Raw genomic sequence first — 122,134 nt, 5'->3', positions numbered from 1 at the left:
TAGCTGTACACCTGGAACTTTAAAAAAAATTAAATTGTACAGAGTACAACTATGTAAAAAAGCATAGATGAAAAGCCTATGGGGACATGCATCCCAATATTAATTGTGATTAATTATGAGAAAGTAGATTCTGGGCAACTTCTTCCTTCTTCATAATTTCCCTCCAATTTTCAACTTTACTAACATTAATATGTATTAATTTATTAATTATAAAAGTGTTTTAAAAGGATAGAAAATATAAGTTTGTATATACCATATAAATCACATGTATGTAAAAAGTAATATGTACATTAATAGCACTGTAAAGAAATGTACCAAACTATTAACAGTTTTTCTCTGGGTAGTGGTACAATAGATGATTTTTATTCTCTTCCTTTTGCTAATCTGTATGTTCCAAGAATATATTTGTATATTCTTTATTCTTTTCATAATGGAAAATTTAATTTTCTCTTTAATAAATTAAATAAAATTCTTCCAGGATGTCCTAGGTATGGAGTTCCTTTTTCACTGATGTTCCCTGTGATGTAGAGTTCTTTTAATCTAAATTTTCATCTTTATTTTTTTTTTTTTTCTGACTTGAGACAGCTTTCCCTAATTATGTTTTTGATCATTGGTTCTAATCTAATTGTTCTTGCTTCTTCCATGGGTCTTGTTTTTGTATCCATTCAACCAATCTGTCTTTTGGCTGGAGCACTTATTCCATTTACATTTAAGGTAATTATGCATATGTATGTTCTTATTGCCATTTTGTTAATTTTTAAATTTGTTTTCGTAAGTCTTTCTTCCCTTTCTTCTTTTGTTCTCTTCTCCTCTGATTTGATGACTATCTTTAGTGTTACGTTTGGATTCCTTTTCCTTTTTGTATGTATATCTATTATAGATTTTTGTTTTGCAGTTACCATGAGGTTTTTATATAAGTTGTTTTGAGTTGCTGATCTCTTAATTTCAAACGCATTTTTAAAACCCTGCATTTGGACTTCCCTGGTGGCGCAGTGGTTAAGAATCTGCCTGCCAATGCAGGGGACACGGGTTTGATCCCTGGTCCAGGAAGATCCCACATGCCATGGAACAACTAAGCCCATGCACTGCAACCACTGAGCCTGTGCTCTAGAGCCCGCGAGCCACAACTACTGAGCCCGTGTGCCACAGCTACTGAAGCCTGCACACCTAGAGTCCATGCTCCACAACAAGAGAAGCAACCGCAATGAGAAGCCCATGCACCGCAATGAAGAGTAGCCCCCGCTTGCCACAGCTAGAGAAAAAGCCCGCACGCAGCAACGAGGACCCAACACAGCCAAAAATAAATAATTTTAAAAAATCAGGGTAGAAATGACAAAAAAATGGATAAAAGGTATGAGCAGAAAAAAAAAAATCTAAAACAAAAAATCCCTGCATTTGTACTCTCCTCACCTCAAAATTGCTGTTTTTGATATCATATTTTACATCTAGTTGTTTTGTGTATTCCTTAATTGCTTATTGTGGATACAGATGATTTTACTACTTTTGTCTTTTAATCTCCCTACTAACTTTGTGTGTGGGTGATTTCGTACCTTTAATGTATGTTTGCCTTTACTGGTGAACTTTTCATTTCATAGCTTTCTTGTTTCTAGTTGTGGCCTTTTCTTTTTCACCTAGAGAAGTTCCTTTAGCATTTGTTGTAAAGCTGGTTTGGTGGTGCTGAATTCTTTTAGCTTTGGCTTGTCTGTAAAGCTTTTGATTTCTCTGTCAAATTTGAATGAGAGCCTTGCTGGGTATTCTTGGTTGTAGGTTTTTCCTTTTCATCACTTTAAATATATTGTGCCACTCCCTTCTGACCTGCAGAGTTTCTGCTGAAAAATCAGCTGATAGCCTTATAGAAGTTCCCTTGTGTGTTATTTGTTGCTTTTCCGTTGCTGCTTTTATTATTCTCTCTTTATCTTTAATTTTTGTCATTTTGATTACCATGTATCTTAGTGTGTTCCTCTTTGGGTTAATCCTGTATGGGACTCTCTGTGCTTCCTGGACGTGGGTGACTGTTTCCTTCCCATGTAAGGGAATTTTTCAGCCATTATCTCTTCAAATATTTTCTCATACCCTTTCTCTCTCTCTTCTCCTTCTGGTACCCCTATAATGCAAATGTTGGTGCATTTATTGTTGTCTCAGAGGTCTCTTAAACTGTCCTCATTTCTTTTTTTTTTTTTAAATATATTTCTTTATCTATTTATTTATTTTTGACTGCGTTGGGTCTTTGTTGCTGTGCGTGGGCTTTCTCTAGTTGCGGTGAGCGGGGGCTACTCTTTGTTGCAGTGCGCGGGCTTCTCATTGCTGTGGCTTCTCTCGTTGCGGAGCACGGGCTCTAGGCGCGTGGGCTTCAGTAGTTGTGGCACGCAGGCTCAGTAGTTGTGGCTCACGGGCTCTAGAGTGCAGGCTCAGTAGTTGTGGCGCACGGGCTTAGTTGCTCCGTGGCATGTGGGATCTTCCCGGACCAGGGCTCAAACCCATGTCCCCTGCATTGTCAGGCAGATTCTTAACCACTGCGCCACCAGGGAAGCCCTGTCCTCATTTCTTTTCATTCTTTTTTCTGTTCAGCAACAGTGATTTCCACCATCTGTCTTCCAGTTCACTGATCCATTCTTCTGTATCATTTAGTCTACTATTGATTCCTTGTAGTGTATTTTTCATTTTAGTCATTGTATTCTTTATCTCTGTTTGGTTGTTCTTTATATTTTCTAACTCTTTTTTAAAAACTTCTAACTTCTTGCTCTGTGCATCCATTCTCCTTCTGAGTTATTTGTTTATCTTTATGATCATTACACTGAACACTTTCTTGGATAGATTGCTTATCTCCACTTCACTTAGTTCTTCTGGGGTTTTATCTTGTTCCCTTGTTTCTGCCGCCTCATTTTTGTCTAAGTTACTTTTTGTATTTTTATGTATGTGGTAGGTTACTTATGTTTCTCGACCTTGTAGAAGTGACCTTCTGTGGAAGATGTTGTATGCGGCTCAGCAGTGCACTCCCCTCTTTTCACCTAAGCTATATGTTCTAGGGGTTCCCCCAAGAGGACTGTGTGGGTCCTTCTGTTGTGTTGGGCTGACTATGTGGGTGGTCTGGTAGGTTTGATTGGCCTCTAGTCCAGTTGGTTGCTTGGATACTGCTGGCTGCTATTTAGTGGGACCTGGCCACAAGGCCACTGGTTGCAGAACCCTAGGGGGGCCCCAGAGCTACTGCTGGCTCACTGGTGGGTGGAGTCAGGATTCCAAAGACTATGGGGCTGTTGCCCACCCACTGGCAGGTGAAGCCAGGTCCTGGCCAGTGCCAGCTTACTGGCAGACAGAGCTGGTTCCTGGAATCTGGCCACAGGGCCTAGGGATACCAAAGCTCATTTCAGATCATTGCAGGAGGGCCGGCTCCTGAGACAGTTGGGTATGGGTCCCGGAATGTCCTAAAGGTTGCGTTGGCTTGCTAGTGGTCTGGGCCAGGGCCCAGCTGGTCCCAGGGTAGGGTCTGGCTTGCTGTTGTTGGGCTCGGACCACAAGCTGTGAGATTGTAGCTTTCTGGCCCCTGGTGGGTGAGGTTGGTCTCGAGGCCAGTGCAGATTTCCTGGCAAGAAGGGCTAGTTCCTGCCACTAGTGTGTGGAGCTGGGTTCTGGCCCTCTGGTGGGCAGGGTCATGTCTAAGTGTGTGTCTGGAGGTAGCTGTGGTCTCAGGAAGTCTTTAGGCAGACTATCTGCTGATGGGTGGGACTGTGTCCCCAACCAGTTAGTTGTTTGGCCTGAGGCATCCTAGCACTGGTGCCTACAGGCATTGGGTGGGGCCAGGTCTTGGTGCTAATGAGCCAAGATGGCAGCCATCTGCAGCAGTGTTCACAGATTTGGATGTTCCCTAATATGTCTGACACCAGTGTCTATGTCCCCAGGGTAAGCTACAGTTGCCCCCTGCCTCTCCCGGAGACTCTCCAAGACCAGCAGGTAGGTCTGGCCCAGGTTCCTATCAGATTACCTCTTTTGACCTGGGTACTGGTGTGCATGGGGCTTTGTGTGCAGCCTTTAAGAATGACATCTCATTAAAAGGATCATACACCATGATCAAGTGGGATTTATCCCAGGGATGCAAGGATTCTTCAGTATATGCAAATCAATGTGATACACCACACTAACAAATTGAGGAATAAAAGCCATATCATCATCTCAGTAGATGCAGAAAAAGCTTTTGACGAAATTCAACACCCATTTATGATAAAAACTCTCCAGAAAGTGGGCATAGAGGGAACCTACCTCAACATAATAAAGGTAATATATGACAAACCCACAGCAAGCATCATACTCAGTGGTGAAAAACTGAAAGCATTTCCACTAAGATCAGGAAGAAGACAAGGATATCCACTCTCGCCACTCTTATTCAACATAGTTTTGGAAGTCCTAGCCACAGCAATCAGAGAAGAAAAACAAGTAAAAGGAATCCAAATTGGAAAAGAAGAAGTAAAACTGTCACTGTTTGCAGATGATATGATGCCACCAGAAAACTACTAGAACTAATCAGTGAATTTGGTAAGGTTGCAGGATACAAAATTAATGCACAGAAATCTCTGGCATTCCTATACACCGACCACGAAACATCAAAAAGAGAAATTAAGGAAACACTCCCATTTACCATTGCAACAAAAAGAACAAAATACCTAGGAATAAGCCTGCCTAAGGAGGCGAAAGACTTGTACTCAGAACACTATAAAACACTAATGAAAGAAATCAAAGATGACATAAACAGATGGAGAAATATATCATGTTCTTGGATTGGAAGAATCAATATTGTGAAAATGACTATACTACCCCAAGCAATCTACAGATTCAATGCAATCCCTATCAAGCTACCAATGGCATTCTTCACAGAATTAGAACAAAAAATTTTACAATTTGTATGGAAACACAAAAGACCCTGAATAGCCAAAGTAATCTTGAGAAAGAAAAATGGAGCTGGAGGAAACAGGCTCCCCAACTTCAAACTATACCAAAAAGCTACAGTAATCAAGACAGTATAGTACTGGCACAAAAACAGAAATATAGATCCATGGTACAGGATAGAATGCCCAGAGATAAACCCATGCACATATGGGCACCTAATTTTTGACAAAGGAGGCAAGAACATACAATGGAGAAAAGACACCCTCTTCAATAAGTGGTGCTGGGAAAACTGGACAGCTGCATGTAAAAGAATGAAATTAGAACACTCCCTAACACCATACACAAAAATAAACTCCAAATGGATTAAAGACTTAAATGGAAGACCAGACACTATAAAACTCTTAGAGGAAAACATAGGAAAAACACTCTTTGACATAAACCACAGCAAGATCTTTTTTGACCTACCTCCTAGAGTAACGGAAATAAAAAGAAACATTAAAAAATGGGACTTAATTATACTTAAAAGCTTTTGCACAGCAAAGAAAACCATAAGCAAGACAAAAAGACAACCCTCAGAATGGAAGAAAATATTTGCAAATGAAACAACAGACAAGGGTTTAATCTCCAAAATATACAAACGGCTCATGGAACTCAATATCAAAAAAAAAAAACAAACGATCCAGTTAAAAAATGGGTGGAACACCTAAATAGACATTTCACCAAGGAAGACATACAGATGGCCAAGAGGCACATGAAAAGATGCTCAACATCACTAATAGAGAAATGCAAATCAAAACTACAATGAGGTATCACCTCATGCTGGTCAGAATGGCCATTATCAAAAAATCCAGAAACAATAAATGCTGGAAAGGGTGTGGTGAAAAATGAACCCTCCTGCACTGTTGGTGGGAATGTAAATTGATACAACCACTATGGAAAACAGTATGGAGGTGCCTTAAAAAACTAAAAATAGAACTACCATATGACCCAGCAATCCCACTACTGGGCATATACCCTGAGAAAACCATAATTCAAAAAGAGACATGTACCACAATGTTCTTTGCAGCACTATTTACAATAGCCAGGACATGGAACCAACCTAAATGTCCATCAACAGATGAATGGATAAAGAAGATGTGGCACATGTATACAATGGAATATTACTCAGCCATAAAAAGAAACGAAATTGAGTTATTTGTAGTGAGGTGGATGGACCTAGAGTCTGTCACACAGAGTGAAGTAAGTCAGAAACAGAAAAACAAATACCATATGCTAATGCATATTTATGGATTCTAAAAAAAATGGTACTGATGAACCTAGTTGCAGGGCAGGAATAAAGAGGTAGACATAGAAAATGGACTTGAGGACATGGGGTGGGAGGGAGTAGCTGGGGCGAAGAGAGAGTAGCATCGACATATATACACTACCGAATGTAAAATAGTTGGCTAGTGGGAAGCAGCAGCACAGCACAGGGAGATCAGCTCGGTGCCTTGCAATGACCTAGAGAGGTGAGATAGGGAGGGTGGGAGGGAGTCTCAAGAGGGAGGGGATATGGGGACATGTGTATGCATATGGCTGATTCACTTTGTTGTGCAACAGAAACTAACACAGTATTTTGAAGCAATTATACTCCAATAAAGATCTATTAAAGAAAGAAAGAAAGAAAAAAAAAAAAAGAATGAAGTCTCTATTTCCCCCAGTCCTGTTGGGCTCCTGCAATTTAGCCTCACTGGCCTTCAAAACCAAATGCTTTGGGGGCTTATCTTCATGGTGCTGGACCACGAGGCTGGGGAGACTGACATGGGCCTCAAAACTCTCACTCCTGTGGAAGAACCTCTGCAATATAATTATTCTCCCGTTTGTGGGTCACCCACTCGGGGATATGTGATTTTATCACTGTTCTGCCCCTCCTGCCTGTTTCATTGTGGTTCCTTCTTTATGTGTGTAGTTGCAGAAGATCTTTTCTGGTAGGTTCTAGTCATTTTCATCAATGATTGTTCTGCAGATAGTTGTGATTTTGTTGTCCCTGTGAGAAGAGGTGAGCTCAGGGTCTTTCTACTCCACCATCTTCGCTGCTTTCCCAAATTTCCTTAGTTTTTGTTTGTCTGAGGAAATATTTATTTCTCCTTCACTTTTGAAGGATGATTTCTCTGAATATAAAATTATATATTGACAATTTCTTTCAACACTTTGAATGTTTCAGTCTAATTTCTTTTTGCTTGTATGGTTTCTGATGAGAAGTCTGCTCTAATCTTTGTTCTATAGTGAGGTGTTCCTTTCCCCTGGAGACTATGCTACTGTTAGGGATAATAAGAGTCTGGATAGGTTTGAAGATGCCTACTCTTTTCTTCTCCCATCCAGGCTAGACAAGGATCTTCCTCAGATTATCCCTGTGGGAACCTGGTGAGGTTCCTGGAGTGACAATCCATATAATCATGGTCCACACTTCCCCTGCCCATAGCTGAGGGGGCCAGCAGAGTGTCTCACTCTCACACAAGTCTGCACTCAGATTACTCTAGTTCATCAAACTGATGATTTAAGCGCCTCTACCAACTCACTGATTCTAATGGCTTTTACTCCCGGAAAGCAAATCTTGGGATGCATCTCTCTCTCCAGAGTTCAGTATAGTGGCTCGCCATGTGACCTCAGTTCTCTGATGGTTCCAAGAAGAGTCATTTATCTTCCCTTTGTCCAGCTTTTTCCTGTATAGATGGGTTTGATGACTTCTATGCTCTTTACAGGTTGGAGCTTGGTGTTTGTTTTTTTCTTAAAGTTGCTTGAACAGGGACTAATTGCTTACTATAAAGCTGGAGAACTTTGTGTGTATGCTTCTCAGACTGAAACCCCAGTGGGTCTGAGTTAAAATCCAAGCCCTAACCCCAGTTTGTTCAGCCACGGATTCTATCTTCTTCCTTCTCTCACGTAAGGTGAGAGTTGGATTAAACCAGGGTTGGGGTTTTGCCATGTGAGAGAGGGGCAGAGAGTTGATGGTGTATGCAAGGGAGCAGGTATAATGGTGAATCATAAAATCCACGCTTGTTAAGTAAGTAGGGGAGTGAGGGTTGGTGAAAAAGCAATAGAACCTGTTGTAGGTCCTGGTTTCACTTATGTAGTTATTTCTCTTCTCAGAAATTATTAATGACTTCTTTCTCTATTTAATAATTTCAATTGAAATGAACAACTATTTTGGGACCATCACTAGGCAGAGCACTGTGTTAGTTGATGTGGCACAAAAAAGATACATGTGCCATCCAGGGGAAGTAGACATGTAACTCAAGGAGAATTGATTTGGGAATGAATCTAGATTCTTCAGTTGACCATTCAAAAGTCTCCACAATGGGATGATATGCCATTTTTTGGTTTTATCTCCCCCACTTCCCTGAACAATTCTAGTGTGAGTCCATCATTATTCCTTGAACTTGCTTTCCCTTTCTTCCTCCTCTGCACCTTTGTAATAGGGACAGGGCAGGTGTGCAGCCTTTGGCAGGCGGCCATTACCACTACCATTACCAGGCAACCGTTACATGGAGACTGTTAGAGCAAGACTGCTAGCCCAGTGGTTGGAGGTTCCATCTGGCCAAAGTTCAGGCCAGTCATGGTTGTCTGGCAGAGAGTGAGGTAAGAGGCAGATCCTGGCCTTCTCCCCAGGGCTCTCCAGGCCCTCCGGCCTTGGGCTGGCGGGTGAACTGGGGAGCCCAGGGAACAGGCTGGGGGCTGTGTCCTGTAGGGCTCCAGAGCCCTTGCCAAGGCTGTTTACTGGCCGGGCCCAGGCCTTGAGGCGGCAGTGAACCTCTCCCCCATCCCTGCCTCTGTGACCTAAAGGCAGCTGCAGTCTGCATGGGATACAGTCTGCGAGACCTGGCCCCTGCTGTTTGGGCAACTTGAGGAGCCTGAGGGCCAGTTGGGTCCTGGGCACCTGGCTCCCTCAGTGATGATGGCTGGTCAGGGTCTGGGGACCTGCCCCTGAGGGCATCACCAGCTGAGATCTGCTTCTTCAGCTGGGCCTGGGCACTGGCAGGAACCAGACTGGGTGCTGGACGAATGCTCCTGGGCAGGGTAACTGGCCCCCACAGGGACCCCCTCTTCTTAGCCAGGACCTGGACCTTGGAGGGTGAAAGTTGTGCCTTGGGACCTTGCCCTATCTTGTCAGAACAGAGAATAACATTTGTTTGGTGGGGATTTACAGGAACATCATTACTTGACTGTGACCTGACCTCAAGAACAAAGGATCTGACACCAAGAAGTTTGCAACAACTAACCTCGCCCCCCCTCACCTTTCCTATAAAAGGGTTTTGCTGAAATCTTTCAGAGAGTTTGGCATTTTTAAGGCATGAATCACCCATCTCTTGCATGGCCCTGCAATAAACCTTTCTCTGTTTCGAACTCCGATGTTTTGGTATTGTTTGGCCTCACTGTGCGTCAGGCACAGGACTTGCGTTCAGTAACACCTTAGCATGCTGGTGATATTCTCCCTGGAATACCTACCTGTGTGCCTTCCCCCAGTAAAACTCACATGCCATCCTGAGTTCAAATGAGGACTCCAAGAAGCTTTTCTGATTTCTTTAGCAGGAAGTTGTCCCCTCTCCTCTGAACTGTTCATACAGCATCTGTCACACCCATAAACTTGTCTCACCTTTTCCAGCAGACAGCATGGATATTTTCCTATCTATGTAGCAGTGTGCCTGCTCTCAGTATAAAGCAGTAAGCCTTTAAGGAAAAGAGGAAAAACAAGCTTACAACCAAATGGTTAAAATCAGCCACTGCCTTGGGTTTTCTTGTTGTCATGGACACTGTATTTTCTATTGTTGGTAACTCTGGTATCTATGGTGAACCCACACTTAGAGCTAGAACCTAAGAAAGGCTAGAGATGGGATTGGAGGTGGGTCACTTCATATTTCAATGAAGAGGGGAAGGCAAGTATAGGGAAACAGATAAATTGGGAAAAGAATAAAAATAAATGTGTGGTTTTCCAATGACTTTCCTCCTGCAACAAATACATTTTAAGTTCGGTTAAATCTTGTTTTATATCTATTCCATTTATTCCCTTGCAATATAATTCCCTTCACCCTGTGACTCCCCCCTCATCACCTTACAATCCATGGTAGCTCTTAAAATAACTGATTGACTATGAAAAGTAGGGAAAAGTAATCTCAGCAATAAGGGGATAGAGATTTCAAGGGATGTGTACTATGTGTGGTATATATAGGACAACACTGAAGATGAGATTGAGGGTAAGCTCTCTGATCCCCCTTCTAATAAGTGGATGACACCCAGATGGAACCCTCTAACTCAAGTGATGAGACATGTAGGCAAGGGTGTTAGGGACAAATGAGAGGCTTTCAACACATGAGCTACCTTTTGCTCAGCATTGGCTTTAGCCAACATAAAGCAGCAGACTTAGGAAAGGTAGGGTATAGCCCCAGCTGGCATCTGGAATACTCCACTACCTGGAGTTAGCCAAATTGTGATAGTCTCCACACAAGACCACTCTCATTTCTGACATCAACTGTAAATTTGTGGGTTCTCCCAAACCACCCTCAGGTTTGATAATTCATTAGACTCATAGAGCTCACCAAAAACTATTTTACTCATGGTTAGGGTTTATTATAGGGAAAGGATACAGATTAAAATCAGCGAATGAAGGAAACACATAGGGCAGAGTCTGGGAGGTTCCACAGGTGAAGCTTCTGTTGTCCTCTTCCCATGGAGTCATGTTACCCTCTCCATATTGATGTAGGACAATATAGAGTATTGCTAATCATAGAAGGTCACCAGAGCTCAGAGTCCAGAGTTTTTATTGGGACTTCATTAAGAAAGCAGAATTGATGGATTGACTGCCTACTTGGTTGAACTCAGTCTCCAGGTCAACTGATACCACATTGCCCCAAAGCACTCACTCCAAATCACATGGTTGGTCTTCTGGCATGGCCAGCCCCTATCCTAAAACTCTTGTGTGTACCAAGCCCCACTTTCAGATTCAATGTGGTCAGCCTCTGCCTTAAACAAGACACTTTTATTAAATATGGCAAAGATTACCCCCCAAAAGCCAAGGCATAGGCCAGACTTCATTTGGCGGAAGGCCAAATTCTTTACTACACAGCCACACAGCAAATTAGAAACAGTGAGTTAGTTCACAGGATGATAGTTTTGCCCAACAGAGAAGAACAGAGATAAAATTCCCTTGGTGGGAGAGCATGGTTCTGCTTTACTTTTCTTCCTTGCCAGGGTTGCTGAACTGTAAAACTGGAAATGCAAGTTTATATCAATTGGCCTTCTAGCCTAAGAACTGAGTGAGGTAAAGATACTAATAGCAAAGAGGCCTATAGTGAGGCAAAATGTTTTCCTTATCCACAACCCAAACACTAAGATTAGATTGATTTTTCTTTGTTTAAACATTAGTAAAAAGAAACAAACTAATGTGGCAGCTAAGAAAATATTTTATGACTAAGAGATGGAGAATCAAGATACAAACGGCAGAGTTCTTTGGGAAAATATCTAATTCAAGAAGGAAGAACATGTTCCAGAAAACACCTGCAATGCGTTCTCGATATAATTAAGGTATGTACTCAAAGTAAGAGATGAATGAAGCATGATAATATAGCAGAGGTGATGAGGTAGGTGGGTGATGAGCAATCATAAATGGGGGTTAAAAGAAAAGGAAGAGTTTAGTTACAGAATTTAAATCTTCAAAAGATCAGTAGAGTGGAATCAAACCTGTATAAAATCAAATCAGTGATAGGAAGAGAAAACTTGAGAATTTTCCCAGAATATAGAGGAAAAGATGTAAGATGAAAAAGATGAGAGAAAAAATAGTAGACACTGAGGAGGGAGGAAGGAGCCCCAACATCAGATAATTGGTGATTGTGAAGATTAGATGCAAAGCACAGACATATCAGGGGATAAAAAGAAGAAAATTTTCTTGATCTGAAGAAAAAACCTAGCAGAAGAAAAAAATAATCTTTAAGATTATGTGTCCACCCTCCAAGATGGCCCCTAAAGATCCCTGCCTGCTGGTATTCACATCGAATTAGGGTAGGTCTGTGTGACCAATGAAACACGGCAGAAGTGATAGTCTGTCGCTTCCAAGATTAGTTTATAAAGACACTGTAGCTCTGTCTTGGCAGTTCTTTCTGTTGGATCACTCTCTCTTGAAGAATCAAGCTACCATGTCATGTGCAGTTTTATGGGGAGGCCCATAAAGGGAGGAACTGAGGCCCTCCTACCAACAGCCATGTGATGACCCTCCTGCTCTAGCCAGTCTTCAGGTGACTACAGCCCCCAACAACATCTGGACTGCAACCGCATGAGAGATACTGTAATAGACCAATCCAGCTAAGCTCTTCCCAGATTCTTGGAGAGAAAGGTTTTTTGCTTTAAGCTGCTAAATTTTGGGGGTAATTTGTTATGGAGCAATAGGTAAATAATGCAACAAGCCATAAAGTAGAGGTGGGAGATTGAAGGGAGTTTAGGAGATAACTGGAAAGAGAGAGAAAATCCAAGTGGTTAGAACATATCTAAATGCTAATGGGAGAATTCAGTAGACAAGGAGAAAGCGTGGGGATACTGTATGGAGAAGCGGATATGTAATAGAATGAGGTTCCTGAGATGGAGGGTGGGGTGGGATGCAGGGGGCTGGTAGAGGGATTGACTTTCAATAAGAGCAGGAGCATTTTTAAGGTACTCATGCTCAAATGCTCATTTGCCTGACCACTTAGGCATTTGAGTTTGAGATCCTATGAGAGAAGCAAAACTCTAACAAGCTTAATTAAGAAAATGCAAATATATAACGTTAATAACAAAAAAGGGAATATTATGGGAAATATGAATGAGATTAAAGCCGTTGTAAGCAAAGTGATATACCATTCTAAACTGAAGAATTCAGGTGAGGTTTTCTCCTAAGACAGTTATTAATTATTAATTGCCAGAATTGTTTCATAGAATAGAAAAGTCAGAATAATAAACGTGGGAGAAATGGAAACAGCTGCCAGAAAATCACATCAAGAAAGGTGTTGGACATGTATGATTTCACAGATTATTTCATTTAAACTCTAAAGTTGTGTTGTCCAGTACAATAAGCGACAAGTCCCATGTAATTATTTAAATTTAAATTAACCATTTAAAATTAAATACAATTTAAAATTCAGTTTCTCAGTTGCACTAGCCTCTTTTCAAGTGCTAAATAGCCACATGTGGCTAGTGACTGCCATATTGGACAGCAGTGATATAGAACATTTCCATCATCGCAAAGAGTTTTATGGGCCAGTGTTGCTCTAAAGGAATAGATAATTTTTGTCTGATAATTCTTGTTTCCAGGCACATAAAGAGGCCATGAGTCTTCCAATTTATTTTGTGAAACTATAATAACTTTGATGCCAAACACTGCCAAGATGACATCACAAAAGTTAGAAACCCATCTTGTATATGAATAGATGCAGACATTCTGAATATACCTCTGGTACTTCAAATCTAGGTACTCGTTCAGGAATAATCCAACACTGACATTCTGGAAGTATAGTACAAGGATTTTATAATAACAGGGAATTCATTAATATAATTTAACACATCAGTAGAGAAAAGGAGAAAAACATAATTATCTTTATAAATACAAAACAAGTATTTGATAAAAATTAAACAGTCATTCCTGAATAAACTGAGACAAGAAAGAACTTTGTTCAGTATGCTAATGCATAACCTTCTTAGACATCAACATCCTCCCAAACCTCATCCCAAACAGCCCAACCTATATTTAATGATAAAATACCACAGGCATTCCAATTAAAATGAGGAATAAGAAAAAACCAAGTCTGTTCTCATTTCTATAATTTAATATTGCTCTAGAAGTTTCAGTATATAATAATAAAAGAGTAAGAGGTATAAATAAAGGAAAGGAAGAGAGAACTTTTATCATAAATTTTTAAGACAATGTGGATATTTACCTAGGAAAGTCCAAGAGAATCAATTACAAAATAATATGAAAGTTCAGTGTGATAGTTAATTTTATGTGTCAACTTGACTCACCTAAGGGATGCCCAGGGAACTGGTCAAACATTAATTCTGGGTGTGTCTGTGAGGGTGTTTCTGGAAGAGATTAGCATTTGATTCAGTAGACTGAGTAAAGAGATTTGCCCTCATCAATGTGGGGGCGTTATCTAATCTGTTGGAGGCCCCTGCGAGACAGAAAGGCAAAGGAAGAGTGAATTCTTTCTCTGTTCTTGATCTGGGAATTTCAACCTTTCTTGCTATCAGAGTTTCTGGTTCTTGGGTCTTTGGACCCTGGGACTTAACATCAGGCTGGATCTCCAGACTCTCAACTAGAGCTGATTGCACTGTTGACTTTCTTGGTTCTCCAGCTTACACATGGCAGACTGTGGGACTGCTTGGCCTCCCTAACTGTGTTAGCCAATTCCTATAATTAAATCTCCTCTTATATATCTCTCTGTATATCCTATTGATTCTGTTTCTCTGGGAACCCCTGATTTATACATTAAGTAAGGCATGAGAAAGGTAAGCTGGCCCCTGATAACCAAGTACTGACCTCACAGCCAGACCGTGGTGTTTTCCCATTGAACAGAAACAGATTATTTCATTCAGACAAGGCCACTCTGTGACCCTGATGGATCAAGACAAAACCTAAATCTCTCCATAATCATGTATGAACCCAGACAAAAACATGAACATTGTCTAAAACATGAAAATAACCAACAACCTCCGTCCAGGCTAAGAGACATGACTCTGCTTCTTTACCTCAGTTCATTCCTCCTGCCTTCTACACGAAAATGATTCAGATACCTAATCACAGAATTGTCTCTGTTTCCTGACAGTATCCAATCCAGAGCAAAGCCCTGCTTCCTGAGCCCTCCCCCAAATCACCTCACATAAGTCCCAATCCTGTCAGTCCTTTATAACATCCTCCTACTGAGATACCCATGGTTCCCTTTGTTGTGCGTTTTCCCTTGTTTTAATGAACAATAAACCCAGTTTGTTTAACTACAGGTATGTTCCTGGAGGTCTTCAGCTGATGGACATTGGCAGGTGACTATTAAAAAACACATGTACATATAGTTATACAAGATGTTATCATTGGGATATCTCTGTATTATTTCCTACGACTGCATGTGAATTTACAATTATCTAAAAAAATTTATTTAAAAAGAATAAAAAAAAAACATGTATAACAATAACAACAGTTAACAGCATCAACAACCATAAACCTTCCTATATCCTCCAATAACCAGTAAGGAAAACACAATGGAAAAAACACACACACAGAAGATTATGCATTTTTTAAAGTCCTGAAAGGAAATACAACTAAATATTAACTATGGTTACCTCCTAGTTTGTAGATCGTGTAGTGATTTTCTTTCTTTAATTGACATATTCTCCATATTTTCAATGATGAACATACAGCATTTTAACAGCCAGGTTGTTATTTTCTGAAAGGAGTGACTAACAGGAGGTAGTTGAAATTCTAAAATGAGATCACTGTGTTTGGAACTCATAAGGGTATAGAAAGTAAGCTGCAGAACTGAAAGAATCCTCCAGATTTTCAGTGTTTTCCAGCTCACAGGGAGCTCATGCCTGCTCCCAGATGGGATGGAACAGGGGAGGTGGCAGATGAGGGCACAAGTAAAGCTGATGTCCGAGATGTGACAACTCTTCCCACTTGTTCTGACAACACAGATGCTCCTTTCTGCTTCTGGGCCAGCAAAAGCATCACATGGCGTGTTCAGGCCTCTTAGATCCTGGCCTTAATTGTGGCCATTGACAATGTTGAATTTTACCAGGTCCTATATTCCTGGAAAACTGTGATAGTTAAGAAATCCTCCCACCCCTTTGTGTTTGGGAAACAAAAGGTGCTTACTGCAAAGAACCACCTTTCCCCATAAAATTTAGACAGGACTCACAGATGCCTCCCTTCCACCCTGTTTACCTAAAGATCCCTCTAATTTTCCATTCTTTGCCTCATAAACAATTGGCTAAACTGCTTGCTCCCACTAATTGGAACAAAATGCTTGTTTACCAGACTCTGGTTAAGAGTCTCTCCTTTCCCCAGGTGCTTGAACTTTGGTCCACCCTCAGCCTGAGCTAAGACACAGCCCATCCTCAACAGCCCCTCCTGAGTATAGGCTGGCATGAGGGTAAAATATTCTCTAACCTACAATCTAGCCACTCCCCTTCACCCCTTGTCCCCTCATGGTTATTTCTAGCTTGTTTACTCCTCCCTGTAAAAGAAAACTTCTTTTTGCCTAAACCCTGGGACACTTGCAGAGTTTATGGTCAAAGTTAATCCCTACTGCAATAGTCTCTTCCCTTCCTTTACAATAAACGTGTTGCATAAGATCTCTCCTTATTAAGTACAGATTCATTTTTTACTTAACTCCATATAAATATGAAAGAAAATAATACAAAAGTGAAACACCAAATTCCACTCAGGTGTAAGGATGGGAGTCAATATGAACATCCACTCACAGGAAGAAGTTCCAGAACCCAAACTTTAGTTGAAAATAAGGCACCTACATGGATGGAACCAATAACAGCAACAACCCAAAGTGGAGAGATGTAGGAATGTGGTATGAAAAGTGCCACATTGCAAGCCAAAGAGAAAAGGGTGTCAGCTCCAATACCTGACTGTAAGTATTGCTGGGCAATATTATAAAGCACGCAGAGTAAAAAGATGATCCATTCTATATAAGCTTAAATCTAGAGAAAAAGTGTTCTAGGAGACAAGCTTTGTTGTTGCAAAATCTGTGTAGGATTTTCTTGGTTTGCCAGTTTTCTTGAGAGAACATTTTTTGCATGTGGTTTTTCTTCCAACACCACATTTTCAAGCTCATGTTGTTCTGTTGAACAAAAACAAGACTCTGATTTGGTTTGACACTTTATGCAGAGCAGAATGTCAGCTCTCTTAAAAAAATGATGTTCCACCTGTAGGAGGATTATTAAAAGGCATAAAACTTTATAACCATTAAGCAAAAACAGGCTAATAGTTATGCTTATTAAGGATAATTATAGCATTTAACCTTGAGGGCATGAATTGGTCAAGTGGGTAATTTAATCTGGCAGACATCAAAATTATGTTTAAATAGTACAGAAAGGAGACAATGCATGCAGAGATGGTTGTGGGATGAGCTCAAAAACTTTTTGAGCACCTTTCCAAGTCTTGTAACTATTTCCTTTTATTTTTTATTTCTCTCCCTACTTTGAGTCAGTTTCATCTGTAGATTGTGGCTTTTGGGGAAATGAGGGACTGTTTTCACTCAAGTGAGATTATAATCACTTCAGTTTATTGTCATCCACTGAATATCTGAACTCCATAGCCACTCAGATTTAGTGGGTCTTCCTGTGAATTAGCAAAGTGGGGAGGAATTGAGTGACTGAAAGGTAATTCCTTGGTTTCTGTTTGGGTTATAGAGCTAAGTGTTTCTGAAAAATTGATCAAATAAAGGACTTGGTACTCATCTGAATAGTCCTAATATTTTCTTCGAGAAACAAACTATAAGACTTTACAGCAGGGCCTCATTTTTCTCATATGTAACACAGGAATTTGCATTAGATATTTTTTTATGAGAGAGAATCTCTAAGCAATAATGGGGAAACTTGAGCCATAGTCAACACACACTAATGGAAATTAGATTCAGCCATGATCTACCTCTTTCCTTCTGGTCTTAGTTTAGTTAATATCTACCCATATTTCTGATCTTGGCATGTGTCATTTTCTCAGGGTTGCAATTTTTCATACAGTCATAGGTTTATTTCATTAATATCTGGATTCTCCACTAGGCTTTGAGCACCACAAAGGTAGGGATATTGCTGTCTTTTGTTTCCCTTACCTACCCTCTTACTAGCACAATGCTTGACCTATAGTAGGTTCTCAATAAATATTTGTTGAATGCTGAGTGAATGAGAAGACAATGGATCCCTAGGGGAAAATTGTTAAAGGAGGTCCCTCTTGGTACAAACACACGAACAACTAGGCTGGATAACTTGTCACTAGGTTTTTTGGTTATTCCCACTCAATGTGTATAGTAAGAAGGTCTCTTCTTCAGCCCTGTCCTATACTCCTCATCCCTCACCCTTCAAGGCCATCAACCCATTTGTCTGCTCACTGACATCAGGATAACTCTGGTGAGGTCACATGATCTTAACCCAGAATCTCTAAGATTTAGAACATCTCCAACTTTGAGAACAAACAAACATTCACCAGTATTTCCAGGAATTAAGACGCTATTTTCTTCTCTCTCCTCAACTTTTTATTATGAAACACTTCAAATCTGCAGAAAAGTTGAAGGAATAGTGCTAAGAATACCTTCAGCTAGATTCACTAATTATAAAAATTTTGCTGATTTGTTTATACTTCTTTTTATATATGTATGTTTCTTTTGCTGAACCAATTGAAAATAAGTTATAAACATCAGGATATTTTATCCCTAAATACTTACCATGTATCTTCTGAACACAAAAAACATTCTCCTACGTAACTACAATACTGTTGTCACAGCTAAGACATTTAATATTGACACAAAAGTCTAACATACATGAATATTTAAATTTCTCCAGTTGTCCCAACAATGTCTTTTTTTTTTTCAAGTCCAAAACCTAATAAAGGATGATGCATTGTATTTTGTTGTCATGTTTACTCATTCTCCCTCAATCTAGAACAGGTCCTCCCTTGTTGGTTTGGTCTTTGTTAAAGACTTGAACATTTTTGGAGGGTCTAGGCTGTCTGTTTCATGGAATGTCCAAGCCTGTATTGATTATTACATTGGAAGTTGAAAAACAGCAATTTTCCAAATTCTGCCATTCCTTCTATATTATTTAGCTGGTAAGAATTGCTTTTCTTAGCACCTTCTGCATTCGCCTCCTCCTCTGTCATCTTTTTCATCTTCTTTTGATGGTTGCTATGGTTTCGTTTTTAATTCAATAAAAACATATTACTGCCCTCATTTATTTATTGTTGATGCACAAATTGTCCCAAATTTGCCTGGTAGGAGCCTCTTCAAACCAGATCCCATGTTCTTTTGATAGAACACTATTTATATCAAGTCCTGGGTTTCTGGAGCAAGATGCTCCAAGATCACCTTGATCTTGCCCTCCCCCAGCCCTGCAACTGGGCCTTTTCTCCATGCACCCATGGTTCCTTTTAGTGGAGAATGGCATTTAGAAACCAAGATCTGTATGTTAGGTGTGCTCCTTGGCCTGTATTTGTTTTGCTATAGAATGTGTATAATATATCTGACAAGATTGGTCGTGTTCAGGGTGGTATGGCTGTAGACAAATGTGTATGATATATCTGAAACACAATTTGTTATGAATCATTTATAAGACTGAACATGTTAATACATTTATATTTTGTATTCCAACTTGAACTCCTATTTCATGGTTATACATATTGTTTTAGGGGATTTAGACATCATCATTATGTGTTGGGTAGATCTGAGAAAGGCCAAGTTTCCTGGTTCTGATCTGATTTTTGGGACAGGACTCAGGGGATGGGAACACTTAAAGAAGCATCCTGCTTTCATACTCAGATCCAGAGCGGGAATCTGGCTTCTGCCCAGCCTTGCCTGCCTCAGCCAGAGCCAGGGACTTGCCATCACCCACAGAAGAGCCCTGTGCCTTTGGAGTCTCATCCATAAATGGAACTCACTATTCCTACCCTCCACCCCCACACTCTTATACCCAGAGCAATAGGGAGATGATGCCACTTAATTCTCTGAGCTCTCCAGAGAGAAGCACTCTTATCAGAGTACAACTGAAACCAACTCAAGGGACAAACACGCTGGTGGGTGCTGGCAGGGAGAGAAAGAGAGAAAGAGAGAGAGAGAGAGATATCAATCTTGGGTTGAACTGCCATCAGAATGGGGGCTTTTTCTTCTTTTTGGATTTCCCTTTTTGACCACTTTTCCTTGTGCCTTCCACTCCCCTCCCTCCCCAGGTCTCATCCTGTGAAGTGATCATTATAGGAGAGTAAAGTAAAAATAAAGAGGTGAGTAGGCAGGGCCTTGTATTGTATTCCAGGACTGGAGTTCATGTGTCAACACGTTGCAGTTTGGAGTACAGTGTACCCATTGTTTTTCTGGGCCCAAGAAGCAAGCTGAACTCTAATCTCTGCAGTGACATGCTAGGTTGCCTACTGTCTTAGTTCATTTTTGCCACCGTGATACTGTGTAACAACCCTCCCCACAACTCAGTGGCTTGACACAACAGTCATTTACTTCTCACCCCTGGGTTTGAGGGTCAATTGAAGTTTGGCTGGTGAAGCTGGAATCCAGGTTCTGGGCGAAGATCGGGTCCAGGTCTGCTCCATGTTTCCTGTACTCTTTGGACTTGTTACCTAGGGTGTGTTCTTCTCAAGGTGAAGGTCAAAGGTCCCAGGTGGCCAAGCAGAAATACACAAGGCCTTCTAAGGCCCAGGCTTGGAGCTGGCACTCTGTCATATCTGTCTGCACTTCATGGAGAAGACATGTCAGATGGCCAAGTCCAAAATCAATGGGGTGACGAAGTATGTGCCTCCTATGGTGGGAAGGAGTAGGAGTGACTATTTGCTAAACAATCATTCAAGCTCTCACGACCACCAAAAGTTGCTGGCATTCCCTCCATAACTATTACTTTCCATCTTATCATGGGGAACATCACCAATTTAATTCTAAAGGACTCACTGGAGCAATTAATAGTCAGTCAGTGATACAATATGTGTAATGGAGAAGTCAGTGTGGGCAGCTATAAGCAGGAAAATGCCATTTTAAGGTTTTTTTGTTTGCTAGTTCTGTTCAAACCTGAACTCTGAAGGATGAGGAGGAGGGAATTTTTGCATCTGAAATTGATAGCTTCTTGCCCAAAGATGAAGGGTTAGTCCTCTTTTCAGATAGAAGTTGACATAGCCAATCTGCCCAGAGATGGATAGGGTCTTCAGGGCTCCCAGGAAGATGCCTGTCCCATAGAGAGCTTTGAAAACAAGCTATTCTCTTCCTCCTCCTTTGAAAGTACCTGGGGAGGATTCCCCAAGAACTTGGGGAGAGAAGGGGGCTTAGGGCTTCAGTTCTCATTACAGAAAGATGCTTTTTGTCTCAAGGTTGGAGGGAGAAGCAGATGCCTGTACCACTTCTAAACCAACTCAAACATCTTGAAAGAACCACAATTCTTTGGAGAGAGAGAGGAAAGGTGGGGAGGGAGGGAGGGGTGGAGGGGGGAGGGAGAGAGAGACAGAAAAAGAGAGAGAGATGAGAGGAAAAGAAGGGGGGATGCATGGGATGATGTGTTGGAAGCAGATGTTCCGGCTCATGGGAGCAGATTATTAAATTTGCAGAAATTTGCAAGCCAGTTGATGTCCTGAATTAAGCCATGGTGGGAATATTTATACCATGGGGATTTGCAACTGCTACAAATCAGGGCTTTCCTTCCTGAAGAGTAGACTGTTAACTATTTATGAGCACATCACTACCTGCATGGGGTATAATGTTCTACCTTAACTACTGGGGGCAGTTAGGTAGAATGAATTATTTGCCCCCCCACCCACCACTGCTGTGAGTTCAATACCACATGGGATCAGCTGCATTGTTTGTGAGGCTGGGCTAGAATATGTGGCAGGCCCTATACATGGCCTGAATTCCCACCTCCGAATTTCCAGGTAGAGGAGCTAGAGAATGCACACCGCTACTACCCTTTCCTGGTATGCTGGGGGAGTCTGGAGGCACAGGGACTAGTCTTTCTTGTCACTCATGGGCTCAGGGGCAAGGCAGAGGTATCTCATCATTGCCCTGTTTCAAAGTGTGTCTCTTCCTGAAAGTTGATACCTGAAGGTGAAGCCAAAACCGGCCTCTGTACCCTGACACCAAATTAAATCTCAGAGATAGAGTTTTGGGTGAAGTAGAAAATAGCTTTATTGCTTTGCCAGGCAAAGGGAGCCATAGCAGGCTAATGCCTTCAAAACTGTGTCCCTGGGCTTCCCTGGTGGGGCAGTGGTTGAGAATCTGCCTGCTAATGCAGAGGATATGGGTTCAAGCCCACAGGCCACGGAGCAACTAGGCCCGTGAGCCACAACTACTGAGCCTGTGCGTCTGGAGCCTGTGCTCTGAAACAAGAGAGGCCGCGATAGTGAGAGGCCCGTGCACCGCGATGAAGAGTGGTCCCTGCTTGCCACAACTAGAGAAAGTCCTCGCACAGAAACGAAGACCCAACACAGCCAAAAATAAATAAATAAATAAATAAATTTAAAAAAAAAACAAACCAAAAAAACGTTTGCCTTTGTTCATAAAAACAAAACAAACAAAAAAAACTGTGTCCCAACTTGGAGAGGGTAGTGAGAGGTTTTATAGTAATAGTTCAAAGAGGGCGTGATCAGCTTGTGGACATTCTTCTGATTGGTTGGTGGTGAGATAAGTGGTAGTCAGCATCATCACCTTCTGGTTCCAACTGGTCTGGGGTCTACTTGCTTGTGGGCAGCACACCGTCATTAACCGTTAACTTCTCCCACCTGGTGGGGGTTTCAGTAACTGCAAAACAGCTCAAAGATATTGTTGTGTGTATCCCTTGATGGGAAACCAGGACCTTGCCCCAAGGCTGCACTATTGTTTCTCTTGATTGTTTCTCCCTTGTCTCACATCCCCTCCCTTCCCTAATTAACAACTGGTTAAATCTGCCCATTGGAACTCAGAGAAGGTCATAGAGGCTGAATGAAACTTATTTCTTGTAATGAAAGAAATGCGGAACACAGAAAGGCTTTTGTGCCCAGGAGCCCCACAGGGCCCTGCTCAGTATCAAGGGCCCCATCTATCAGGGAGAGACACCTGGTACATCTGACTAAATGCCTCACTATGGAAACAGGTAGGAAGGAGTACAGGTATTTATCTTTAATGTTCAGTTGAAGTTAATTTCAGAGCATTGGCATATATTTTATCTGATTTTTTCCAATCAAAAGGAATCAAAGGATGAGGGTTTAGTTTTATGCATTGTAGGGTCAATAACTAAAATTAGCCACTCATGAATTATGTTACCAAAGATCCTTAGTATAAAAAGGCAGACTGGTGTCACTTAACTGACAACCACAATGACAAAGATGAAAATTAACATTTATTAAGCACTTTCTGTGAGTGGGGTACTGTGCTTAGCACTTTGTATGGATGATCAATTTAATTCCTATAGCCATGAATTATCTATTAGCATGCCTGCTTTACAGATAAAAATCTGAGCCTTGGGGAGATTACATACCTTGCCAAAGACACACAGCTAATAAGTGATGGAGCTAGTTACTAATCTGGGTATTTATAACTGCTTACATGTCCATGCCCCTGAGATTTTTGCTTTGATTCCAAGTGAAGTTGTCTGTGTTTAGAGGGGTGTGTGTGTGTGTGTGTGTGGTGGGTATGGTGTGGGGAGAGGATGTTAGGGGACAGGTGAGGCATTTTAATATAATAGGGTCTCAGCTAATATTGTCTTTAAGTTTCTTGCTTATTCATTTGTTCTTATGTTAATTGTTCATTTCCCCAGTAGAATGTGAGCTCTAAGATACCTATAATTCAATGTTTTCTTTCTTCACCCCTCTGTCCTGGTTTTAAATTTTCCATCCACTTACTTTCCGTTCTCATTTTGCATTAGTTTTCTCTGCCACCTCACATCATAATTATCCCTCTTTTTGTGGGAGCTCTTGGGGAGGGTGGTCATTAGATAGATGAACCCAGGGATCTAATTCCTGTTTCTGATTTCAAGTGCTTAGCTACACCATTCTTCCTGGAGGAGGAAGGTGGATAAATGGTTGAGGGGGATTTGAGGTTTAGAGAAAGAAAAAAGAGGACTGGGGGGGTGGATGGTCACCTTGGAGAAATTCCTGTTGTTTTTAGTAACTCAGTGCTAGCACCAAGGGTCAGAAAAGCTATCTGTTCACAGTGGGGATTTGAACTGCTAATAGCATGAATTGCAAGTAAGGCTAATTCATTAGAGTCAGTATTTGTTGAATGTCTACTATGTCAGACATTTTGCTAGTCATTTCATATACTCTCTTAAATTTAAATTCATATCAAATCCATTGAGGCCTGTAACCATACCCTTATGTGAAAGAAAGCTAAATCAAATATCAAAATATTTTAGCTACTTCCCTAAGGTCATTCACACCAAGTCAGGGAAAGTAGATCCTGCTACCTTTTACTGTATCAATTCCATGTTATTTGTGAACAGTTTCTGGAAACCTTCTTGATGAAAGCTACATGCTGATGGTGTTTTCTTTCCATCCACTTTGACATATGTTGGCATCAGTGATTCTGTAAGATATGGCATCTTCCCCCAGGGAACACCTGTACTGTGTATCTGGAAAGAAAAGTGAGATGTGGTCTTAGCAACTGCCTTATCCATTTAAGTCTGGGTTTATAGCCTAATCAGAAATTCCATCCTGTTTACCCCACTGTTGTGAGCTGAAGGAAAACCCACATTTTGTTGGGTTTTGTAGAAGATGGTGTCACCCTCAAATGTGACAAATATCACATTGCACCACTGTTTATTTTTCTAACAAGTTGAGTGGATAGATGGCTTCTGAGAGCACTGGGCAGAGAAATGTTAACTCAAAGGCAGATCTGTTCTAAGTGAATTCAGTAAGAATGTTTAGAAGCCTTCATGGTCACATGTAGGCCACAGTGCCATGGGCTCCTGTGGCCTTTAGAAGCCCTTCCTTGCCTAGCATGTTCTCATCGGTATGTTGTTTCTTTTGCCCCTGATTTGCAGCCCCTGATCACTCAGCCTAGCTGCCTCCAGGTGCAGGTTGGTGAGAAACATCTCAGCAATGCATTGTTTCCCAGCATTTATCAAGAGCCTGGCTGAAAAAATTGCTGAGGCAGCACTAGCCAGAGGATGTTTGGGCTGCTCCTTCATCCAATTCCTCTCTGATCAGGTCCAAGAGCTGTGCACCTGGGCTGACCCACTTCTGCAGGCCCCCGAGAGGGCTATTGCTATACTTCCCTTCCTTGCAACTCTGACGCTTCCCCCAGTGATGCATTAAAGAATCCAAGAAACGCTTCTCCTGTTTTTCCTATAAATTACTATCTAGGGATAGAGACATGATTAAATATAGGTTTCATATTTTTGAAAACACAATCTCATGGGAGGTGTTGTGTACTTTCATTAGGAGGTCCATAATTCTGGTTGTCCTTTTTTTTTTTTTGATGACCATTGCCTAGATTGATGTATGAATTTAAAAGCTTATTTTGACTGCTCTGTGGAGAGAGGCTTGGATAGGGTGAGAGTAGAAGCTGAGGAGGCTCTGGCAGTCGTCTGGTGAAGGTAGTGGTGGTAGAGATGGGATGTATTTGAGGCTTTTTGGAGGCAGAATTGATAGGACTTAGGTATTGGATGTGGGGGGATTAGAGAAAAGAAGGAGCCAGGGACGATGGTCTAGCTTCTGGGCATAGTTACTGGCTGGATGGTGATGCTATTTCTTGAGACAACTGGGGAAGGACTTAGTTTGAGTATAAAATGAAGAATCTTCTGTTTGAACACCATTTTGAATGCCATTTGGTATACCTCAGTGGAAGTGTTGAGGAGGCAGTTGTTTCTGTATCTAGAGCCCAGAGGAGAGAGGAGATCCACAAGATGAACATTTGGGAGACTTCAGCACAGATGGCAGTTAAAGCCTTAGGGGTATGAGATCACATAAGGAAAGTGGTGATGTAGAAGGGAAGTGGTCCCAGGATACAGTATCCTGAAGAAACCACAGCATGTGAAAGGAAGGAGCAGCCAGCAAACCAGGAGGAAAACCAGGAGAATGTGGTATTGCAGATGCCGAAGAGGATGATGTTCTAATAATGAGTGGTGCTAAGAAGTCAAATGAGATGGGGACAGAGAAAGGACCACTGGTCATTGCATCTGGCAACATGGAGACTACAGTGAACTTGTCAAGAGCAACTTCTGTGGATTAGGGAAGCAGAAGCCAGATGGGGAGTAGGTCAAAAAGAGAACCAGAGACAAGGAGGTGGGGATAGTGTGTGTAAACAACACCTCTGAGAAGTTTCACTGTGAAGAGGAACAGAGAATATTTTCTTCCTTCTTAGCAATTGGCTTCTTTTTATCATATGAGAATGGTGTTGACTGGGTTTATTCTCATGTTTGGTTACTAGAATGCAGCACTAAATTTGTGGCGCAGTCATAAAAAAGAATTTAGACTTCATGGTGTACATTTTCAGCCCTGATTCAATTTTATGTCCCTACTCTTGTTTTTATTCTGTCTTGACTCTGACTTTTAACTAAGTCCATCTTCTTGATTGATTGATTGATTTTTTTTGACAGATCCTGCCTCAGGTTTATTTGTACAAATAACACAGGAGGACACCAGCCCCATGCAGGTAGCAGCCCAGAGGTCATACCAGTCCTTCTGTCCTTGAATCAGCAGAGACCTCTACTTTGGAGCCTTCTTGGAGGCCTGGCCACCTTTGGGAGCCTGAGTCTGAGCTGAAGCCAGAGCAAGAGCCATAGCAGCAGCCTGGGCCTGGTTTGAGCCTTGAACTTTGGCCAGCAAAGCCTGAGACCCTTGGTAAAGCAGGCACAGTAATGTTTCCTGAGATTGGGGTGAGTGATGTAGGCAGGTTGACCAAGCTTGGGGCTGCTGCCCTTTGGGATTTTGGGCTTGACCTCCTTGGGTTTTACGAGTGCCTTGATAGCCTTGGCACGTTCACTCATGGCCTTGGCGTTGTTGGCTTGCATCTTCTTAAGGCCCTGCTTTGTACTTCTTGGCAAAGTCCATGTTCCTCAGGAACTTGGGGTCCACTCCCTTAAGAGATTCATATCTTTGTGACTGGGGCTTCTTGATGCCATTCCTGTGCCAGTTTTGGGCATGGTTGTGCATGGTGTGGTTTTTGGACTTGGTCATGTCTGCACTGAAGCCCGTGGATCTCACAGTGCCTGGGATTGAAAAAGAAAGAGCCATCTTGTTGATTTATGTACTATACCTTAAATATTTCCCAGAGAAATCTGAGCACATAAATAAATTAATAGGCTCTAAGGCACTGTCTGTGTCAAGTAGCAGCCTCACTAAGTTCAATGTACTTTTTTTTATTTTGATAGATAGTAACTAATCCAATTCTTGGCCCTAATTCCACTTTATGTCGTATCAGGGCATTAGTATCTACATTGTCATCAGAAACTGAAGCTTGTTCCTGCTATGGTGTTGAGTGAAGTTGGTGGTGAGATGTGAGCTAGAGACTGGGCCCATTGTGTCATTTGACTTGCAGCAGCATCTGCACACATGAACACATCCACTCCAGAAACTCTAAGGGCTGAAAGCTAGCACCTCTCAAGCTTTATTATGCATCTGAATTGCCTGGGAATAGGGTAAAAATGTATAGGGGATCAGATGCCACCCCAAAATATGCCACTTTAGCATAAGGATTATTCTGAGCTGAAGACAGTTGAGAAACACCACATGCCAAACAAGCTCTTTGCCCTCTTCCTCTATTTGCTTAAGAGCAGGATTTATATTTCCATGTGTTAGGGTGTCTCCCTCTCTCAGCAGGAAGAGGAAGACAGTTCTAGACTCTTAGCAGCCCAGGAACAATACCAAGAGGAATCTACATAACAAACTTTACTAAAACAACCCTTATCTTCCATTAGTTTCCCTGCATATATATATATACCTTTCCACAGCTTGCCCCCCTTAAAACCTCAAACCCCTTCTCCTTTGTCTTCTCACTTCTGTACAAATTTATTGCTCCTTATTAAGATGCTAATATAAGCCCCAAGTTCTATTCATCTTCTCAAGTCCTTCATCGCTGAGTTTCTCCTACATGCACAATGCATATGTTAATAAACACTGTTTTTCTGTCTTAAATTGTCTTTTGTCAGTTTAATTTCCAGGGCTTCAGTCATAGAATGTAAGAGGGTGGGGAATAATTTGTTTTCCTCCGCTCCAATACAAATTCTGATTCAGTAGATTTAAGGTGGAGCCTGAGAATCCATTTTTTTCTTTTTTTTTAATTTAATTTTATTTATTTCTTTATACACCAGGTTCTTATTAGTCATCTATTTCATACACATCAGTGTGGACTGATGTCAATCCCAGTCTCCCAATTCATCCCACCACCACCCCCACCACCCCCACCACTTTCCCCCCTTGGTGTCCATACGTTTGGTTCTCTACATCTGTGTCTCAATTTCTACCCTGCAAACCAGTTCTTCTGTACCATTCTTCTAGGTTCCACACATATGCAATAAGATGCAATATTTGTTTTTCACTTTCTGCCTTACTTCACTCTGTATGACAGTCTCTAGATTCATCCATGTCTCTACAAATGACCCAATTTCGTTCCTTTTCATGGCTGAGTAATATTCCATTGTATATATGTACCACTACTTCTTTATCCATTCATCTGTTGATGGACATTTAGGTTGCTTCCATGACCTGGCTATCGTAAATAGTGCTGCAATGAACATTGGGGTGCATGTGTCTTCTTGAATTATGGTTTTCTCTGGGTATATGCCCAGGAGTGGGATTGCTGGGTCATATGGTAATTCTATTTTTAGTTTTTTAAGGAACCTCCATACAGTTCTCCATAGTGGCTGTATCAACTTACATTCCCACCAACAGTGCAAGAGGGTTCCCTTTTCTCCACACCCTCTCTAGCATCTGTTGTTTGTAGATTTTCTGATGATGCCCATTCTAAATGGTGTGAGGTGATACCTCACTGTAGTTTTGATTTGCATTTCTCTAATAATTAGTGATGTTGAGTAGCTTTTCATGTGCTTCTTGGCCATCTGTATGTCTTCTGTGGAGAAATGTCTATTTATGTCTTCTGCCAATTTTTGCATTGGGTTTCTTTTTTTTAAATATTGAGCTGTTTATATATTTTGGAGATTAATCCTTGGTCCGTTGATTTGTTTGCAAATATTTTCTCCCATTCTGAGGGTTGTCTTTTCGTCTTGCTTGTAGTTTCCTTTGCTGTGCAAAACCTTTTAAGTTTCATTAGGTCCCATTGGTTTATTTTTGTTTTTATTTCCGTTACTCTAGGAGGAGGATCAAAAAAGATCTTGCTGTGATTAATGTCAAAGAGTGTTCTTCCTGTTTTCCTTGAAGAGTTTTATAGTGTCCAGTCTTACATTTAGGTCCCTAATCCATTTTGAGTTCATTTTTTTGTATGGTGTTAGGGAGTGTTCTAATTTAATTCTTTTACCTATAGCTGTCCAGTTTTCCCAGCACCACTTATTGAAGAGACTGTCTTTTCTCCATTGTATATCCTTGCCTCCTTTGTCATAGATTAGTTGACCATAGGTGCGTGGGTTTATCTCTGGACTTTCTATCCTGTTCCATTGATCTATATTTCTGTTTTTGTGCCAGTACCATATTGTCTTGATTACTGTACCCTTTGCAGTATAGTCTGAGGTCAGGGAGCCTGATTCCTCCAGCTCCATTTTTCGTTCTCAAGATTGCTTTGGCTATTCGGGGTCTTTTGTGTTTCCATACAAATTGTGAAATTTTTTGTTCTACTTCTGTGAAAAATGCCAGTGGTAGTTTGATAGGGATTGCATTGAATCTGTAGATTGCTTTGGGTAGTATATTCATTTTCACAATGTTGATTCTTCCAATCAAAGAACATGGTATATCTCTCCATCTGTTTGTATCATCTTTAATTTCTTTCATCAGTGTCTTATAGTTATCTGCATACAGGTCTTTTGTGTCCCTAAGTAGGTTTATTCCTAGGTATATTATTCTTTTTGTTGCAATGGTAAATGGGAGTGTTTCCTTAATTTCTCTTTCAGATTTTTCATCATTAGTGTATAGGAATGCAACAGATTTCTGTGCATTGATTTTGTATCCTCAACTTTACCAGATTCATTGATTAGCTCAAGTAGTTTTCTGGTGGCATCTTTAGGATTCTCTATGTATAGTAATTATCACGTCATCTGCAAACAGTGACAGTTTTACTTCTTCGTTTCCAATTTGTATTCCTTTTATTTCTTTTTCTTCTCTCATTGCTGTGGCTAAGACTTCCAACACTATGTTGAATAATAGTGGTGAGAGTGGACATCCTTGTCCTGTTCCTGATCTTAGAGGAAATGCTTTCAGTTTTTCACCATTGAGAATGATGTTTGCTGTGGGTTTGTCATATATGGCCTTTATTATGTTGAGGTAGGTTCCCTCTATGCCCACTTTCTGGAGAGTTTTTATCATAAATGGGTGTTGAATTTTATCAAAAGATTTTTCTACCTCTATTGAGATGATCATATGGTTTTTATTCCTCAGTTTGTTAATATGGTGTGTCACATTGATTGATTTGCATATATTGAAGATTCCTTGCATCCCTGGGGTAAATCCCACTTGATCATGTTGTATGATCCTTTTAATGTGTTGTTGGATTCTGTTTGCTAGTATTTTGTTGAGGATTTTTGCATCTATATTCATCAGTGATATTTGTCTGTAATTTTTTTTTTTTTTGTAGTCTCTTTGTCTGTTTTTGGTATCAGGGTGATGGTTGCCTCATAAAATGGGTTTGGGAGTGCTCCTTCTTCTGCAATTTTTTGGAAGAGTTTGAGAAGGATGGGTATTAGCTCTTCTCTAAATGTTTGATAGAATTCAGCTGTGAAGTCATCTTGTCCTGGACTTTTGTTTCTTGGAAGATTTTTATTCACAGTTTCAATTTCATTACTTGTGATTGGCCTGTTCATATTTTCTGTTTCTTCCTGGTTCAGTCTTGGAAGGTTATACCTTTCTAAGAATTTGTCCATTTCTTCCAGGTTGTCCATTTTTTTGGCATAGAGTTGTTTGTAGTAGTCTCTTAGGATGCTTTTTATTTCTGTGGTGTCTGTTGTAACTTCTCCTTTTTCATTTCTAATTTTATTGATTTGAGTCCTCTCCCTCTTTTTCTTCATGAGTCTGGCTAATGGCTTATCAATTTTGTTTATCTTCTCAAAGAACCAGCTTTTAGTTTTCTTGATCTTTGCTATTGTTTTCTTTGTTTCTATTTCATTTGTTTCTGCTCTGATCTTTATGGTTTCTTTCCTTCTGCTAACTTTGGGTTTTGTTTGTTCTCCTTTCTCTAGTTCCTTTAGGTGTAAGGTGAGATTGTTTATTTGAGATTTTTCTTGTTTCTTGAGGTAGGCTTGTATAGCTATAAACTTCCCTCTTAGAACTGCTTTTGCTGCCTCCCATAGGTTTTGGATCATCGTGTTTTCATTGTCATTTGTCCCTATGTATTTTTTGATTTCCTCTTTGATTTCTTCAGTGATCTCTTGGTTATTTAGTAATGTATTGTTTAACCTCCATGTGTTTGTGTTTTTTACGTTTTTTCCCTGTAATTCATTTCTAATCTCATAGTGTTGTGGTCAGAAAAGATGCTTGATATGATTTCAATTTTCTTAAATTTACTGAGGCTTGATTTGTGACCCAAGATGTGATCTATCCTGGAGAATTTTCTGTGCACACTTGAGAAGAAATTGTAATCTGCTGTTTTTGTATGGAATGTCCTATAAATATCAATTAAATCTATCTGGTCTAATGTGTCATTTAAAGCTTGTGTTTCCTTATTAATTTTCTGTTTGGATGATCTGTCCATTGGTGGAAGTGAGGTGTTAAAGTCCCCCACTATTAGTGTGTTACTGTCGATTTCCTCTTTTATAGCTGTTAGCAGTTGCCTTATGTATTGAGGTACTCCTATGTTGGGTGCATATATATTTATAATTGTTATATCTTCTTCTTGGATTGATCCCTTGATCATTATGTACTGTCCTTCTTTGTCTCTTGTAACATTCTTTATTTCAAAGTCAATTTTCTCTGAGTAGACTTTGAGTATTGCTACTCAAAGCAATGATTATTGCTACTCCAGCTTTCTTTTGATTTTCATTTGCATGGAATATCTTTTTTCCATCCCCTCACTTTTAGTCTGAATGTGTCCCTAGGTCTGAAGTGGGTCTCTTGTAGACAGCATATATATGGGTCTTGTTTTTGTATCCATTCAACAAACCTATGTCTTTTGGTTGGAGCATTTAATCCACTCATGTTTAAAGTAATTATCGATATGTATGTTCCTATTACCATTTTCTTAATTGTTTTGGGTTTGTTTTTGTAAGTCCTTTTCTTCTCTTGTTTTTCCCACTTAGAGAAGTTCCTTTAGCATTTGTTGTAGAGCTGGTTTGGTGGTGCTGAATTCTCTTAGCTTTTGCTTGTCTGTAAAGCTTTTGATTTATCCATTGAATCTGAATGAAATCCTTGCTGGGTAAAGTAATCTTGGTTGTAGGTTCTTCCCTTTCATCACTTTAAGTATATCATGCCACTCCCTTCTGGCTTGTAGAGTTTCTGCTGAGAAATCAGCTGTTAACCTTAATGGAGTTCCCTTGTATGTTATTTGTCATTTTTCCCTTGCTGCTTTCAATAATTTTTCTTGGTCTTTATTTTTTGCCAATTTGATTACTGTGTGTCTCGGCATGTTTCTCCTTGGGTTTATCCTGTGTGGGACTCTGCACTTCCTGGATTTGGGTGGCTATTTCCTTTCCATGTTAGGGAAGTTTTTGACTATAATCTCTTCAACTGTTTTCTCAGGTCCTTTCTCTCTCTTTTTGCCTTCTGGGATCCCTATAATGCAAATGTTGTTGCGTTTAATGTTGTCCCAGAGGTCTCTTAGGCTGTCTTCATTTCTTTTCACTCTTTTTTCTTTATTCTGTTACATGTCAGTGAATTCCACCATTCTGTCTTCCAGGTCACTTATCCTTTCTTCTGCCTCAGTTTTTCTGCTATTGGTTCCTTCTAGTGTATTTTTCATTTCAGTTATTGTGTTGTTCATCTCTGTTTGTTTGTTCTTTAATTCTTCTAGATCTTTGTTAAACATTTCTTGCATCTTCTCGATCTTTGCCTCCATTCTTTTTCTGAGGTCCTGGATCATCTTCACTATCATTATTCTGAATTCTTTTTCTGGAAGGTTTCCTATCTCTACTTCATTTAGTTGTTTTTCTGGGGTTTTATCTTGTTCCTTCATGTGGTACATAGCCCTGTGCTTTTTCATCTTGTCTATCTTTGTATGAATGTGGTTTTTGTTTCACAGGGTGCAGGCTTGTAGTTCTTCTTGCTTCTGCTGTCTGCCCTCTGGTGGATGAGGCTCTCTAAGAGGCTTTTGCAAGTTTCCTGATGGGAGGGACTGGTGGTGGGTAGAGCTGGCTGTTGCTTTGGTGGGCAGAGCTCAGTAAAACTTTAATCCACTTGTGTGCTGATAGGTGGGGCTGGGTTCCCTCCCTGTTCGTTGTTTGGCCTGAGGCAACCCAACTCTGGAGCCTACCTGGGCTCTTCGGTGAGGCTAGTGGCGGACTCTGGGAGGGCTCACACCAAGGAATAGTTCCCAGAACTTCTGCTGCCGTGTCTTTGTCCTCACGGTGAGACACAGCCACCCCTGCCTCTGCAGAAGGCCCTCCAACACTAGCAGGTAGGTCTGGTTCAGTGTCCTATGGGGTCACTGCTCCTTCTCCTGGGTCCTGATGCCCACACTACTTTGTGTGTGCCCTCCAAGAGTGGAGTCTCTGTTTCCCCCAGGCCTGTCAAAGTCCTGCAATCAAATCCCGGTAACCTTCAAAGTCTGATTCTCTAGGAATTCCTCGTTCCATTGCCGGATGCCCAGATTGGAAGCCTGAAGTGGAGCTTAGAACCTTCACTCCAGTGGGTGGACTTCTGTGGTATGTGTTCTCCAGTTTGTGAGTCACCCAACCAGCAGTTATTGGATTTGATTTTATTGTGATTGCACCCCTTTTACCATCTCATTGTGGCTTCTCCTTTGTCTTTGGATGTGGGGTATCTTTTTTGGTGAGTTCCAGTGTCTTCCTGTTGATGATTGTTCAGCAGTTAGTTGTGATTCTGGTGTTCTTGCAAGAGGGAGTGAGAGCACATCCTTCTACTCTGCCATTTTGAACCAATCTCCCTGAGTGTCCATTTCTAAAAAGCTTTCAGGTGATGCTGATGCCCCTGGTCCATGGATCATAATTTGAACAGTAATGATATAGGCCACCAGGGACTGCCTGCAGGACAACACACCCAGCCCTTCTGGATTTCTTCAATGTACCTTAATCTTAACTGATTGACTATAATCATCTGTGAGAAGTGACAGCCACCAGGACTTAATCTGAGAGCCCACCTGGATTTGTAAAAGTCCACTTTGTATTAGAAGGGACAGGCTTATTTGTGAGAATTACATAACTTTCCAATCTTGTCTACTTAAAACTGAGGGCCAGATTTCATCTTGGGTTCCCTGATTAGATTTGCATCAGTAGTAATTCTCCTGAGTATTTGCCTCCTCTCTTCCTTTGAGGAAACACATGCTTGACACTTCTAATGTTTTGGGGCAGAGCACTGTTAACCACTTGCTTTGGAGGATCTTTCAGCTAAGAACAGCTTGTTAGTGGTGATGGGGTGGGGATGACCGTGAGGATTAACTCATTAATTATGCAGAGCGATGCAGGCTACATAATGCCTGGCAAGGCATTGGAGAAAAGAATGACACAAGATATCTTTCAGTGACAAGCTTTGGATTAGACACTCCATTTCTAGAGGCAAGATTGACTCAGGAAGCCCAGAGTGCCAAGAAATGTTGGCCTGAGATAGTAGTAGTGGCTATTCCACTTCCCTACCACCTCTCAGATCCACTGGTCCCAACTTTGTCCTGAGAGGGCATGGAACTTCCTCTGCTCTCCTCATGCAAGTCTAACCTTGTTAAAGCAGCTTTGCTCCAGGAAGATTTGTAATTTAATCTGTTACAGTGTCACCATGGCAAAATATTTATGTCTCTTAAATGCCATTAGCCCAGGGGGCCAGGATTTGAAACACTGCTTTACCCAGTACCCTAGCTAGTGATTAACAAAAGATTGTGTTACAGGACACACAGGGCATACTGGCTGGTTCCAGGGCAAAGAAGGCTTATGTGATCTCGGGTGGCCTCAGCCTGCAGTGGCTTGAAGCAGGGTTTCAGTTCCCGGCCAGTGATTGAGTTCGGTTTGGGATGGTGAGAGCAACGAATCCTAGCCACTAGACCAGTGGTCAGTGACAAGGCCCTGGCCCTACAGCTTTGCAGAAAAGAATTTCCCCCAAAGACGGAAAGTAGTGAAACAAGTAAAGTATTTATTAAAAGAAAAAAAGAGTACGTGTGGATAGACACACAGGTGGATTCAGAGAGAGAGTCGCGCCCTCATAGCAGTTTGAATCACTTTTATGGGGCATTTCTTCCATGTTTCCTTTGACCAATCATTTTGATTTGCCTGGTTCAGAGTCCATATTTGTTGTATCTCAGGATTTTCCCATGTGTGAGCATGCATCTCTTAGCCAAGATGGATTCTACCAAAGAGGCCTATGGGTAAGTGAGCATTAGTTGGCATCACTCCCCTTTTGACCTCCAAGAGCTTTTCTGCGCATGTGTAGTCGGGGAGGTCTCCTGACTTCAAGAATGAGGAATATGTGGTCTCTTATCTTCTATCTGGGCAGGGCCCTGCCTCCTCTTTCAATTGTTCTGTTATTCCCATCTCGTCTCAGAGTGTCGTCCACAAGAAACGAACTCAACCGTTTGGCCTGGGGGCCCATCTGTCTCCTGCCTCATATGAACCTAATGTCCATTTCTCTTCCTTTAGGAGGGGCTGAGATTCCATTAAAGAATTGGGGACCACCAGATCTCTTCTGGCCTCACTGAACACATTATTACCTCCTAGGGGCACTAAAAGAGAAACCCAAAGGGATTGGAGAGTGTGCATTTGCATCTCCTGCAGAGCAGTAAGGGAGGGTGTGTGTGATGTCAGCGTGGGGTGAAAGGACAGGGGATGAATGGTGAATATAAGGGAGAAGTGGGGGAAGAAGCAGGGCTCTCCTCTTCTCCCCTTCTCTCCTCTCTCCACTCAGTCATTCATTCAATAATTTTGTGGAGGGACCAAAGATGCAGAGAGTTGATTTATCCACCTCAATTCTTGGGGCATGCACTAGTTCATGCAAGGTCTCTCTTTCCTTTCATTTCACTTCTCTTCATTTCATTTTTCCTTCTCATCCCTGACTCCACATATTTTCCTCCACATTATAGGTGTTTTAGATTGGGTTTTCTAGAAGCAGAGCTTGAGACCGAGATTCTTGTTCAGTGGTTTATTAAGGAGGAGCTCTCAAGAAATACTGGTTAGGTGAGCAGCATAGAGAAGCTGCTAAGGAAAGACCAGGTGATGTCTAGCTTCAGCCTTATCCCATGGGGAGCTATAGAGCATGAATGGCATCACAAAGTGTTGGTTTTCCCTTCCTTATTCTGCTCACCTTACCTTGAGGCAAGGGAGCAAGCCTGTAATATGTGGGGTTGAAGGTTGCCATGAGGCAGCTCTCCTCAGCTGAGGTCAGTTCTCCAAAGAAATGGGGCAGCTGTGTGACATTGGCAGTCAACACTCACAGCAGTGGGGGAATGGGCACTCCATGTCCTTGTGGTGTGTGTCTATTTATTATTGTAAAATACTTAGTGTTCATTCAAGAACCATTTATTGAACCCCTATTCTGTGTCTAGTGCTATACTAAGAACTAGGAGTTATAGTTGTGATGAAAGCAGACAGGATCACTCCCCTAGGTTAGAGTTAAATGGAGGAAATAGATATTAAACAACTATTTATAGAAATAAATAGCCAGAATCCACACATAATAAGTACTGCGAAGGAGAAGCTCAGGTGTGACAAGAGATCATAAGGACAGGTGTACTCTGGGGAGGACAGAACGGCCTTCTTGAGTATATATGGATATGACTTAGACATAAGTTGGCATTAACCAAGCAGAAAATGGGAAGGCAGGTGCTCCAAAACAGTTGGAAGAGCATGAGGAAAGTTCTAAGGTAGAAAAGAATTCTGTGAGTTCAGGAAATGGCTGGGGCACAGTGAGCAAAGGAAGGGGGAGAAGGGGACACACAGCATAGGATGCTGGGCCTTGTAGGTCATGTTTAGGACTTAGGGTTATCACTGAAGCTCAGTGAAAATCCATCAAAGTTTTCAGCAGGAAAGGGACCTGATCACTATGGCAATTAAGTGGGGCAGGGTGACCAGTTTGGAGAAGGTGAATGGAAGCTGAGAGGCTCATAGAAGTCCAGGGAGAGATGCCCACAGCCTGGACTAGACTAGAGTGGTGGCAGTGGGCATGAGGAGAAGCAGCAGATTTCAGAAGAAGTAGCCATGAGTCTTGCTGATAATTTGGGAGTGGGGAGTGAGGGAAAGGCAAACCTGACAACCAACTCCCATGTGAACTGAGGTGCCATTTTCTGAGGGTGAGATGCAGGGTAGGCAGCTGGGAGAATGTGTTTAGAATTCAGGGGAATGTGCCGAGCTGGAAATTTAAGTCCAGTGGTCATCAGCATGTAAGTGATACTTGGAACCCTGGGAGAGAGTATAGCTAGGGGAGAAAAGAAAAGAGAGACCACAAGCAAGGCCCAGGCAAGGGAGGGAAAACAGCAAAGTTTCAGGAGAAACCAGAGAGATAGGAGTAACAAAATTGTGGCACCAATGAACTTACTGGAGAAGCTTCAGGGAGGAGGGTCAAGTCTGGGGAACTCTGTTGGGTCAAGTCAGACAAGCCTGCAAATGTGGCTACAGGGAGATGCTGTGGAACTGTGAGGTCTGCTGGCAACTTTCTCTGTGGGAGGCTTGGCTGGGAGGTGAGGGAATGAAGTGATGAAGACAACTCATTTAAATAAATTTGGTTATTTGTGGAGAAATAGGGCAGCCTCTGGACTGGGAGTCAAAGAGGAAATTGTTTAAGATGAGGGAAATGTTTGAGTGCTAGGAAGGAGCTGGTCTATGGGAGAGAAATCTAGGGTATAGGAGAGTGAGGGGTTAATTACAAGAGGAAAGTTTGCAGTGGTGGGAGCAGGTAGGAGGCAGTCTACAGTCTCCATTATTTGGCCATTGTTGGGCCCATTCACATCAGTGTCCCATGCTAGGGGAGTGAGGAGCAGGGAAGAAGAGGTGGGAGCATTTTAAATGGCATCCAGGCCTGAGTCTGGGGTAGCAGACCCCCTCACTCTCACAACCCCCTGGATCCTCAGTCCTGTTCTTTGCTGCTGACCCTGGGCAAAATGTTATCATCCCCAGCTAATCCTTAGGACCCTGCTTCCCATCCTTCACCCTCTCACCCTCCCCAAACACAGCTTCCTCATGCTGTCCTCAGGGTGACTTTTCCAAATAGCTACCCCCTAGCTTCTCCATTTCCCCTGTCAAATGATTTCTCATGTCTGCTCTCTATAAAAAGAGACTTTATTTGAAAGGATTATTGAAGGGAAGAGAAGGTACTATTGAAAGGGAAAGGGAGTGGGGCAGAGGGAAAGCACTCTGACCATAAAATCTGTGTGTCTCAATGGTTAGGCAAAGAGGGGTTTATCTTTTATAGGGAGAAGAATAGAAAGCACAGGGGTAGGGACATGGGATAAAGGGGAGTGACATCAGATGGTGTATCAGAGGATATTTTACCCTGAGGCCAGGACATTCTCAATAGGGGCTGTATGCTGGTTCAGGTTGAGGGTGGGCCAAAGTTCAGGGACCTGAGGGAAGGAGATGATCTTAAGCAAAGTTTGCTTAACAAGCATTTTGTTCCTATTGATGATTGGGGGCAAGCAGTTCAGCCAATCACTTATGAGGCAAAGAATGGGAATCTGGAGGGTCTGTGTCTGGCCAAGGTGGAGGTAGCATCTGTGAGTCTTATCTAAGTCTTATGGGAAAGGGATGGTTGGGCTGTGTCTGAAAAAAATGTACAACCTAAAAGTTGAGAATTATATCTTATTTGGCAGATTTTCTGAGGACTAAACCGAGAAAACAGCTTCTCAGATCACTCTAAATGACTGCGCCAAAGAGGTAAAGGAAGAGCCAGGATATATAGGAGTTTTGCAACAAAAACCAGGTAGAACTTCGAAAGATTACTGTTAATTAAAGAAAACCAGACATCTTAAGTTAATGAATTTAGTGCTTTTCTATGTATGGAAAGATGCAAGAGTCTGGGTTCATTGAAATCATTCTTTTGATATGCATCTTAGCTATCTAGGGCTAATATCCTGCTTCTCTCCATCCTGAATCCCCTCAAGGTGCAGGGGTGGCTGCAGTGGCTGAGGGATTAGCATCAGGCAACCTCCTCGTCTCCATCCTGAGTTCCCTTAGAGCTCACTGTCAATAGTGGCTATAGTGGCTGATGGCTTGATGACCATTCTTTGTTTGCTGACATGGCAGGTAACATTGTTCATCCACAGTGCCTCCCCTTGGTCATAAATTCAACAAAGTTTGGGAGGCTTTTTATGACAAATTTTGTCCCACAGTGCTAAGATGGTTCATTCCTAGATCAGGCAAGGATTCTGCTGATATGCCATTCAATATGCTGATCTTTTTTGGATCAGGCCCTGTTGATAATCTAAAATTCTTTGGCTCTCCTATCTTACTAGTCTATTATGATCCAGGAAATGTTTTGCCTTGTTGCTTCTTCCCATATCTAGATTTTCACTATTACAATTACCTTATGTGGAGTTTTTTATATATAATTAACAGTCTCAAGACTTTTAGCCATCATTAATTTTGCTAGAGTCCTAGTTACACATTGGGTAATGCAAAAGACAGTCTTATAAACTAGACAGGATAAGTAATAAAGTCATAATGCAGCAGAGAGAGACACAAAGAATAAACAATTTGGAAACAAAGAGAACAAATTAAAACAATAATTAGTATAACTAGTTGTAATCTGGTTGCAGTAAACCATCAAGTCCACAGGGGAGCCAGCTGGAGAAGCCAAATTCTGGAATGATCAGGTAGAGAGAAAAAGATACATGTTTTATCTTTCTTTACAAAGGTATACTTATCAACTTGTGTGGGCCACAGCATAAGAGGAAAGGTTTTTCTGGAAAACAAAGATTAAAAGTCAGTATATTTCAGGACTTCCCTGGTGGTGCGGTGGTTAAGAATCCTCCTGCCATTGCAGGGGACACGGGTTTGAGCCCTGGTCCGGGAAGATCCCACATGCCGCGGAGCAACTAAGCCCGTGTGCACAACTACTGAGCTCGAGTGCCACAACTACTGAAGCCTGCGTGCCTAGAGCCCGTGATCTGCAACAAGAGAAGCCACCACAATGAGAAGCCCGTGCACCGCAACGAAGAGCAGAGCCGGCTCACCGCAACTAGAGATAGCCCATGTGCAGCAATGAAGACCCAACGCGGCCAAAAATAAATAAATAAACAAATAAATAATCTTATAAAAAAAAGTATATTTCAGAAAAAGTCATAAAATTATAAATCATACTTATCAGTTCATTCAGTACCATGTAATTAATTCCTGATGATCTGGATGAAATCTTCGGGTTTCCATTAGAGTTCTGTAAATTTTTACCCAGTTTAGTGGTATGATCTAAAAGTTATCAGAACTTATATTTGTAAAAAAAAGTTCTTTTTATGAATTTTCTTTGATATCTTCATTTTATGAGTATCAGAGTAAAGCACTGACTGTGTATAAACGACAAAAGACTACATGGTGAAAGATCTGATCACAGGGCAATTGACAAGAAACTTGGATATTTCTTGGACATACATTTTAAGATAATAACTAGAATTGTGACTGATAACATTATCCCAGAGCATATCATATTTTTAAGAACTCCATGTAAATTTTAGAATACCTGTATTAATGACATTTATCCATACAATATAACCAAACGTTCATCTCCAATCATTTGACAATGCTTCTTAGGTAATTTAACATACCAAATAAGCCAAAATAATATTAATTTAATATTCCTCTCTGAGCTGTCTCAGGGTTCCTTTGAAACATCTCAGAGTTAGCTAGAGGTCAAAATAACTTGTTAGAATTTGATATTTGAGAAGTTTGTCAAAAACATATCAAAAAGGTCTCAAAACACTTGATCAGATAAGATCATAGATCACTGTGGAACAATACTTGTTCACTTAACCAAAGTGACAAAAGATTTAAGAAACAAAAAACCAAGTACAGATCACTGAGAGGCAAAGAAACTCACACAATCTGTTATCAAAAGCAGTATTCCAAGAAAACTTTGTTCTCTTAACAGAGAGATAGGAACCAAGTCCAGTCTTGTACCAGCCTACTTTTAATAACAAAGCCCATTTACCTAATTAAATTTAGTCTAATTCCAGCCTGACTATGTACAAAACTTCTTTTACAGGGTTCCCTTTTTGCAAACCTTCCACTACTTTTTGTATCCATATTAGTTTGTCCCTTATTTTTTTTATCCAGAAATAACCAGCTCTAGGAGAGAATTATTCTTTCCCCTTAACAAAATATATTTCCATACCTTCATTGCTGAAAACACACATCCTACTTTCTTTGTATATGGAAATGTTCCCCTTATTATCTTTAGTAGCTTTAATTACATACTACAAATTTTAACCCTTAAAAATCTTAATCTCTAGCAAAACCCAACAAGCAGCAGGTAATTGTAAACTGTTTGTCATACCGGCATTTTCTGATTGGAGTATCCCATAACCTCTAGAAACATATAATATAATTTCTTTCCTCAATGAGGTACAATATACGTGTCTAATAAACCCAAATACCTTTAGTTTCCCTCTTGTAAGGAGACAAAGGTAGGTAAATTTAGACCTGTTTAGCAATTAATGTTCCAGTATTTTATCTTATTTGAAATGACCTAGATATTCAGTGAATTCCCATCATTTAGCAAAACTCTTTACCAAAATCTGGAGAAACTAGATTAGACAGACATACCCAAAGCATAAGTATTCCTAAAGAGTTCAAATTCTTTTCTCATTTACATTTATTTTATTTATGAAAATTCTTATCTCAAATTCTTATTCTTATCTGAAAATTCTTATCTCATTTACATTTATTTTATAACCTATGAAAATATTACCAAACCGAGCTAATTTTGTTGTTGTTATTGACAAACTCTGTTACAGAAATATCATGAACGTATTGACATTCAGGAAACCTAGGTACAATAAAAGTAAAACATGTCTATATTGATTAAACCAGTAAGCTTAAACTAGCTTAAGCTAGCATACCAGATGTTAATTTAATATTGAGTATTTCCTAGATCAGGTGAACCTGAAATTTATTCTGGCCAGTTTCTTTCATATTTAGAAATGTTTAGTTTGTAAGTGCTTACTTTTAAGTCAACTAAATAGAGCTCTTCTATACATTTAATTCTGATAATATTTTCCAGAGGTACAGACATCACATATAATGTACACACAGCCATATAAACAGACAAAACTAGAGATCTCATAGCTTCACTTTAAAAACTTTGTTATGGGGAATTCCCTGGTGGTCCAATGGTTAGGAGTCTGCTCTTTCACTGCCAGGGGCTGGGGTTCAGTCCCTGGTTGGGGAACTAAGATCCCGCAAGCTATGTGGCATGACTAAAAAATAAATACATATATAAATAAATTTTAAAAATAAAAAAATAAAAACTTAGTTATGAATCAGGTATTACAATATAAACTTACTATTTTATAAATAACAGTAGTAATAAATTAAATTTGCTTGCTCAGATGACTAAGACTTTACTGTTTGTGTAAAAGACTTAAGATTTGTATTTGTCCTTGATAAACCCTTAAGGAGGATATGAATTAGATTTTGGTTGAGGGAGCCTTTCTACCGGTTTGAGTTTAAAAAGCCACCTTTTCCCTTTTTTCCCCTTGGTTTCAGGTTCTACCTGATTGAGGTAATTAGGTTCAGTCTCAGGTCACTGTGTGCTGTATTTACACTTCTGATTTGTAGAGATTTGCAAGACAAAGACAGTTGCTTTTAACTCCCCAGAGAACTGGTCTGTCACATAAATGATATTAAAAGATTGATTTGCCCAAATGTATTTTCTTTAATTTGTTTTTCTATATCAGTGAGATTTCCAACTAAACTGAAATTTCAGAGCTCTGTGTTTTAGAACTTTAGGGTGGGTTTAATTTATCATGCCTTCAAAAACTTGTATAAGGCATTCAACCAAGGCTCTCTTTCTGAGTACACAAGTTAGACCCAGAGCAAAATCTCTATTATTATTAGCCCCCAAATATTAGCTCTCGGCTTTACTTTATCTTATATGGGCTCAGGTAACCCTATTGGTTTTCTTTAGTATGTTTAATTAATATTTCCCTAGGGGCAGATTCATATGCCCTCTTTTATAATACCAAGCAGGGGAAGCATTCTCCAGTGAAACATGTCTATCCCACAATATAATTAAGCAAAAGTGATGGAACAATCTTGTCGTGGTCCAAACGCGGGTTGGAAAATAATTTCCAGACATAAGGCAGAATGTAAAGAAGATAGAATTTATTAGAGGGAAGGGTCACTGCCAGAACAGCAGGCTGACTTCCTAGTAGTCTGGGACAGTTGAGCCTGAACATGTGCTATTGATCAGTTTTTATAGGCGTCGCCCAGGTGGGCTCAGGAATTTCATAACCTTGGCAACATGGTGGGGAGGGTGATTAAGAGTCCAGTAGGGGGTGTAACGCTGAAACTTTTTCAGGCAGGGTCGTCCTTTGTCCTTGAAGCACCATTGTCCTTGGAGCATCACCTATCTTATATAAAGCCCATTTAAATATACCAATTTTTATAAACTTTCATCTCAATTTTATCAACTTTTATACTTTTACCGTTAGTTTCCATTCAGATCCAATCAACAAGTGTTGGTCTTACAAGGAGTCCTAGAAACCTTTCTTTTTATCCTGACCTTTTAATCTATTTTTGTATAAAAGGTTCTGGGGGGGTTGAGCCAAGGTACTCTGGCCCTTTTGTCAATCCTTTAACTTGATTAATTGGCCTAAATATTGCCCCAAGTAATTGTTGATCAGGTATCTCTGTAATTTTCTCCCAGCCTTTTAAATATATATATAACTGGGGTAAATAAAGAAGACTTGTTTGGAGCCCTTTAATGTTGGGGGTCAATAGGGGGGGTCCCTTTGGCCCATCCAATCTTAGGTAGTATTGTATCAAACCTTTGATTTAATCCCATTAACACCTGTTTTATTTATCCCATTTTAAAATAACCATCTAAAGATTTCTTTATCCATTTGAAATAAGTCCCTTTAAAATTTCTACCGTGTTGGGAAAAAGTGTCTAGACTTTCCCTTCAGTTTTTTTTCTCCTTATTTTCCTGTTAATCAACCTAATTAACGTTAATTATTCTATTTTTTTATAGTAATCTTTTATTTATTTATTTTTATATTTATTTTTGGCTGTGTTGGGTCTTCGTTTCTGTGCGAGGGCTTTCTCTAGTTGCGGCAAGCGGGGACCACTCTTCATCGCGGTGCGCGGGCCTCTCACTGTCGCGGCCTCTCTTGTTGCGGAACACAGGCTCAGTAGTTGTGGCTCACGGGCCTAGTTGCTCCGCGGCATGTGGGATCTTCCCAGACCAGGGCTCGAACCCCTGTCGCCTGCACTAGCAGGCAGATTCTCAACCACTGCGCCACCAGGGAAGCCCCTATTCTAATGTTTTTATTAGCATCTGTAAGATCCGCTGAGGAGAAGAGGAGAACACAAATAAGGCTTCCCAAACTGGTTTTCCTTGCTTGTTTTAAACTAAGGGAGTTCTTAAGCTAACCATTTAATATATATATAAATTTAATATAAGTTGATTAATTTTCCTCATAGGTACCAATAAAATAGCTGTTTATAATGAGCAGTCTATAGAAATTTACCAATTTAGAGTTTTTTCAGTTTAAAGGATCCATCATTTGGCCATTAATGAGATATATCTTAATAGTGACTCAAACCAATGAGACACAAGAGGCTTCCCCACAAGAGAGTGTGAAGGATGCTGCCTAAACTAGATCCAGAAAGTTTACTCCCAAAAATACTTTAAGAAAGTAAAAGCCTTTGTTTTATAGGCTGACACAATGAAGGTTAAGATGGCAAAAAGCCCCTGAGAGTTGGTACAGTCACACAAAAGAATACTCAGAATCCCAGTCTATTCAGTTGGCTACCAAATGTATACCATATGTGTACCTTTTTCATGGCAGAGACCAAATTCTCAAAATACACACATGCGCGTGCACACATACACACAACTCCGAAGATCAGGTAGAACATTTACATGTCAAAGACACAGGAAGAGAAATGCAAGTTCCCTCTAGAAGGGCTTTGTTTCTTTAAAGTCAGAATTCTGAAAAGATGTTTTATCAAGACAGTTTTTTCTAACTTAACTGTGTACACTATAAAGTAGCCCCATTTTAGTCATTTTCAGGGCAAAATTTTCTTTAATTCCCAATTAAGCAAGTACTTGTAAGTGTAAGTTTTGTATGTACATAAACCTGGCCGGGGTATTGGAGGCAGGCAATATGTTGTCCCTTTTTCTTTTGTTTTGAAAACCTTGTTCCCCATTCTGAGGTTGGTTTGTTGAAATAAAATCAAAATCACTTGTGAGAATAATGTGATGGGCCAATGTGCTGCTTGTGCTTGTGCTTGAGCTTAACTGCTCTACATTATACCCCAGAGTCATTTCAGCTCCTCTTATGTGTCTTGGGTTCTTCCTCTGTTATCTTTTTTATTTTTTAAAGGAATTCCTTTTATTTTTATTATTTATTTATTTATTTAGTTTTGGCTGTGTTGGGTCTTCGTTTCTGTGCGAGGGCTTTCTCTAGTTGCGGCAAGCGGGGCCCACTCTTCATCGCGGTGCGCGGGCCTCTCACTGTCGCGGCCTCTCCCATTGCGGAGCACAGGCTCCAGACGCACAGGCTCAGTAGTTGTGGCTCACGGGCCTAGTTGCTCCGCGGCATGTGGGATCTTCCCAGACCAGGGCTCGAACCCGTGTCCCCTGCATTGGCAGGCAGATTCTCAACCACTGCGCCACCAGGGAAACCCCTTCCTCTGTTATTATAAGACCACCATGGGTGCTCAGACCATGGAACGGCCAGTTCTTATTCATGTCCCTGGCAGAGCAAGCTTTAATTAAAATGAATGGGTTTCTCTATAGGGACTGCTGCATGGTACGAGGACTTGCCTCCACCACTTTTGCGAGTTTCTCAATTACCTGAGGAAGCAATTGCTGGCTGAGAGGAGATGTCCCCTTCTTCAGAGCTGAAAGGTCTCATACGATTTCAGTTTTATTTCAGCAAACTCTATTAAGGTAGCCAATTCAAGGAAAAACGACAGGTCATTCTTCACCCTAATTACCCAGTCCAACCTATTCAGTGTTCTTTCAAATGACCAAAGTCTTCTCAGTCTTTCAACTGAGGATAAAACCACTGTGTCTAAACTGAGCAAAATCTTTCCCAGTGTCTTTTACAGAGGATAACCCAGGTACTTCTTCTTGAAACTAAGTTTCAAGGACAACCTACTCCTCCAGAGAGGAGTTTAACACCACTGAATAAAATTTAGAATTATCAACCAATAATGGGAGATCCATGAACCAGGACAGACTCACCCAAATATGCCTGGACTCTCCGAGGAGGTAGACAGGACCAAGAGACCTCTGCTTGTACCAGGCTCCAGATCCTTGTAGAGTTTAGGCAAAGGAGGGAGATCTGCTCTGGGTCCCTTTGTGATTGCCAAAATTGTTGACTGAAAAAAAATGCACAACCTAAAAGTTGAGAATTATGTTTTATAAGGAGGATTTTCTGAGGACTAAAGCTTGGAAGACAGTCTCTCAGATCACTCTAAGGGACTGCGTTGAAGACGTACGGGAAGAGCCAGGATATATAGGAGTTTTGCAACAAAAACCAGGTAGTCAGAATGTTAAAAGATTACTGTTAACTAAAGAAAACCAGACATCTCAAGTTAATGAATTTAGTGCTTTTCTATGCTGGGAAAATATAAGAGTCTAGGCTCACTGAAATCATTCCTTTGAAATGCACTTTAGCTATCTAGGGCCAATATCCTGTTCTCTCCATCCTGAATCCCCTCAGGGTGCACAGTTGAGGGTGGCTGCAGTGGCTGAAGGATTGGCAGCAGGCAACCTCCTTGTCTCCGTCCTGAATTTCCTTAGAGCTCACTGTCAATAGTGGCTGTAGTGGCTGATGGCCTGATGAACACAGTATCCTTTGTTTGCGGATATGGCAGGTAACATTTTTCATCCACAGCTGCACCCCACAGGCCAGCAAGCTCTGTATTTGCCAACCTCAAGACCTAAGAAAGAGCCCACAGTCAGCAACAGAGACATCAATGGTTTATTAGATAGGGGATCTTACATGTCCAAAGCAAGATCCTGAGCAACAGCCTACTGTATATGGCAGATGGCAGGCAGGACATGGCCACAGTCCTTGCTATGGGAGTGGGTGTATTACCAGTTATAGGGGGAATTGACTTCAGGTTGGCTCTTTGGTTACCAGGGAAACCAGCAGAAGGGCATGTTCCTCAGAGACTCTTTGATAAACTAGCAGGGTAGAGCCATTCTGATCTAAAGATTAGAACAATCACTAGGTAGGGTGGGATGAGGGAGTATGGGGATTAGGGGGTGGGGGGCTGGGTTGTGGGGAACAAGCATATAGGCAGTTACTGATTAGGCTCTATGGCTAAGAGGGAGGTCAGTCAAGTGAGTAGGGTGTAGGTCAAGCAGCGACTGGTCAAGGAGGGGATGTAGAGAGAGCAAGAGAACTGCCATCTTGCATGGTTTCCAGGAAAACAGAAGTGTGAGAGGATTTCTTAACCATTGTTGTTTTCTAGGAGCTCAGGTAAAGTTCAACATTGCTCTTCCTTATCCCTGCCCGCCCCATTCACAGTTCCCATTGCTTAGAGCAGCAGATTTGTGCTGGATGTTAAGAAATCTGTCTCTTCACTAATAGCCTCTCAGGGGTGTGAGGCTGCGTAGACCTTTCTACATTATGTGAGGTCTGAGGAGAATTGACAGCTCCTGGGGGTTTGGTTGAAAGGTTCAGCTTCCAGGTCAACTGTGAGCCACTAGTGGGGATGGAAGGGTAGGCCTTCAACCTCAGCAGCTTCACTTCTGCAGGCTTCTGCTGCCCCCAGCTCTGTGCCTCTGAGGGTGAGGAGTTGGTTGCCCAGGTAACCTGGCCCTCAGGTGACCAATTCACCCCAGCATGGCTGCAGGTGCTGGACCATCTTCCCCTTTCCGTCCTCCTACTTGATTGTAGTTAGTTGCTAAGTCAGTGTTTAGTAGGGCTGGGTTGGTGTTTAAGGTGAGGGTTTTGGCCATTTTGGTGAGTTACTCAGTTCTCCTGGGTCTCTCCCATGTAAAATGTTGTTAATCTTTTGTTTGATTTTCTCCTGTTGATCTATCCCATGTCAACTTAATTCTTAGACCAGCCAGAAGAACCTAGAAGGGTAGAGGAAAATTTCTTCTTCCCTGACAGGATAAATGTACCTCCCAGGTAATTCTAATGGGCACCCAGTGGTGAGACTCACTGCTCTCAATGTTCACTAGGAAGAGTGCTTCTCAAGCTGCAGTGTGCCTGGGGTATCTCATCCAAATGCAGATTCTCTTCAGCAGGTTTGGGGTGGGGCCTGGCATTTCTATAATGTTCCCAGAGGGTACCAGTGCTGTGGTTTGGGGGATCACACTTAAAGTAGTGAAGGTCTAGAACAAAACAGTGGCTTCACATCAGAATCCCAGGGGAGCTTTAAAAATTACCAATGGCTAGGCCCCATCCCTAATTCTGAAGTAATTGTGTGGAGTGAGGCTCAGGCACTGGGAATTTTAAATGCTCCTTAGGTGATTCCAATGTGCAGCCAGAATTGAGAACTGCTGATTTAAAATGATGGGATACAGTGCCTTTAATAGTGTTGATGTCATTCCATGCCTTACCTCCCTTGCTGCTGTCTTTTTGCTCCAAACTGAGCCTTCTAAATGCCCCATTCGAGGTTCCAGGATAATCTATGGAAACCAGAAGTTCCTAAACCACCTTCGTGCATCCCTTATTCCTCCTTCTTCCCAGAAGTGTTCATCAGTGAGTCCCTCCCCATTAGTCTGGATAGGGACAAGGTACTAAAGCACTCCCTGAGCTAAAGTTTTTGAGAATGATGTGCCATCCTGATAGAGGTTTGAGTGGTGGATAGGTGCAGAGTCAAAGTCCTCTTTCATCCTACCATCTCCACTGTGGGCTGCAGCACATTTGGGGGCTTGCTTCTCACTTCCTCCCCTCCCCCCAACTCAGAGCAGGGGCCTGTCTAGCTCTACCTGACCTCCTCTTGGTCCAGGAGTCCTATCCATGAACATCTGGACCCACTACAGTGATACTGACTGACACTGGCCCAGTGCCACATGCTGCTCAGCTGGATACTCCCTGGGGTGGTGGGGTCCATCTCCCTGCTGGTCTAACCTTGAATCACACTTTTGTAGTCATTTAGCCTCTGACCTGGTCAACAACTCCAGAGCCAATATAGCCTATCAGATGGGTAACCCTACCCTCAGGCCTCAGATTCTCCCCCATCCTTGTCACTGCATAAGAAATCCAACCAAATTTTGAGATAGGATTACCAACTCTGCTTTACCACTAGCTCCCTGCTTCCCAATTCTTGTCACCTCTCCCAGAGTCTCCAATTATTTCTAGGGCTGTCTTAATACATAAAAGCTACTCAAAGCAAAATTTGTTGGAAGTCAATTTTATTCATTAAAGTATACAATTAGGGCACTTCTAGTGATGGAGGAAAATGAAACAACAATGGGATACATTGCACTGAAAAGGGGGTTTTCTCTGCTGAAGCCATTATTGGAATGAGTGCCATTAATTTTATAAAAAAGGTATCATATGCAGAAAGGTTCTAACAACCACTTTAGGTGATTTGGAGCCTTTACTGGTTATGAAGTGTGGAAACTGAGGATGGAGAGGCTTGTTGCAGCGTGCCCATTCCCAGACCTGGAATGGGAGAGATCTTTTTTTTTTTTTTTAAATTTTATTTATTTATTTATTTATGGCTGTGTTGGGTCTTTGTTTCTGCGTGAGGGCTTTCTCTAGTTGCGGCAAGTGGGGGTCACTCTTCATCGCGGTGCGCGGGCCTCTTACTATCGCGGCCTCTCCCATTGCGGAACACAGGCTCCAGACGCGCAGGCTCAGCAATTGTGGCTCACGGGCCTAGTCGCTCCGCAGCATGTGGGATCTTCCCAGACCAGGGCTCGAACCCGTGTCGCCTGCATTGGCAGGCAGATTCTCAACCACTGCGCCACCAGGGAAGCCCTGGGAGAGATCTTTGAAGCTGCACTTCTCAGGTGATCCTCCCAGTCCTAGAGATAAAAACAAGATGAGGGAGATATTAATATTATTATTTATACTTATGTAACTTACATTTGGGGACTCTTTTGTAAATTGCTTAAGGCACTACTGATTTATATGTAATTTCACCTCTCGTAGCATCACTTCTGGGTGGAAGATAAAGGCTTTAGGTATTTCCAAGAGTGCTCATTAAGCCAAGTTTAATGGGAACAAATGTTCCCTTTACAGTTTGGCTTTTATGGGAAATTACATCTTTAGTAGAAGCTTGTGTGCTTTAGTGACCTAGGATGGTGGTTTTTGAAAGATTTCCCTGTTGAAAACATATATGGAGAATGTATCGGTGTGAGTCACAGGCAGCTTGGAAAAGCGGTGGCCTGGACTGTGGTTTTGACAGAGGGTCTCCACTAGGAAAAAGGGTGATTCAAATATAAAATATATCATCATTATTATTTTTAAAATAAATTTATTTATTTTATTTATTTATTTTTGGCTGTTTTGGGTCTTCGTTGCAGTGCGCAGGCTTCTCATTGCAGTGGCTTCTCTTGCTGTGGAGCACGGGTTCTAGGCATGCGGGCTTCAGTAGTTGTGGCACGTGGGCTCTAGAGCTCAGGCTCAGTAGTTGTGGTTCACGGGCTTAGTTGCTCCGCGGCCTGTGGGATCTTCCCGGACCAGGGCTCGAACCCGTGTCCCCTGCATTGGCAGGCGGATTCTTAACCACTGCACCACCAGGGTAAGCCCCATAACATCATTATCATTGACATTTATGGAGCACCCATTTGAATGGTGGTTTTCAAACTTGAGTGTGAATCAGCGTCCCTTGGTGGGCTTTTTAAAATCGGATTGCCGGGACCCAGTGTTGAGTTTCTAATTTGTTAAGTCTGGGGTGTGGAATGAGAATTTGCAATTTTACCAAGTTCCTAGGTGATGCTGATGTATGTAAAAGATACATTTTGAGAATGACTGAAGTAGTATATTGGATCTCTAAGATCTAAGATTCTGAAAAACACAAGCAGTGAGATTTCTCTAAATTGTCAAATTTTTAAACTTTGATTAGAATTGTTTCAATCAGTGTGTCCAAGAAGTAGATTTATCTGATGCCTTTTTTAAAAAAAAAAAACTTTTTTATTTTGAAATACCTATAAATTCACTAGAAGTTTCAAAGAAATTTACACAGAGATTCCATGTGGCCTTTACCCAGCTTCCTCCAAAATTAACAGAATTATAGTACAATATCAAAACCAGAAAATTGACAGTGGTACAAACCACAGAATGTATTCAGATTTCACCGGTTATATATGCACTCCTTAGAGTGTGTTTGTGTATAGCTCTAAGTAATTTGATCACATGTGTAACCTCAAGATACTAAACTTATACCATCATTTCAACACTCCCTCATGATAATTCTTTATAGCCCCACACACACATACCCTAATTCCCATCTCTAACCCTTGGCCACCACTACTCTCTTCTCCATTTCTGTAATTATGCCATGTATATATATATATATATATATATATATATATATATATATATATATATATACACACACACATGTTTTTTATATATATATATATATATATATATATATATATTTGATATTGGTTTTCTTCATTCAGCATAATTTTCCTTAGGATTCATCCAAGTTTTTGTGTATATCAGTAATTAATTTCTTTTTATTGCTGAGTCGTATTCCATGGTATGAATGTGTCAAAGTTTTTTAACCATTCACCCTTTGAAGGACATCTGAGTAGTTTCTGGTTTGGACAATAAATACAAATACAACTGCTACAAATATTTGTGTGCAAGTTTCTGTGTGAAAATACATTTTTGTTTCTTTTGGATATATGCCTAAGACACAATTGCTAATCATAAGGTAATCCCATTTTTCAGTTTTTATTTATTTATTTATTTTTTCGGCTGCACCACATGGCTTGCGGGAATCTCAGTTCCCTGACCAGGGATTGAACCTGGGCCACAGCAGTGAAAACCTGGGGTCCTAACCACTAAGTGACCAGGGAACTCCCCCATTTTTCAGTTTTAAAAGGAAATTCCAAATTATTTTCTAGAGTGACTGTACCATTTAACAGCCTCACCAACAATGTATGAGTGATTCAGTTTCTCTGCATCCTCACTAATATTTAGTGTTATCACTGTTTTTTATTTTAGCCATTCTGATAGGTATACAGTGATACCTCATTGTGGTTTTAATTTGCATTTCTCTAATGCCATATGATGTTGAATATCGTTTCATGTATTTACTTGCTACAGAATCTCCTTCAGTAAAGTGTTAATGATGTCTTTTGCCCATTTTCTAATTCGATTGTTTGCTTTTTTATTGTTGATTTTTGAGAATTCTTTATATATTCTAGATACTAGCTCTTCGTCAGATATGTAGTTTGTAAATATTTTTCTCTCTTTTCATCTGCTGCACAGGGAGTTTTACAGAACAAAATTTAAAATTTTTTATAAGGTCTAATGTATCAATTTTTGCTTTATGAATTTTCTTTTTATGGTTTGTGCTTTTAGTATCAAGCCCAAGGACTTGACTTTTTGCCTAGTCCCAGGTCCTAAAGAGTTTCTCCTGCTCTTTTTCTAGAAAAAATATATAAATGGAGGTTTATTTTTTTGCCAATAGATTTTCAATTCCTTCAGTACCATTTATTGAAAATGAATACATTGGATTCCTTTTACTACTTTGTTAAAAATTAGGCATATTTATGTAGATTTATTTCTGTATTGTCCACTATTTTTTTTTTTTAAGAAATTCACGTTCTTATTTATTTATTTATTTGATTGATTGATTGATTGATTGCTGTGTTCTGTCTTCATTTCTGTGCGAGGGCTTTCTCTGGTTGTGGCAAGCGGGGACCACTCTTCATCGCGTTGCGTGGGCCTCTCACTATCGCGGCCTCTCCTGTTGTGGAGCACAGGCTCCAGACGCTCAGGCTCAGTAATTGTGGCTCACAGGCCCAGCCGCTCCGTGGCATGTGGGATCCTCCCAGACCAGGGCTCGAACCCATGTCCCCTGCATTGGCAGGCAGATTCTCAACCACTGCGCCACCAGGGAAGCCCTGTATTGTCCACTATTTTCCATTGATCTATGTATCTACCTCTCCACCAATACCACAGTCTTGATTACTATAGCTTCTTTCTCAAAATTATTTTGTGTGTTAAAAAAAAAAAAAAGCAACTCTTTGAGGAAGATGCGGTCGCCACTGCAGCGGAGCCCGGGGACTCCCGCTCCTGCGCCTGACTCACCGCTGTTTGCTCTCGCCCAGGAACAGGTAGGTCAGGAAGTTGCACCGCAGTCATGGCTTAGCGGAAAGACTTCCCTGGAGCCAGAGGTAGCGATTCACCAAATTAAAATCACCCTCACCAGCCGCAACACGAAGTCTTTGGAGAAGGTATGTGATGACCTGATCAGAGGCGAGAAGGAAAAGAATCTCAGAGTGAAAGGACTGGTTCGGATGCCTACCAAGACTCTGAGAATAACTACCAGGAAAACTCCTTGTCATGAAGGTTCCAAATGAGGATCCACAAGTGACTCATTGACCTGCACAGTCCTTCTGAGATTGTTAAGCAGATCATTTCCATCAGTATTGAGCCAGGAGTCGAGGTTGAAGTCACCATTGCCGATGCTTAAATCAACATTTTAAAAAAATTTTTATTAATTAATTAATTTATTTTTATGGCTGTGTTGAGTCTTCGTTTCTGTGCAAGGGCTTTCTCTAGTTGTGGCAAGCGGGGGCCACTCTTCACCATGGTGCGCAGGCCTCTCACTATCGTGGCCTCTCTTGTTGCGGAGCACAGGCTCCAGACATGCAGGCTCAGTAATTGTGGCTCACGGGCCCAGCTGCTCCACGGCATGTGGGATCTTCCCAGACCAGGGCTCGAACCCATGTCCCCTACGTTGGCAGGCAGATTCTCAACCACTGCACCACCAAGGAAGCCCAAATCAACATTTTTAATAAATTGATAATCAGTTGTTTAAAAAAAAGAGCAAAATAAGCTCAAAGCAAACAATAAGAAGAAAAAATAAAAAGCAGAAATAGATTGGAAAAAAGAAAACAATAGAGAAAATAAGTGAAATAAAAAGCTGGTTCTTTGCATACAAATGGCCAACAGGCACATGAAAAGTTGCTCAACAGTGTTAATTATTAGAGACCTGCATTCAAAACTGCAATGAGGTATCACCTTACACTGGTCAGAATGACCATCACCAAAAGACTACAAACTATAAATGCTGGAGAGGGTGTGGAGAAAAGGGAACTATCCTACACTGTTGGTGGGACTGTTAAGTTTGTACAGCCTATGGAAAACAGTATGGAGGTTCCTCAAAAAACTAAAAATAGAGTTGCCATATGATCCAGCAATCCCACTCCTGGGCATATAGCCAGACAAAACTATAATTCAAAAAGTTACATGCACCCCTATGTTCATAGCACCACTATTCACAGTAGTATTCACAGGGAAACAACCTAAATGTCCATTGACAGATGAATGGATAAAGAAGATGTGGTACCTGTGTACAATGGAATACTACTCAGCCATAAAAAAGAGCGAAATAATACCATTTTCAGCAAGATGGATGGAAGTAGAGATTATCATACTAAGTGAAGGAAGCCAAAAAGAGAAAAACAAATACCATATGATATCACTTATATGTGGAATCTAAAATGTGACATAAATGAACTTTTATGAAACAGAAACATACTCACAGACATAGAGAACAGAGTTGTGGTTGCCAAGAGGAAGAGGGGGTGATGGCTGAGGGATGGAGTGGGAGTTTGGGGTTAGCAGATGCAAACTATTATATAGAAAATGGATAAACCAACAAGGTTGTACTGTATAGGACAGGAAACTATATTCAATATTCTGTGATAAACCATAATGGAAAAGAATATTTTAAAAAAAGAATGTAAAGAACTGATTCTTTGAAAAAATAAATCACAAATCACCAATATCAGGATTGAAATAAGGAATATCACAACAGATTCTGCAGCCGTTAAAGGGTAATAAGGGAATAGTGTAAACAACTTCACAATCATAATTTGACAATTTAGAAGAAAGGGATCAAAATTCCTCAGAAACCACAGACTATCATAACTCAGCCAAGATGAAATAGATAGACTAAATAGCCTATAACTATTAAAGAAATTGAATCTATGATTTAAAATCTCCCCCCAAAAAGAAATCCCACATTAAGATGGCTTCATTGGAGTTTTAACAAACATTCAGAGAAGAATTAACATGAATTTTACATAATATCTTCCAGAATATAGAAGAGGAGGGCACTTTCCAATTTGTTTTATGAGGTTGCTGTTACCTTACTACCAAAACTCAACTAAGAGAGCACAATAAAAAAAATATAGAAAATTAGAAGACCAGTACCTCTCATACAGTCAAACACAAAATCCTCAACAAAATTTTAGCAAATTGAGTACAACAGACTATAAAAAGGACAATATTCCCTGACAAAGTGGAATTAATTTCAGGTATGCAAGGCTGGTTTAATATGTGAAATCAATCCATGAAATCCATTATATTACAAACTAAAGAAGAAAATTCGTATGATAATATCAACTGATGAAGAGAAGGAATTGAACAAAATTTAACACTCTTTCATGATAAAAAAATTTTCTCAGTCTTCATATTAAAATTTTCTTGAGGTAAGTACTTAGATTTCTTTTTGTGTGTGGGCATACGTTTCCATTTCTCTTTTATTTATTTATTTATTTGTTTGTTTATTTATTTATTGGCTGCACCATGCAGCATGCAGAACTTCCCTGCCCAGGGATCAAACCCATACTCCCTGCATTGAAAACATGGAGTCTTAACCACTGGACCACCAGAGAAGTCCCCATTTCTCTTATTTTCTTTAGATTTTATTTTTATTTTATAATTTAATTTTTATTTTATATTGAGGTATAGCTGGTTTACAAAGTTGTGCTATTTTCAGGTGTACAGCAAAGTGGTTTAGTTATACATATACATATATCCATGTTTTTCAGATTCTTTTCCCATATGGGTTATTACAGAATATTGAGTAGAGTTCCCTGTGTTATACACTAGGTCCTTGTTGATTATCTATTTTATATGTAGTAGTGTGTATATGTTACTCCCAAACTCCTAATTTATCCATCCCCCCACCCTTCTCCTTTGGTAACCATAAGTTTGTTTTCCACGTCTGTGAGTCTGTTTCCATTTTGTAAATAAGTTCATTTAAATCACCTTTTTTAGATTCAACATATACGTGATACCATATGATATTTGTCTTTCTTTTTCTGACTTATTTCACTTAGTATGATAATCTCTAAGTCCATCCATGTTGCTGCAAATGGCATTATCTCATTTTTTAAAAAGATATTTTGATGTGTACCATTTTAAAAGTCTTTGTTGAACTTGTTACAATATTGTTTCTGTTTTATGGTTTTGTTTTTTTTGTTTTTTGTTTTTTGCCACGAGGCCTGTGGGATCTTAGCTCCCTGACCAGGGATTGAACCCTCACCCCCTGCATTGGAAGGCAAAGTATTAACCACTGGACCACCAGGGAAGTCCTTATTTCATGGGTTTTTTTTAATGGCTGAGTAATATTCCATTGTATATATGTACCACATCTTCTTTATCCATTTCTCTTGATGGATATTTAGGTTTCTTCCATGTCCTGCCTGTTGTAAATAGTGCTGCAATAAGCAGTGGGGTGCATGAATCTTTTCGAAGTATGGTTTTCTCTGGATATGTGCCTAGGAGTGAAATTGCTGGATCATATGGTAGCTCTATTTTTAATTTTTAAGAAACCTCCATACTGTTCTCCATAATGGTTGTACCAATTTACTTCCCACCAACAGTCTAAGAGAGTTCCTTTTCTCCACACCCTCTCCAGCATTTATTGTTTGTAGACTTTTTAATGATGACCATTCTGATCAATGCGAGGTGATGCCTCATTGTAGTTTTGATTTGCATTTCTCTAATAATTAGAGACGCTGAGCATCTTTTCATATACTTTTTGGCCATCTGTATGTCTTCTTTGAAGAAATGTCTATTTAGATCTTCTGCCCATTTTTTGATTGGGATTTTTGTTTGTTTGTTTGTTTGTTCTTGTTTTTGTTTTTTTGTTTTGATATTGACCTGCATGAGCTGTTTGTATATTTTGGAGATTAACCCCTTGTTGGTTGCTTCGTTTGCAAATATTTTCTCCCATTCTGTGGGTTGTCTTCTCATTTTGTTTATTGTTTCCTAAGCTGTACAAAAGCTTTTAAGGTTAATTAGGTCCCAGTTGATTATTTTTGTTTTTATTTTCATTTCTCAAGGAGGTGGATCAAAAAGATGTTGCTGAGATTTATGTGAAAGAGTGTTCTGCCTATGTTGTCCTCTAAGAGTTCTATAGTATCTGGCCTTACATTTAGGTCTTTAATCCATTTTGAGTTTATTTTTGTGTATGGTGTTAGGGAGTGTTCTAATTTCATTCTTTTACATGTAGTTGTCCAGTTTTCCCAGCACCGCTTATTGAAGAGGCTGTCTTTTCTCCATTGTATATTCTTGCCTCCTTTGTCAAAGAAAAGGTAACCATATGAGCGTGGGTTTACCTCTGGGCTTTCTATATTGCTCCATTGATCTATATTTCAGTTTTTGTGCCAGTACCATACAGTTTTGATGATTCTAGCTTTAGAGTATAGTCTGAAGTCAGGGAGCCTGCTTCCTTCACCTCCGTTTTTCTTTCTCAAGATTGCTTTGACTCTTCATGGTCTTTTGTGTTTCCATACAAATTGTAAAAGTTTTTGTTCTAGTTCTGTGAAAAGTGCCTTACGTAATTTGGTAGGGATTTTATTGAATCTGTAGTTTGCTTTGGGCACTATAGTCATTTTCACAATATTGATTCTTCCGATCCAAGAACATGGTATATCTTTCCATCTGTTTGTGTCATTTTTGATTTCTTTCAGCAGTATCTTATTGTTTTCTGCATACAGGTCTTTTGCCTCCTTAGGTAGGTTTATTCCTAGGTATTTCATTCTTTTTCTTGCAATGATACATGAGATTGTTTCTTTAATTTCTCTTTCTGATTTTCCTTGTTATTGTATAGAAATGCAAGAGATTTCTGTGTATTAATTTTGTATCCCACAACTTTACTGAATTCATTGATGAACTCTAGGAGTTTTCTGGTAGCATCCTTAGGATTTTCAATGTATAGTATCATGTCATATGCAAACAGTGACAGTTTTACTTCTTTTCCAGTTTGGATTCATTTATTTCTTTTTCTTCTCTAATTGCTGTGGCTAAAACTTCCAAAACTATGTTGAATAATGGTGGTGAGAGTGGGCAACCTTGTCTTGTTCCTGATCTTAGTGGAAATGATTTCAGTTTTTCACCATTGAGAAAGATGTTGGCTGTGGGTTTGTCATATATGGTCTTTATTATGTTGAGGTAAGTTCCTTCTATGTCTACTTTCTGGAGGGTTTTTTATCATAAATGGGTGTTGAATTTTGTCAAAAGCTTTTTCTGCATCTATTGATATGATCATATGGTTTTTCTCCTTCAGTTTGTTAATATGATGTATCACATTGTTTGATTTGTGTATATTGAAGAATCCTTGCATTCCTGGGATAAACCCCATTAGATCATGGTGTATGATCCCTTTAATGTGTTGTTGGATTCTGTTTGCTAGTATTTTGTTGAGGATTTTTGCATCTATATTCATCAGTGATATTTGTCTGTAATTTTCTTTTTTTGTAGTCTCTTTGTCTGTTTTTGGTATCAGGGTGATGGTTGCCTCATAAAATGGGTTTGGGAGTGCTCCTTCTTCTGCAATTTTTTGGAAGAGTTTGAGAAGGATGGGTATTAACTCTTCTCTAAATGTTTGATAGAATTCAGCTGTGAAGCCATCTGGTCCTGGACTTTTGTTTCTTGGAAATTTTTATTCACAGTTTCAATTTCATTACTTGAGATTGGTCTGTTCATATTTTCTGTTTCTTCCTGGTTCAGTCTCGGAAGGTTATACCTTTCTAAGAATTTGTCCATTTCTTCCAGGTTGTCCATTATATTGGCATAGAGTTGCTTTTAGTAGTCTCTTAGGATGCTTTGTATTTCTGCGGTGTCTGTTGTAACTACCCCTTTGTCATTTCTAATTTTATTGATTTGAGTCCTCTCCCTCTTTTTCTTGGTGAGTCTGGCTAATGGTTTATCAATTTTGTTTATCTGCTCAAAGAACCAGATTTTAGTTTTATTGATCCTTGCTATTGTTTTCTTTGTTTCTATTTCATTCATTTCTGCTCTGATCTTTATGATTTCTTTCCTTCTGCCCACTTTGTGTTTTGTTTGTTCTTCTTTCTCTAGTTCCTTTAGGTGTAAGGTTAGATTGTTTATTTGAGATTTTTCTTGTTTCTTGAAGTAGGATTGTATTGCTATAAATTTCCCTCTTAGAACTGCTTTTGCTGCATCCCATAGGTTTTGGGACATCGTGTTTTCATTGTCATTTGTTTTTAGGTATTTTTTGATTTCCTCCTGATTTCTTCAGTGATCTCTTGGTTATTAAGTAGTGTATTGTTTAGCCTCCATGTGTTTGTATTTTTTACAGATTTTTTTCCTGTAATTGATGTGTAGTCTCATAGTGTTGTGGTCAGAAAAGATGCTTGATACAATTTCAATTTTCTTAAATTTACCAAGTTTTGATTTGTGACCCAAGATATGATCTATCCAGGAGAATGTTCCATGAGCCCTTGAGAAGAAAGTGTATTCTGTTGTTTTTGGATGGAATGTCCTATAAGTATCAATTAAGTCCATCTTGTTTAATGTACCATTTAAAGCTTGTGTTCCCTTATTTATTTTCATTTTGGATGTCCCTTGGTGAAAGTGGGGTGTTACAGTCCCCTACTATTATTATGTTACTGTCAATTTCCCCTTTTATGGCTGTTAGCATTTGTCTTATGTATTGAGGTCCTCCTATGTAGGGTGCATAAATATTTACAATTGTTATATCTCCTTCTTGGATTGATCCCTTGATCATTATGTAGTGTCCTTCTTTGTCTCTAGTAATAGTCTTTATTTTAAAGTCTATTTTGTCTGATATGAGAACTGCTACTCCAGCTTTCTTTTGATTTCCATTTGCATGGAATATCTTTTTCCATCCACTCACTTTCAGTCTGTATGTGTCCCTAGGTCTGAAGTGGTCTCTTGTATATAAGGGTCTTGTTTTTGTATCCATTCAGCCAGTCGATGTCTTTTGATTGGAGCATTTAATCCATTTACATTTAAGGTAATTATCGATATGTATGTTCCTATTACCATTTTCTTAATTGTTTTGGGTTTGTTATCGTAGGTCTTTTCCTCCTCTTGTGTTTCCTGCCTAGAGAAGTTCCTACAGAATTTTTTGTAAAGCTGGTTTGGTGGTGCTGAATTCTCTTAGTTTTGCTTGTCTGTAAAAGTTTTAATATCTCTGTCGAATCTGAATGAGATCCTTGCTGGGTAGAGTAATCTTGGTTATAGGTTTTTCCCTTTCATCACTTGAAATATGTCATGCCACTCCCTTCTGGCTTGCAGAGTTTCTGCTGAAAGATCAGCTGTTAACCTTATGAGGATTCCCTTGAATGTTATTTGTTGTTTTTCCCTTGCTGCTTTTAATATTTTTTCTTTGTATTTAATTTTTGATAGTTTGATTAATATGTGTTTTGGCATGTTTCTCCTTGGATTTATCCCGTATGGAACTCTCTGTGCTTCCTGCACTTGATTGACTATTTCCTTACCCATATTAGGGCAGTTTTCAACTATAATCTCTTCAAATATTTTCTCTGTCCCTTTTTTTTTCTCTTCTTCTTCTGGGATCCCTATAATTCGAATGTTGGTGCATTCAATGTTGTCCCAGAGGTCTCTGAGACTGTCCTCAATTCTTTTCCTTCTTTTTTCTTTATTCTGCTCTGCAGTACTTACTTCCACTAATTTATCTTCCAGGTCACTTATCCGTTTTTCTGCCTCAGTTATTCTGCTATTGATTTCTTCTAGAGAATTTTTCATTTCATTTATTGTGTTGTTCATGATGGTTTGTTTGCTCTTTAGTCTTCTAGGTCTTTGTTAAACGTCTCTTGTATTTTCTCCATTCTATTTCCAAGATTTTGGATCATCTTTACTATCATTATTCTGAATACTTTTTCGGGTAGTCTGCCTATTTCCTCTTCATTTGTTTGGTCTGGTGGGTTTTTACCTTGCTCCTTCATCTGCTGTCTCTTTCTCTGTCTTCTCATTTTGTTTAACCTACTGTGTTTGGGGTCTCCTTTTTGCAGTCTGCAGGTTCGTAGTTCCCATTGTTTTTGGTGTCTGCTCCCAGTGGGTATGGTTGGTTCAGTGAGTTGTGTAGGCTTCCTGGTAGAGGGGACTGGTGCCTGTGTTCTGGTGGATGAGGTTGGATCTTTTCTTTCCGGTGGGCAGGACCATGTCTGGTGGTGTGTTTTTGGGTGCCTGTGAACTTATTATGATTTTAGACAGCCTCTCTGCTAATGGGTGGGGTTGTGTGCCTGTCTTGCTAGTTGATTGGCATAAGGTGTCCAGCTCTGTAGCTTGCTGGTCATTGAGTGGAGCTGGGTCTTAGCATTGAGATGGCCATCTCTGGGAGAGCTTTCACAGTTTGATATTATGTGGGGCCGGGAGGTCTCTGGTGAACCAATATCCTGAACTCGGCTCTCCCACCTCAGAGGCTCAGGCCTGACACTTGGCCAGAGCACCAAGACATTTTCAGCCACATGGTTCATAAGAAAAGGGAGAAAAAAAAAAAGACAGAAAAATAAATAAATAAGTACAATGAAGTTATTAAGATAAAAAAATTATTAAAAATAAAAAATTAATTTAAAAAAAGAAAGAAAGAAAGAAAGAAGAGCAAAACCAAACCAAAAAGCAAATCCAGCAATGATAACAAACCCTAAAAACTATACAAAAAAAAGAAAAAACCTGACAGACCGAACCCTAGGACAAATGTCAAAAGCAAAGCTACACAGAGAAAATCACAGAAAGAATCATACACATACACACTCCAAAAAAAAGAAAAAGGAAAAAAGAAAAAAATATATATGAAAGGAAGATAGCAACCAAATCATCTACCAGTGGTAATAAGCTCTAAATACTAAACTAAGATAAACATAAAACCAGAAACAAATTAGAAAGCAGAAAGCAGAAAGCAAACCCCAGTTCTACAGTTGCTCCCAAAGTCCACTGCCTCAATTTTGGGATGATTCATTGTCTATTCAGGTATTCCACAGATGCAGGGTACATCAAGTTGATTGTGGAGATTTAATCCACTGCTCCTGAGGCTGCTGGGAGAATTTTCCCTTTCTCTTCTCTGTTTGCACAGCTCCTGGGGTTCAGCTTTGGGTTTGGCCCTGCCTCTATGTGTAGGTCACCAGAGGGCATCTGTTCCTTTTCCAGACAGGAGCAGGTTAAAGAAGTGGCTGATTAAGGGGCTCTGGCTCACTCAGTCCCAGGGTGGGGGGGCGGGGGAGGGCAGGGTTCAGAATGCGGGATGAGCCTGTGGCAGCAGAGGGCGGCATGATGTTGCAGCAGGCTGAGGCACACCGTGTGTTGTCCCAGGGAAGTTGTCCCTGGATCACGGGACCCTGGCACTGGTGAGCTGCACAAGCTCCCAGGAGGGGAGGTGCGGATAGTGACCTGTGTTTGTACACAGGATTCTTGGTGGCTACAGCAGAAGCCCTAGCATCTCATGCCTGTGTGCGCACTGATAGCCGCAGCTTGCGCCCATCTCTGGAGCTCGTTTAGGCGGTGCTCTGAATCCCCTCTACCCGTGCATCCCAAAACAATGGTCTCTTGCCTCTTAGGCAGTTCCAAACTTTTTCCCAGACTCCCTCCCAGCTAGCTGTGGTGCACTAGTCCCTTCAGGCTGTGTTCAAGAGCCAACCCCAGTCCTCTCCCTGGGATCTGGCCTCCGATGCCCGAGCTTCAGCTCCCAGCCCCCACCCGCCCCAGTGGGTGAGCAGACAAACCTCTCAGGCTGGTGAGTGCTGGTTGGCACTGATCTTTTCTGCAGGAATCTCTCTTCTTTGCCCTCTGCACCCCTGTTGCTGCTCTCTCCTCTGTGGCTCTGAAGCTTTCCCCTGGCCCACCTCCCATCTCCGCCAGTGAAGGGGCTTCCTATTGTGTGGAAACTTTTCCTCCTTCACAGCTCCCTCCCAGAGGTGCAGGTCCTGTCGCTATTCTTTTGTCTCTGTTTTTCCTTTTTTCTTTTGCCCTACCCAGGTACGTGGGGAGTTTCTTGCTTTTTGGGAAGTCTGAGTTCTTCTTCCAGCATCCAGTAAGTGTTCTGTAGGAGTTGTTCCACATGTAGATGTATTTCTTTTTTCTGGAAACATCTTTTATTTGTAGCTGTAGCTACAACCTGGCAGCACAGGGGTTGGTGGGAACGTCCAGGCTGGTGAGCCCAGCCCAGCCTCCCAGCAGGTCAGGACATTTCCTGGCCCTCAGCAAGCAGAGTAAGAGGCTGCTTGAGTGCCAGTCAAGGGCATCAGTGCATCAGTGAAAGCAGCAGCACTCAGTCTGGTGCCTGCTCAGGTGGGATACCTAGACTATGGTGGGTGGTCCCTGCAGGATTGGGGAAGACTGGACCTCAGGTCAGGGACTCTGCAGCCCTAGGCCATGTTGGGTCCCTGAATCAGAGCACAAGGGATACTGGGGTGGGGGTTGGTATGGAAGGAGGGGTTGGACATCAAAAAATAACTGTGGATGGTCTGCTAATGGGGAATGGATTTGCAGTCAAGAAGGGGGCCAGTCCTCACTCAGGTCTGGGCTCTGGCATTGTGGCATTTCCAGCAGAGCACGTGGCCATCCAAGGGGAGCAGCTGTTTTCATCTGCCTCAATGGACAGTGGCTTCCCACAGTCCTCACAGTTGTAGCACTTCATATGGAAGTTCTTGTCCAGAGCAACCACAGACACAGTCTCCTCTCAGCCAGGCTTGGGCATGATGGGCTCTGTGCAGATGGAGTACCTGGGAGCATACTGCTTGTGGTAGTCGGGGATGCAGTGGGACCAGTTGGCCTGGTCCACTATGAAGGAGGTGCCCTCAAGGGGGCAGGCATAGACCACACAGGTGAAGCACTGTGGGTGGTAGGCCTTGCTTGTGGCCCTTAGCATGTGGTCAGTGATGGGCTGCCCACAGGTGTTGCACTTCTCCAGGGTGTCAGTATAGCAGCCCTCACAGTACAGCGCCCCCTCCAGGCTGTAGAACTGCTGTCCCTGCAGCTGCTGCTCACACTGATGGCAGGTAAAGCAGGTGATGTGGAACAGCTTCCCCAGAGTGTGCACTGCAAGTTGAGCATGTGCCAGGGGCTGGTGACACTGGCCACAGAACTCGTTGATGGCCACGTTCTGCCTCTGAGGATGCTCCGTGTCCTGCATCAGCTGCTGGGTCAGCTGCTCCAGCTCATCCACCTCTTTCAGAGTCAAAGGTCCTGGGGCCCCAGAGGGGTGCACCTGTTTTGGTTTTTAGCCAGTGGGGGCACTGGGTGCTGCTTCACCTGCACTTGGGGCTTCTCCTTCTGCTGAGCATAGGTGAAGCTGGGGGGCTGAGGGGAGCCTGTGCCAGTGGAAGAGGGAGCTTTAGGGGGCCCCAACTTCTGATCGGGCTGTGACCTGGGTCAACCTGGAGCTCCAGGGCTGAACTTGGAAGCCACAGAAGTAAACTTGGGAGTCACTGGAGAAAACTTGGTGGCTGGAGATGGGGCATGGGGACCTCGAGGCTGGGTGTTAGCCAAAGGCACAGGTTGGGGCTGGGCCTGGAGCTGGGGCTGGACATGGAGTTGGATCTAAGCCCTGGCCTGGGGCTGGGGCTGGGGCTGGGGCTGCACATGGAAATGTGTCTGGCTCTGAGGCTGAGCCTGGGAGCTAGAAGGGGACTTCCAGGGAGGCAGAGGTGCTGTGCCCCCAGTTGCAGGCTTAGAACTGGACTTGGAAATGAATGGAGTGGTGACTGGTGGTGATACATATCCAGATGACACCCAGGCTTTGATGGGATCATTCTTGGTCATGTCATCCAGCAATGAAGACAGAGAGTCAATCTCCAGATCAGTACTGCTCACCTTCTCCCTGGGCTGTGGTGGGAGCTGTATGGGGGCCTCAGGCCCTCCCTCCTCCACTAGCAGAGGCAGTGGGGAAGGGAAGATCTCCTCCTCTAGAGGCGCAGTGGGAAATGGTTCCTCGATTGGGGGAGGGGGAGGTGAGAAGGCACCTCCCAGAGCGCCTTCGGCGTCATTGGCCTCCCCAAGCACGGGAGGAGGCGGTAAGGGAAAGTCTTCCGGGGGTGGCGGAGGAATCTTGCCCACCTGGCCCATCTGTGCACTTTGGGCCCCAGTGGCCGAGGAAGGTTTTCTGGCACCAGGCTGGAAAGGATTCAGTTTGGGCTTTGGGGCCACCACCAGCTGAACTTCTTCTGCGGGGCATAAAAAACTGGAGCCAAGACAGAGATCACGCGAGTCGGGTGGAGGGCTGCCATGGCCAGGCCCGGTGCAGGCCGGAGAGTCTCGGGTGGCTGTCTCACAGCCATGTCCATGGACTCTGCATCTGTAGATGTAGTTTTGATGTATTTGTGGGGAGGAAGGTGATCTCCACGTCTTACTTCTCCATCATCTTGAAGTGTTGGAAGTTTTTAAAATCACACTTTCAATTTCAGTACTTGTGATTGGTCTGTTCATATTTTCTGTTTCCTCCTAGTTCAATCTTGGAAGCTTGTACCTCACAAAAATTTGTCCATTTCTTCTAGGCTGTCCATTTTATTGGCATATAGTTGCTTTTAGTATTCTCTTATGATCATTTGTAGTTCTGTGGTGTCAGTTAACTTCTCCTTTTTCACTTCTAATTTTATTGATTTGAGCCCTTTCCCTTTCTTTTTTTCTCTTGAGTCTGGCTAAAGGTTCATCAGCTTTGTTTACTTTTCAAGCAACTAGCTTTTAGCTTTATTGATCTTTTCTATTGTTTTCTTCATCTCTATTTCATTTATTTCTGCTCTGATTTTTATGATTTCTTTCCTTATGCTAACTTTGTGTTTTGTTTGTTCTTCTTCCTCTAGTTGCTTTACATGTAAGGTTAGATTATTTATTTGAGATTTTTCTTCTTTCCTGAGGATCATTGTGTTTTTGTTTTCATATTTCTCTAGGTATTTTTTGATTTCCTCAATGATCCATTGGTTGTTTAGTAACATATTGTTTAGCCTTCATGTTTTTGTGTTTTTTACAGTGTTCTTCTTGTAGTTGATTTCTAATTTCATACCATCATTGTTGGAAAAAATGCTTGATGTGATTTCAATTTTCTTAAATTTACGAGGTTTTGCTTTGTGGCCCAGCAAGTGATCTATCCTGGAGAATGTTCCATGTTCTTGAAAAGAACGTGTATTCTGCTGCTTTTGGATGGAATCCTCTATAAATTAAATCCATCTGGTCTAATGTATCATTTAAGGCTTGTGTTTCCTTATTGATTTTCTGTCTGGATGATCTGTCCATTGATGTGAGTGGGGTGTTAATGCCTCCCACTATTATTGTGTTATCATTGATTTCTCCTTTTATGGCTGTTAACAGTTGTCTTATCTATTGAGGTGTTCCTATGTTGGGTGCATATATATTTACAATTGTTATATCTTCTTGGATTTATCCTTTGATCATTATTTACTGTCCTTCTTTGTCTCTTGTAACAGTCTTTATTTTAAAGTCTATTTTGTTTGATATGAGTATTGCTACTTCAGCTTTCCTTTGATTTCCATTTGCGTGGAAATGGGGTTCTATCTTGTACCTTTGCCTGGAACATACTCCTCTGCCATCTCATTTTGTCTAACTTTCTGTGTTTGTGGTCCCACAGGCTGCAGGATTGTAGTTCCTATTGCTTCTGGTGTCTGCCCTCTAGTGGGTTATGCTGGTCTAAAAGGCTTGTGCTGGGCTTCCCTGGTGGCGCAGTGGTTGAGAATCTGCCTGCTAATGCAGTGGACACGGGTTCGAGCCCTGGTCTGGGAGGATCCCACATTCCATGGAGCAACTGGGCCCGTGAACCACAACTGCTGAGCCTGCGCATCTGGAGCCTGTGCTCCACAACAAGAGAGGCCGCGATAGTGAGAGGCCCACGCACCGCGATGAAGAGTGGCCCCCACTTGCCGCAGCTAGAGAAAGCCCTCGCACAGAAACGAAGACCCAACATAGCAATCAATCAATCAATAAATAAATCTTTAAAAAAAAAAAAAAAAAAGGCTTGTGCAGGCTTCCTGGTGGGAGGGACTAGTGCCTGCCCACTGGTAGGTGGAGCTGTGTCTTTTCCCTCTGGTGGGCAGGCCATGTGAAGGGGTTTGTTTACAGGTGGCTGTGGGTGCAGGAAGACTTTAAGCAGCTCTCTGCTGATTGGTGGGACTGTGTTCCTGCCCTGTTGTTAGGCCTGAGGCATCCCAGCACTGGAACCCACAGGCTATTGGGTGGGGCCAGGTCTTGGCATCAAAATGGTGGCCTGCAGGACAGCTCATGCCAATGAGTATTTCCCAGTACCTCCACCACTGGTGTCTTTGTTCCTGCAGTGGGCCACAGCTGCCCCCTACCTCCCCAGGAGACACTACAGAACCAGCAGGTAGGTCTGGCCCAGGTTCCTGTGAAGCCACTGCTTTGTCCCCCTGGATCCTGGTGCATACAAGACCTTGTGTGCACCCTCCAAGAGTGGTGTTTCTGTTTCCCCCAGTCCTGTGATCAAGCCCTGCTGGTTTTCAAAGCCAAATGGTCTGGGGCTCCTCTCCTGATGCCAAGCTCCCAGCCTGGGGAGCCTGACGTGGGGCTCAGAACTCTCACTCCTCTGGGAGAACCTCTGCAATAATATTATTTTCCAGTTTGTGGGTCACCCAACTGGCAGGTATGGGATTTGATTTGATTATATCATGAAAGCGACCCTCCTATTGTCTTGTTGTGGCTTCTTCTTTGTGTTCGGATGTAGAATATCTTTTTTGGTAGGTTCCAGTCTTTTTTTCATGGTTGTTCAGCAGTTAGTTGTGATTTTGGTGTTTTCTTGAGAGGAGGTGAGATCAAGTCCTTCTACTTCACCATCTTGTCTGAGAGCCCATTTCTCTTCAGTACTTAGATTATTAATTTCAGATATTTCCTCTTTTTTTATGTAAGTATTTAGTCCTATAAATTTCCCTCTCAGCACTGTTACCTGCATCCCACAAATTTGGTACATTGTGATTTCATTTTCATTAAACACAATTTCGTTTTTTCTTGAATATTTCTTTAAGAAATGTTCTTTAGGAAGAGTTCATTTTTTAAAAATTTTTAAAGAATTTCCTGTTTGATCCATGTATTATTTAGTATGTTGTTTACATCCATGTTTTTGGAGATTTTTGTTTTGACTTTCTACTATTGATTTCTAGCTTTTTTCTTATTATCAGAGAATATACTCTGTCTGATTTTATTTCTTTTACACTTAAGGTTAGTTTATAAAGCCAGGATGTAGTCTATTTTAGTGAGTGTTCCATAGTCACTTGTAAAGCATGTGTATTCTGGTATTATTGGGTAGAGTGTTCTATAAATGTTAATTAGTTCCTGTTGATGGAAGGTGTTGTTCAGTTCTTCTATAGCTTTGTGGATTTTCTCTCTAGTAGTTATATCAATTACTGAGAGGAGAGTCTCCAACAATAATAGTGGATTTGTCAGTTTCTCTTTACAGCTCTATCATTTTTTGCTTCACGTATTTTGAAGATCTGTTTGTGCACCTGGGTGTGTGTGCTTACACACATAGGACTGTAGTCTCTTGTTGGTAGATTGACTTTTTAAAATCATTATGTAATGTCCCTCTCTGTCCCTGGTAATTTTCTTTGTTCTGAAGTCTACTTTGATATTTATATAGCCACTCCTCCCTTTAAAAAATTAACACTTACATGATGTTTGTTTTTCTATCCTTTTACTTTCAACTTACCTATGTCATTATGATTGAAGTGAGTTTTTATAGCATATAGTTGGGCCATGTCTTTTTATTCACTCTACCAATCTGTCTTTTAATTGATGTATTTGGGCCTCTTACATTTAAACTAATTATTGATATATTAATGTTTAATTTATTTACTGCTTGTGTCTTCTGTTTCTTGTTACCCTGTTATTTTTCTACTGCCTTCTTGTGGGTTATTTGAACACTTTTCAGAGTTCCACTTTGATTTATTTATATATATATATTTAGTATATCACTTTGTATAGTTTTCTCAGTGATTGTTCTAGTTATTATTGTATACATATGGAAGTCATCACAGCTGACTTGTGTCAACATTTTACCACAATGTGTGGAGTGTAGAACTCTTACTTCCTTTAAATCCTTTTACCTTCCACACTGAAAAAATGTAATTGTCTTAAACATTTCCTCTGTATACACATCAGATATTATAACTTTTATAACACTGATGTGTATAATCTAACATCATTGTAAAAATCAGTGTTATAACTTTTGCTTCAAGCATATAATATGACTAAAGAAATCCATTAGATGAAGGATAGTCTCTTATGTTCACTACTTCTACTTTTACCCATTCTGCTGTTCTTCTTTCCTTTCTGAAAGTCTTAGCCCTCTGTTATCTTTTTTTTTCTGTTTTAAGAGCTTCCATCAGCCATTCTTTAAGAGTAGATCTGCTAGCAACAGATTCTCATTTCTTTGCCTGAGATGTCTTTTTTTCCACTTTAATTCTGAAAAATAGTTTCACCATATATAGAATTTTGGTTGATAGGTCTTTCAGCTCTTGAAAAATGTGCCACTTTCTTCTGGATTCCATTGTTCTGATGAGAAACCTGTTCTTGTTCAAATTGGTGTTCCCTTATAGGCAATATATTGTTTCTTTCCTGCTTTCTAAGATTTTTCTTTCTTTGTATTTAGTTTTCAGAAGTTTGATTATGATGTGTCTTGGTGTGAATTTTATTTGGTTTATCCTATTTGTAGTTTGTTCAGCTTCTTGGATCTACAATTTTATGTGTTTTGCCAAATTTGGGAAATTTTTATTTCTTCAAATACTTTTTCATTCCCATGTTCTTTCTTCTGTCCTGGGACTTCAATGATATGAATGATGGATCTTGTTATCCTCCCACAAAGCCTGAGGTTCTGCTAACTTATTTTCCAGTCTATTTTCTCTTCATTATTTAGATTGATTTGTCCTCAAGTTCACTGATTCTATCCTTGTCATCTCCACTCTACTACTGAACCCATCCATGAGTTTTAAAATTTTGGTTATTGTATTTCTGAGTTCTATAATTTCCATTTGTTTCTCTTTATACCTTTTATTCTTTGTTGACATGTCCTTTTTTTATTTACTTCTAGAGAATTTGTAATTCATTGTCAAAGCATTTTTATGGTGACTACTTTAAAATCCTTGTCAGATAACTCCGTATCTGATTCATCTTAGTATTAACATTTGCTGTCTTTTCTCATTCAAATTGTGATTTTCCTGAGTAAATGTTTTTCATTTTATCCTGGACATTTTGATTCTTCAGTTAGGAGACTCTTGATCCTAAATCTTCTCTTTTAGTGAGCAGTCACCCTGTTTATGTTTGGTGTATAAGTTCTGATCTACTTTTGTGAGCATTTGTATCAATGACAGTTTAGTTTTCTGAGCCCTTTGAATTCTATTTTTATCTGCTTTGTTCTGGTGTTGCTGGGGCTCCTGCTTAATCTTAGCTGGTGCCAACTGTGGGGTTAGAAAGTACTTCTGTGGAACATCTAGTGTTGTGCCACCTTGGTGGAGAGCAAGGAAAAGCAGAGCTCTGGTGGGTTAGACTGCCTGCAGGGGCTGCAGCTGTGGACTTGGTCTAGTTGGACCTAGTTGTCCACTAGTTCTCTGTGGGCTTCCCACCCCACCCCTTGGCCAGAGAGAGCAGGCTTTTCTTGGGTTTTGTTGTCTATGTCTATTGGTGGTTCTGAGTTCCATACCTCTCTGGCACCCAATCTGGACGTACATGGGAGATAAAAAGAAAACCAAGCAGACTCACTGCATTGTGGTTCCTCAAGTCTTGGGGACTCCCAGCCAGTCTGCCTTCTTCCTTCCAGCTTTCAGAATTCTTTTATCATTGTCTACTGAGTAATTTTCAAGGTATTTAGTTGTATTCAGAGAAGTAAACCAGGGAAAAATGATTTTATGCCATCTTCTTCTGGGATAAGAAACCTATTTGGATGACTTTGATGTTTTAAAAACACCCAGGAAAATGAATAACCATTAAGTACATTTTGTTTGGTAAACAAAATATTTCAAAACATAGAACCCAATAGAGGGAAATAGTAAGTTGGTTTTATGGGTAGAATTATTGTGTTCTCCCCTGTCCCTTCTCCCACCCCCACCAAAAGATATGATGAAGTCCTAATCCTAGTACCTCAAAATGTGATCTTATTTGGGAAAAGGGTCATTGAAGATACAATTAAGTTATGATGAGGTCATACTAGAGTAGGGTAGCCTTCTAATCCCAAATGACTGGTGTCTTTATAAAAAGAGGGAAATTCGGACATAGACACAGAAGGAAGACAGCCATATGAAGAGACTGTTAGTAGAAATATGGAGGCAGAGATTTGAATGATGCATCTACAAGACAGGGAACACCAAGATTGCTGGCTATGACTAGAAGCATAAAACATATCCTCTCATAGAGTCCTCAGAAAGACTAAAAGTACTGACACTTTGACTGTGAACTTCTGGCCTTTAGAACTGTGAGAAAACAAATTTCTGTTGTTTTAGGCCACCTAGTTTGTGATACTCTGTTATAACAGCCTTAGGAAATTAATGCAGTTGGGAATTAATGACCTTGTATGCTTAAACACTGGAGATTTAGAGAGACAAAAATATGGGGACACCATGCATCACAAAGTTAGGACCCACTGTTTAAGTACATGTTCTTACAAAGAGACAGAGAATTGAAAGCAAGATATGGGAGGTGTCATTGCTGGCTTGTGGCACTCCAGGGAGGCTACACTGGAGGGACCTGGACACCCAGTCTCCACTGCCTGCTTTTAAATGAACTACATAGCACCAGGTATCTCCCCCTAACTATGGTGAACTAGAAACAGACACCCCCTTCTGTTTTCTGGGCAATTGTAATCGCCTTGGATTCTTGTACAACTCACAAAGTCATGAGGTTCCCCCTTACCAAATGGTTGTATGGAATTTCTCACCACGTGACACTACCAATACCTTATTGTGCGTTTGTGGCATAAGGCAACTCTTCATTAGTTAAAGATAATTCACATGGACGAATTTTTGGCCTCACTGTTTTGGAAAATCCCTTCAAATGAAGAAATAAAGCAGGAAAGATATCCCTCTTAACAATCATCAAAAACAGGAGAATATATCTTTATATGATCCTTTATACTTTTTCTGCAAGTACTTTCACTTTGAATCTTCACTTTAGAAACCAATATGCTTGGACATGTCCACTCTCTGCTGACATGTGGGGACCTCTCACAATTGTATTATTTTCCAAATTAAAAGATTCAATTGAATGAGTCACAAATATCTTTAAAGCTGCTACAGAGTCTGGGTTTTTTTGTTTTTTGGTTCCAATTTGGATGGAGACATTTAAGACCACAGCCCTTACTTTGATATAAACACGTATACACAACTTGGATCTGATATGGACATTTTCAGGGCCACCTGGGGCAGATGGAAGAAAGCATTTAATGAGCACCAGCTGTGTTCCAGGCTCCCTGATGGATGCATTTCACTGAACACACATCTGTTACCATGTAGTCCTGTGGCAGAAAGATGCAAAGGGAATCATTTCCCTTAGTTAGACTACAAAGATCCAAACACAATTAATTTTATTTATTTATTTGGGGGAATTAAGTATCTTTCTTTATTAAAGTATAGTTGATCAGTATAGTATATTATATTAGCTTCAGGTTGCAACATAGTGATTAAATATTTTTGTAGATTATACTCCATTTAACGTTATTATAAAACATTGGTTCTAGTCTCTGCATTGTACAATATATCCTTGTAGCTTATTTACTTTATACATAGTAGTTTGTATCAATACCTCTTAATCACCTACCCCTATCTTGCCCCTTCTGCATCCCTCTTCCCACGGTAACCACTAGTTTGTTCTCCATATCCATGAGTCTGTTTCTGTTTTGTCACATTTATTCATGTGTTTTATTTTTTAGATTCCACATATAAGTGATAACACATAGTATTTGTCTTTCTGTTTGACTTATTTTACTAAGCATAATACCCTCCAGGTCCATCATGTTGTTGCTGCTATGAACTTTGGGGTGCATACATCTTTTGGAATTTGTGTTTTCATTTTCTTTGGATATATACCCAGGAGTGGAATTGCTAGATCATATGGTAGGTCTATTTTTGGTTTTATGAGGAACCTCCATACTATTTTCCGTAATAGCTGTACCAGTTTACATTCCCACTAAAAGTGTACTAGGGTTACCTTTTCTCTACATCTTCACCAACATTTGTTATTTGTGGTCTTTTTGATGATAGCCATTCTGACAAGTATAAGGTGATATCTCTGTGGTTTTGATTTGCATTTCCTTGATGATTAGTGATGTTGAACATCTTTTCACGTGCCTATTTGTCATCTGTATGTCTTCTGTAGAAAAATGTCTATTCAGGTATTCTGCCAATTTTTAATGGGGTTGTTTGTTTTTTTTCATACTGAGTTGTATGAGCTGCTTATATATCAGAATGAGAAAGCAAGAAAACAATCCCATTTAAAATTGCATCAAAAAAAATAAAATACCTAGGAGTAAATTTAACCAAGAAGGTGATATACTCCAACTACAAAATAGGAAAACTACAAAATATTAATGAAGGAAATTGAAGATGACACAAAGAAATGGAAAGATAGCCCATGTTCATGGGTTGAAAAAATTAATATTAATAAAAATGTCCATACTACCCAAAGCAATCTACAGATTTAATGCAATCCATATCAAAATACCCAGAACATTTTTCATAGAGCTAGAACAAATAATTCTAAAATTTATATGGAACCACAAAAGACCCTTAATAGCCAAAGCAATCTTGAGAAAACGAACAAAATTGGAGTTATCAAACTCCCTGACTTCAGACTGTACTACAAAGCTACAGGAAGCATAACAGTATGGTACTGTCACAATATAGACACATAGATCAATGGTACAGAATAGAGAGCCCAGAAATAAACTCATGCACTTATGGTCAGTTAACCTACAACAAAGGAGGCAAGAATATACAATGGGGAAAAGACAGTCTCTTCAATAAGAGGTGCTGGGAAAACTGGGAAGCTACCGGTAAAAGAATGAAATTAGAATATTTTCTCACACCATATGCCAAAATAAATAAAATGGATTAAAGACCTAAATGTAAGACCAGAAACCATAAAACTCCTAGAAGAAAACATAGGCAGAACACTCTTTGACATAAGTTATAGCAATATTTTTTTGGATTGGTATCCTCAGGCAAAGAAGCAAAAACAAAAATAAACAAGTAGGACCTAATTAAACTTAAAAGGTTTTATATAGTAAACCATCGACAAAATGGAAAAAACCTACTGAATGGGAGGAAATATTTGCAAATGATATATCCTATAAGAGATTAATATCTAAACAGTTCTTACAGCACAATACCAAATATAATTTTAAAAGAACATGATACTTCCTCCTCTTATTAGAAATCCAGGGCCCACTTCCTTGGAGTCTTATGAAATGGGCCCTTTCTTTGGAAATACAGTAACTCAAGGGGTCTTGAAGCAGGAATAAAATTCTGGCTCTTTTCATATTGTTCATCCCATGTAATAGATTCTCAAGCCCTCCCAGCAGAGAGAGCAGCAATGGCTCCTGAGAGCCTTGTTCTCCAGACAGAGTTTCATGGTGTGAAGATCAACCCTATGTTCTTCCTGCCAAAAATTAATCCAATAAACTGCATCTTGAACAACATCCCCAGCCCCAGCTCCACCTAGTCTGACCACCCCTCATAACTCTGTCTGAGTTGGAGAGAAGTTAGACATATGGGGAGGGAGCATCTTCTGAAGTTGTCTGACTAAGGACAGATGTGTTGAGACCACTTTGCTAATCACAAACAGAAGTATGGCTTTTGGTCCTCAGTTGTGAATAAGCAACACTACAAAATTTCTTAGAAGTCCCCAATGTTTTGTTAACCACCCCAGTGGCCAGCTCACAAGCCCCAGGTATTTCCAATGAACTGGGCTGGTTATGAGTCATCCCTGGTTGGCTCTCATTGCCATTGTGTGATTATTTGAAGGATCATGATAAGATCTGGCAACTGGCTCAGATGAGGTCATCTTCTGAGATTAAACGGTCAGCAAGCACCCTCCAGAAGGAGAGGTTCTCAAATAAAAGTTACTATTTACAGATCCTCAGAGTCTTCCAGTATTGTTTGTGGGAACCTTCATCTGAAAAAATCCCAATAGCTGCAACTTCCACTTTCCTGGGCCTGGCTGAGTCCTGCAATATTCTCCTCCCAACTCCTCTCCTTTGTCTCTCCCCCACTGCTTCCAGTTTGTACAAGTATAAGATTTGGGAGCTTTGCATATTATTCTCCCTATTGCTTTTTTGGGGATGGGGTGAAATATAAGTCAACATGGATTAGTCTCTGGAGCAATTGAGTGGTTTAAATCTCAACATGGGAATTTTAGGCCCTTGTCAATCAAATTCTAATATTCATTTGGATGGGTATGGCACTCTGGCCACTGATGCCTCAGCCCTCCCTTCTCTCTGCCAGACCCAGACACATCATCCCAAACCAGCACCAGGATTTCTCTTGCTCAAATATCTCCCAAGTTGTGCAATTGCCTAAATATAAAATCCAGACTCTCCAGCCAAACATTCAAACTCGCCTACTCTCTCCCACTCCCTCTCCATAGGAGACCCTAACCTACCTTTCCAACTATCTTTCCCACTTATTCTTTATTTTTAAAATCAAATTGCTTTTTTTGTTTTAACATCTTTATTGGAGTATAATTGCTTTACAATGGTGTGTTAGTTTCTGCTTTATAACAAAGTGAATCAGCTATACATATACATATATCCCCATATCTCCTCCCTCTTGCATCTCCCTCCCACCCTCCCTATCCCACCCCTCTAGGTGGTCACAAAGTACTGAGCTGATCTCCCTGTGCTATGCGGCTGCTTCCCACTAGCTATCTATTTTACATTTGGTAGTATGTATAAGTCTATGCCACTCTCTCACTTCATCCCAGCTTACACTTCCCTCTCCCTGTGTCCTCAAGTCCATTCTCTATGTCTGCGTCTTTATTCCTATGCTGCCCCTAGGTTCTTCATAACTTTTTTTTTTTTTTTTTTTTTTTTAGATTCCATATATATGTGTTAGCATACAGTATTTGTTTTTCTCTTTCTGACTTACTTCACCCTGTATGACAGACTCTAGGTCCATCCACCTCACTACAAATAACTCAATTTCATTTCTTTATATGGCCAAGTAATATTCCATTGTATATATGTGCCACATCTTCTTTACCCATTCATCTGTCGATGGACACTTAGGTTGCTTCCATGTCCTGGCTATTGTAAATAGAGCTGCAGTGAGCATTGTGGTACATGACTCTTTTTGAATTTTGGTTTTCTCTGGGTATATGACCAGTAGTGGGATTGCTGGGTCATATGGTAGTTCTATTTTTAGCTTTTTACTATGGAGAACAGTATAGAGGTTCCACATTGCTTTTTTTGGAAATCACTAGAGATGTATTAATTCCCATATCCCAAAGTACTGTCCAAGTTCTTATCCTCCTAGAGGTCTCTGAGTTGTTTGGCACCTGACATCTGCTCACCAGTCTTGCTTTCCTAAAGGTCTCCCTGCCTTGCCTGCTATTCTACCACTCTCACCTGGGTTTTGTTTGTTTGGTTGTTTGGTTTCTGTCTTTTTTTTTTTTTTTTAACAGCAGCTACACTCCATCCACCCTTTCCCTATCTCTACCTCCTTCTTCTATCCATTTAACCCAGATTTTACAATAATCATAATGATACTAGCTACCATTTCCTTAGGCTCTGCCCTGGTGCCAGGCATTGTAATCAGTGAGGCTTTACGGATGCTATCTCATTTAATTCTCTTAACTGCTCTGTATATTATGTTCTATTATCATCTCCAGTTTACAGATTAAGGAAATGAGGCACAGATTAAGGAACTGATCCAAGGTCACACAGCTAGTTATTGGCAGAGCTGGGCTTGCACTCAGGTTTGACACCATAGCCGATAAAGTTTATTACCAGCCTGGAAACTGCTCTTGGCCTTCTTTACCCTCCTCTCTCCTTCTCCCCTCTGGTGTTGTCTTCTCCCTTTCCCTCCTTCCTTCCCCTCCCCTCTTCTCTCCATGTACAATCCACCTTCCTTTGGGAATCTCACTGGACCTTGAAGCTTTTGCTCTCCTTCCTGAATGAGCTCTCCTCAAACTAAATCTTCAGCCCTCAGTGCTTTTTTAAGGTCCAAATACACCTTCACCCTTAGAGATTTCCAATGGTTATATCTTACCTCACGAGCCCTGTGGGAGCCATGGTCTCCCCCATCCTGCCTGGCCCCATGATCCTGAGTTACCCATCTATCATCATTCTCCTCTTCACCATTTAGATTCAAGACTTCTCTTTCCCTTGGATCCTCCACTCCCCACCTCTGTCCGGCCCAAACTTCAGACTGAGCCTTCGCCTCCCTTCTCAACGATTCTACAGGTTTCCATTCTATCCAGTCTCACCTCCATTTGGTTAGGTCAGACATTGTCATCACTTGTTTCATTACTCATGGGCCTCTGGGTTTAGAGCCTCCTGTTTTCCAATTCCATCTAAACTCACATTAGTGACGCCAAATTATTTTTCATGAGACAGAGCTCAAGTTGAATTAATAAAAGCTAACTCTTATGTAACACTAAATGCCAAGCCCTATTGTAAGGGCTTTATCCATTTAGTTCTCACAACTCTAGGAGATTGATACAATTATTATCCCCATTTTGTAGATGGGAAACTGAGGCTCAGAGAGGCACAGTAACTTGTCCTATATTTGAATCCAGGCAGTTCAACTCATAACCACTACATTGCACTGTCTCATGTCACACTTCTGCTCAAAAATATTCCGTGACTCGCCACTGCACATGAAGTGCAGCACAAACTGCTTCAAGGGCCCCTATGAGCTAGTCTCAATTTACCAATCCAACATTAGCTCTTTTTACCACTCTTTCTGTTTCCAATGCTTCAACCAAAATGCCCTCCTTTCTGCTCATCACATCCCCTCCCTGAGAGTTTCCTGTTTTTGGTTTTGGTTAACATCAACTCTGTGCCAAAGATGCCCATCCTCCATTGCCATAGCCAAACCATGCTCACCCTTCGAGGCCTGTCTCAAATGTCACTGCCTCCATGAAGACTTGCCCCATTTTCCTCCCATGCAGGCAGGAGCAACCTTCCCTTCTGAGATGGTGACATCTCTCTTCCTGCCCCTTCCCCATGGCCCCAGACACTTCCTCCTCCACATCAGAGTTGCTTATTTTCCTGCTTGACCTCTGCTAATGGATTCTTTTTTTTTTTTTGATTCCCATAGGTTTATTTTTTATTTATTTTAACATCTTTATTGGAGTATAATTGCTTTACAATGGTGTGTTAGTTTCTGCTTTATAACAAAGTGAATCAGTTATACATATACATATATTCCCATATCTCTTCCCTCTTGCGTCTCCCTCCCTCTCACCCTCCCTATCCCACCCCTCTAGGTGGTCACAAAGCACCAAGCTGATCTCCCTGTGCTATACAGCTGCTTCCCACTAGCTATATATTTTACGTTTAGTAGTGAATATATGTCCATGCCACTGTCTCACCATGCCACTGTCTCACTCAGCTTCCCCTTCCCCTTCCCCATATCCTCAAGTCCATCCTCTAGTAGGTCTGTGTCTTTATTCCCGTCTTGCCTGTAGGTTCTTCATGACCTTTTTTTTAGATTCCGTATATATGTGTTAACATACAGTATTGGTTTTTCTCTTTCTGACTTACTTCGCTCTGTATGACAGACTCTAGGTCCATCCACCTCACTACAAATAACTGAATTTTGTTTCTTTTTATGGCAGAGTAATATTCTATTTTATATATGTGTCACATCTTCTTTATCGATTCATTTGTTAATGGACACTTAGGTTGCGTCCATGTTCCGGCTATTGTAAATAGAGCTGCAGTGAATATTTTGGTACATGACTCTTTTTGAATTATGGTTTTCTCAGGGTATATGCCCAGTAGTGGGATTGCTGGGTCGTATGGTAGTTCTATTTTTAGTTTTTTAAGGAACCTGCATACTGTTCTCCATAGTGGCTGTATGAACTTACATTCCCACCAACAGTGCAAGAGGGTTCTCTTTACTCCACACCCTCTCCAGCATTTATTGTTTGTAGATTTTTTGATGATGGCCATTCTGACCAGTGTGAGATGATATCTCATTGTAGTTTTGATTTGCATTTCTCTAATGATTGATGATGTTGAGCATTCTTTCATGTGTTTGTTCGCAATCTGTATATCTTCTTTGGAGAATTGTCTATTTAGGTCTTCTCCCCATTTTTGGATTGGGTTGTTTGTTTTTTTGATACTGAGCTGCATGAGCTGCTTGTAAATCTTGGAGATTAATCCTTTGTCAGTTTGCTTCATTTGCAAATATTTTCTCCCATTCTGAGGGTTGTCTTTTCGTCTTGTTTATGGTTTCCTTTGCTGTGCAAAAGCTTTGAAGTTTCATTAGGTCCCATTTGTTTATTTTTGTTTTTATTTCCATTTCTCTAGGAGGTGGGTCAAAAAGGATTTTGCTGAGATTTATGTCTTAGAGTGTTCTGCCTATATTTTCCTCTAAGAGTTTTATAGTGTCTGGCCTTACATTTAGGTCTTTAATCCATTTTGAGTTTATTTTTGTGTATGGTATTAGGGAGTGTTCTAATTTCATATTTTTACATGTACCTGTCCAGTTTTCCCAGCACCACATATTGAAGAGGCTGTCTTTTCTCCACTGTATATTCTAGCCTCCTTTATCAAAGATAAGGTGATCATATGTGTGTGGGTTTATCTCTGGGCTTTCTATCCTGTTCCATTGACCTATATTTCTGTTTTGGGGCCAGTACCATACTTTCTTGATTACTGTAGCTTTGTCGTACAGTCTGAAGTCCAGGAGCCTGATTTCTCCAGCTCCATTTTCCTTTCTCAAGATTGATTTGGCTATTCGGAGTCTTTTGTGTTTCCATACAAATTGTGAAATTTTTTGTTCTAGTTCTGTGAAAAATGCCGGTGGTAGTTTGATAGGGATTGCATTGAATCTGTAGATTGCTTTGGGTAGTAGAGTCATTTTCACAATGTTGATTCTTCCAATCCAAGAACATGGTATATCTCTCCATCTATTTGTATCATCTTTAATTTCTTTCATCAGTGTCTTATAATTTTCTGCATACAGGTCTTTTGTCTCCTTAGGTAGGTTTATTCCTAAGTATTTTATTCTTTTTGTTGCAATGGTAAATGGGAGTGTTTTCTTGATTTCAGTTTCAGATATTTCATCATTAGTGTATAGGAATGCTAGAGATTTCTGTGCATTAATTTTTTATCTTGCTACTTTACCAAATTCATTGATTAGCTCTAGTAGTTTTCTGGTAGCATTTTTAGGATTCTCTATGTATAGTATCATGTCATCTGCACACAGTGACAGCTTTACTTCTTCTTTTCCGATTTGGATTCCTTTTATTTCTTTTTCTTCTCTGATTACTGTGGCTAAAACTTCCAAAACTATGTTGAATTATAGTGGTGAGAGTGGACAACCTTGTCTTGTTCCTGATCTCAGTGGAAATGGTTTCAGTTTTTCACCATTGTGGATTATGTTGGCTGTGGGTTTGTCATATGTGGCCTTTATTATTTTGAGAAAAGTTCCCTCTATGCCTACTTTCTGGAGGGTTTTAATCATAAATGGGTGTTGATTTTTGTCAAAAACCTTCTCTGCATCTATTGTGATGATCATATGGTTTTTCTCCTTCAATTTGTTAATATGGTGTATCACATTGATTGATTTCTGTATATTGAAGAATCCTTGCATTCCTGGGATAAATCCCACTTGATCATGGTGTATGATCCTTTTAATGTGCTGTTGGATTCTGTTTGTTAGTATTTTGTTGAGGATTTTTGCATCTATGTTCATCAGTGATATTGGCCTGTAGTTTTCTTTCTTTGTGACATCTTTGTCTGGTTTTGGTATCAGGGTAATGGTGGCCTCGTAGAATGAGTTTGGGAGTGTTCCTCTCTCTGCTATATTGTGGAAGAGTTTGAGAAGGATAGGTGTTAGCTCTTCTCTAAATGTTTGATAGAATTCAGCTGTGAAGCCATCTGGTCCTGGGCTTTTGTTTGTTGGAAGATTTTTAATCACAGTTTCAATTTCAGTGCTTGTGACTGGTCTGTTCATATTTTCTATTTCTTCCTGGTTCAGTCTCGGAAGGTTGTGTAATTCTAAGAATTTGCCCATTTTTCCAGGTTGTCCATTTTATTGGCATAGAGTTGCTTGTAGTAATCTCTCATGATCTTTTGTATTTCTGCAGTGTCAGTTGTTACTTCTCATTTTTCATTTCTAATTCTATTGATTTGAGTCTTCTCCCTTTTTTTCTTGATGAGTCTGGCTAATGGTTTATCAATTTTGTTTATCTTCTCAAAGAACCAGCTTTTAGTTTTATTGATCTTTGCTATCGTTTCCTTCATTTCTTTTTCATTAATTTCTTATCTATTCTTTATGATTTCTTTCCTCTGCTAACTTTGGGAGTTTTTTGTTCTTCTTTCTCTAATTGCTTTAGGTGTAAGGTTAGGTTGTTTATTTGAAATGTTTCTTTTTTCTTAAGGTAGAATTGTATTGCTATAAACTTCCCTCTTAGAACTGCTTTTGCTGCATCCCATAGGTTTTGGGTCGTCATGTTTTCATTGTCATTTGTTTCTAGGTATTTTTTAATTTCCTCTTTGATTTCTTCAGTGATCTCTTGGTTATTAAGTAATGTATTGTTTAGCCTCCATGTGTTTGTATTTGTTACAGATATTTTCCTGTAATTGATATCTAGTCTCATAGCATTGTGGTTGGAAAAGATACTTGGTATGATTTCAATTTTCTTAAAATTACCAAGGCTTGATTTGTGACCCAAGATATGATCTATCCTGGAGAATGTTCCATGAGCACTTGAGAAGAATGTGTATTCTGTTGTTTTTGGATGGAATGTCCTATAAATATCAATTAAGTCCATCTTGTTTAATGTATCATTTAAAGCTTGTGTTTCCTTATTTATTTTCATTTTGGATGATCTGTCCATTGGTGAAAGTGGGGTGTTAAAGTCCCCTACTATGATTGTGTTACTGTCGATTTCCCCTTTTACGGCTGTTAGTATTTGCCTTATGTATTGAGGTGCTCCTATGTTGGGTGCATGAATATTTACAATTGTTATACCTTCGTCTTGGATCGATCCCTTGATCATTATGTAGTGTCCTTCTTTGTCTCTTGTAATAGTCTTTATTTTAAAGTCTATTTTGTCTGATATGAGAATTGCTACTCCAGCTTTCTTTTGATTTCCATTTGCATGGAATATCCTTTTCCATCCCCTCACTTTCAGTCTGTATGTGTCCCTAGGTCTGAAGTGGATCTCCTGTAGACAGCATATATATGGGTCTTGTTTTTGTATCCATTCAGCCAGTCTATGTCTTTTGGTTGGAACATTTAATCCATTTACATTTAAGGTAATTATCGATATGTATGTTCCTATTACCATTTTCTTAATTGTTTCGGGTTTGTTATTGTAGGTGTTTTCCTTCTCTTGTGTTTCCTGCCTAGAGAAGTTCCTTTAGCATTTGTTGCAAAGCTGGTTTGGTGGTGCTGAATTCTCATAGCTTTTGCTTGTCTGTAAAGGTTTTAATTTCTCCATCAAATCTGAATTAGATTCTTGCTTGGTAGAATAATCTGGGTTATAGGTATTTCTCCTTCATCACTTGAAATATGTCCTGCCACTCCCTTCTGGCTTGCAGAGTTTCCGCTGAAAGATCAGCTGTTACCCTTATGGGGATCCTCTTGTGTGTTATTTGTTGTTTTTCCCTTGCTGCTTTTAATATTTTTTCTTTGTATTTAATTTTTGATAGTTTGATTAATATGTGTCTTGGAGTGTTTCTCCTTGGATTTATCCTGTATGGGACTCTCTGTGCTTCCAGGACTTGATTAACTACTTCTTTTTCCATATTAGGGAAGTTTTCAACTATAGTCCCTTCAAATATTTTCTCAGTCCCTTTCTTTTTCTCTTCTTCTTCTGGGACCCTATAATTCGAATGTTGGTGCGTTTAATATTGTCCCAGAGGTCTCTGAGACTGTCCTCAATTCTTTTCATTCTTTTTTCTTTATTCTGCTCTGCAGAAGTTATTTCCACTATTTTATCTTCCAGGTCACTTATCCATTCTTCTGCTTCTGTTATTCTGCTATTGATCCCTTCTAGAGAATTTTTAATTTCATTTATTGTGTTGTTCATCACTGTTTGTTTGCACTTTAGTTCTTCTAGGTCCTTGTTAAACATTTCTTGTATTTTCTCTATTCTATTTCCAAATTTTGGATCATCTTTGCTAATATTATTCTGAATTATTTTTCAGGTAGACTGCCTATTTCCTCTTCATTTGTTAGGTCTGGTGTGTTTTTACCTTGCTCCTTCATCTGCTGTGTGTTTCTCTGTCTTCTCATTTTGCTTAACTTACTGTGTTTGGGGTCTCCTTTTTGCAGGCTGCACATTCATAGTTCCCGTTGTTTTGGTGTCTGTCCCCAGTGTCTAAGGTTGGTTCAGTGGGTTGTGTAGGCTTCCTGGTGGAGGGGACTAGTGCCTGTGTTCTGGTGGATGAGGCTGGGTCTTGTCTTTCTGGTGGGAAGGTCCACGTCTGGTGATGTGTTTTGGGTTGTCTGTGGCCTTATTATGATTTTAGGCAGCCTCTAGGCTAATGGATGGGGTTGTGCTTCTGTCTTGCTAGTTGTTTGGCATAGGGTGTGCAGCACTGGAGCTTACTGGTCATTGAGTGAAGCTGGGTCTTGGCATTGAGATGGAGATCTCTGGGAGATTTTCACCATTTGATATTATGTGGAGCTGGGAGGTCTCTTGTGGACCAGTGTCCTGAACTTGGCTCTCCCAGCTCAGAGGCACAGCACTGACACCTGGCTGAGTACCAAGAGCCTTTCATCCACATGGCTCAGAAAAAAATGGAGGAAAAAAAAGAAAAAGAAAGAAAGAAGATAAAATAAAATAAAATAAAATAAAGTAAAATAAAATAAAATAAAGTTATTAAAATAGAAAGTAAGTAATAAGAAAAATTTTTTTAAAGTAATTAAAAAAAAACAAAAAACAAACAAACAAACAAAATGGACAGACAGACCCTAGGATAAATGGTAAAAGCAAAGCTATACAGACAAAATCACACACAGAAGCACACACATACACACTCACAAAAAGAGAAAAAGGGAAAAAAAGTATATATATCTTTGCTCCCAAAGTCCACCTCCTCAATTTTGGATGATTTGTTATCTATTCAGGTATTCCACAGATGCAGGCACATCAAGTTGATTGTGGAGATTTAATGCTCTGCTCCTGAGTCTGCTGGGAGAAATTTCCCTTTCTCTTCTTTGTTTGCACAGCTCCTGGGGTTCAGCTTTGGATTTGGACCTGCCTCTGGGTGTAAGTCGCCTGAGGGCCTCTGTTCTTTGCTCAGACAGGACGGGGTTAAAGGAGCAGCTGCTTCAGGGGTCCTGGCTCACTCAGGCAGGGGGGAGGGAGGGGTTCGGAATGCGGGATGAGCCTGTGGGGGCAGAGGCCAGAGTGACGTTGCAACAGCCTGAGGCGCGCTGTGCGTTCTCCCGGGGAAGTTGTCCCTGGATCACGGGACCCTAGTAGTGGCGGGCTGCACAGACTCCAGGAGGGGAGATGTGGACAGTGACCTGTGCTTGCACACAGGCTTCTTGGTGGAGGCAGCAGCAGCCTTAGCGTTTCATGCCCGTCTCTTCGGTCCGTGTTGATAGCCGCTGTTTGCACCCATCTCTGGAGCTCCTTTAATCGGCGCTCTTAATCCCCTCTCCTCATGTACCAGGAAACAAAGAGGCAAGAAAAAGTCTCTTGCCTCTTAGGCAGCTGCAGACTTTTTCCCGGACTCCCTCCCGGTTAGCTGTGGTGCACTAACCCCTTCAGGCTGTGTTCACGCAGCCAACCCCAGTCCTCTCCCTGAAATCCGACCGAAGCCCGAGCCTCAGCTCCCAGCCCCCGCTCGCCCCGGCGTGTGAGCAGACAAGCCTCTCGGGCTGGTGAGTGCTGGTTGGCACTGATCCTCCATGCAGGAATCTCTCTGCTTTGCCCTCCGCACCCTTGTTGCTGCACAATCCTCCGTGGCTCCGAAGCTTCCCCCCTCCGCCACCCACAGTCTCCGCCTGCAAAGGGGTTTCCTAGTGTGTGGAAACCTTTCCTCCTTCACAGCTCCCTCTCACTGGTGCAGGTCCCATCCCTATTCCTTTGTCTCTGTATTTTCTTTTTTCTTTTGTCTTACCCAGGTATGTGAGGAGTTTCTTGCCTTTTGGGAAGTCTGAGGTCTTCTGCCAGCGTTCAGTAGGTGCTCTGTAGGAGTTGTTCCACATGTAGATGTATTTTTGATGTATTTGTGGAGAGGAAGGTGATCTCCACATCTTACTCTTCCGCCATCTTGAAGCTCCCCCTGCTAATGGATTCTTGAATGCAGAAGTTAGTGTGGGTCATCTGTGTCTTCCCTTCTGCACCAACCCTGTGTTGTTTACACACCTGGAGCCCAAGAAGCAAATGACCAATCAGAGTTTGCTTTAAGAATGTTATCTTGCACTACTTCACACTTATTAAGATAAAAAAAAAAGCCCAGAAAATAACGAGTTGTTGAGGAGGTGGAAAAATTGGAACACTTGTGCATTACTGATAGAAATGTAAAATGGTGCAGCCACTTGGGAGAGTGTTATGGTGATTTCTCAAAAAATTAAAAATAGAATTACAATATGATCCAGTAATAATTCCATTTCTGGGTATATACCCAAAAGAATTGAAAGAGGTATTTGTACACCCATGTTCATAAAAGCTTTTTTCATAATAGCCTAAAGATGGAAGCAACCCAAATGTCTATTTTTTAAAATAAATTTATTATTTTATTTATTTACTTTTGGCTGCATTGAGTCTTCACTGCTGCACGGGCTTTCTCTAGTTGTGGTGAGCAGGGGTTACTCTTCATTCTGGTACACGTGCTTCTCATTGTGGTTGCTTCTTTTATTGCAGAGTACGGGCTCTAGGCACGCGGACTTCAGTAGTTGTGGCACTTGGGCTCAATTGCTCCGTGGCATGTGGGATATTCCTGGCCCAGGGATTGAACCTGTGTCTCCTGCATTGGCAGGCGGATTCTTAACCACTGCACCACCAGGGAAGTCTCCCAAATGTCTATTGATGGATGAATGGATAAACAAATATGGTACACACATACAATGGAATATTATTTAACCTTAAAGAGGAAGGAAATTCTGACACATGTTACACAGGTGAACTTTGAGGACATTACGCTGAGTAAAATAAGCCAGTCCCAAAAGGAAAATACTGTATGATTCCACTTATATGAGGTATCTAGTGTAGTCAAATTCATAGAGACAGAAAGTAGAATGGTGATTGCTGGGGCTAGGGGCAGGGGGAAATGGGGAGTTATTGTTTAATGGGTGCAATATCAGTTTTGCAAGATGAAAAGAGCTCTGGAGATCGATGGTGGTGATGGTAGCACAACAATGTGAATGTTTTTAATGTCATTGAACTATACACTTAGAAATGGTTAAAATGGTAAAATTTACATTATGCATATCTTTCTGCAATTAAAAAGAAGAGAGAATGTTATCTTAACAGCAAGTTGTATTGGAGTGGGGAGGCTAGAAGAAGTGAGACTACCTACAGGGTGCTACAGATATCTCAAGGTAATATGGAGGGGCAGGCCATACCTATGATCAGCGATGGTGGGTATAGATGGTAGAGCAGGGAGACAAGGATCTGAACACAATTCCACTACTTCCTAGGCTTGGAACATTGGACAAGTCATTTAATCTCTCTGTACCTCATCTATGAAATGGGTCATCCCAACAATAAATGCTTAGTTCAGTGCCAGGCACACAGCAAAGGCTTAGAGATTACTAGATCTCAGCACCTCAGCATACATAGTGCCATGCTGCTCACAAGTGTGGGCAAAGGACCAGTTGCATCATTATCACCTGCAAGCTTGTTAGAAATGAACATTCATAAGTCCTGCCCCAGACCTACTGCATCAGAATCTCCAGGGGTGGAGCTCAAGAATCTGTTTTAACCAGCCTTCTGGGTGATTCTTTTGCCTTAGTTGAAGTTTGAGAAGCCCTGGGCTGGTAGTACTTATGTTATGGCAACCATTACTCAGAACTAAAGAAAAACTTAGAGTCTAGGCTTAGCAACAGCTGGTTAAATTAGACTAATCTTCAGAGAACAGAATTTGGCAGAGGGAAGGCCATGGCTCTCACAGTAAAACTTGGTCCTTGGACACAAACTTGGTTTATAAATCTTCAGGCGGCTGGCCCTGTGATGGGCAACTTCTGAGCACAGTGAGGGAGAGGACTGTCTGGCAAAGCAGTGTGCATTAATGCACAGGCAGAGAGGGTTCTTGCAATTTGCCAGGCAGTCAAGTGAATCCATTGTCCCTAATTGGGGGCCTGTTCCCAAGGGGGGAAGCAAGGGAGGAGTGGAACAGAGATAAGGTGTCCATTCCACCTTTATCTCAGGGAGCTAGAGCTGAGATACAGTCTCTTTACATGGCCAAGAAGGACAGAAAGTACAACCTGACAACAATGAACACTGGTGCAGCCCTGGGAAAGTCAGTTCAGGGGGGCGATATAATTGAAATGCATGTTGCCTTTTGAAAGAGTGTCCAAGAAGTGCCTTGTCCTCAAGACCTCCTCCGATCAGGGGTGTATACCTGGAAGAACAAGAAGGCCAGATAGAAAAGACATCGGGTTCCTGACTCCATGTCTCAAGAATGAATCTGTTACAGCTGCTCCATCTTCCAGGGGCTAGAGATGTTGATGTTATGTAGGCCAAGACACAAGACTTCAGACTCCATGAATCCTGCCCATTTAAAGCAAGGGACGCATAGCCCACCCATGAAGGTTTAAAGACAGATCTGTAGTCACTGGAGGAGGCACAGTGTTCAGCTAGGGACATCATGGCTGGGAGGTCCTGGGGGAATTCCCAGAAGGCATTTTGCAAAGGACATACCTTCTCTGGCATGGGTGCCTCTTGTCAAAAGAGCTTGCTGTGGAAGCTTTGTGAGTGGTTCACAAGACAGGGTTCATTCATGCCCATGACCCCTGTCCCCCAGCTCTGGCACAAAATCAAGGCATTCACCTCCATGCCCTTTTGGCAGCAATGGGGACCCACAGCAGGAGGCCATGTAGTAAATGGAAGGAAGGTTTAGCTAACTTGGGAGGCATCACTGGCTGTTGTGACTCTGGGCTGCAGGGACGCTTCAAAAGTTAAAACTAACCATTTGTACAATTCAGTGGCACATAGTACATTCACAATGTTTTGCAACCACTACCTCTATCTAAAAGAAATTTTGAGCCTAAGTGAGAAGAGAAAGTTAGATAGATCCACCCATCACATGGTGTGGGAAGCAGGTGCAGAACTGCTGTTTGGGGGAAGAGAGTGAGGTTGTTTGAATATATTGGGAATAAGAAGCAAATCTCAGATGATCCCGCGGACATGGCAGGAGCTTTAGCCCTGAAGTTGGGGAGAGAAATGCAGCTGTGTGATAATTGACAGTTAATCTCTGAACATGAAGGGATTGCTGGAGGCGGGGAGTGAGAGGTGTCGGAGAGCAACTGAGAGAAGGAAGAGGATCCCGAGCAAAGGCTGAGAGTCCTTCACATTTATAGGAGAGAAAATGGGCCAGGGCAGGAGGCTGCCAGGCTTCTACACAAGGCCAAATGAGGTGTTCTTTGAGACCAGGCATTCCTTCCCTTTGTGCTGACCTGAGAGATGTTGGGAGAGTGGAGAGGGGTTGCCAAAGCATGGCAGTGACTTTCCAAGATGTCAGTGTCAGCACTGTCAGTTCGTGCCCATGGTCCTTTCTTCTGCATTCCCCCAGCTGTATTGGACCTCACTATGACTTCATTCTTCAGACTTTCTTTGAACAGAGATGCATTTCGTGAGCCAAACAGAGCAATAATGGTCCCAGTGGTTCCTGCAGCCAGGAGAAGAGGGTCACTGACCCCAGGCCTTGGGCTTTGGAGGCTCCTTTTTAGCCCTCACCATGGCCCTCTCAGAGTGGGAAGAGCCCACCTGGCCAAGCATCTGGAAGACCTTGCGCCCTTCCTTTGACACCAGGAGTATGTACTCCCGGTATCTGGATTCTGGAATTCCCAACTCAGATACCCTAAGCATGCTTGCCAGGCCTGTCTTCCCAGTTGTGCACTGCACTGCCCTTGTGCACAGCCCTAGGTAAGAGGGAGACCAAGGGGCAGCTTTTGTGCAGGGTGTGGTTAGATCTGAGGTGTGAAGATTGAGGTGTCCAAGCACATGTGTGAGAAGCCCCTCTGAGATTGGGTGAGGAGGGAGGGGCCGCTGGGGTCTTCTCCCTGATCTGGTATGGAGTTCTGGGCGTCTAACCATGTCTTGCAGGCCTTTATGAGGGTGTGTATGTTAGTGTAGCACAGACGCATTTCATTTAATAGTCGATTTATCATTTTACATATTTAGATGTGGGGTGAACAGTTCCTCCTTGATCCTCTTGCCTTGAAGTCTCCTGCAGGCCTGTCTGCAACCTTCTTCTTGGGCCTAGCCATAATTTTCAATATATTTTCTTCTCCTTAGAGCCTGAAATGTGTTGTCAGAAAATCTTTTTTTTTAAACCTTAAAGCCTGAGTTATGAGTTGGGTAAGTGATAACTGCATGTGTCTTTCTGGTTTCTCCGCCACTCCCTTGCACAACACCATTTCCTGGAGAGCTGGGAAGACAGATTCTTGTTTGTGTGTGTGTGTGTGTGTGTGTGTGTGTGTGAACAATCTTCCCCACCTCGGCCTAGAAACTGAGGGCTTGTGCTCATGTGCTGACAAGCCCTTTTAGGTGTTGGGGCCTCTAGAAATCTTCATCCAGCCTCAGGCTTAGATTCCAACTTCTCAGGGGATCCTAACCAACCATAACATCATGACAATCATCACCATCTCAACCACTGTCACCTGCCTCCCCTCATCTTCACTGCACCTTCCTCAACCATTGCTACCACCACTACCATTGCCCCTCCAGCACCACTGCCTCATTACTTCCAATACCGCCCCACCACCACCCTTGCCACTGTCATTATAAATAACACCACCACCACTATCAGCACCACTATTGCCATCAACACCACCACCACCAACATCACCACCACCACCACCACCATGCAATCATTCAATCAGCAAACGCTTATTAGGAATCTACTTTGTGCCAGACACTGTTCTAGGCACTTGGGATACATCAATGAACAAAAGAGAGAATGCCACTATATAGAGCTTACATTCTAGTAGGGGACTAGGGGGAAACCAAATAAACCATAAGCATGATAGATAAGTAAATTATCTAATATAGCAGACTTAATAAATGGCATGGAAAAGAAGTAGAACACAGTAAGGTGGGTCAGGAGTGGGAGGCTGCAGTTTCACATAGGATGGTCAGGGACAGTATCTGAGTAAAGACATGAGGGCTGAGGGGGTTAGCTGTGCTGACTCATATCATTTACTGAAGGATTACTATGTTCTTTTTAACACACCCACTATTTTATAAATAAGTCTCTAAAAAGACTGAAATGGCAAGAACTGAACTCCTTCAAAAGTGTTTTAACTCAGGCTCCAATCATATCAACATTTCATGAGCTAGAGGAAAGCTTTGCTATGGTTTCCTTTCCAGTGCTGCCTCCTTGTGCTGACGAAAAGCAGTGCAGGGTCAACACATTCTAACGTGGTCTGGAATTCAAGAATCCATGGCTCTTACCTTGAGCGAGAAATCCCCACCTACCCCCAGACATCAACACAGTAGATGTTCCAAAATATAGAAAAAATATTGCAATGCAAGCATATTTTAAATTCCCAAATCCAATACGGGTAAGACCAATCTAAAAAAATCCATGTTACAAACATATAAATAAAATTCTATTTTGTTAACTATATTAACATTTATCAAATGTATTAATAATATTAATATAATATGTTTTAACCAAATAAGATTTATCCTCTGGATCAAGGAAAATTCTCATCATGATTACATCAAGAAGAAAACTCAGAGATGACTGTATTGTTAAGGAGAATTGAAAAAATTACAACTTATTCAGCATTTAGTATATGTCAGACACTATGTTGGTGCTTTAGATTTATTCTTAATTAAATTTATCAGTATTCTATGAGGGGAGTATTACCCCCACTTTATCAATGACTTACATGATACTCAATAGGACTATGAATACTAGCTGGTAGATGGACATTGAAGTTGAACTACACTTTATTTAGTCCCAGATCTAAAGTTCTGGTAAATAGGTGTGATAGGTTCTTTATGAAAAGTGTGCATTTTAAACCAAGGATCAACCTGCTACTTAGTATTGAGTAAAAATGAAGAGCTGGGCACATTTTTAAAAGGATAAAATACATCCATCTCAACCCAGACATACGTACCAGGATTCATGGGAAAACACTAGAAACATTCTTGTTTAAGTTAGGGAGGAGACAAGCAGTCCACTAGCATCATATTATTTAATGTTCTTCTGGAGGTCAATGCAATTATAGATAAAAGAATAATTTTAGGAATTTAAAAATTAGAAAAGGGAAGATAAAACCATCAATATTTTGGAGATGGTATATAATTGTATACTCAGAAAACTCCAAAAAATCGAATGAAAAAATCTTGCAGGTAGCGAGACAATCAGTAAAGTGGCAGGTACAAAATTACATGTAGAACAAAATAGCCTCTAAATAGCAACTAGTTAGAATATAGTAGAAGAAGAGGTTCCATTTACCACATCAGTAAAAAAGATGAACGATCTGGTTTAAATTTAAAGTGAAAGGAGGGGTCTGGGCAAGATGGCGGAAGAGTAAGACATGGAGATCACCTTCCTCCCCACAAATACATCAGAAATACATCTACATGTGGAACAACTCCTACAGAACACCTACTGAACGCTGGCAGAAGACCTCAGACCTTCCAAAAGGCAAGAAACTCCCCACGTACCTGGGTAGGGCAAAAGAAAAAAGAATAACAGAGACAAAAGAATAGGGATGGGACCTGCACCAGTGGGAGGGAGCTGTGAAGGAGGAAAGGTTTCCACACAGTAGGAAGCCCCTTTACGGGCGGAGACTGTGGGTGGCAGAGGGAGGAAGCTTCAGAGCCACGGAGGAGAGCGCGGCCACAGGGGTGCGGAGGGCAAAGCAGAGAGATTCCCGCATGGAGGATCAGTGCCAACCAGCACTCACCAGCCCGAGAGGCTTGTCTGCTCACCCGCCGGGGCAGGCGGGGGCTGGGAGCTGAGGCTCGGGCTTCGGTCAGATCGCAAGGAGAGGACTGGGGTTGGCAGCGTGAACACAGCCTGAAGGGGTTAGCGCACCACAGCTGGCCGGGAGGGAGTCTGGGAAAAGGTCTGCAGCTGCCGAAGAGGCAAGAGACTTTTTCTTGCCTCTTTGTTTCCTGGTGCACGAGGAGAGGGGATTCAGAGCGCCGCCTAAACAAACTCCACAGACGGGCGCAAGCCGCGGCTATCAGCGCGGACCGCAGAGACGGGCATGAGACGCTAAGGCTGCTGCTGCCGCCACCAAGAAGCCTGTGTGTGAGCACAGGTCACTATCCACACCGCCCCTCCTGGGAGCCTGTGCAGCCCACCACGGCCAGGGTCCCGTGATCCAGGGACAACTTCCCCAGGAGAACGCACGGCACGCCTCAGGCTGCTGCAATGTCATGTTGGCCTCTGCTGCCGCAGGCTCACCCCGCATCCGTACCCCTCCCTCCCCCCGGCCTGAGTGATCCAGAGCCCCCGAAGCAGCTGCTTCTTTAACTCCGTCCTGTGTGAGCGAAGAACAGACGCCCTCAGGCAACCTACACGCGGAGGAGGGTCCAAATCCAGCACTGAACCCAGGGAGCTGTACGAACAAAGAAGAGAAAGGGAAATCTCTCCCAGCAGCCTCGAAGCAGCGGTTTAAAGCTCCACAAACAACTTGATGTACCTGCATCTGTTGACTACCTGAATAGACAACGAATCATCCCAAATTGAGGAGGTGGACTTTGGGAGCAGGATATACTATTTTTTCCCCTTTTCCTCTTTTTGTGAGTGTGTATGTGTATGCTTCTGTGTGAGATTTTGTCTGTATAGCTTTGCTTTCACCATCTGTCCTAGGGTTCGGTCCGTCCTTTCTTTTTTTTTTTTTACTTAAAAAATCTTTTTTTCTTAATAAATTTTTTCTTAGTAATTTTTTCTTATTTTTTATTTTAAAAACTTAAAATTTTTTTTCTCTTAACAAATTTTTTCTTAATTTTTTCTTACTTTTTATTTTAATAGCTTTATTTTATTTTACCTTACTTTATTTTATTTTATTTTATTTTATTTTATTTTATTTTATCCTCTTTCTTTCTTTCTATTTTTTCTCCCTTTTATTCTGAGCCATGTGGATGAAAGCCTCTTGGTGCTCCAGACAGGCATCAGGGCTGTGCCTCTGAGGTAGGAGAGCCAACTTCAGGACACTGGTCCACAAGAGACCTCCCAGCTCCACGTAATACCAAATGGTAAAAATCTCTCAGAGATCTCCATCTCAACATCAAGACCCAGCTTCACTCAATGACCAGCAAGCTACAGTGCTGGACACCCCATGCCAAACAACTAGCAAGACAGGAACACAGCCCCATCCATTAGCAGAGAGGCTGCCTAAAATCATAATAAGGCCACAGACACCCCAAAACACACCACCAGATGTGGACATGCCCACCAGAAAGAAAAGATCCAGCTTCATCAACCAGAACACAGGCACTAGTCCCCTCCACCAGGAAGCCAACACAACCCACTGAATCAACCTTAGCCACTGCGGACAGAGACCAAAAACAACAGGAACTACGAACCTGCAGCCTGTGAAAAGGAGACCCAAAACACAGTAAGATAAGCAAAATGAGAAGACAGAGAAACACACAGCAGATGAAGGAGCAAGGTAAAAACACACAAGACCTAACAAATGAAGAGGAAATAGGCAGTCTACCTGAAAAAGAATTCTGAATAATGATAGTAAAGATGATCCCAAATCTTGGAAATAGAATAGACAAAGTACAAGAAACATTTAACAAGGACATAGAAGAACTAAAGAGGAACCAAGCAATGATGAAAAACACAATAAATGAAATTAAAAATATTCTAGAAGGGATCAATAGCAGAATAACTGAGGCAGAACGGGTAAGTGACCTGGAAGATAAAATAGTGGAAATAACTACTGCAGAGCAGAATAAAGAAAAAAGAATGAAAAGAACTGGGGACAGTCTCAGAGACCTCTGGGACAACATTAAATGCACGAACATTCGAATTATAGGGGTCCCAGAAGAAGAAGAGAAAAAGAAAGGGACTGAGAAAATATTTGAAGAGATTATAGTTGAAAATTTCCCTAATACGGGAAAGGAAATAGTTAATCAAGTCCTGGAAGCACAGAGAGTCCCATACAGGATAAATCCAAGGAGAAACATGCCAAGACACATATTAATCAAATTATCAAACATTAAGTATAAAGAAAACATATTAAAAGCAACAAGGGAAAAACAACAAATAACACACAAGGGAATCCCCATATGGTTAACAGCTGATCTTTCAGCAGAAACTCTGCAAGCCAGAAGGGAGTGGCAGGATATACTTAAAGTGATGAAGGAGAAATACCTACAACCAAGATTACTCTACCCAGCAAGGATCTCATTCAGATTTGATGGAGAAGTTAAAACCCTTACAGACAAGCAAAAGCTGAGAGAATTCAGCACCACCAAACCAGCTTTACAACAAATGATGAAGGAACTTCTCTAGGCAAGAAACACAAGAGAAGGAAAACACCTACAATAACAAACCCAAAACAATTAAGAAAATGGGAATAGGAACATACATATCGATAATTACCTTAAATGTAAATGGATTAAATGCTCCCACCAAAAGACACAGACTGGCTGAATGAATACAAAAACAAGACCCATATATATGCTGTCTACAAGAGACCCACTTCAGACCTACGGACACATACAGACTGAAAGTCAGGGGACGGAAAAAGATATTCCATGCAAATGGAAATCAAAAGAAAGCTGGACTAGCAATTCTCGTATCAGACAAAATAGACTTTAAAATAAAGACTATTACAAGAGACAAAGAAGGACACTACATAATGATCAAGCGATTGATTCAAGAAGAAGGTATAAGAATTGTAAATATTTATGCACCCAATATAGGAGCACCTCAGTACATAAGGCAAACACTAACAGCCGTAAAAGGGGAAACCGACAGTAACATAATCATAGTAGGGGACTTTAACACCCCACTTTCACCAATGGACAGATCATCCAAAATGAAAATAAATAAGGAAACACAAGCTTTAAATGATACATTAAACAAGATGGACTTAATTGATATTTATAGGACATTCCATCCAAAAACAACAGAATACACATTCTTCTCAAGTGCTCATGGAACATTCTCCAGGATAGATCATATCTTGGGTCACAAATCAAGCCTTGGTAATTTTAAGAAAATTGAAATCATATCAAGTATCTTTTCCAACCACAATGCTATGAGACTAGATATCAATTACAGGAAAATATCTGTAACAAATACAAACACATGGAGGCTACACAATACACTACTTAATAACGAAGTGATCACTTAAGAAATCAAAGAGGAAATCAAAAAATACCTAGAAACAAATGATAGTGGAGACATGACGACCCAAAACCTATGGGATGCAGCAAAAGCAGTTCTAAGAGGGAAGTTTATAGCAATACAAGCCTACCTCAAGAAATAGGAAACATCTCGAATAAACAAGCTAACCTTGCACCTAAAGCAATTAGAGAAAGAAGAACAAAAAACGCCAAAGATACCAGAAGGAAAGAAATCATAAAGATCAGATCAGAAATAAATGAAAAAGAAATGAAGGAAACGATAACAAAGATCAATAAAACTAAAAGCTGGTTCTTTGAGAAGATAAACAAAATTGATAAACCATTAGCCAGACTCATCAAGAAAAAAAGGGAGAAGACTCAAATCAATAGAATTAGAAATGAAAAAGGAAAAGTAACAACTGACACTGCAGAAATACACACAATCATGAGAGATTACTACAAGCAATTCTATGCCAATAAAATGGACAACCTGGAAGAAATGGACAGATTCTTAGAAATGCACAACTGCCGAGACTGAACCAGGAAGAAATAGAAAATATGAACAACCAATCACAAGCACTGAAATTGAAACTGTGATTAAAAATCTTCCAACAAACAAAAGCCCAGGACCAGATGGCTTCACAGCTGAATTCTATCAAACATTTAGAGAAGAGCTAACACCTATCCTTCTCAAACTCTTCCAAAATATTGCAGAGGGAGGAACACTCCCAAACTCATTCTACAAGGCCACCATCACCCAGATACCAAAACCAGACAAAGAGGTCACAAAGAAAGAAAACTACAGGCCAATATCACTGATGAACATAGATGCAAAAATCCTCAACAAAATACTAACAAAGAAAATCCAACAGCACATTAAAAGGATCGTACACCATGATCAAGTCGGGTTTATTCCAGGAATGCAAGGATTCTTCAATATACGCAAACCAATCAACGTGATACATCATATTAACAAATTGAAGGAGAAAAACCATATGATCATCTCAAAAGATGCAGAGAAAGCTTTCAACAAAATTTAACACCCATTTATGATAAAAGCCCTGCAGAAAGTAGGCATAGAGGGAACTTTCCTCAACATAATAAAGGCTATATATGACAAACCCACAGCCAACATCATCCTCAGTGGTGAAAAACTGAAACCGTTTCCACTAAGGTCAGGAGCAAGACAAGGTTGCCCACTCTCACCACTATTATTCAACATAGTTTTGGAAGTTCTAGCCACAGCAATCAGAGAAGAAAAAGAAATAAAAGGAATCCAAATCGGAAAAGAAGAAGTAAAGCTGTCACTGTTTGCAGATGACATGATACTATACATAGAGAATCCTAAAGATGCTACCAGAAAGCTACTAGAGCTATTCAATGAATTTGGTAAAGTAGCAGGATACAAAATTAATGCACAGAAATCTCTTGCATTCCTATACACTAATGATGAGAAATCTGAAAGTGAAATTAAGAAAACACTCCCATTTACCATTGCAACAAAAAGAATAAAATACCTAGGAATAAACCTACCTAAGGAGACAAAAGACCTGTATGCAGAAAATTATAAGACACTGATGAAAGAAATTAAAGATGATACAAATAGATGGAGAGATATACCATGTTCTTGGATTGGAAGAATCAACATTGTGAAAATGACTCTACTACCCAAAGCAATCTACAGATTCAATGCAATCCCTATCAAACTACCACTGGCATTTTTCACAGAACTAGAACAAAAAATTTCACAATTTGTATGGAAACACAAAAGACCCCGAATAGCCAAAGCAATCTTGAGAACGAAAAATGGAGCTGGGGGAATCAGGCTCCCTGACTTCAGACTATACTACAAAGCTACAGTAATCAAGACAATATGGTACTGGCACAAAAACAGAAACACAGATGAATGGAACAGGATAGAAAGCCCAGAGATAAACCCACACACATATGGTCACCTTATCTTTGATAAAGGAGGCAAGCATATACAGTGGAGAAAAGACAGCCTCTTCAATAAGTGGTGCTGGGAAAGCTGGACAGGTACATGTAAAAGTATGAAATTAGAACACTCCCTAACACCATACACAAAAATAAACTCAAAATGCATTAAAGACCTAAATGTAAGGCCAGACACTATAAAACTCTTAGAGGAAAACATAGGCAGAACACTCTATGACATAAATCTCACCAAGATCCTTTTTGACCCACTTCCTAGAGAAATGTAAATAAAAACAAAAATAAACAAATGGGACCTAATGAAACTTAAAAACTTTTGCACAGCAAAGGAAACCATAAACAAGATGAAAAGACAACCCTTAGAATGGGAGAAAATATTTGCAAATGAAGCAACTGACAAAGGATTAATCTCCAAGATGTACAAGCAGCTCATGCAGCTCAGTATGAAAAAAACAAACAAAAAAAACAAACAACCTAATCCAAAAATGGGGAGAAGACCTAAATAGACAATTCTCCAAAGAAGATATACAGATTGTGAACAAACACATGAAAGAATGCTCAACATCATTAATCATTAGAGAAATGCAAATCAAAACTACAATGAGATATCATCTCACACTGGTCAGAATGGCCATCATTAAAAAATCTACAAACAATAAATGCTGGAGAGGGTATGGAGAAAAGGGAACACTCTTGCATTGTTGGTGGGAATGTAAATTGATACAGACACTCTGGAGAACAGTATGGAGGTTCCTTAAAAAACTAAAAATAGAACTACCATACGACCCAGCAATCCCACTACTGGGCATATACCCTGAGAAAACCATAATTCAAAAAGAGTCTTGTACCACAATGTTCATTGCAGCTCTATTTACAATAGCCAGGACATGGAAGCAACCTAAGTGTTCATCATCGGATGAATGGATAAAGAAGATGTGACACATATATACAATGGAATATTAGTCAGCCATAAAAAGAAATGAAATGGAGTTATTTGTAGTGAGGTGGATGGAGTTAGAGTCTGTCATACAGAGTGAAGTAAGTCAGAAAGAGAAGAACAAATACAGTATGCTAACACATATATATGGAATCTAAGGGGAAAAAAATATCATGAAGAACCTAGTGGCAAGATGGGAATAAAGACACAGACCGACTAGAGAATGGACTTGAGGATATGGGGAGGGGGAAGGGTAAGATGTGACAAAGAGAGACAGTGGCATGGACATATATACACTACCAAACGTAAAATAGATAGCTAGTAGGAAGCAACCACATAGCACAAGGAGATCAGCTCTGTGCTTTGTGAACACCTAGAGGTGTGGGATAGGGAGGGCGGGAGGAAGGGAGATGCAAGAGGGAAGAGATATGGGAACATATGTATATGTATAACTGATTCACTTTGTTATAAAGCAGAAACTAACACACCATTGTAAAGCAATTATACTCCAATAAAGATGTTTAAAAAAAAAGTAAAAGAACTATATAAACAAGATTTTACAATGCCTATGAGAAGAAAAGAGAAGATTTGGACAAATGGAAAGGCAAACCATGTTCTTAGATAGGAAAACTCAACATCATAAAAATCTCCCCAAGTTAATTTATAAATTTAAGGTGAGTATTATAAAAACACCATTAGGAGTTTCTTTTAAAAACTAGATTAATTAATTTTAATGTTCATGAGAAAAAATAAACTTGTAAGTATAGTTAGGAAACTACTGTTAGGAATGATGATGGAGAGAATAACTCTATCCAATACTAAAATATATTACAAAATTATAATTACTGAAACAGATTTGTTCAGAATGCATTTGTAAAAGAAAGTCAAGATAATAGTCCCATACACATGGGAAATTTACTATGTAAGAAAGATGAGATTTCAAGTAAAAAAGTGAGAATCATTCTAAGAAAGCGTCTGGAAAATTGAGAGGCCATCTGGAAAAAAGTAAAATTAGAGCTATACCTCTTATCTCATAACAAAATGAATCCTAGATGGATCAGACTTAAATCTAAAAAGGGAAACCCATAAAAGTGCTAGAAAGCAAGAGCAAATTCTTTTATAACTTGTCTTAGTCTATTTGGGCTGTGGTAACAAAATATCAGAGGTGGGTGTATTAAGAAAAACAAAAATTTATTTCTCACAGTTTTAGAAGCTGAGAGGTCCAAGATCATGGTACCAGCAGATTTGGTGTCTGGTGAGGATTCACTTCCTAGACAGCTGTCTTCACTGTATTCTCACATGGCAGAAAGAGTTTGGGAGCTCATGGTGTCTCTTTTATAAGGGCACTAATCCCATTCATGAGAACTCCACCCTCATGACCTAGTCACCTTCCTAATTCCCCACCTTCTAATACTATCACATCAGGGGTTAGGATTTCAACACAGGAATTTTGGGGGGACATAAACATTCAGGCCATTGCAGAACTCAAAGGCCCAAAGGCCTTTCAAAATATGACACAAAACCCAGAAGCTATAAAAAAAATGACTGACAAGTTTCAGTCACCAGAGATAAGTGAGAAGCAAAAGAGTGAAATAAAAATATGGGCAAAACATAGAAGAGGACACTGTTAACATGATTTGCAGTGGCAGAGCCAATTTTATATGGCACACAGCTGGGAGCAAGTGAGAATCACCTGAAATGTGGACAAAAATTGACAGACAGAAACAAAACGATTACATGCATAGGGTTTGCTTATCTAAATATTTTTGGTTAAGGAGGATCAGCTTGGCACTAACAAAAACTATCCTTCTAATGGGCAAATACCATTTGGGGTTTAGTGAGGGATGTCTTGTTTTCCCTCTCTTATAATAAAGGAAAACAGCCAAAGAAGAGAAATAAACTAAATTGTTATTGAAACCTGAAATGAGGAAGAGCTGTGCTGCAGAACACACAACCAGCACTAAGGACAGGGCATTTACATGGAACAAGAGATGGCAAACAACAGAAAGATCATAGACCACTTAGATCAACATTCTTGCATTGAGAACTGCCATAAAATAGATTATAGTAATGATAACTGTCTCACTTGTTACTGAAATAAACTGTAAAAATAAACTGCCAGGAAAGTGTCAGAAATCAGGAAAGAACCCAAGCAATTAAACTCCTTCCCCGGGTCATTCCAAGCTGGAGCAGAGATGATGAGGCCTTTTCTTGCTGGGTTAAACCTGGGAAGATGGGAGCTGGGCAGCCACCACAGGTCTAATCTTGTTGAGAAAAGCTGTGTGAGAAACAATGAGGAGGACACAGACAGACACAAGGATGGAAAGAGAGAGGCTGATGATGTTCAGGTTCCTGCCCTTCTTAAAGTTTGTTACACCAGCAAACAGATCTCCCTTCTTGACCTAAGCTTCTTCTAACTGCGTACCTGTCACTTGGGACCCAAAAATTCTGACTTGTCCACAATGTGGTATTATCTTTGTTTTAGGCTTGAGGCCCAAGATTTCCCATTAAGACAAGACTCTTGTCCCAATTGAGTGCCTTTTCCCCCATGAAACAGCATGCCCAACTGCTTGTAAGGAAGGAAACTTGTACACACTGCTGAGATGTCTCCTGGAGCACCTCTGAGGAGACCCAGAATTTGGCAGCATCTACCTCTGGAAAACTTATGGACCAGAAAAAGCAGAATCTGGAGAAAATTTCTACCTTTGTGTAGTAGATGTAATTGCCCAAAGTGAAAACATGTTGGTTCCATCCTCATCCTCCTCAGAGGTTATCACTGACATCAAAATCACAAATATTTTTGGCATTATCAAGAATACTTTGAGTAATTGGCTGTATGTTAATGGCTATGCAACATATATAATTGATGAAATGTAAATATTCACTCTAAATAACAATAATTCTCAAGGTATTAGAAAATACATAGTCATAATGATTTCTATGAATATGATAATAATAAGTTGTGTTTTAAGAGAAGTCAGACTAAAACTTTAGACAAGAATAACATGGTAGTTGGGAGGAAGCTAAATTAAGACAGAATTTAAAGAAGTGAAAATTATGTATTTTGTTTAAGAAAGATACAGATATTGCTTAGATTTTTGTGAGAAATATGTGAAAATGAGAAATATTTTACAAATATAAATATGATATGAATGAAAAGAAAATATTTGTTCTCCAAATAGGAAGGACAAATAGAAGATAGTAAAGGAAGCATATGTAATCTAACAAGTCAGGGAAGGAGAAAAACATAAGCAAAGGGGAAGAAGGTAAATAGAAAACACAGAATAAAATGGTAGAAATAAGTCCAATATAATGGTAATCATAGTAAAAGTAAACAGGTAATACTCACCTAATAGTTATCTAATCTATATACTCAGAGATTTTCAGATTAGAGCAAAAGCAACAATTACAGAAACAAAGAAGTCTAGCTCTATGTTTATGAGAAACATATATAAATCAAGGAACACTGAAAGGTTAAAATTAAAGGGATAAAAACCAGGCAAATACTAACAATAACAAAAACGATAGTGCAGCAATACTAATGTCAGATAAAATAGAATTTTATGAGAAAAGCAGTAAAAAATACAAACGATATTTCATACTGATCAGAGAAACAGTCCACCAAAAGTCATACACAGGTTATTCTGGGTGTTTCTGTGAGGGTGTTTTTGGATGAGATTAACATTTATTTATTTATAAAAATTTGTTTCTAGTAGTTACTCCTTCATTTTTTAAAAAAGTTTTTATTGGAGTATAGTTGCTTTACAATGTTGTGTTAATTTTGTTTATTTGTTTTTTTTTAGGCCTCACCATGCGGCATGCGGGATCCTAGTTCCCCGACAAGGGATCAAATCCATGCCCCCTGCATTGGGAGCACAGGTTCTTAACCACTGGACTGCCAGGGAAGTCCTGAGATTAACATTTAAATTGATAGACTGAGTAAATCAGATTGCCCTCCCTAATCTAGGTGGGCCTCATGCAATCAGTTGAAGGCCTGAATAGAACAAAAGGTTGACCCTCCTTCCAGTAAGAGGGGACTCTTCTAGTTTGACTGCCTTTGACCTGGGACATCTTTTTTTTTTTTTTCTTCCTGTTTTGGTTTGTATTGGAACTGTAACATCAACTCTCTTGGGTCTCATGCCTTTGGTCTGGGACTAGAACTATACCATCAGCGTCTCTCCTGGGCCTCCAGTTTGCTGACTGCTGAACTTGGGACTTGTCAGTCTCCATAATAACATACTCTATTTCCTATATCTATATTTACATTTATATTTATATCTATATAATCTTCTATATCTATCACTCCTATTGGTTGTGTTTCTCTGGTGAAACTTGACTAGTGAAGGGGAAAATAGATTTCCTTGATTCTCTGGTGCTTCCAGGCTGCTGTATGTGGGCTAGGCAGGTTCCAGTAGCTGGGGATAGCCATGCAACAAAGAGAAGCAGGAGTGAAGACAAACTGTGGGCAGGAGTACAGGAAAAAGAAGTATCAAGGGAACATGTGGTGGCACAGGATCTGCTACACATGTCATAACTCATTCATTTATGTTACTCCAAATACATGACATAGGTACTACAATTATCCCCATTCCACAGATGAGGAAGCTGAGGCACAAGGAAAGTAAATAATCAGTGACACCAACTCAGTAGTGTCAGAGCTGGCATTTGGAACCAGGAAATTTGGCTCTGGAAGAAAGATGTGAAATATTCTGTTAAGCTACTAGTAAAGGGAGTAATATTCAGTCATTAACACCTCAGTGAGGCTTTGCTAATTCAAGTGTGGGACAGGGACAGAGTAAAAGAAATAAGAGGGGTAACTGAGAGCAGGAGAGAGGAGAAATGCTTGGAAAGAGGAGGTGGCATGTGAAATCCTTGCACGGACCAGGGCATTCTCCAGTGTGAGCTATAGAGGGATGGCAGTAGGGACGACCTCTGCGGACACTGTCGTCTTCCTGGAATACCCTCGAACCTGGTGTCAGCAACTGCTCTCTCGGCCTAGGCAGGAACCACTGAGAATGCTCAAGGCTCGGCTGGCAGAGTGCCCAGCAGCCTGGAGGTACGAAAGCACACCGGTTTCAGGTATCAACAGGATCGTGTTGTCTGAGGAAGTCAAGGAAGCCAGGGAAACCCAACAGTCCCCTTCAGGCTGTCTTCAGAGAAGGGACTCCGCAGGAGGCGTTTCCTCAGAGACTGGCAGCTCCGCCTCACATTAAAGACACATCCGCCTAGGAACTGCGCAGCCCCCTCTTCCCAACCCTGCCACCTCCTACCCCTAACATGCGCTGCCCACCTCCATATCTCAGTGCAAAGTTTGACAGTGCTGGGGCAAGGAATTGGTATGGTTGGGCCCAAAAAGAGTGTACATTGGGACAAGTAAACAAAATCTGAAGACAGCCTTTTACATTTAAAACCTGGACAGTGTTTCTGTTTGCTTTGGGTTGAATGTAGTTTTTTTTAAGGGGGTGGTGGTGGTGAAGTACAGACACATACTTCAAAGGCAAGCTTTGTGGCTCGCTGTCTTCACACACCCAATGGTTCCCTCTGCATAGAATACTGCCCAAGTATCTAAAGCAAGCTCTTTCAAAGGGCTACCTCATCCAGGAAGTCCCTGCCAGCAGGAGGACCCTCTGAATGCCCACGCAGTCAGGGGCTCCCCATCTCATTGGGCCTTCCTCCTTCTGCGGGGCAATGTTCTGGGAATACACTTGGCAGGAGCCAGCCCCTGTCTCTGCCCTAAACCCTGAACCCTTGCAGAGGGGGCACTGTTACATGCCCCCTGACTTTGCAGCTAACCAAGGCCTCAGGCTCCCTGTTTCTGGATTAAGAATTGTTCTTTCCTCCACTTGGAAATGTGTCTACCTGGAGCACAGGAAGGCCAGTCACTGACCTGGAATTCCTAGAACTGTTTTGATATCAGCCTGCAGGTCAGAGTTGGCTGCAGGTAGATGCACTTGTGAGAGTGACTTGAAACAGATTGGGCCATTTGGTGAAGGGGGGGTAGGGAAAAGGTGAGGGGGATTAATATTTCTTCCAGGCACTCTTTTGGCCACTGGAGTGAGTGTTTACAAAAGAGAAATAAAGTCAGATGGGGAAACTGAGGCCAGGAAGGGGAATTGTCCTAGCCATGGTCACACAAGTAATCAAATACAATTTAGATACAGATAAATTGATTGAACCATTAGGTCAAATTTTAGTCCTGGCAGCTCTCTGGCTTTGGGCAACTTGTTACACCATGGAGGCCTTCATTTCTCCATGCGTAAAATGGCAAATTACTATGGTGTGTGATGTAAAATGGGGTGTAATATTGCAAAAAGCAATACACAGACCTGCCTCTGTCTCTGCCAATAAAACTCTTGGACGCAGCCACTCACTGTGAGGACCTCGGTTTTCTCATACAGAAATGGGACAACAACAATTCCTATGACCAAACAGCATTCATCACCAGAATGAAAGAGTTGTGTACTATCAAGAAACCTAAACATTTTATACATCAAATCCATAGGAAACTTTAGGAAATATATGGTCAACTCAATAGATCCTGAACAAAATCAACTGCAATTCAATCATCATTACTAAGAGGAAAGTCAAGGTAATCCAGGAGTGGAATAATACTCCACAACACTATAAAAATACTTACATACAGTCAATGCCATTCTTTACATTTAAACAACACAGACATTCTTGTTAAAATAGGCAAAAACCAGAAGGCAGAGTCTATTTTTTCTTAATTTGATGATTTGAAAGTTCTAGACATTTTAATAAAGAAATAAATTAGAAATAAGACTTTTTTTAACACTTGGAAAGAAGGAAAGTTTTTTTTTTTAAACATTGTCATTATTTGAAGATGTTATGATTCGATTCTAGGAACTAAAAAAAATCTGTTGCAAACACTATGTTAAAAATGAGATAGTAAATAAGGTGGTTGGATACAAAAAATATATATTACAAAAGTGTTTTTCTATGTGCCAACAATTACAAGCTGGAAAATTTCTGTTTGCAAAAACAACAAAGTATGAAATGCCTGAGAACAAAAATTACAGAAAATGTTCTAGCTCTCCATAGGGGAAAAAAATTAAAAGTTTCACTGAGAAGCTTAAAAAGAAACCTTAATAAGTAAAACATCAAATCATGGTCCGGGATGGGAAACCTAAACAATATAACAACATAGATTCTTTTCTGTCATTTGTAATTTAAAAATACTTCTAATGAAATATCTCAATGGGACTTTAATGGCAAATTATTGAAATGATTCTAAACTTCTGTGTTACCTGGAAGAACAAACAAGTAAGAATATTTTCTTTAAAATGAGGGCAAACTTGCTCTACCAGATTAAAACATATTACAAAATTATAGCCAATAGAACAGTATGAATCTGAATTATGACTGATGGAGCAGTGGTAATAAATATATAACTTCAGGAATAAAGTTAGCATTCATTAAGTTGACTCATATGAAAGTGATGAGATTCAATTGGTTTTGACTTATAAAGACATTGATTTCATAGGATTCCACCTAATATATAAGGCAAGAATCATCTCATTTAGTTCATAGTAGGTGCTATTTATATCCTAATTTTATAGAAGAGGAAGCTGAGACACAGAGAGGTTAAGTAACTTTCTGGTGATCACAAAGCCAGTGAATGGTGAAATCAGGTGAATCCAGGCAGCCTGACTCCATAGCATATGCTCTTCACCACAATGCTAGACCTAATAGTGAGTGATACAAATTGGTGGGAAGAACTAATTTGTTTAAAATTGGTTGTGGGAATACTCACTATGTATTAACACAATCAAGATAGACCCTTACTCACTAAGCCACAAAAATAAGTGATAACTAGAGCAAAAGTAAAATGTAAAAATCAAAGTATTAAAACATTAGGAAAAAATACAGATGAATAAGGGAGTTCCCTGGTGACCTAGTGGTTAGGATTCTGGGATTCCACTGCTGTGGCCCAGGTTCAATCCTCAGATTGTGATGCAGCCAAAAACAAAAAACAAAAACAAAGAATAATAAATTGAGCTCAAGTGAGAAAGGCTATTCTTGGAAATGTTCATTCTATTTGATCTATTAATATCACTTCCAGGAATTTAAACTATAATAATAACCAGAATTTTGCACAAAGACATGTATGATGAGGCACTTCATAGCCTCATCTGGACAAAGGGACCTCCCCATGGGATTAACTAGATAAGCATCTCAGTAGCTTAGGTAGGCCTCGGTGACCATGACTTGGCACATAACTAACAGTGTTAAGCGTGAAACATGTACTGGTCTTCAGGTTGGATGCAAAGCTTAGCTTACGCTTCAGTGAGAGTGCTGTCCCGAGTCCCGGACTGAATCATCAACACATTGTGTATTGGCAGTGCAGTTCTGTTTCAGTCACTGAGGCCGATTGACTTGTAAAGAGAGTCTGCCAAGCGATGCTCTCCAGAGGCTCCTTGACGATGGTGACACTATAATTAGGCAACCGAGGAAGGAGTACTTTGCCCTTGCTATGAATGTGAAGAGTGATTCCCAGGGGCCTATTTTCCCTAAGCTTCCTCAGAAGCCAGCCGCTGCTCTTCAGGCACAGAGAGGTCATCATGGGAAACTGGTGCACGATCGACTGTCCTATGTGTCCCCAGGGGCATCACAGAGTTAAGGCACTCCATTTCAGAGTACGGCTTCGTGGAACCCACTACACACTTAACTGTGCTGATGTGAAACACTGGACCCAACATTGTGGCCTTAGGTCACCTTTCATTTGGCTGCAGCTGAATCTGGAGTGCAGTGAGATGATTTTCTAGAAGGAATTGCCATCACATTTTTCGCATTGAGAGAATGCAGCCTTGGCCCAGAGCGACAATCCCACAATAAAGAGAAGTTGGGACTACAGTGCTGTTGAGGCAGCTTTGAAGTGAAAAGCAAGTCGCTTCCAAACCGGGAGAATGCAAACGTTCCATCAGTGTCCCACTTTCAAGCTTGTTGACACAGCATGTTTATCTGAAGATTCTGCCTAGCTATCTAGTACTAGGGAAAGACTGCCTCCTTCCGCTAAGAAAAGTTTTCACATAGGGAGTGCCGTACAGGCAGAAGAGCATTCCCCGGCGGTGCAAAAGTTATGTCTTGGTGAATCTGGATGATCCCAGAAGTCCAGCATTGTCACAGGGAAAGCTGTCTGTTGTTTCAGGTTGGAAATAAACATCTAGCTTGCGAATGCCGAAGGGAGACGCCTTTGGGAGCCCACAGGTTTCATTTGTGGGACACAGTGGTGTTTCTCAGAAGAATCCAAATTCCTCCCCGGGTACACCAGCATGGAATGTAAGGCTACTTGGAACGGTGTTCTTGAGGACGTTGGAATGCTGTACAAACGAGAGCTGGAGAGCGATCTGGACAGGGCTTTCCATTACCACTGCACATTCACAGCGTTAAAGCAAACGAACCCATTTGCTTCCTCGGACTCAAACGCAACAGAAGAGTTGGACGGCATTCAGTTCCCTTTCACAGATGTTACAAGGAACGTGAGTGCACAATGAGTCGTGAAATACGTAACAGTGTTGCAGCCTTCCTTTAACACATGCTTCTTCGCTACTATGGCAGACCTAAGCTTACTATGGGAGAAATCTAGACTTTGACTTGAGGCCAGGGGTCCAATTTCTTTGCCGGCAAGCTCCAGTGTGCTCCTGGAGGAGCTCCCAGCAAGGAACTGAGACCAACATGCCTCATACGAGTACACTCACAGTTCTTTCGTGACGACGTCAGGCAGCAAAGAGAAGATGGAGAGCAGGTGTGTTTTTTAGGCAGCTTTCAAACCGCAACTGTCTCACCTACCAAGGACGAAATTAAGGTTTTGCCAGGGTTGCCCGGTTTCAAACATGAGCTCATAAGGTTGTCCTCAGTAGTTTCTGACTACCTCAAGGAAACACATGGGACCACAGGGCCCTTCCATGGAGAACCTTTGGGCACACAGACATCCACATAGGATAAACTGGGTATGTATTTCAGTATCTTATGTAGGTCTCGGTGACCATGGCTCTTGTACATACCTAACAGTGTTAAGTGTGAAAAATCTACTGGTCTTCAGGCTGGATGCAAAGCTGAGATTTCGCTTCTGTGAGAGTGCTGTCCTGTGTCCCGGAATGAATCGTCAGCACATTGTGTAGTAGCACTGCAGTTCTGTTTCAGTCACTGAGGACGATCCACTTGCAAAGAGAGTCTGCCAGGTGCTGCTTTCACGAGGCTCTTTGACGACTGGAACACTGTATCTAAGCAACCCAGAAAGGAATACTTTGCCGTTGCTATGCATGTGAAGAGTGCTTCCCGGGGGCCTATTTCGCCTAGGGTTCCTCAGAAGCCAGTGGTCGCTCTTCCGGGACACAGCGCTCATCATGCGAAATTGGTGCACGATCGACTGACCTATGTGTTCCCAGGGACATAGCAGAGTTAAGGCACTCCATTTCAGAGTATGGATTCGTGGATATCACTGCACACCCAACTCTGCTGATGTGAAACACTGGACCTTACCTTGAGGCCTTAGGTCACACTTCATTTGGCCGGAGCTGAATCTGCAGTGCAGTGGGATGAGTTTCTACAAAGGAATTGCCAGCACATTATTGCCATTGAGAGAACGCAGCCTTGGCCCACAGGGACAATCCTGCAGTGAAGAGAAGTTGGGCCGCTAGTGCTGTTCAGGCAGCTTTGAAGCGCAAAGCAAGTTGATTCCTCACCGGGAGAATGCGAACGTTCCCATCGGTGTCCCACTTTCAAGCTTGATGACACAGCATGTTTATCTGAAGATTCTGCGTAGCTATCTAGTATTAGGGAAAGACTGCCTAATCCGCTAAGAAAGGTTTTCACGTGGGGAGTGCTGTACGTGCAGAAGAGCATTCCCGTGCCGTGCAATATTTAAGCCTTGGTGAATCTGGATGGTACAAGAAGTCCAGCATTGTCACAGGGAATGCTGTTCGTTGTTTTCCGGCTGGAACTAAACATCTAGCTTCCGAATGCGGTAGGGAGACGCCTTTGGGAGCCCATAGGTTTTATTGGTGAGGGACAGTGGTGTTTTTTAGAAGAATCCAAATTCCTCCCTGGGTATACCAGCATGGAATGTAAGGCTGCTTAGACCTGTGTTCCTGAGGCCGATTGAATGATGTAGAAACGAGAGCTGTCGAGCGATCCTGGCAGGGTTGGCCATTACCGCTGCACATTCATAGCGTTAAAGCAAACGAACCAATTTGCGTCCTGGGACACAAACGCAACAGAAGAGTTGGACGGCATTCAGTGCCCTTTCACAGATCTTACAACGAACGTGAAAGCAAAATGAGACGTGAAATACGTAACAGTGTTGCAACATTCCTTTAACACATCCTTTTTCGCTACTATGGCATACCTAAGCTTACTATGGGAGAAATCGAGATTTTACTGGAGGCCAGGGGTCCAATTTCTTTGCGGGCGAGCTCCAGTGTGCTCCTGGAAGAGCTCCCACAAGGAACTGTGAAGAGCATGCCTAATACGAGTAAACACACAGTTCTTTCGTGATGCCTTCAGGCAGCAAAGAGAAGATGGGGAGGAGGTGTGTTTTTCAGGCAGCTTTCAAACCGCAACTGTCTGGCCTACCACGGACGAAATGAAGGTTATACCAGGGTTGCCCGGTTTCAAACTTGAGCTCATAAGGTTATCCTCAGTTGTTTCTGACTACCTCAAGGAAACACAGGGGACCCACAGGGCTCTTCCATGGAGACCCTTTGGGCACAGGGACCTCTGCATAGGATGAACTGTGTAAGTATTTCAGCATCTTAGGTAGGCCTCGGTGACCATGGCACTTGCACCTACCTAACAGTGTTAAGTGTGAAAAATGTACTGGTCTTCAAGCTGGCTGCAAAGCTTAGCTTTCGCTTTTGTGAGAATGCTTTCCTGTGTCCCAGACTGAATCGTAGGCATATTGTGTAATAGGAGTGCAGTTCTGTTTCAGTCACTGAGGATGATCCACTTGCAAAGAGAGTCTGCCAGGCACTGCTTTCGCTAGGCTCTATGACGATTGGAACACTCTACCTAGGCATCCCAGAAAGGAGTACGTTGCCCTTGCTATGAATGTGAAGAGTGCTTCAGGGGGCCTACTTCGCCTAGGGTTCCTCAGAAGCCAGCGGCCCCTCTTCTGGAACACAGCGGTCATCATGAGAAATTGGTACACGATACACTGCCCTATGTGTCCCCTGGGACATAGCAGAGTTAAAGCACTCCTTTTCAGAGTATGGCTTCGTGGCTACCACTGCACATTCAACTCTGCTGATGTGAAACACTGGACCTTACCTTGCGGACTTAGGTCACCTTTCATTTGGCCGGAGCTGAATCTGGAGTGCAGTTGGATGAGTTTCTAGAAAGGAATTGCCAGCACATTATTGCCATTGAGAGAACGCAGCCTGGGCCCACAGCGACAATCTTGCAGTGAAGAGAAGTTGGGCCGCTAGGGCTGTTCAGGCAGCTTTGAAGCCCAAAGCAAGTGGCTTCCATTCCAGGAGAATGCGAACGTAACCATCGGTGTCCCACTTTCAAGCTTGATGACACAGCATGTATATCTGAAGTTTCTGCCTAGCTATCTAGTACTAGGGAAAGACTGCCTCCCTCTGCGAAGAAAGGTTTTCAAGTGGGGAGTGCTGTACGTGCAGAAGAGCATTCCCCAGCCGGGCAAAAGTTAGGCCTTGGTGAATCTGGATGGTCCCAGAAGTCCAACATTCTCACAGGGAAAGCTGTCCGTTGTTTTCATACTGGAACTAAACATATAGCTTCAGGCTGCGGTAGGGAGACGTATTTGGGAGCCCACAGGTTTCACTTGGGAGGCACAGTGGTGTTTCTCCGAAGAATCCAAATGCCTCCCTGGCTACGCCAACATGGAATGTAAGGCTGCTTGGAACGGCGTTCCTGAGGCCGTTTGAATGCTGTACAAACGAGAGCTGTCGAGCGATCCGGACAGAGCTTTGCCATTATCGCTGCACATTCACCGCCTTATAGCTAACGAACCCATATGCTTCCTGGGACTCAAACGCAACAGAAGAGTTAGACGGCATTCAGTGCCCTTTCACAGATGTTACGACGAAAGTGAGTGCACAATGAGTCGTGAAATACGTAACAGTGTTGCAGCATTCCTTTAACACATGCTTCTTCGCTACTAGGGCATAGCTAAGCTTACTATGGGAGAAATCTGGACTTTTACTTGAGCACAGGCGTGCCATTTCTTTGCCGGCAAGCTCCAGTGTGCTCCTGGAGGAGCTCCCAGCAAGGAACTGAGACCAGCATACCTCATACGATTACACTCAAGTTCTTTCTTGACGCCGTCAGGCAGCAAAGAGAAGATGGGCAGCAGGAGTGTTTTTTAGGCAGCTTTCAAACTGCAACTGTCTCGCCTACCACGGACGAAATTAAGGTTTTGCCAGGGTGGCCCGGTTTCAAACTTGAGCTCACAAGGTTATCTTCAGTACTTTCTGACTATCTAAAGGAAACACACGGGACCCAAAGTGCTCTTCCATGTAGACCCTTTGGGCACAGGGACCTCTGCATAGAATGAACTGGGTAAGTATTTCAGTACCTTAGGTAGGCCTCGGTTACCATGTCTCTTGCACATACTTAACAGTGTGAAGTGTGATAAATGTACTGGTCTTCAGGCTGGATGAAAAGGTTATATTTCGCTTGTGTGAGAGTGCTATCCTGTGGCCCAGACTGAATCACAAGCACATTGTGCAGTAGCAGTGCAGTTCTGTTTCAGTCACTGAGGACGATCCACTTGCAAAGAGAGCCTGCCAGGCGGTGCTTTCGTGAGCCTCTTTGACGACTGGAACACTATACCTAGGCATCCCAGAAAGGAGTACGTTGCCCTTGCTATGAATGTGAAAAGTGCTTCCAGGGGCCTGCCACGCCTAGGGTTCCTCAGAAGCCAGCAGCTGCTCTTCCGGCACACAGCGGTCATCATGAGAAATTGGTGCACGATAGACTGCCCTATGTGTCCCCAGGGGCATAGCAGAGTTAAGGCACTCCTTTTCATAGTATGGCTTCGTGGATATCACTGCACACCCAACTCTGTTGATGTGAACCACTGGACCTTACCTTGAGTCCTTATGTCACCTTTCATTTGGCCGGAGCTGAATCTGAGGTGCAGTGGGATGAGTTTCTAGAAAGGAATTGCCAGCACATTATTGCCATTGAGAGAACGCAGCCTTGGCCTACAGCGACAATCCTGCAGTGAAGAGAAGCTGGGCCGCTAGTGCTGTTCAGGCAGTTTTGAAGCCCAAAGCAAGAGGCTTCCAAACCGGGAATATGCGAACGTTCCCATCGGTGTCCCACTTTCAATCTTGATGACACAGCATGTTTATCTGAAGATTCTGCCTGGCTTCTAGTACTAGGGAAAGACTGCCTCCTTCTGCTAAGAAAGGTTTTCACGTGGGTAGTGTGGTATGTGCAGAAGAGCATTCCCCCGCCGGGCGAAAGTTAGGCCTTGGTGAATCTGGATGGTCCCAGAATTCCAGCATTGTCACAGGGAAACCTGTCCGTTGTTTTTCCTCTGGAACTAAACATCTAACTTCCGACTGCCCTAGGGAGACGTCTTTTGGGAGCTCACAGGTATCATTTGTGAGGCACACTGGTTTTTCTCAGAAGAATCCAAATGCCTCGCTGGGGCACACCAGCATGGAATATAAGGCTGCTTGGAACAGCGTTCCTGAGGCCGTTTGAATTCTGTACAAACGAAAGCTGTCGAGCGATCCGGGCAGGGTTTTGCCATTACCGCTCCACATTTACAGCCTTAAAGCCAGCGAACCCATTTTCTTCCTTGGACTCAAACACAACAGAAGAATTGGACGGCATTCAGTGCCCTTTCACAGATGTTACAACGAAGGTGAGTGCACAATGAGTCGTGAAATACGTAACAGTGTTGCAGCCTTCCTTTAACACATGCTTCTTCGCTTCTAGGGCATAGCTAAGCTTACTATGGGAGAAATCTGGACTTTTACTTGAGCACATTGGTGCCAGTTCTTTGCCGGCAAGCTCTAGTGTGCTCCTGGAGGAGCTCCCAGCAAGGAAGTGAGACCAGCATGCCTCATACGATTACACTCAAGTTCTTTCGTGATGCCGTCAGGCAGCGAAGAGAAGATGGGCAGCAGGAGTGATTTTCAGGCAGCTTTCAAACCGCAACTGTCTCGCCTACCATGGACGAAATTAAGGTTTTGCCAGGGTTGCCCGGTTTCAAACTTGAGCTCATAAGGTTATCCTCATTAGTTTCTGACTACCACAAGGAAACACATGGGGCCCACAGGGACCTTCCATGGAGACCCTTTGGCCACGGGGACCATTGCATAGGATGAACTGGGTAAGTATTTCCGTACCTTAGGTAGGCCTCAGTGACCATGGCTCTTGCATACACCTAAGAGTGTGAAGTTTGAAAAATGTACTGCTCTTCAGGCTGGATGCAAAACTTAGCTTTCGCTTCTGTGAGTGTGCTGTCCTGGGTCCCTGACTGAATCACAAGCACATTGTGCAGTAGCAGTGCAGTTCTGTCTCAGTCACTGAGGACGATCCACTTTCAAAGAGAGTCTGCCAGGCGCTGCTTTCGCGAGCCTCTTTGACGACTGGAACACTCCAACTAGGCAATCCAGAAAGGAGCACGTTGCCCTTGCTATGAATGTGAAGAGACTTCCCGGGGGCCTATTTCGCCAAGGGTTCCCCAGAAGCCAGCGGCTGCTCTTCCGGCACACAGCGCTCATCATGCGAAATTGGTGCACGATCGACAGTGCTATGTGTCCCCAGGGGCATAGCAGAGTTAAGACACTCCATTTCATAGTATGGCTTCGTGGATATCACTGCACACCCAACTCTGTTGATGTGAACCACTGGACCTTACCTTGAGTCCTTATGTCACCTTTCATTTGGCCGGAGCTGAATCTGAGGTGCAGTGGGATGAGTTTCTAGAAAGGAATTGCCAGCACATTATTGCCATTGAGAGAACGCAGCCTTGGCCTACAGCGACAATCCTGCAGTGAAGAGAAGCTGGGCCGCTAGTGCTGTTCAGGCAGTTTTGAAGCCCAAAGCAAGAGGCTTCCAAACCGGGAATTTGCGAACGTACCCATCGGTGTCCCATTTTCAAGCTTGATGACACAGCATGTTATCTGAAGATTAAGCCTAGCTATCTAGTACTAGGGAAAGACTGCCTCCTTCTGCTAAGAAAGGTTTTCACGTGGGGAGTGCTGTACGTGCAGAAGAGCATTCCCCCGGCGGGCAAAAGTTAGGCCTTGGTGAATCTGGATGGTCTCAGAAGTTCAGCATTGTCACAGGGAAACCTGTCCGTTGTTTTTCCTCTGGAACTAAATATCTAGCTTCCGACTGCCCTAGGGAGAGGTCTTTTGGGAGCCCACAGGTTTCATTTGTGAGGCACACTGGTTTTTCTCAGAAGAATCCAAATGCCTCGCTGGGGCACACCAGCATGGAATGTAAGGCTGCTTGGAACAGCGTTCCTGAGGCAGTTTGAATACTGTACAAACGAGAGCTGTTGAGAGATCCGGGCAGGGATTTACCATTGTTCACAGCCTTGAAGCCAACGAACTCAATTTCTTCCTGGGACAGAAACGCAACAGAAAAGTTGGACTTCATTCAGTGCCCCTTCACAGATGTTACAACCAACGTGAGTGCAGAATGAGTCGTGAAATATATAACAGTGTTGCAGCATTCCTTTAAAAAATGCTTCTTCGCTACTAGGGCATAGCTAAGCTTACTATGGGAGAAATCGGGACTTCTACTTGAGGCCAGGGGTGCCAGTTCTTTGCCGGCAAGCTCCAGTGTGCTCCTGGAGGAGCTCCCAGCAAGGAACGAGACCAGCATGCCTCATACGAGTACACTCACAGTTTTTTCCTGATGCCGTCAGGCAGCAAAGAGAAGATGGGCAGCAGCATTGTTTTTCACGCAGGTTTCAAACCGCAAGTGTCTCCCCTACCACGGACGAAATTAAGGTATAGCCAGGGTTGCCCGGTTTCAAACATGAGCTCATAAGGTTATCCTCAGTAGTTTCTGCTTACCTCAAGGAAACACACGGGACCCACACGGCCCTTCCATGGAGACCCTTTGGGCAAAGAGACCACTGCATAGGATGAACTGGGTAAGTATTTCAGTAACTTAGGTAGGCCTCTGTGAAAAATGCTCCTGCACATACCTAACAGTGTTAAAAGTGAAAAATGTACTGGTCTTCAGGCTGGATGCAAATCTAAGCTTTCGCTTCTGAGAGAGTGCTCTCCTGTGTCCCAGACTGAATCACAAGCACATTGTGCCGTAGCAGTGCAGTTCTGTTACAGTCACTGAGGACGATCCACTTGCAAAGAGAGTCTGCCAGGCGCTGCTTTCGCTAGGCTCTGTGACGATTGGAGCACTCTACCTAGGCATCCCAGAAAGGACTACATTGCCCTTGCTATGAATGTGAAGAGTGCTCCCGGGGACCTACTGCGCCTAGGGTTCCTCAGAAGCCAGCGGCCTCTCTTCTAGCACACAGTGGTCATCATGAGAAACTGGTGCACGATACACTGCCCTATGTGTCCTCAGGGGCATAGCAGAGTTAAGGCACTCCTTTTCAGAGTATGGCTTCGTGGCTACCACTGCACACTCAACTCTGCTAATGTGAAACACTGGACCTTACCCTGAGGACCTAGGTCACCTTTCCTTTCAATGGAGCTGAATCTGGAGTGCAGTTGGATGAGTTTCTAGAAAGCAATTGCTAGCACATTATTGCCATTGAGAGAACGCAGCCTTGGCCCACAGCGACAATCCTGCAGTGAAGAGAAGCTGGCCCCTCGCGCTGTTCAGGCAGCTTTGAAGCCCAAAGAAAGAAGCTTCCATTGCAGGGGAATACGAACGATCCCATCGGTGTCCGACTTTCAAGCTTGATGACACAGCTGGTTTATCTGAAGATTCTGCCTACCTCTCTACTACTACGGAAAGACTGCTTCCTTCTGCTAAGAAAGGTTTTCACGTGGTGAGTGCTGTACGTGCAGAAGAGCACTCCCACGCCGGGCAAAAGTTAGGCCTTGGTGAATCTGGATGGTCCCAGAAGTCCAGCATTGTTTCAAGTAAAGCTGTCCATTGTTTTCAGGCTGGAACTAAACATATAGCTTCAGGCTGCCGTAGGGAGACGTATTTGGGAGCCAAGAGGTTTCACTTGTGAGGCACAGTGGTGTTTCTAAGAAGAATCCGAATGCCTCCCTGGCTAGGCCAGCCTGGAATGTAAGGATGCTTGGAACGGCGTTCCTGAGGCCGTTTGAAAGCTGTACTAACGAGAGCTGTCGAGCGATCCGGGCAGGGCTTTGCCATTACCGCTGCACGTTCACAGCCTTAAACCCAACGATCCCATTTGCTTCCTGGGACTCAAACGCAGCAGAAGATTTGGAGGTATTCAGTGCTTTTTCACAGATGTTACAACCAAGGTGAGTGCACAATGAGTCGTGAAATACGTAACAGTGTTGCAGCCTTCCTTTAACACATGCTTCTTCGCCACTAGGGCATAGCTAAACTTACTTTGGGAGAAATCTGCATTTTACTTGAGCACAGGGGTGCCAGTTCTTTCCCAGCAGGCTCCAGTGTGCTCCTGGAGGAGCTCCCAGCAAGGAACCGAGACCAGCATGCCTCATACGATTACACTCAAGTTCTTTCGTGATGCCGTCAGGCAGCAAAGAGAAGATGGGCAGCAGGAGTGATTTTCAGGCAGCTTTCAAACCGCACCTGTCTCGCCTACCACGGACGAAATGAAGGTTTTGCCAGGGTTGCCCGGTTTCAAACTTGGGCTCATAATGTTATCCTCAGTAGTTTCTGACTACCTCAAGGAAACACACGGGACCCACAGGGCTCTTCCATGGAGTTCCTGTGGGCACAGGGACCTCTGCGTAGGATGAAGTGGGTATTTCAGTACCTTAGGTAGACCTCGGTGACCATGGCACCTGCACATACTTAACAGTGTGAAGTGTGAAGAATGTACTGGTGTTCAGGCTGGATGCAAAGGTTAGCTTTCTATTCTGTGAGAGTTCTATCCTGTGTCCCAGAGTGAATCACAAGCACATTGTGCAGTAGCAGTGCAGTTCTGTTTCAGTCACTGAGGACGATCCACTTGCAAAGAGAGTCTGCCAGGCGCTGCTTTCGCTAGGCTCTATGACGATTGGAACACTCTACCTAGGCATCCCAGAAAGGAGTACGTTCCCCTTGCTATGAATGTGAAGAGTGCTCCCGGGGAGCTACTGCGCCTAGGGTTCCTCAGAAGCCAGCGGCCTCTCTTCTAGCACACAGTGGTCATCATGATAAACTGGTGCACGATACACTACCCTATGTGTCCTCAGGGGCATAGCAGAATTAAGGCACTGCTATTCAGAGTATGGCTCCGTGGCTACCACGGCACACTCAACTCTGCTGATGTGAAACACTGGACCTTACGCTGAGGTCTTAGGTCACATTTCGTTTGTATGGAGCTGAATCTGGAGTGCAGTTGGATGAGTTTTTAGAAAGCAATTGCCAGTACATTCTTGCCTTTGAGAGAACGCAGCCTTGGCCCATAGCGAGCATCCTGCAGTGAAGAGAAGTAGGGTCCCTAGGGCTGTTCAGGCAGCTTTGAAGCCCAAAGCAAGTGGCCTCCATTGCAGGAGAGTACGAACGTTCCCATCGGTGTCCGACTTTCAAGCTTGATGACACAGCAGGTTTATCGGAAGATTCTGCCTACCTCTCTACTACTAGGGTAAGACTGCTTCCTTGTGCTAAGAAAGGCTTTCACGTGGTGAGTGCTGTACGTGCAGAAGAGCATTCCCCCGCCGAGCAACAGTTAGGCCTTGTTGAATCTGGATGGCCAAGAAGTCCAGCATTGTCACAGCTAAAGCTGTCCGTTGTTTTCATACTGGAACTAAACATATAATTTCAGGCTGCCGTAGGGAGACATATTTGGGAGCCCACAGGTTTCACTTGTGAGGCACAGTGGTGTTTCTGAGAAGAATCCAAATGCCTCCCTGGCTACGCCAGCATGGAATGTAAGGCTGCTTGGAACGGCGTTCCTGAAGCCGTTTGAATGCTGTATAAACGAGAGCTGTCGAGCGATCCGGGTAGGGCTTTACATTACAGCTGCACGTTCACAGCTTTAAAACCAACGAACCCATTTTTCGTGGAACTCAAACGCAGCAGAAGATTTGGAGGCATTCAGTGCCCTTTCACAGATGTTACAACCAAGGTGAGTGCACAATGAGTCGTGAAATACGTAACAGTGTTGCAGCCTTCCTTTAACACATGCTTCTTCGCCACTAGGGCATAGCTAAACTTACTTTGGGAGAAATCTGCATTTTACTTGAGCACAGGGGTGCCAGTTCTTTGCCGGCAGTCTCCAGTGTGCTCCTGGAGAGGCTCCCAGCAAGGAACCGAGACCAGCAGGCCTCATACGATTACACTCAAGTTCTTTCGTGATGCCGTCAGGCAGCAAAGAGAAGATGGGCAGCAGGAGTGAGTTTCAGGCAGCTTTCAAATCGCACCTGTCTCGCCTACCATGGACGAAATGAAGGTTTCTCAGGGTTGCCCAGTTTCAAACTTGAGCTCATAAGGTTATCCTCAGTAGTTTCTGACTACCTCAAGGAAACATACGGGACCCACAGGGCTCTTCCATGGAGTTCCTGTGGGCACAGGGACCTCTGCATAGGATGAAATGGGTAAGTATTTCAGTACCTTAGGTAGGCCTCGGTGACCATGGCTCCTGCACATACTTAACAGTGTGAAGTGTGAGGAATGTTGTGGTCTTCTGGCTGGATGCAAAGTTTAGCTTTCTATTCTGTGAGAGTGCTATCCTGTGTCCCAGATTGAATCACAAGCACATTGTACAGTAGCAGTGCAGTTCTGTTTCTGTCACTGAGGACGATCCACTTGCAAAGAGAGTCTGCCAGGCGCTGTTTTCGCTAGGCTCTATGACGATTGGAACACTCTACCTAGGCATTCTAGAAAGGAGTACATTGCCCTTGCTATGAATGTGAAGAGTGCTCCCGGGGACCTATTTCGCCTACGGTTCTTCAGAAGCCAGCGGTCTCACTTCTAGCACACAGTGGTTATCATGAGAAACTGGTGCACCATACACTGCCTTATGTGTCCTCAGGGGTATAACAGAGTTAAGGCACTCCTTTACAGAGTATGGCTTCGTGGCTACCACTGCACACTCATCTCTGCTGATGTGAAACACTGGACATTACCCTGAGGACTTAGGTCACCTTTCATTTGTATGGAGCAGAATCTGGAGTGCAGTTGGATGAGTTTCTAGAAAGCAATTGCCAGCACATTATTGCCATTGAGAGAACGCAGCTTTGGCCCACAGCGACAATCCTGCAGTGAAGAGAAGCTGGCCCGTCGGTCTGTTGAGGCTGCTTTGAAGCCCAAAGCAAGAAGCTTCCATTGCAGGGGAATACAAACGTTCACATCGGTGTCCGACTTTCAAGCTTGATGACACAGCAGGTTTATCTGAAGATTCTGCCTACCTCTCTACTACTAGGTAAAGACTGCTTCTTTCTGCTAAGAAAGGTTTTCACGTGGTGAGTGCTGTACGTGCAGAAGAGCATTCCCCCGCCGGGCAAAAGTTAGGCCTTGGTGAATCTGGATGGTCCCAGAGGTCCAGCATTGTCTCAAGTAAAGCTGTCCGTTGTTTTCATACTGGAACTAAACATATAGTTTCAGGCTGCCGTAGGGAGACGTTTTTAGGAGCCCACAGGTTTCACTTGTGAGGCACAGTGGTGTTTCTCAGAAGAATCCAAATGCTTTCCTGGCTACGACAGCCTGGAATGTAAGGATGCTTGGAACGGCCTTCCTGAAGCCGTTTGAATGCTGTACAAACGAGAGCTCTCGAGCGATCCGGGCAGGGCTTTGCCATTACCGCTGCACGTTCACAGCCTTAAAGCCAACGAAACCATTTGCTTCCTGGGACTCAAACGCAGCAGAAGATTTGGAGGCATACAGTGCCTTTTCACAGATGTTACAACCATGGTGAGTGCACAGTGAGTCGTGAAATACGTTATAGTGTTGCAGCCTTTCTTTAACACATGCTTCTTCGCCACTAGGGCATAGCTCAGATTACTATGGGAGAAATCTTGGTTTTTACTTGAGCACAGCGGTGCCAGTTCTTTGCCGGCAGGCTCCAGTGTGCTTCTGTAGGAGCTCCCAGCAAGGTACCGAGAACAGCATGCCTCATACGATTACACTCAAGTTCTTTCGTGATGCCGTCAGGCAGCAAAGAGAAGATGGGCAGCAGGAGTGATTTTTCAGGCAGCTTTCAAACCGCACTTGTCTCGCCTACCACGGACGAAATGAAGGTTTTGCCAAGGTTGCCCGGTTTCAAACTTGAGCTCATAAGCTTATCCACAGTAGTTTCTGAATACTTCAGGGAAACACACGGGACCCACAGGGCTCTTCCATGGAGTTCCTGTGGGCACAGGGACCTCTGCATAGGATGAAATGGGTAAGTATTTCAGTACCTTAGGTAGGCCTCGGTGACCATGGCTCCTGCACATACTTAACAGTGTGAAGTGTGAGGAATGTTGTGGTCTTCAGGCTGGATGCAAAGGTTAGCTTTCTATTCTGTGAGAGTGCTATCCTGTGTCCCAGATTGAATCACAAGCACATTGTACAGGAACAGTGCAGTTCTGTTTCTGTCACTGAGGACGATCCACTTGCAAAGAGAGTCTGCCAGGCGCTGCTTTCGCTAGGCTCTATGACGATTGGAACACTCTACCTAGGCATCCCAGAAAGGAGTACGTTGCCCTTGCTATGAATGTGAAGAGTGCTCCCGGGCACCTACTGCGCCTAGGGTTCCTCAGAAGCCAGCGGCCTCTCTTCTAGCACACAGTGGTCATCATGAGAAACTGCTGCACGATACACTACCCTATGTGTCCTCAGGGGCATAGCAGAGTTAAGGCACTCCTTTTCAGAGTACGGCTCAGTGGCTACCACTGCACACTCAACTCTGCTTATGTGAAACACTGGACCTTACGCTGAGAACTTAGGTCACATTTCATTTGTATGGAGCTGAATCTGGAGTGCATTGGATGAGTTTTTAGAAACCAATTGCCAGTACATTATTGCCTTTGATAGAACGTAGCCTTGGCCCACAGCGAGCATACTGCAGTGAAGAGAAGTAGGGCCCCTAGGGCTGTTCAGGCAGCTTTGAAGCCGAAAGCAAGTGGCTTCCATTGCAGGAGACTACGAACGTTCCCATCGGTGTCCTACTTTCAAGCTTGATGACACAGCAGGATTATCTGAAGATTCTGCCTACCTCTCTACTACTAGGGAAGACTGCTTCCTTCTGCTAAGAAAGGTTTTCACGTGGTGAGTGCTGTACGTGCAGAAGAGTATTCCCCCGCCGGGCAAAATTCAGGCCTTGGTGAACCTGGATGGTCCCAGAAGTCCAGCATTGTCA

The 122,134-nt window shown here is 41.7% G+C and overlaps 1 long non-coding RNA gene and 3 pseudogenes across 4 annotated transcripts; 1 reads left to right on the top strand and 3 right to left on the bottom strand.

Annotated features, from left to right (window-relative positions):
* Positions 1 to 26,132: 26,132 nt before the first annotated feature.
* On the bottom strand, positions 26,133 to 50,574 carry LOC309645822 (large ribosomal subunit protein eL29 pseudogene; annotated as a pseudogene). The gene has a single exon. The product of its transcript is annotated as a large ribosomal subunit protein eL29 pseudogene (transcript).
* Positions 50,575 to 51,523: 949 nt separating this feature from the next.
* LOC309644811 (small ribosomal subunit protein uS10 pseudogene) lies at positions 51,524 to 58,829 on the top strand (annotated as a pseudogene). Its single transcript has one exon. The product of its transcript is annotated as a small ribosomal subunit protein uS10 pseudogene (transcript).
* Positions 58,830 to 63,654: 4,825 nt separating this feature from the next.
* LOC309646037 (zyxin pseudogene) lies at positions 63,655 to 77,347 on the bottom strand (annotated as a pseudogene). Its single transcript has one exon. The product of its transcript is annotated as a zyxin pseudogene (transcript).
* Positions 77,348 to 111,307: 33,960 nt separating this feature from the next.
* Positions 111,308 to 119,234, bottom strand: LOC309645440. Its single transcript, XR_014254895.1, has 2 exons — positions 119,107 to 119,234; positions 111,308 to 111,974 (listed from the first exon to the last, which is right to left on the bottom strand). It is a non-coding gene; the product is annotated as an uncharacterized lncRNA (long non-coding RNA).
* Positions 119,235 to 122,134: the final 2,900 nt, after the last annotated feature.

Source organism: Balaenoptera physalus (genome assembly GCF_965194825.1).
Source record: "Balaenoptera physalus genome assembly, chromosome: 16".
Taxonomy (NCBI): domain Eukaryota; kingdom Metazoa; phylum Chordata; class Mammalia; order Artiodactyla; family Balaenopteridae; genus Balaenoptera; species Balaenoptera physalus.
The sequence above is the reverse complement of the archived record's forward strand: the minus strand, read 5'-3'. Positions and strand labels throughout refer to the sequence as shown.